Here is a 118,012-nt window from a genome sequence, read left to right on the forward strand (position 1 = left end):
GGGGGCTCCAGATCCTTCAAGGACATGTCCTTCTGTCTGCCTCCACTTGGACAAATCCTAAGAAGGGCTCTGATTGGCTGGCATCAGGCAGCCAGCCCTGAACCAATTGCTCTGGCCAATAGGAATCTCCTCTTGGTCAGAATCTATTCTTAGAAGCAAGTGGGGCAGCCAATAGCAGCTACCCCCTGGCAGGCCTGGCTGGGTGAGGGACAGGAGACAAAGGAGTAGGAAGCAGCCCCACACCTTGAAGAGCTGGGTCTGGCCTGGGTGTGGGGAGAGAGGGTAGGCAGCTTGTCACTGAAGGTACACAGGTTCTGGGAGGCTGGGGCTCTTACAAAGCTCTCACTAGAAAGTCTGGGGGGAAAGATGCTGGAGGTCAGATTCCGTGAACCATGAATAGTCTTCTTCCCGGGTCAAGGTGGCAGGAACAGTGTTTTAGGCCCAGGGAACAGCCTGAGCAAAGGCAGGGAAGTATGAAGTAGCCCACAGCGTCCCAGATGCCAATAGGAGTTTATTGCCAGGTGTGGTGGTGCACTTCTGTAATCCCAACCACACTGGAGACTGAGGCAGGAGGATGGAAAGTTTGAGGGCAGCCTGGGCAACTTATCTCAAAATAAAAAACAAAAGGGGCTACATGTGTAGCTCAGTGGTAAAGTGTCCCTGGGTTGGATCCCAACTACCAACGGGGGGGGGGGGGGGGGGGGAGTGAGTTTATTTCAGAGAGCACCCAGTAGCCCTGCAGGGAGAGGAGCTGAGGAGGCTGACTTCCGCCTGAGGGAAGCATGAGACACGGAAGCCTTACACAGAAACCTGGGTCAGGGCTAGATGTAAGAGCACCACCCTGGTGCCAGAGGCCAGGTGCCCAACAGCTGAAGTTATAATGTGTTCCACAAGGAGTCCCTGAGCGGAGGCAGCAGCAGGAAAGGCTCAGAGGTGCTGCTGTCAGAGGGGGGGGTAGAGTCAGCAACCAGATGTGGGGCCTGCAGGAGGCTGGCGCCAGTTCTGGTATCTAGATGGGTCGAACCTGAAGGACTGAGAAGCTCCCCAGCCTGAGCCTGGAACTCAGAGGAGGGATGAGAGCTGGGGCCCCTAACAGATGTGAGGATGGCAGAACCCTGAGGGCCCTCAGCCTGGGGGGGGGGGGGGCAGAGCACCAGAAACCTGTGATGGAGACTTCTGAAGTGAACTGTCAGGGCAGCGGGAGAGCCAGGTGGTGGTGACCAAGGGCAGGGGTCAGATGGCCTGCCCAGGCAGGAGCTGCGCTTCATATCGGCTTTACAAGAGCCACAGCAAGACAAGGAGTTGGCTTTGCTCATTACCCCTTTAAGTATATATATGCATGCTCTATTATTAGTTTTTTAAAAAGATTTTTTAGCTGGGCACAGTGTTGTACACCTGTAATCCCAGCGGCTCAGGAGGCTGAGGCAGGAGGATCGAAAGTTTGAGACCAACTTCAGCAATTTATCGATGCCCTAAGCAACTACTTAGTGAGATCCTTTCTAAATAAAACATATAAAGGACTTGGGGTGCTCAGTGGTAGAGTGCTTGCCTGTTATGCATGGGGTATTGGGTTCAATCCTCAACACCACATAAAAATAAAATAAAGACTTGGGTCCACCTGAAACTAAAAAATATATTTTTTAAAAAAAGGACTGGGATGTTGCTCAGTGGTTAAGCACCCCTGGGTTCAATCTCCAGTAACAAATATATGTATACATATATTTTGGGGTTTTTTTAATATTTATTTTTTAGGTGTAGATGGACACAACACAATGCCTTTATTTCTATGTGGTGCTGAGGATTGAATCCAGGTCCCAACCGTGCTAGGCGAGCCCTCTATTGCGGAGCCACAATCCCAGCCTATGTATACATATATTTTTAAAAAATATTTAGAAACATTTAAAAACTAAAATCTTGCTTAGAAAAATCCTCTGTGTCTGATAATAAGGTATCTGCCAAAACTATTTTCATAAAATCTAATTTTTAAAAGAGTTGATTAAGTGAAAATTATCATGCAGTTTATGTCTTCAACATTTGCTTTAAAATGACATCAGACCCGTGGCCTTGCTGTTTCTGTAAACAGGGAAGGTGGCAGGGCCTATTTCTATTCCAGCCCTGCAGGTGGCAGCCTCCCAGAGTCAGGCTCCGCCCCTTCCTTCAAGGCCAGCGCCCTTGGGGGGCCTTGGTGGGTCCCTTGCGCCCCGCCACAGCAGGGGCAGACTACAGCCCCCCAACAGCAGCGGGAGTTGTCAGGACCAGGCTTTAGGAAAAGCTGCCCATTCCTGAGAGAGTGGGCTACAGGCCGTAAGCCTAGGGCTGTCCTGTCCCCAAGGGCATCTCACCTGGCCCAGGGAGGATTCCTCGAGGTGTGGCCCCCGGGAGGAAGGAGCAAGGCCTGCCTCCCAGAATGGTAAGGCCGGTGGCATTGTAATGACAGAAGCACCTCCCCCAAGACAACGCCCACAAATAACCCCGTTGCTTCCTCTGCCCAGCCCAGTCCTGCTTCGCTGAGAACTGTCCCAGACAAGGGGAACAGAATGTTTTAAGCTAGAACCTTAGAAAGAGCCCAGGAGTCCAGATGCAGGGCTGGCAGTAGCGGGGCTGACCTGTTAACCTGTCACCTGTGACTCCCTTCCATTACCTCTCTCCTGCTTGCATCTAGCCCCCAACACCACCACTGCCCCTTGTCCTTCACCTCTCCCTGGAAATAGAAAAGGGCACTCATTCAAAGGTGCCAGGTCAGCATCCCTGCCTTCCATAGTGCCTCTAACACCCCTCCAGCACCCTTTTCAATTTTCATCAATAATAAGCAAATATTATCACAGAGGAATCTCTACAGTAGTCTTCTTAGGAAGATATTAGTATCCCATTTTACAGATAAGGAAAACTGAAGTTCAGATAGGGTAAGTAACTTGGCCAAGGTTACACAGCAACCAGCAAAGCCAGAAATGCAAAGTCAGACCCGTGCCTCCACACAACACCTGCTTCCAGCCCCACCCTCTGAGAAGCCATTAGCCAAAAGGCTGGATGGACCCAATCTGGGAATTTGCATTTGATCTGCATGAGGGGTGTCACAATGCATAAATATCTTCCCTACACTGGCCTTGTCCCCAACCCCCTCTCAGCCAGGCTTTTCCTCCTTGAGATGCCTGGCAGGCTTGGGGAGCACCATCTGGTTCCTCCCTCTGCCAAGGACGCGTTTGTTGGATCAGAATGTTCCTTCCCGCCGGACGCTGCACAGTGCACTGGGTCAGGGCGCCACCGGAGGGGGAACTGCCCAAGGAGCAGCCAGCGCCAGGCAGCTGGTCTCCACCTGCAGGTCTCAGGACAGGGGCGCCCGGCAGCAAGGTTGGAGGAGTGGGCGAACGCCTTCTGTCTTCAGCCCCAGATTTAGCTGCCTTCTCCCCTCCCACGCCAGCCCACTGCTGTCTGGAGAACCAGAAGACTGGGCGGAGGCTGAAGGGAGGGGCCAGAGCTGGAGCCCCTGGCAGGGAGGAGGTGGAGAGCCTGGCGGCCTGAGCAGGCATGTGTGCGGGTCCTCTCTCCTGTCTCAACCCGCCCTGTCCTGCCCTCAACGGTCTCAGATACTCAGTGCTCCTATGGAGTATCAGATTCTGAAAACTGGGTATAAAAACAATGGGGGGGGGTGCCAGGGATTGAACTCAGGGGCATTCCACCACTGAGCCACACCCCCAGCCCTATTTTGTATTTTATTTAGAGACAGGATCTCACTGAGTTGCTTAGCCCCTTGCTGTTGCTGAGGCTGGCTTTGAACTTGTGATCCTCCTGCCTCAGCCTCCCGATTACAAGCGTGCACCACAGCACGGGCTAAAAACATATTTTTAATAGTTTTGTTGATTACATATTTAAATGGCAAAATCTTGGACATAACTGATTTAAATGCAAGATTAATTTCACCTTTTTAAAACTTTTTTTTTTTTGCCATGTTGTGGATACTAGGCAAGCACTCAACCACTGAGCTACACCTCCAACCCCCTCTTTACTTTATATATATATATATATATATATATATATATATATATATATATATATATTAGTTATACATGGACATAATATCTTTATTTTGTTTATTTATCTTTTATGTGGTGCTGAGGCTCGAACCCAGTGCCTCACATGTGTGAGACAAGCGCTCTGCCACTGAGCCACAACCTCAGCCCAGCCCTCTTTACTTTTTGAATAGGGGTATTAGAAAATTTAAAATAGCAAACATGGCTTGCATTTGGGGTCACCTTGTATTTCTGTTGGTCATACTATTCTCAACCCAGTCCTCAGGGTCAGGCAGTTGCTGTTCTTTCTGCACAATGTTTAATGCACAGAGCTGTTCTGAACTAAGTGGTTCTTTCGAAGACCTCCGTCTTTTAGCAATACCTACTGAATCCCCTCACCTTCAGAGGCACAGTACATGTAGGGTTCAGAATATGAACTTAATAAAATGAATTAATTATTTATAAACTGTGTGACATTGAACAAATCAATTAGCTTCTCTGTACCTCAGTTTCTCATCAGAATCATGGGGAAAATACAAGTACCTATACCTAGAAAACTTTTGTAAGGATGAGTTAATATACATTAAAAAAAAAAAAAAAAAAAACTGAAGCTGGGCACAGGGTCACATACCTGTAATCCCAGCAGCTCAGGAGGCTGAGGCAGGAGGATCACAAATTCAAAGGCAGCCTTAGCAACTTAGCAAGGCCCTAAGCAACTCAGCAAGACCCTGTCTCTAAATAAAATGTATTTTAAAAGGGGGTGCTAGGATTTGGCTCAGTGGTTAAGAGCCCCTGGGTTCAATCCCCTGTACAAAATAAATAAATAAATAAAAGAGTGGGTATAGCAATGACTGTAATTCCTGTGTAACTATTATTATCTAAAAATTTGGGCTGCTCCTTGCTACAATTCCATGTATTAGACAATATACAATACCTCTTTGTATTATTTTATTCACTCCCCCAAATAATCCTACTGGTCCTGTCACCCTTATTTCACAGGGTAAAATTTCATTTAACCTCTCTGAAACTCAGAGAGGTCTAGTAATTGGCCCAAGGCCACACTGGGATTTATACCTGGATCTACTCCACTCCAGACCCTGACAGCTAAGCCCCACTCTGCTGAGATCCTCCAAAGTAACACCTGTACCCCTCCCCCCGTTCTTTTGCTCTAGGTCCTCATCTGAACCAAGGACCGGCCAGTCTGAGAAGTTTCCTGTTGCAAGGTCACCAAGGGGCTTCGTGTTCCTTCCTTGCCAGGCCCCAGCATGCAGGGCACCCTAACACCACCATTAGTGTCCGTCCCCAGCCAGTCCACAGTCTCCAACCAGGGCCCACCGCCCACTGCAAGCCAGATTACAAAGGTAGGCCCACAGCCTTCGAAGACCGTGTCCTCCTCAGGCACACAGCCTTCGAAGACCGTGTCCTCCTCAGGCCCACTCCCAGCAAAGAGCAAGCCCACAAATGTGCGTCACATGCGCCGGATCATCGCTGAGGATGCTGAGTGGTCACTGGCCATTGTGCCCCTCCTCACAGAGCTCTGCATTCAGCACATCATCAAGAACTTTGAGAGTGAGCCTGCCCTGCTTGGGCTTGGGAGGGCAGGAGCAGACCAGGAGGGAGGCAGGAGTGGAGGCTTCCTGGTGTGGAGACCTCATAAGCAAGGTCCTGGGGCAGCCTGCACCCGCTGGTAGCATCCTCCTAGCTGCTAGGCACTTCCCTCTCACCAAGCACCCAGACAATGTCTGGTACTGCCTCACTTTCGGGCCCCATCAGACTCCCACCCACACAGCAACCCCCCCACCCCTCCACAGCAACCCCCCACCCTCTCCACAGCAACCACCCCCCCACAGCAAAACCCCACCCCCGTGTCCTTTCCCAGTCTTGTCCACACTCTCCAGCAAAACCTGACCTGAACCAAAGTCACCTCCTCCTCTGGAAGGCCCTCCCTGGTTAACCCCTCCTCCCAGATGGAGTCTCCCATGGTTTGTGTGGGTTCCTCCTCATTTGTTCTGTACTCTCTGATCCCAAAATGTTAATCCTTTCCAAAGACTACTGCCAGCCCCTCCCATAGCAGGGGGGCTCTCTGAGGACAGGACCATCATTTGCCTCCAGCAACTACTGCCACCTGACCTCATTTACGTGGCCCTCTGCTGGCTGGAATGTCAACTCTGAGGGGGAGGGGCTTCATCTGTCTCCTACATGTTTATATTTCCAGCGCTTAGAAAGTGTCTGGCACATAGTAGGTATTAAAGCAAATATATTTGCTTTCAAATAAATGAATCGGTCAGACTGGGAGTCATGGAGGATTGGAGTGAAGATTGATCCTGGACCGGGGTTCCCTGAGCCCAGATACTGAGCTGTCCAGTGACTTCTGGCTGTGACTTCTCATCTCCCCTCCCATTGAGCCTCCTAGAGCAAAGGCTGTCTCTCCTTTCGCAGTGGAGCTCCCCAAGGGCAAAGAGGGTCTTTCCTTTCCTCAGTGCCCCCAGGAAAGCCAACCCCAGGGAACCATGTTGTCATGTCCCCAACACTGAGACCCCTGTTTTCCTTCCTCTACTCCCCAAGAAAACCCTATCCTGAAGCAGCTGCTCCCAGAGCACCAGCAGAAGGTCTTGAACCACCTGTCCCCTGACCTGCCCCTGGCTGTGACCGCCAACTTGATCGAGGATGAGAACTACTGGCGTCGCTGCTGCACAAAGCGCTGGCCGGTGTGCCACGTGTCCAAGCATGGCGGCAGCTGGAAACACATGTTCTTCGAGAGGCACTTGGAGAACTTGCTGAAGCACTTCATCCCGGGTACCACGGACCCCAACGTCATCCTCGACTTGCTGCCCCTCTGCAGGAACTACGTGCGCAGGATCCGTGTGGATCAGTTCCTTCCACCGGTGCAGCTCCCAACCTCGCCACTGACCCGGGAGCCGTCCGAGTCGGAAAGCGAGGTGGAGTCGGAGGAGCCCACCATGGACCACTACCAGCTGGGCGATCTGGTGGCCGGCCTGATCCATCTGGAGGAGCTGGACCTGGTGTACGGAGTCAAAGACTGTGGCATGAACTTCGAGTGGAACCTCTTCCTTTTCACCTACCGAGACTGTCACTCCTTGGCGGCCACCATCAAGGCATGCCACACCCTTAAGGTACCATCTGCCCCCTGCGTAACCCCACCTCCTCTCCCCAGCGTCTTCCGGATTCCCTCCTCTCCCTTCTGTACTACCATCTGCTTCTTCACAATTTTTTGTTTGTTTGTTTTTGTTTTCATGTATCCACCTAGGAGTTTGGGGGGGGGGGTTGTTTGGGGTGCTGGGGATTGAACCCAGGGAAGGCATGCTAAGCATGGGCTCAGACCCCCAGACCCAGACTTGACTGTTTTTTAAAATGCATCTTACACCAAGCGACTAGCTTCAGGGTTCATAGATGAAGGAGGCTCAGTTCGCCAGCCAGTTAGTCATCCTACAAACATCTGTGCTCCAGGCCCTGTCCCAGGTGCTGAAGATCCAGTGAGCAAAATTATACTATTTGTGCCCTCTGCAGCTAACAGTCTGGAGGGATGAATGGCACTAATGAGCAATCATATAAATGTAAAATTGTAACTAGACGGTTGCCAAATTTAGCGACTAGAAATACAGGATGTCCAGTTAAATCTGAATTTCAGAAAAATAACAAATTTTTTAGAAGTTACGTCCCTGTGCTCGCTTCGGCAGCACATATACTAAAAAATTAGAAGTTACGTCCCAAATATTCCATGGGACATACTCGTTCATCTGAAATTTAAACTGAAAGGGGCATCCTCTTTTAGTGCTTTTTGTTTGCCTTGTTTGTTTGTTGGACTGTTGGACTGTTTGAAATCAAACCCAAGGTCTCTTGCCCACTAAACACCTGCTCTACCACTGAGCTACCCGCACCGGGCCATCTTGTATTGCCTCTGGCAACCCTAAACTGGGATGAAATGCATCTTTTTTTTTTTTAAAAGGCATTCTTAAAAAAAAAAATATATATATATATATATATATATATATATATATATATGCCTCACACATGCTAGGCAAGTGCTCTATCACTGAGCTACAGCCCCAGCCCACAGAAAAGACATTCTTATGAGACATTATAAAAGGGAAATTTGACCTTGCCCAGGAAGGCTACCCTGAGAAAGTGTCACTTGTGTAGAGATTATAAGAGAGAGTGGGAGTTATAGTCTTGAGGAAAGAGACAAGCCCACTCTGGGCAGAGGGAGCAGCACATACAGGCCCCTGGGCATGGTCAATACAGCTAATTCCAGGGCCTGAAGAGAAGGCCATGTGGCTGGAGCCATGAATATGGGGGAACAGGGATGGGGTAAAAAGGGAGAGCCAATCAGCAGCCAGAATCACTGGGGGAAGGAGGCCTTGTCAAGGAATCTATCTTTATCCTAAGGAGCTCTGGGGCACCATCTGGATCAGTCAGCTTTCTGCTGCTCTACCAAAATATCTGAGGCTGGGTACTTTATGAAGAAAAGAAGTGGAGGCTGAGGATATAGCTCAGTGGTTGAGTGCTTGCCTGGCATGCATGGGGGTGGGGAAAAAGGGTATTGGGTTCACAATTTTGGTGGCTGAAGGGTCCATACAGCATGACACCACCCCTTGCTTTTCCTCTCCACAATGTGGTAGAGAAGCAGGAAGGGAAACAGGTAAGGAAGAAACCAAGTGCATGGGGTGGTCTCACTTTATAACAACCTGCTCTTATAGGGTCCCAGGAGAACTACATTAATCTCTTCTGAGGGAAGCACCCTCGGTGACCCCACCACCATCCACTAGGCTCCGCCTCTTAAAGTTCACTACACTAGTGATGAAGTCTCCAACACAATGATCCTTTGGAGGACAAACCATAGCACCATCCAAGGGTGTCAGTCAAAAGGACGCTCAGGTTATTGGATCGTACCTATGAAAAGATGACCATGTTTGGGAAGGAGAATGGGAAGGGCAACAGTGGACATGGCAGGTGACCTGGGAGACCACTGCCGAACAGATGAGATGAGGGTAGTTTGAACCATGGAAGTGTCTGCAGAGGTGGGGAGACTCAAGATGTACATAGGCAGTATGATCAGTAGGGTTAGGGTTAGGGTTAGGGTTAGGGGTTAGGGGTTAGGGTTAGGGGTTAGGGTTGGGGTTAGGGTTAGGGTTAGGGGTTAGGGTTAGGGTTAGGGTTAGGGGTTAGGGTTAGGGTTAGGGGTTAGAGTTAGGGGTTAGGGTTAGGGGTTAGGGTTAGGGTTGGGGTTAGGGTTAGGGTTAGGGGTTAGGGTTAGGGTTAGGGTTAGGGGGGGTTAGGGTTAGGGTTAGGTCTCGCTGACCTCAGAAGGATGTGGAAGAGAAGGAAGCAGCAGGAGACTTCAAGGATTCTGGCTCCTGAGACCAGATGGTTGGAGGGGGCTGCGGGCAGAGACAGGGGATCCGGGACCCCTGTCTTGAGGGGGACCCCTGTTTTGAGTTCCAGTGTGAGACATCCTAGAGCAGGGGTCATCTTGTTAGTTGGGTAGAGGGTCCGAAACTCAGCTGAGGAGTCTGAATTGAACATGGAAACGGGTGCCGTGTTCTCAACATGGCCCGTGAAGGCCTGCATTTGGATGGAGTCTCATAAGGGGGAACCAAGCATGAGGGAAGGAGAGACTTGGCATGTGGTGTTGACGGCAAGAGCTTGTGGGCAGGCAGGGGGGAGATGGCATTGTGTCACGGAGCGACAGAGGCACATGTTTCAAGTAGAGGGAGTGAGCATTGGGGTAGGGTGCAGCCAAGGACTGGCCTTTGCAAACCTGGTCGTCCCTGAGAGGAGGTTTAGAGGCGTTCCAGGAGCACAAGCTGTGAGCGTGGTTCATGGGGAGAGTGGGAAGTGAGAAAGGGGGCGGCTGAGACCAGCTTCTTGGAGAACTCGGCTGGAAGCAGAGATGAGGAGAGCGGTGATAGATGAGAGCTTTGGGTTTTCTTAAGAAACTTGCATGTTTAGAATGAAAGCAAGGCCCCATCCACCTGCATAAAAGGGGCAAATACAGAAGAAAGGTGCCAGTAGGACTGTGTAACTACAAATCCCTCCATTGTGTGTGTGCAACTATAATGCACCAATTAAAAAAATGTAGAAAAAATAAAAAAGATAGTTTTAGAGGAAGAATAAGGAAGAGGAGGAGAAAAAGAAGGGGAGGAGGGGGAGAGGGAAGAGGAGGAGCTTAGGAAGCTGAGGATGGAGGACAGCAGTTTGAGGCCAGCCTCAGCAATTTAGTGAGGCCCTAAGCAACTTAAAAACAGCTGGAGGACCAGGCAAAGTGGCGAACGCCTGTAATCCCAGCGGCTTGGGAGGCTGAGGCAGGAGGATCACAAATTCAAAGCCAGCCTCAGCAACAGCGAGGTGCTAAACAACTCAGTGAGACCCTGAGGATATGGCTCAGGTTGAGTGCCCCTGAGTTCAATCCCTGGTACCACCACCCCCACCCCCACCCCCGCAAAAAAAAAAAAAAAAAAAAAAAACAGCTTCAGGGGGAGGGGGAGGGGGAGGAGAAGTCCAGGTCCATGGATCAGGGAAAGTTCTTGAAAAGGCAAGAACAGTGGGATCTAGCACTGATGTGAGGCAGTTGGCCTTGGGCAGTGGAAGTGGGGATGTGGTGAGGAGCAGTGGGTGTGTGTTTGATATCAGAAATGGGATCCCATTCAGTTGCTGAGAAGTCAGGAGAGTTCACAAACTGAAAGGGAGTTCTATAGGGAGGCCCCTTGGAGTCTGAGGTTGGAAAAGGTTAAAATAGTTATTGTAGCCAGGCACGATGGTGCATGCCTGTAATTCCAGGGATTTAGGAGGCTGAGGATGGAGGACAGGAAGTTCAAGGCCAGCCTCAGCAATTTAGTGAGGCCTGAACAACTCAAAAACATCTGGGTTGTAGCTCAGTGGTAAAATGCCCCTGGGTTCAGTCCCCTGGTACCTAATAATAATAACAACAACAACAGTAATTGTTGTAAAGCTGGCTATTGTGACTTACGCCTGTAACCCAAGAACTCAAGAGGCTGAGGCAGGAGGATCACAAATTCAAGGCCAGCCTGGGCAACTTATTGAGATCTTGTCTCAAAATAAAAAGTGTTGGGGATGCAGCTCAATGGTAGAGAGCCTCTGGGTTCAATCCCTGATACCAAACAATATTTATAAGTAAAATAAAATAAAATAGTCATTATAGATTATGAGAGAGTTTGTTGTCCAGAGAAGTAAAGTTGCATAGGTACACAGCACTGAAGGCCTGCTGGTGGTGCCAGTGATACCAATCAGTCCCATCAGGTGATGTTTTCCATCCTGTTCGTTGACTAGGCATAGGCATGCAGAAAATAGAGAGCAAGGCTGATTCAGATTCTGGGTTTCATCAGGTAAATGCAATAAAAATACAAGAGGACTTTAACCAGGCTTTGACCTGGCTAAGAGGGCAGTAAAGGAAGGAAAGAATTAAAGGGAAGGGAGAGAGAGGCCAGCCACAAAGAAGTCTGAAGGGAGTCAGAGGATAGGGAACAGCCAGTGGGAAGCAGAGGGGACAAGTTCCTATGTTCAACATTCATAATGCTATCCCCACCATCTTCCTTTTCTTTTTTTTTTTTTAATTTATTAAAAAAAAAAGCAACAGTGGAATGCATTACAATTCTTATTACACAAATACAGAACAATTTTTCATATCTCGGGTTGTACCTTTTATTTTTTCATTCCATTATTTTCTGTTTCTCACCCTCCCTCCCCACTTCCTGTCTCCCCAGCTAACCTCTTTCAAGAATTCCTGTCCTTAGGGTTGGCAGTGTAGTTCAATGGTAGAGCATGTGTCTAGCAAGAGCCAGGACCTAGGTTCCATTCCCAGCAGTAAAACAAAACAAAGCAGCCCAGGCTGTGGTGCACACCTGTAATCCCAGCAGCTTGGAAGGCTGAGGCAGGAGGGACCACGAGTTCAAAGCCAGCCTGAGCAATTTAGGAAAGCCCCAAGCAACTTAGTGAGACCCTGTCTCTAAGTAAGAAAGGGCTGGGGATGTGGATCAGTGTTTAAGAGCCCCCTCCCACCCACCCACCCACCCCCCCCCCGCCCGCCCGCCCGCGGAAAAAAAATGAAAGTTAACAAAGGGATGGGGATTAAAAAGGGGAGGATGGGGATGTAGCTCAGTGGTAGAGCACCAGTAGGTTCAATCCCCAGTACTGGGAAAAAGGAAAAAAAAGAAATAACATGTCCCTCTGCCACCTACCACCAATTCTGTACCACTGGATAGACCTGTCCTGTCCAAGAACCAGCTGGGTGGCCAATACCAGTGGAACAGAATCTCAGACCTCCTCCTAGCTACCTTTGGTACCTTCTCTACCTGCAAAAGGGAGGCAGGTGGACAGCCTGCCCTGTTGGCAGGTGCTATAGACCCTCCACCTACCCGCAGATCTTCAGGCTGACTCGAAGCAAGGTGGACGATGAGAAGGCCCGCATCCTGATCCGCAGCCTGCTTGACCACCCAGCCCTCAGGGAGCTGGACCTGTCGCACAACCTCATTGGGGACCGTGGTGCACGTGCTGCTGCAAAGCTGCTCAGCCACAGCCGCCTGCGCGTGCTTAACCTGGCCAACAACCAAGTGCGGGGGCCCGGTGCGCAGTCGTTGGCTCACGCCCTGGCTCACAACACCAATCTCATTTCCCTCAACCTACGCCTCAACTGCCTCGAAGATGAGGGCGGCCAGGCACTTGCCCATGCCTTGCAGACCAACAAGTGCCTTACCACACTGAACCTTGGTGGCAATGAGTTGTCCGAGCCCACAGCCACCCTCCTCGCCCAGGTGCTTGCCATCAACACTACGCTCACCAGCATCAACCTGTCCTGCAACCACATCGGGCTGGTGAGTCCTCTCTTCTGGGGCAGGCAGAGGGTGAGTGTGGAATCCACTTAGCATGGGAAACTGGGCACAGTGGTGCAGGCCTGTAATTCTAGCAACTCAGGAGGCTGAGGCAAGAGGATTACAAGTTCAAGGCCAGCCTCAGCAACTCGGCCAGGCCCTAAGCAATTTAGCAAGACTCTGTCTCTAAAAAATATGAAGGGCTGGGGTGATAAAGCAACCCTGGGTTGCCTTTATCACTAAAAAGACAAAACAAAACCCAACTGCCATGGGACCCTTGCAGGACAAGTATCGAGAGGTCATAGATGGGGGCTGATGGTATGACTCAGTGGTGGGGCATTTGCCTAGCATGAATGAGGCCCTGGTTTGATCCCCAGCACTGCAAAAAAAAAAAAAGAAGAAGAAGAAGAAGAAGAAGAAATCACAGCTTGAGTTACTACACTCTGCACTGAATATGCGTACATACTATGCTATAATATATGCATATGCAATAATATCCAATATTTTTCCTTTAATCTTTAAATCTATACAATCAAATGGGGGGGTTGTTTTCTTTTTTTTTTTTCATTTTGCTCTGTTTTGACAAAGCTGGGGTTCAAGCCTACCACTATATTCCCAACACAGCCTGAGTCCTTTCTGACAGTGCTTCTCAAACTTCCTTGACCAAGTCCTGGAATAAAAAATACAAGTTACAGGGCTAGGGTTGTGGCTCAGTGATAGAGTGCTTTCCTGGCACATGTGAGGCACTAGGTTTGATCTTCAGCACCACATAAAAAATAAATACATAAAAATAAAGGTATTGAGTCATGGACAACTGAAAAAATATTTTAAAAATATACAAGTTACAGCCAGGTTTGGTGGCACATACCTGTAATTTCAGTGACTTGGGAGGCTGAGGCAGGAGGATTGCAAATTTCAGGTCAGTCTCAGCAACTCAGCTAGACTCTGTCTCAAAATAAAAATTGAAAAAGGACTAGGGATATATATAGCTCAGCATCTCTGGGTTTAATACCCAGTACCAAAAAGAAAGTGGAAATTCAAGTTTCGTGAACACCCAGTGGACATGCACAAAAACATAATATCAGTGAAATTTATATTTACTGTCTGTGATTTATCCGATTTTCCTTTAGATTCTATTTTACTTATTTTTTAAAATGCTTCTGTGACCCATTAAATTGACTTCACAACACACTGTTGGGATACAACCACAGAACAGCAATATTCCACCTCCCAAGGTGTCATTCTTTCACACTGAACCTTCCATGAGAACAACCTTGCACTCTCACCCACTATGCCTGTCAGGCATGCACCAAGTGCACCATAGAAATGCTCTTGGCTGCAAGTAACAGAAAACTGAGCCAGGAAGTGACTTAAACTGGAGGAATATTTAGGATCTCACATAACCAGAAGCCCCAGAGTGGGGATCCTGGAGCTGACAAATCCCTCCATTCAGTGCCTCTGCTTTGCCCAACCCAGTCCCATGGCCATGGCCTCTCTGATGCTCCCAAGATGGCAGCTGAAGTTTTAACATCTCATATAGGGACATGCCCAGAGGCAGTAAAGGGGAGAGCACTGTTCCTCTCTCCTTTTTTTATTTTTGTCACCCTGCCCAATTCTCCCTCACATCTCCCTAGATAGAATAGTCCCACATGTCCAAGACCTACCCAGATGCTAGACATCCAAGTTTTTCAAATCACTGAGACTGAAAAATAAATTTAGGGATCTTGACCACCATTTTTCAGGTAGAATGGGACCGAACTGGTCAGCATGCATAGATAGGTTAAGTATGGCTTTGTGAAATTGTTTCAGTCATATCCATATTAAAATATGTGTGTGCATGTGATCCTGGGTGATGATGAAAAGTGACCCTTCCCTTTTCCTACTGTCCCAGGATGGTGGCAAGCAGCTCCTGGAAGGCATGTCAGACAACAAGACCCTCCTGGAATTTGACCTCCGCCTATCAGATGTAGCCCAGGAGAGCGAGTACCTCATTGGCCAGGCCCTCTGTGCCAACCGGGAAGCTGCCCGTCAGCGGACCTTGAATCCTGGCTATTTGACGTATCCCATCATTGCCAATGACCCTGATCATTCTGTGGAATAAGAGGGGGGACAGGGCCCTGACTTGGGTCATTACCTCAGCTCCATCCAGAATTTCATGCTTTTGCTGGACACTCTGCTGCAGATGTCACAGTGGTTCAGAAGGGGGAGGGGAGACCAATCCTTGAAGTGAGTGATAGAGGGTCATAGGCAAACCGATGGGAGGTAGGGAGGGGAACTGGGATAGGGAAAGAAGAGGTATAAAGCAGACACCTAGTTTTGGGACCCAGAAAAAGGATTATTGGACCCCACGAATAACCAACTCCTTCCAGCAATAGGTAAGGCAGAGAGGACTCTGAAGACTGTACCTGATCAGATTTTCTCCTGTGAGGGCTGCCCACCTCCCTGGCTCACCACTCCCATATTCCTCTCTACTGTGCAGACCCGTAAACTTCAAGTACATACACACATTCTCTCCCTCTTCCTCTCTCTCTCCTTTTCCCTCTTCCTCTCTCTCTCCCCTCTGGCTACAGCAGAATCGTGCCTGGCTCTTTCTGCCACCTTCCTGTTGCCTGATTCTATAAGGTCAGGTTCTATAGGTCACACTATCCCCTAATCCCCAACTCTCAACTTGAGAAGGGGACAATGGTGGGTGACAGGAGCTCAGACCTCCCCTGAGGAGGCAATCGTAGAGAATGACTGCTGGGGAAGTGTGGTATTACTCCTGCCATCCACCCCAGGGAGCTTCTTGCAGGAGAAAGGAGATAGGGAAGGAGCGCACACTGGGAAAGAGAGGTCAGTGAGTCATCCGCAACTTTATTATCCACCAGTTTGATTTGTACAATCTTTGCGCTTGGATATCCACAACAGAAAGGCCACAGTGTGATGCACCCAATTGACAGAGACCTGTCTTCTCCCCAGCCAGGCCCAGCCCACCCCACAAGCCCTTGTCCCCAGGACCATGGAGCCTTCCAGGTGCTCTCCATGAATCCCCAGCACTGTGGCTGCCCAACCTGGGACCAAACCCACAGGAATCACATCAGCCCATGGGGCCACAAGAGGACCTGACTGATGGATTCAGGCTGAGCTTCATCCTCCATTCTCTTTGGGCTGAGTGGCCCAGAGCCTCCAAATCCATGTCCCCATAGGGCGGGCCATGGGCTACAACCACAATCCAGGAGTGCCTGCCTTCTAGAGACTTCTAACAAACAGGCGCTGAGCAGAGCACCAAAGGGGGCTTGGGAGTGACTGCAGCATGTGCCTGTCTGGGCCACCTAAAGTCCTTCCATGCCTGACACCCTCTGACAGTTCCGGAGTGCAAACGTGTAGGTGTGAGGATAGGTGTGTGTGTAGCCACAGCTGCTAGCAGAGGTTCTAATTAGAGAAACAAGAACATTCAGTGTAAAGTTTAATTTTAGAGATTAATTAATTTTCTGGTTTTCGTTTTCCCTGGCAATCAATAAAGTCACCAAGAAAATAGACCAAAGAATTGGTTTCTCTCTAAGTCTGTGCATGTGTGGGAGCTGAGTCTGTGTGAGAAGACCTAGGCAGAAATGGTCCATTCAGGGGAAAAGTATAACAGGGCTCCTCTTCCCATCTTCTGAGGCCAGGCTGTGGTCTCAGGACTGGGCCTGAGGGAAGAGCCAAGTACCTCCAGCCTTGGAGCCACAAGGTGGCCAGGATGACCCCATATGAGGACAGGACATCCATGTGCCAGGCCAAGAACTGGGGCCTGAGGCCACAACTCACCACCTGTACCTCACAGATGTCCATTCAGAGGAAAAGAGGGTGTTCCTGCTTCCAGATCCCCAAGAAGCACAGACTCAGGGTCCAGGCAGGTTTCATACTGGCAGGCAGGTGAACACTGATGCCCAGGAAAACTCAGTGGGCAGCTGTTCCCTTCTGCCCAAACCTCTCCCTCTCTGACGTCCCCTCCCTCCTCACTCAGCTATCTCTATGTGATTGGAAAGTTCAACTCCTTGATGAGCCATGGGCTATGGTGTCTCCACAATTTGTCCATTCCCTCCACCCCCATTTCCTCCTGGGAAGGAGGGAAGGGGAGCCAGGGTGATGTTGCATAGGTGGAGGCCACACCCCTCTATAGGGCAGGCCTGGCTGGGCTGGAGGAATATGGGAGAGGCTGGAGGTGGAGATCTGATGGCTGAGGCAAAGCAAGAAGCAGCAGGGGTGGGCCATGCCTGGGTGGCCCCAGGGAATCCCATCTAGGCTGAAAAGTGAGCTCAACCCTGGGACGCTAAATCTGCTGGGAAAACCTTAGCCAGGGCAGTTGGGAGGGCATGGGTTGTACAAGACATGCACACTGACACACACTGGAGTGGAACAGCACAGGGGGAGAGAAGTTGGTGTCAGAGCTTTAGGGGAACAGGATGGGAGGCCAGCGCCTTAGGGCGGTGGCAGGATGCCCTTCCGAAGACCCTGGAACACACAGCAGGGCTTCAGCTTGTGGGATAGAGGAAGATGGAGTGGTCAGGCAAGATTCAGAGAATTCCTGCCTCTGACCCTGCCACTGGAATTGAATATTTCTCCAGCTGGGACTTATGACACCATCCTCAGCCTCAGAGAGGCGTGTAAAAGGGGCAAGCACATTCCACTCCTCCACATGGTTCTGAGGGAGGAAAGGGCTGCCACCCAGGCACCCCTATCTTTAGAGGTCCTTTCACTGTACCCTCCGCTGCCCTCTGCTCTTTAAGTCTTCTGCTTGACACACAAGTATCTCGTGGTCCCTCCACTTAGTCACTCACCCTGGCCAGCTCTAATGAGTATTGCCAGGGTGGCACCTGAGTCTCTCTCTCTAAAGGGAGCACCCGCCCAGAACCCAGGTGAGGAGGTTGCTGCTGGGAGGCTGCGGGAGTTTCCAGAGAGGACTGAGGCGCTCTGCCCTCTCTGGCTCCCCTCCCCTCCCCCTGCACCCTGGCAACAGCTCTTCAGAGCCAGTGATGAGTGACGTAGGTGTGGTGAGCACAGTCCCTCCAGGATCTGGCTCCTGGGGCTCAGTGAGATAAACAACAGCGGAGGGAGTGGCAGAAAGGAAACCCCAAGCTTTGGGGCCAGCGCCAAGTAAAGGACAGCAACATTTCCACTACGTGGAGATGGAGTATTGGGGCTGCCACCTGGCCCTGGCCTCAGACCCGCTGAATTCATTAGCTGGTTGGAAGCCAGCCCTCGGGTTCACCAAACCACCGCCCCCTCAATAGAGGCCTCGGTGGGGCCATGAAACGGAAGAAGGAAAGCCCCAACTGCCCTTCCCCGCAGCCTCTACACCTCCCAGCTGCACTGCCAGGGCTGCTCCCTTGAGAGGAGGCCCAACAGCACAGTTGCCAAATAACAGTCAGGAGACCCGTTGACAGGCTGGACGGGAAACCTCGAATGTGCGTGTAGGAGGAGGAGGCATCTCCTTAGGAACTTGAGTGGGGCTGGAAGAGCGACTCTGCCCAGGTGGGTGGGATTTTAGGAGAGGTGCTGACCCCCTCCCACCCTTCTGTCTTTATGTACAGGGAAGGCGGGGGTCTCAGTCCCACCTGGGACCGTCTGGGCGCTCTCTGCTTACCGGCTTCCCGCTGTAACCCTCCCAGCCTCAGTCATCGTGTCTCCCCCTGCTACACGCAGGGAGCCCAGGCGGCAAGGGGCAGGAGGGAGGACATCGTGGGCCTCTCCAGGGCTGGAGGTCACAGTGAGGTCTCCACGCAGGAGCCGTGGCGGTGCAGCGGCCGGTGGCTGTGGCCCAGACACCCCTCCTGCCTGTGGACGATGAGGACTGGAAAATAGAGGGCGTCGTGATAGGGCGGCGGCGGGCCGGCCTCCTCCTCGTCGTCGTCTTCGTCGTCCCCCATGCTGGCCTGGCTCGACAGCCGTGTCTGCTCCGTGGGGCAGCTCGCTTCGTTGACACTCCCGCTCCGGCTGCGCCACAGACAGCTGCGTCGGGAACCGTAGAGACGGCCGAGCGAGAAGCGACTGCCCCCGCAGCCCGCGCCTCCGCCGGGCCCAGGGCCCGCCCGCGGGCTGGCGCATATGCTCAGCGCGCTGCGTGAGAAGATGGACGAGCTGCTGACCGCGCGCTGGCAGTGCTCGCAGCTGCGCCGGTATGGGGCAACTCCCGCCGCGCCCGGGCCGCCCACCCCGCCATAGCGGCAGGTGGGCGCGAAGCCACCGTCCGCCGCCCCGCTGCAGCGCGCGCCCAGCCCCGCCAGGTCCATGAGCACCGCCTCGGAGTAGCTGGGCACTAGCTGCTGGTTGGAGCGAATGTGCCATTCAAGCTCCGTGCTGTCCACCGTGTTGACGCGCGGCAGGCGGTGGGTAAGCGGGGGCAGGAGCTCGTCGCTGGGGCTGAGACCGCCGCCCGCGCTGCTAGCCGAGCCCGGGCCCTCCAGACCGAAGAGCTTCTCCACGTGGTAGTGCGCGTAGGCCGTGCGGTACTCAGCCAGCACGCGAAGGGGCCACGACAGTGTGAGTAGCGCCGCAGCCCAGAAGGCCGACGAGCAGGCGTACCAGGGCGGCCTGGTTGGGTCCGGGAAGGCCACCATGAACTCTCGAAAGTCCACGTTCTTGAGGTGCATGCCCTCGCGCGCCTCCATATAGTCGTCCAGGCCCTCGTTCTCCGCAAAGAAGCGCGCGCGCTGGCACAGGTACGCGTTCTCAGCCTCCACGCTGGCAAAGCTGAAGCACTTGGTGAAGCGCAGCCTGGTGGCGGGCGCGCCCTCCAGCCCCACCAGCGCCTTGGACACGTCTCGGACGCCACAGCGCGCATAGTCGAACTCGGCCTCTGCTACATGCGTGTTGACACGCTCGTGGTAGACCTGCAGCACGGGGAGGCGGCTGGAGTCCCCAAGAGCCGGTGCCACGGTGCCCTCCTCTATCTGCTCATGCTGGCCCTCCCGACCAACCGTTTGTCCCATTGCTGTTCGTGTTGCCTGGTCCATCCCTAAGCCTGTCCCGTTTTAAGCAGCGGCTGGAGTAGGGAGATCTTACCCTCTTGGCTATGGAAACACTGAGCTCTTTGCTTAATCAGTGAGTTAAGAGATGAGATTGGACTACAGTCAACCCTCCCTGAAGCTCTGCTTCCTCTTCATTCCTAGTTTGTCTGATCCTTTTCTCACTGCCTGCTTTGTCCTGCGCTGCTCCTCACCACTACAAGCTGCCTCCCCGTCTTCATTTTTACATGTGTTTCCAAATGGGTATCCAAAGGAGCCCCAGAAGAACCCCTCTGTCACTAGGCTCCCCATTCTGGCCTTACTTATCATTCAACCTCCTTCTTTCCTCTCATAGGTCCCAGGCTTGTGTCTACTCATCCCAATTCTGAAACAGAGGTCACCAGCACCACGGACTCCTCCAGGACCTCAAAAGGTCTAATTCTCAAAGTGCTGATTGTTTTGTGGACTCTCCATAAATTCCCCCACACCATCCTCTGGGAGCCTTGAACCAGGGATCCAAGCACCTGGTTTTGAGTCTATCACTCTGGAGTTGCAAAACTTGGGCCAGTTTCTAAGCTTAGGTCTCCTTACCTGTGAAAGAGAACTCAGTGGCAGTCACCTCACTGAACAGGTGAGCACATGCTGTGAGACTGGACCTGTGAAGTCATCTGTAGCCAATAAGCACTGAATAGTATAAACCTTGGAACAGACAGCTTGGGGCTGACTCCCATCTTGTCCACATGCTAGCTAAGTGACCTTGAACAAGTTATTTAACCTCGTGGGGTCTTGGCCTCCTCATCTGTAAGATGGGGACATACCTTCCTCATAGACTTGCTCTGAGTGTTAAATAAATGCTTTAATATTTGTAAAGTACTCAGAGCCTGGCTCTTTCTGTGTTTGCTATTATTAAGTTATTCTTACCACCCTCTTATTGCAGCGCCCATTTGAGCTCACAGCTGCCTTGTGCTCTTTCACACACAGGTGCAAGTCTGAGCACCCTCTCCCATCTTGAATGGCCTGCTCTCCCCTCTAGCCTCTCACCTGGGTGGTAGTGTAGGCATCTCCGTTGCGGTATCTGGTGACCTGACGGGTTCGGCGGACATAGTGATAGCTGATGGCCTTCCACCAGATGCAGGGTGTGGCCTGCTGCATGCGGCCCACACGCTCCCGCACGCTGCTCACATCAACACGGTGCTGCAGCTCATGGCGAGCTTGGCAGTGCCAACACTCCACCAGGTAGACGGCATACAACATGAGCAGGAAGGCCAGGGGGATGTAGACATAGCCGTTGGAGCAGGGGCTGTCATGGTACATGAGGCTGTTGCCCTGGTAGGCGCTGCTGAAGGTGAGGCGGGTCACTGTGGTGACATGGCACCAGGCCACTGCCCCCAGGCAGCCGTACATGAGCAGCGAGAGCAGGAGGCACTTCCAGTGGGACTCACGGCAGAGGGACTTTGTGAAAGAGGGCTGGATGGGACGCTGCTGCTCAGATGGGCAGGGAGGGGGTCAAGATGAGTGGGAAGTCAGACAGAGTGGTAGGACCCAGCAAAGAGATGGATGTAGGAATGGAGGGGAAGAGACCAGCATCAGAGACACAGACAGGGGTGTAGAAAGAAAACATAAGACCAAGATGGGAACCCACAGACCAGAGATAAACGCAGAAGTGATCCAGAGAGAGCCACAAGGACAGTAAAAGGGACCAGAATGCCAATACAGGAAAGTGCGGAGAGACACCCCAAGAGGCAGAGAGGGATCAGAACCGGAAATGGCGGCCCAGGAAGCAAAGACACAGATGGATAGGATGGCACCCAGAGAGAGAGAGTGCAAAGACAGACACAAAGATGGTAATGAAACAGGAGGAGGTGTGGATGGGGAAGAAGGGAGGACAGACAGATAGGCATCAGCAAAGGTAGGACACCAGCCTAGACCCCTTCCAGGTGTTCCAGGAAAGGGGGGAGGGACCCACTCACCACCTACTTATCAGGTGGGGGCCCTGACTTTTTGGGGGTGTTGGGGATTGAACTCAGGGGCACTCGACCACTGAGCCATATCCCCAGCCCTATTTTGTATTTTATTTAGAGACAGGGTCTCAATGGGTTGCTTAGCACCTCATTTTTGCTGAAGCTGGTTTTGAACTCTCAATCTTCCTGCCTCAGCCTCCCGAGTCACTGGGATTACAGGCGTGTGCCACTGCACCTGGCTGGGCCCTTACTTCTTGCAGATATTTTCAGTCTAGGTTCTAGAGGAGCCACTCCCCTTTAACCAATCCAACTCCTTAACTCTCATGGCAATCAGTCTAATACTTCTTTGGAGGAGGATCCAGAAGAAAGCCCAGGCCCCCTTCTGGATTCCTCCAATGAGTCTTCCTGCTACACCCTATTATTGTTTCCCTCTGTTCTAGGGTGAGAAGGAGGGGATGGGGTCCCTAAGCAAAAGGCAGTCCAAAGGGAGGTATTCAAAAAGGCAGAGTTGGGGCCAGAGTTATGGCTCAGTGGTAGAGCACTTGCCTAGCATGCATGAGGCACTGGGTTCGATCCCTAGCACCACATGAAAATAAACAAATAAAATAAAGGTATTGTGTCCATCCACAACTAAAAAAAAAAAAAAATTTTTTTTAAAGGCAGAGTCATGTGGCTAGGGAGAGGATGGGAACAGGGGATATGGGGCAGGAGTAGGAAGAAAGACATTTGAAACCCAGCCATTTGTCACAGAAAACAGTTTTTAGTGCTCCCTTAAAGCATTTGGCACATTCTGTCCCATGGTTGGCCCAGTGAGTTGTTTACATGTCTGAGCCTCCTCTAGACTGAGCACCCCTGAGGGCAGGGCCCATGCCTAATTCTTTGCATCCTGGATGCCTACCATGGTGCTGGCACTCAGCAGTCACGTAATATATGACCTCTTGCTGGAATCCTGACTTGTCCCTTCAGTTCTGCAGGCCTAACTTGGAGGCCAGCCAGGAAAAGGAAAAAAGGGGTGGAAAGAAAGAGCATAGTAACAAGCAGCAGGCCCTGGACTTAGTATGGATAGGTAGATGGAATAGGAAATAGCATACAGCAGGTACCTATAAGAGCACATACCTATGTGTGCCTTTTGGAAGCCTTGTCTCTGGGAGGTGTATGCATACCTGCACCTTTGTGCCAACCTGGCTATGTGCTTGTCCCAGTATGGGCACAACCAGAAGGAGCTCTACCTATAGTTCTGTTCCTCTTGCTGAGCTCCTGGTCTAGTGCAGTGTGCATGTATGTGCATAAGTGTGCATGAGAGGCCCACCGTGGTGGTGGGGCGGGGGCTGCTTCTGGTAATTTCCTCAGTTTCTTTGTCTCCAGTTTCAGAAGACTACCCTACAGCCCTCAACTAGGGATATGCTTAGTACCAAGACTCTGAAGGATTCTTGAGCTTAGGGACCCCTAGGTAAAGAAGCAAAGGGTTGGGAGATGGGGTGCTCCCCACATACACATTCACACCCCTGTGACCCCAGGAGGTACAGCTTCGGTACACATCTGAACTTCGCAGGGTGCTAGCTTAGGTAACCTCACCATTTCCCCAAGGTGCCTTCCTGACTCTGAAGCCCCTATAAAGTCCCCCTTCATGGCCATCAAGAGAGCATCCCCTCTGTAAGATAGGATCCCACCACCATGCTCACCCGACCCTGGGATAGCCTAGTCCCCGGCTCCAGCCCCGGGGTCCGCGAGGCCCCGCCCCAGGCCCCTCCCACTGCCCGGGACCCCCCCTGGCCCCGCCCCCGGTGCGGCCCCCTCCTCGCCACCACGGACAGCTCCGGCCGCCAGGTGGGGGCGGAGGCGCCGGACTGCGGCTGTGGCGGCCGGCTCGGGGTGCGGGGCGCCGGCCGCGCTGCGGCGGAACCGCGGGGGCCGCGCACGGCGGGGGGGATGGGGACCAGGCCGCGGCAGCGCCCAGGGAAGGGGCCGCTGGCTCTCACCTCCTCTCGGGCCGGGCCCTCGTCCGCCGCTGCCATGGGCTCCTCCGGGACCCCCGAGCCGCCACCGCCGCCGCCGCCGCCGCCGGCGCTCTCTCCCGCGGCCGAGCCAGGGGGGGACATGGCGTAGAGGGGGCGCGTCGAGCTCAAGACCTCCCGGGGGGCTGCCAGGGGCTGGGGGCATCCTGCGCTGGTCCTGGGGAAGGGGCGGGAGGGGGCGGGGCCCTCACTGCTCCCCACCCCCCGACGGGGGGAGGGGGCCTGGAAAGGGCACCGGGGGTAAGGGGATGGGGGCCGGGGTTGGGGGGCAGGCTAGAGGGGCCGGGCTGGGGGGGCCGGGGCCGGGGGCGGGTGTCACCTTGAGGCCCTCGCGGCGCCGCTCCGCCTCCCGCCCGCTCCCGCCGCCGCCTTTTGTCTGAACGGAGCTGGAGCCAGCGCGCCCCCCCTCTTCCTCCCAGCGCAGCCCAGCCCCGCCCTCGGCCCCCCAAACTCCGCCTTCCTCAAGCCTTCCTAATAACCACCCGGTAAAGGGGAGAAGCAACAGGGGCTCCGCGCACCCCTTCCCCGGTCCCAGCCCTGCTCTCCACACCTCCCTCCTGCCCGCCCGCCCATCCTGGGAAGATCTATGCCGCAACTCCTCTCCTGTCCTCCGTGGAGGGGGCGCCCGAGGGTCAACCAACACCCCGCCCGAGCCGGCTCCCGCAAGTTCCTGGGTCTAAGGAGCTGGGAAAGGAAAATGAGTCTTGGTATCATAAGGAAGATCCTTATTAGTTGCATCCTAAAGGGTTAAGGCAAGAGCCAAACTTCAGATGATGGAATAGGGTAAAAGGGGAGAGAATGAAGCTCGTTGTAAGAAAAGGACTAACAGAGGACAGAGGAGAGGACATTGGAACCGGCCTTCACTGAACCTTCTTCCTCCCTTAGAAGAACAGCCCCAGAAAAGCAATGAAGTATGTACAATGCCCTAGGCTGGAGGTCAAGGAAACTTGAGTTCTAATTGTTAATCTTGGCTCTGCCATTAGTGAGTTGTCTGACCTTGGGCAAGTGCCTTTCCCTCTCTCAGCCTTTATTTTTTCATCAGTGCAGTGAGAATGTTGACTAGATAATCTCTAAGGCTTCTGGTCTGTGGGTGTAGGAGGCAGAATCACAGACCACAAACCAGGCTGAGTGACTGCAGCCAGCCTGCCCCCACCCCATGCTGTTCATCTCACATTGCTTTCCCCTACACTGGGTAGGACAGTAAGGAAGGGAACTGACATTCATTCATTCATTCATTCATGCATTCCTGGATGGATGCATCCATTCAATAAACAAGTATTGGGCAGCCAATGTGTGCCCTGTATAAAATGAAACACAATTTCCTACCCTCCAGGAAGTTTACAGGGACTAAAGGACATGGAAACCAATCATTATGATAGGATGTAATAAAGGCATGCATGATCAATTTGTTCATTTGCAGTCACTGGGGGATCCTACTTTGTGTCATTAGGGTCCTTGACACCCAGTAACTATTCTTATTTATCCTCAAGGAACCAAGGCAGAAGGAGAGCAAGTGACTAATCCATCATCTGCTAACACTCACAGAGCTAGCTAGTCCTAGAATTCAGATCTTTCCTGTTCAAAAATTCAGGGGGAGCCAGGCACAATGGCACATGCTTGTAATCTCGCCTACTTGGGAGACTGAGGCAGGAGGCCACAAGTTCAAGGTCAGCCTCAACAATTTAGTGAGACCATCTCAAACTAAAAACTGAAAAGGGCTGGAATGTAGCTAATGATAAAGCACCTCTGGGTCAATCCTCAATACAAAAAAAAAAAAAAAAGTAATTCATAGCAAAGCCTGGATATCTGACTCTGGGTGTAGGATACAAGCAAATCTATGTGCAGGGGCTATTCCTGCACCTCATCTGGGACAGAAGAACCACTTCCTCCACCTGCTCTTGCCTCCGTTTTCCCTTTTCAGGCAAGGTGAGGTTCCATCACTTCAGAACCATCCAACCTGAATGATCCTTTCCAGGTTGGTGAGTGCATTCTCCCTACCCAAGTAGAGAAGGGTGTGGTACTGAAGAGGTGGGGCCTCTCTTCACTCCTGTGGCAGAGGACAGAATCTCTTGGTGGCTATTCCAATTTCTTGCACCATGCTTTTTGGGTGATTTCAGCCCATTCAGACTGAAATCAGGACTCCAGTCCTCCATGCAGACAAAGGGCCAAGGTCCTAACGCAGCCTTTCTAACCTGCAGGATTCTTTACTTCCCCATGTAGGTGTTTATAATCTTCCTTCTGACATCTACCCCACTGCCTTTCCACCTCCCATCCAGGGGCCTTTGGAGGAAAGATAATCCAACTCCTTTGGGCCAATGCCACAGCTCCCAAGACACAAAATACCACCTTGCCTTCTCCATTCACACACACTACCCTTCCCTTGAAGCTCCAGGAAAAGGGTAGTGAGGGGGGATGGTGGGATGAGCCAGCTGACCAGCTGGTCACCATGGAAACTAGAACTGTTTCCCAAGATGAGCCTGGTTAGGGTGGGCAGAGATGGGGAGTGAAGGCAGGACAAAGGGAACCAGAGAACTCAGCAGAGGGAGAGAATGACTTCAAGGGCCTAGCCTCGGACAAGACTGTTACTGAGGAGCAAAGTCAGGGCCGTGAACACGCTATAACCTGAGTCAAAGTTCCTAGGGCATCTTTCCAAATAACACTGCCATGGTCCCTTTCCCCATTCTTGGAATGACAGGAGGGCTTCCTGTCAGAGTGCAGGTTCTAGTGCTGGTGGCAGTAGGTGACTCAATGCTGACCTCATGTGGCCATGAAAGGGGCTGATACACACCTCTTATGGCTCAGGGCCAGACATCTAGCTGGGTTGGGATGGGTTTTTCTTTAAATTTGGCCTCTGTGTCAATTAGAAGGGTGGTCACTGAACTCTCTTGAATTCTGTATCCCTGAACAGGGCTCAGATGCCATCCATGCATGGCTTAGATCTTGACAAAGGAAGACAGTTTCATTGAAATGAATTTCAAGGTTTGAGTTAAGTCAGAATAACCCAGCATTGCACTTCCTGACCACTGAAACTTGGGCAATTCAACTCACCCATCTGGCCCTCAGCTTCCCAACATTAAAATGGGGGTAATAGTACCGGATTTTGAACCTGTCTGTTCTAGGTCTGGAGTTTATACTTTTGCTCTAGACTTTGAGGATGGGAGAGAAGCATGCAGGGGAGGAGATTAAGAATATCTGAAATCACACTGACCCAAGGGAAGGAGAGGGGTTGGGGGTTTTGGTAATGTCTTGTTTGTTTTCAGGGTTGTTCACCTGTTGGGCAAGCACTCTGCCACTGAGCTACACCCCAGCATCCCCGAGGGAAGGAGATGCCTCAGTTTCCTTGGGCTTTTCCCTCATGACTCCTCTCTGCCTCATGCTCAAGACATCCTCCCCATTTTAGTCCTCCACGTGGATGGAGAACAGTGGATAAGAGCAGGCCCTTCTCTTTCCCTATCTACCCTTTTCCCTTCCCATTTTCAGCTCAAAAGAAATGCTCCCTCATCTCACCCCACTGAATAACTGGCCCACCGTATGCCCCCCAACACTGTTCTGTGTCCTGTCTTAACACAACCACCTTGAGTTGCAATTGCCAGGAAGTTTTTTTGAAAGCTGGGACCTTGGGATTTTCTTGGTGGGGGCAGGGGAATTGTTGGTTATTACTGTGATGGTTGGTTTTGATCCCAGAAGAGATAACAATGTCAGGCATATAGCAGAAGCTCTACACATAATGTCAAATGAGTGAATGGATGGATACATAAAATGAGACTGGGGAGAAGTGGGGAGAGCTGCTAGGAGCCACCTCACCCCAGATTCCTTCCTCCCATGCTAGAGATGAAAAAAAAAAAAAAAAGCTGTTACCTTCGGGATGATCCTCTGAGACCATTGCTAACCCAAGGTCAGTGGCCCTTGGAGTCCCAGGAAGTAGCGTGAAAGGAGCAAACTATGACCGGTGGCATGGAACTCACCTGGGAGATGTTCTCCCATGGCCTCTGTGGGCCCAAGGAAAGCAGGAACTGGGAAGAAAATATGTTTGGGAGCTGAGACTGAGGAAATGGAAGGGGCCTCAGCAGTGTGTCTGGGGCCTCTCCACCCTGGCCCTACCTTAAGGAACTAAATTTCCCTGACCATTTGGGATGGCCAGATACTGTAACCACTCAAGGTCAGTGCTCACCCTGTGAGGAAGAAGAAACCCATGAGCACTCTGCCTGTTAAACAAGTCTGCCTGAGAAACCGCATTTAATAAAAACATATTCTCCTGCCCAATTCTATGTGATCTGGAGAAATGACTCTCTATGTGGGACTACAGGGAAGAATTTTTTCTCTAATAATAATGGATCCCTTTTCTACCTATACTCCTGAACTTGGAAAGATGAAAAAGCAAGAAAAATAGAAATAGGCTAAGATAGGAAGCAGTGCTTCCCAGCCCACCACCTATGTGCTTTCCCCACAAGACTCCCAGCTTGTGCAGAAAATTAATATTCCTTCAAAACAAAGAAACAGAAGGAAGAAAAGAATGACTGCATGGAATTAATGAATGGAATAAAGGAGGAAGGGGGAAAGAGTGAGAGAATGAACGAATGAACGAATGAATGATGAACAGGCAAATTAATCAACGAAGAAGTGAGTCAGGGCGGGTAACCATGGACTCTGAACTTACGCACAGAGGCGGCAAGGGGGATTCCGGAGGGGCGGGGCCTTTGCCCGGAAGCGCCGTCGGGGGCGGGGCCCGGGGAGGGGCCATCCCAGTGCGGCCACTTCTTTGGCCCGAGTGGGCGGGGCGAGAGGGAGGACCCGATTGGACTGCCCAGCTGCCCAGAGTAAACCGCTGCGGTGGACCGGGTCGACGCTGCTAACCTCGTCCGCGCTTTTCGTCCACTCTTTGCGCCCGCGCAACCTGGAACCGAGGCAACTGAGAGCCCGGCGCTGTCTTTACTTGGCGGACCCGCAACCCGGAAAGGCCGCGCGGCGTAGCCCGGAGACCGATCCTGCTCGAACCCGGCCCCAGCGGGCTGGCGCCGCGGGCATGTCGGAGGCGCGGAAGGGGCCGGACGAGGCGGATGAGAGCCAGTGTGACTCCGGCATAGAGTCTCTACGCTCTCTGCGTTCCCTACCGGAGCCCACCCCGGCCACAGGCTCCAGGCCCTCGGATAGCTGCAGCCCCCAGCCCTGGACCCATCCTCCGAGGACCTCCAAGGAGCCGCGGGAAAAGGAAGACGGGGACGGGGAGCGGGCTGACTCCACTTATGGCTCCTCCTCGCTCACCGAGCCCTTGCCCTTGCTGGGGGATCCCGAGGCTGAGGACCCAGCCCCAGGATCGTCACTGCCCTCCGCGGGGGCGCTGAGCCCTCAGCAGCTCGAAGCACTCACTTATATCTCTGAGGACGGAGACACGTGAGTATGGGGGCTAGGCTGAGATGGAATACTAACTCTGGGCTTTCCAGGAGCTGCAACTGTCCAGGTACCCCACCACTACCCCCAGAGTACACCCCAAGGTACCCCCACGGTGGAAGGGACAGTCCCCACTCTCTTCCAAACTCCCTACTTAACTCTTAGCCCACTTTTGTACTCTAGCCAGGTCCAGACCAGAGGACTTGTCATCATTTATTTGCCCTCTTTTTGGGAAATGATTAGAGTTAGCACATTTCTTACCCAGGCACCTGGAACCCCAGCCAGTATCTTGGAAATCTACCAATAACCCACCCCTGGGAAGAGAAAATTCCCCTGACCAGTCCAGTTTTTTTTTTTTTTTTTTTTTAACTTGCTGGGGGAGGGGGCATCCGTGTTTGCTCAATATCTGGGATTCCCAGCTCCTGACCTCAGAATGCCCTGTCTCAAGGAAAAAGAGACACTAGTTACAGGTTGCCATTCAGTGCCAGGAAGCTTGGGATGGGGGTGCTGGCAGGGTGCAGGGTTGGGACTGGCCCTGAGAAGAAGAGAGTGACTAGGCTGGGGCCAGAGTGCCCAGGCAGACAGGCGACTGGCTGCCCCAGCTTACTTCCTCCTCTACTGAGAAAGGGGAAGTGAGGGCTGAAGTCAGCCCCCAACACCCTTCATTCCTGAGCACCCCAAATCCTCCCTACTGTTCTGTCTTACCCCCTCATTCTATTCTTCCTCTCCCAGGCCCAGAGGGAGTTTGATGGGCACTGGGCCAGGGGACAGCTGAAGTTACAAGTGATTGTGTGGGATGGGATGGTCAGTTGAGGACTTGAAAAGAAGAAAACACTGGCAGCTGGGATTTCGGGGTGAGAAATGGGAGAGGAGGGTTGGAGTCCCAGATCAGAGATGCTGGAATGAATAGGCATAGGGGAGGCGGGGGTGCCTGTTCTGACCTGCTTTTTGGAGATGCAGGAGTTGTAATCTTGGGTGGATGTTGACAAAGTTATCCTCTGGACCCAGTGAGTGGGAGAGGAGAGATCCTAGGGCTTTTGTACTCTGTGCCTAGATCACTACCCCAGAACTCCAAGGTTTCAGGGGCTTCATGCAAGAAATCTATTGCTGACCTTTGATCCAGTGAAGGGACTTCTGATACTTCCCTCTTTCATTGGCCTCTCAGCCTCAGCCTTTACCATATCTAGTTAGAGACAGGTGGTGTGTGTGTCTGAGAGAGAGAGAGAGAGAGAGAGAGATGCAAGACTCCCCAGCTGGTCCCTCAAGAGAAGGTGGGCATTTTCCTCCCTTGGAGGTGGTTGGGCTGTGGGAGGTGTGGAAGTGGGAAGAGGAAGTGGGAGGAGGGGAGACTGAGGGAGAGAGGGAGGTGGCTGCAGGAATGTGACCCAGAGAGCAGGCCCTGGCCGAGGGGATTTCCAGAGCGGTTCCTCCCTCCCTCGTCACTCTCTCCTGGGCCTCTCCTGCCGCTTGCCTGCAGCCAAAGCCTGCCCCCTCTCCTGCCTGAGCAGCCCCCTGCCCAGCCCAGATGGGCCTTTTAGCCAAGATGTGCCCCTCACTAATGCTGCAAGGCAGTTGTCCAGGCCTAAACCCTCCAGCTCCGGCTTTCATTTTCCCCACCTGATGTGGGGAAACCCCAAGACTGGAACTTCCCTTGCCCGATGCTCCCCCTTACCTCGAGGTTAAGACTCTTGTCCCCTTTATCAAACAGACCTTTTCTGCATTGCACAGATCTCCTCTTAGAAGTGCACAGGGCCACTAATCAGGCCCCGTCTGGCTTGTGCCATCTGAGGAGTGGCCCTCATGACTCCCTTAGGAAGGGCAGCAGAACAAAATGCTGTCTCCTGCCTGTCTTCCAAGACCTTCTGTCTCCCTCCCTTGGAATGCATAACACTGAGTTACTGGGGGGAACCCCACATCTGCCTCCTCCTGTCCTCCCTGTTGTGGGGAGGTGGGGAGCTCGGCCCTGGAAACCCCCTCTGCACCACTCCCGTGGCTTTCAGTTTGGCTTTGAGCTGCAGCTGGCCTCGAAGGGCCCTGGGGGCAGGGGGGAGCAGGGTGTGGGCAGGCTGGACAGGAAGGCCCTTGTCCTGTCAGCACCCTGCCTACGTGCCCACCCAGCCAAGGCCCTCCTCAAGGCCACCAATGGGAATGTGGACCTCTATCTCCAGAATCCTGCCATTCCACATCAACCCTCACTTCCTGGCCCAAACTCATCTGCACCTACCTTTCAGGTTGCTAATTAGAGGGTAACACAGTCCCTCTAAACCCAAGACCCCAGACACCCTCTCTGGCCTGGGCCCTGACCCCAGGCACTCCCCTGCTCCCCAGGCTGGTCCACCTGGCAGTGATTCACGAGGCCCCAGAGGTGCTGTTCTGTTGCCTGGCTTTGCTGCCCCAGGAGGTCTTGGACATTCAGAACAACCTTTACCAGGTAGGTAGAAGGAGGAGTCTGTGTCCATAGCAGCCATCCCCAGAAGCCACGCCAGGGTTCTTAGGCTGCTCATTTGGGACCTATATGCCAGATGCTGGGCTTGAAGTGGAGGATGCAGAGATGAGTAAGACCCAGCCTCTGCCCACAGGGTACAGTCTGGTCTGGAGGACCCGTGTAAACGCCTAATTATACATCATGATGACAAACGGTGTGAGAAAGACTCATACCTGCTACTGTCGGATCCAGTGTCTTTATGGAACAGGTAGAGAAGGCTTAGTGCAGGAGGTAACATCTGAATGAAGACTTAAGGAAGGAAGGAGTTTGCCCGGGGAGACTGCCTAGTGCCAATTCCTGCAGCCTAACCCCAGGGGTAGCACAGGTCTCCCTAGAAGGTGAGTGACTGGACTCTGATCCCACATGTTCTTTCTCTAGGAGTTGAGCAGACCTATGAGAAGAACAGGGGGTCATTTCCCTCACTCTGCTTCCAGAACTGGGGTCCTAAGAACTTGGTGGTAGGGTGATAGAGGGAAGGACTTGCTAGTACTTTCTTAGAAGACCAGGGCTATGGCCTTTGTAAGCTGCTCTCAAAGAAAATGATAGCATCTGGATATTGCTATGCCCACCTTAGCATCTAGCATGGTCCCAGAGGTGGGAGCATGCTGCAGTAGCCAACTGACCCTCTGTTTGTGCCTGCAGACAGCACTCCATCTGGCTGTTCATCTGGACCAGCCGGATGCAGTACAGGCCCTGGTGCTGAAGGGGGCCAGCCGGGTGCTACAGGATCGGCATGGTGACACAGCCCTACATGTGGCATGCCAGCGCCAGCATCTGGCCTGTGCCCGCTGCCTGCTAGAGGGGCAGCCAGAGCCAGGCAGAGGAACATCTCACTCCCTGGACCTCCAGCTGCAAAACTGGCAAGGTTTGGGTAGCCCCAGAGCCTTTGGGGAAGAGGAGAGGGCAGGAAACAGGGACCCCACTCCTAGGAAAAGGGGAGACCCAGCTTGTCTGTTGTTGTTCCTCCAGCTCTAAGCACCTGGACACTCGGTACATCTTTACTAGATGAAGGAATAGATGATGGATGAATGATTTGATTCAGAATTGACCCAACACCTACTGAGTGTTGAGCAGAAGTCTAAGTTTTGTCCTTAAAAAAATAGTTTAATAGAGATTAAATGAACTCCTTCATTCACTCAACAGAAATGTATTGAGTGTCTTTCTGTGTGCCAGATTCTACCCCAGGAGCTCAGCTCCCATCTGAAAACAAAGATGAGAAAGATAGAGATGGACAATAAATATAAGAAGTGAATTATATAGTATGTTAAAAGGAAGTAAGTGCTATGGTGGAGTAGAGCAGAGGGAGGGGAACTGGAATGTGCTGTGGGGGGGGAGGTTGATGTGATTTTTAAAAAGGGTAGTCAGGAAAGGCCAGGGTCATTTGAACAAAAACTTGAAGGAGATAAAGGATGTATATTTGAATCTGAATCTCTATTATAAGCAGAGAGTGGGGGAGGGAGAGTTATAGACCAGAAAGGAGATAAGCAAAGAAAGGCGGGGCACACAGAAGGAAGTGGCCCCTGGAGAGAGTCTGGGGCATGAGGATCCCCAGATGGCTCCTCAGAGAAATCTGGATTGAGCTTGAAGGCAAGTAGAGTTCTAGAGTATGTGTGGGCTTGAGGGGTATGTGCCCTGGAGGAGGGTATGTTTGGAGGCTGTCACTCAGCAGCCTGACCCCTGAAGCATGAAAGTTTCAATAACATGACTGAAAGGTGGAAACTTGCAGTTCCTTTCCCCTCAGACTTTTGAGGGGGTTTTCGGGGTTGCATTTTAAGAGTCCTGTGATTAAAGGCATTGAGTGAGCAGGAGTCCCTTGGGGCTGAGGGTTAGGGAGGTCCCTGAAGAGAGTGAAAGAGAGCTGGTGAATGCCAATCAGTGTCCCTACCCACCTTACCCCAGGTCTGGCCTGTCTTCACATTGCCACTCTGCAGAGGAACCAGCCTCTCATAGAACTACTGCTTCAGAATGGAGCTGACATTGATGCCCAGGTGAGGTAACCCATCAGGGCACTGCCTGCTCATGGCACCTGACCCAGCCTTCCCCCTGCAAGTTCCCCTACCCCACATGGCAAGTGGTGCCTCTGCTCTCCTCCCAGATCCCACTGCCACTTCAGGGCCTTGGCTGACATCCTTATGCCTTTCCAGGAGGGCACCAGTGGGAAGACAGCATTGCATCTAGCTGTGGAAACCCAGGAGCGGGGCCTGGTACAGTTCCTACTCCAGGCTGGTGCTCAGGTAGATGCCCGCATGCTCAATGGGTGTACACCGCTGCATCTGGCAGCTGGACGGGGCCTCAGTGGCATCTCATCCACTCTGTGTGAGGCCGGCGCTGACTCCCTGCTGCTGAATGTGGAAGATGAGACACCGCAGGACCTGGCTGAGGATGTACGAGACATAAACTTCTCCATTCTGGTTTCAGGGCCTCTCACACCCATAGCAGAGATAGGGACTGTCAATAGTTGGAAGGACCAGAGAGTTAGGAGTCTTGGGGTACAACCAGGACTCTGCCACTTACCAACCAATCGTGCAACCGTGGGCCAACCTTTATCTCTCTCCAAACTGGTTTCCTTAGTTGATCAGGACCAAGAGCCCCAACTTATACCCCTACAGGGGCTCCACAACTAGCGTGAATCAGTGAAGCTGGCCAGGTTATGACCAGCAAGTGGTGAGGCCTGGAGAGAGCAGAGCTCCATACCTCGGGGTCTCTCCTTGGTTCCAGCAAATGCTTAGGCATAGGAATGTAGGCCCCGTGTTTCTAGGTCTTGGAAATTTTCAAGAGGTGAAACCCAGGTTTTCTGTATAGTCTTCCTGTTTTTAAATGTTAAGTATAAAACAAATGTTCAGAATGTTGTGCCCCCCCCACAACAAAAGTAGATCCAGAGCTATATCATCTTTTATTTTTTAAAATTAGATATCCTTAGTTGTAGGTGGACGCAATACCTTTATTTTAGTTGTATGTGTGCTGATGATGGAAGCTAGTGCCTCATGCATGCCAGGCGAGTGCTCTACCACTCAGCCCCAGCCCCATCCCCCAGAGCTGGATCATCTTTAATGTCCCTCCTAGCTTGGATATTCTGGCATTATTTTAGAGACTGAAGGCTCTGCCATGTCAGGAGGCCTTCATTAGTATAAAGATGTATTCCCTCAAGTTCTTCAACTCTGGTGAGGAGGGAATGGCCCAACAAGTTTCCCTAGGTCTCCTCCACTACTGACTTTTCTCATGGCCACTGATCTTGCTTCTCTCTATTCTCTTTCTCAGCCCCTTATTCTTTTGCCCTTCGATGACCTGAAGATCTCTGGGAAGCCGCTGATGTGTGTTGACTAAAGCCAGGACAAGAAACTGGGGCCACTGTTGCTGCAACCTGGGCCCAGTGTGCCCTTCTGGTGTCCTAGGGACTACTGAAGCCAGAGCCTGGAGCCAGTATGGTTCTGAGTGAGAAAAGAGATTGCAAGTCAGAGAGAGCCAGGCTGGAAGAAAGAGCTTCCCAGGTGGACTGGATGGAGATTCTTGAGAGGCACCTAAGCCCCAGGTATCCTGGGTGAAGTCTCTTTACCTCTCTTGGAGATGGCAGGGCTCTCATTTCTACCTGTCGGGTCAGTTTGAAACTGCCAACCAGTGGGAAAATGTGGAGGCTTCTGAGTGAGGAGAGACTGAAATAGAAGAAGCAGGGCCCTGAGGGGTCCCACCTTACCACTATTGAAGATTCCAAAACACTCTTGTCTAAAAACTTCTAACAGAAGGCCCTGAACTGAGCCTTTGAGAAAGGGACATTGCAATAACATAACACTAAAGTAGCAGAGACTTTTTAAAAGTGTTTTCCTCCTACCTGGGTGCAGTGGTACAAACCTCAGGAGACTGAGGCAGGAGGATCACCAGTTTGAGACCAGCCTCAGCAACTTAGCAAGACCCTGTCTCAAAATTAAAGAAAAAAATTAAAAAGGTGGGGAATGCAGCTGGTAGAGCACCCCTGGTTCAATCCCCAGTGTTAAGGGGTTGGGGGGGGGGGTCATCCCTTCTAGAGTTGTTTTGTGCATGTGCATAGGCAGACCTGCTCTGTGACCTTTTGATAAAAGCAGAGAAGGAAATTATCCTCTGAGTGTGATAAGGAGCTAATAGTCCTCAGGCTTGTTGCTGTCCAGTGCAGACCCTTGTCCTTTTGTGGAAATGAGGGATGAAGAGAGAGGAAGAGGAATGAGAAGACACAGGCCCTGGAGGCTGCCATCTGGAGTAGCCAGAGGAGGCTAGGCACCAGAGACCTGCAACTTTTTACATATGTTATACCAGTGAGGCCTACATTGGCATGAAGAAAGGAGGAATAAACCAACATGGTCTCTGACTCTTAGAGCTTATAGTGAGACAGCCTCACTCATAAACATTAAAATCATAAATGTCCAAATATAATTACAAATTGCAGTGGGTGCTGTGAAGGGAAACACGAGGAGGAAAGAGGACAGTAAAGTGGGTGAGGGACCTTTCTTTGGATGTTCCAAGGACGCCTCTGAGAAGAGTCATCTCATTGGGACATAGGATGAGTAAGTGATGGGGTAGAGCATTTGGGTGGGGGAAAGCCTTTGGAGAATTAGAGGAACTGAGAACAGACCAGCGAGGCTCTACAGGGCCTGGGTAAGTGGGCGAGGAAGATGGGTCAGTTAGGTCATGCGGAGCCTCAGTGGTCACGGGGAAGAGGGGGACAGAATTACTGGCCCAACCAAAGAAGGAAGGAGACATCTTCATCCTGTAAGAACATGGGAGAACTAGTGGGGTGTGTTGCTTCTAATCCCAGCGATTTAGGAGGCTGAGAGAGGCGGATCCAAGTTCAAGAGCAGCCTGGCCAATTTAGTAAGACCCTGAGTTAAATCCCTAGTACCAAAAAAAAAAAAAAGTTGAAGAATGACATAAAGGGGAAGTATTTGGGACACAGAGACTCGACGTCCCAGTCCCCAAGAGGGCAGTAGTTACCCCTGTTCCCAGGATGGTGAGGACTGAGAGCGACGACACCCGGGGGCTGGGGCTCTGGACTCCTCCGTCCAAAAGCAGCCCAACCTCTTGGAACCCAGCTTCGTCTGCCTCCAGGCCGCGCGGGGGCGCTGTAGCCCACCGCGGCCGGGGCGCTGCGTGGTAGCGGCAGGGGGCGGCGGGGGGCGGCCTCCGGGAGGGAGGCGCCAAGAGCGCGGCACTTCCGCTAGCCGCCCGCTCGCTGGCTGCTAGCGGAGGCGGCGGAGGGTGCGCGCGGCCCGGGGACTCGCATTCCCCGGTCCCCCTCCGCCCCACGCGGCCCGGGTCATGGACACCAGGTGGGGGGACTAGGGCAGCGGCAGCGCACATGATCCAGCCCCTGGGCCACGTGATCGCCGCTTCTCGGCACTGGGGGCCGGGTGGGGTCCCAGCCGCCAGGCAGCCGGCCCGCGTGGCACTGCACGGAGCCGTGCTGACAGGGGCGCGGCGTGGGCTTGTGCTCCTTGAGGGACTTGGGGGAGTGAGGAGAGAAGGAGCTGGGGACCTTGGCGGTCCGGGAACGTGGGAGGCGGGATGGGGGGAGGGGGAGCTGTCTCTGGCCAGAGCAGCCTGGGCGCGCTGGAGGGAACAGAGGAGACCTGTGTGGCCAGAGAGGCGGGTCCGCCCCCGGGGAGGGAGGAGGCCCTGCCTGCCCGCCCCGCGCCTAACCCCCCAAGACAGAGAGAGGCTCTTTGTCCCGCTGGGCTTTAGCGGAGGGGGCGGGGAGAAGACGAGGCACTTATTTGCGGTCCCCTTCTTTGGGCCAGGGGGCTGGAGAACTACACTCTAATTCTTATGTCCGCGCTCCCAGCAGGTGGTGGGCAGTGGTGGTACTGGCTGCGCTCCCTTCTCTGGGTGCTGGTGGGGAGACTCCTGAAGCCCCTCCGGAATCATGGACCCAGCTGTGGTTCTTTCGCTTTTTGGTGAATGCTGCTGGCTATGCCACCTTTATGGTACCTGGCTACTTCCTGGTGCATTACTTCAGGAGGAAAAACTACCTGGAAACAGGTGTGTGGAGAGAGGGTGGGGAAGAGGGCTAGGTGTGAATTGTAGGTGTTGGTTCAAACCGGAATGTGACTTGGAAAGGGAAGGAGGAGGGAGGCCAATGGGCTGGACAGCAGGGCAGGTTGGCTGCTCTGGGGAAGTTGAGTTGCTGTGGAGGAGGTTTGGGACTTGACTATATGTGTCTTCTTCAGGCAGGGGTCTCTGCTACCCCCTGGTGAAAGCTTGTGTGTTTGGCAATGAGCCTAAGGCCTCTGATGAGGTTCCCCTGGCTCCACGGACAGAGACAGTGGAGACCACCCCCACTTGGCAGGCCCTGAAGCTGCTCTTCTGTACCTTGGGGCTCCAGGTAGGTAGGCAGGCAAGCTCTGCTTCTTGTCCTGGATTGAGCTCAGTGGGCCAGGACTCTGTAAACTCAGTTTTCATTCTGTCCATCTCAAAGGTTTGCGGGTCTGTGTGTTATGTTTCCCTTTCTCTCAGACACACAGAGCACCATCTTCAAAATGTTTGAAGGAAGCAGTGACTTTCCTTTCTTCATCCCCCCGCTTCTCCAGCATTGGTACTGCAAGTAACAATGCACTGTTGTTTTATGATGTCTAGAGCAGAAGAGGGCTCATCTCTTTCCCAAGTTTTTGGTGACATCTATTGTGCTGTTATTATACTTCCCTCTCCCCTGATGTGCTTCATACCCTGTAAACCCACTGATAAAAAAGATTGGGGAAGCCATTCAGTACTACATGAGAAAGGGGTCCTAAGGCACTGACTGTGTGGAATTTTAGAATGGGTACTAGTCCCCTTTTTTGGAGCATGTTGAACTATATAGGAGTCAAACTCTGTCTTTTTGCCTCCCTGAGTTTGAAAGTAGGTAAGAGAACACTTTGGATGGAACTAACTCTAGTGTTCTCATACTGTGGGAGCAAACAGGGTCCAGGGAGTTCTAAAGCATGTGTTAATGTTTTTCACCACAGCAGATTTTCTACAAGGTAAATCCAGACTTGGGAGAGGAAATTTCTACTGCAGAGGAACACACATGCTGTCCTTTGTCATTGAGAATTATCCTGAGGAAAAGGGAAGTTAAGATCTACTTTTTCCTTCTCATTGTCTCCTGTCTACCCTCCCCAACCCAGGTGTTCTACCTTACTTGGGGTGTGCTGCAGGAAAGAGTGATGACCCGAAGCTATGGGGCCACAGCCACATCACCAGGTGAGCGCTTCACGGACTCGCAGTTCCTGGTGCTAATGAACCGTGTGCTGGCACTGATTGTGGCTGGCCTCTACTGCCTCCTCTGCAAGCAACCTCGACATGGGGCACCCATGTACCGGTACTCCTTTGCCAGCCTGTCAAATGTGCTAAGCAGCTGGTGCCAGTATGAAGCTCTCAAGTTCATCAGTTTCCCCACCCAGGTGCTGGCCAAGGCTTCTAAAGTGATCCCTGTCATGCTGATGGGAAAGCTGGTGTCTCGGCGCAGCTATGAACACTGGGAATACCTGACAGCTGGACTTATCTCCATTGGTGTCAGCATGTTTTTGCTGTCCAGCGGACCAGAGCCCCGTAGCTCCCCAGCCACCACACTCTCAGGCCTCATCTTATTGGCAGGCTACATCGCTTTTGACAGCTTCACCTCAAACTGGCAGGATGCCCTGTTTGCCTATAAGATGTCATCAGTGCAGATGATGTTTGGGGTCAATTTCTTCTCCTGCCTCTTCACAGTAATCTCGCTGCTACAGCAGGGGGCCCTCCTGGAGGGGACCCGCTTCATGGGGCGACACAGTGAGTTTGCCGCCCATGCCCTGCTACTGTCTGTCTGTTCCGCATGTGGCCAGCTCTTCATCTTCTACACCATTGGGCAGTTTGGGGCTGCTGTTTTCACCATCATCATGACCCTCCGCCAGGCCATTGCCATCCTTCTTTCCTGCCTCCTCTATGGCCACACAGTCACTGTGGTGGGTGGGCTAGGGGTAGCTGTGGTCTTTGCTGCCCTTCTGCTGAGAGTCTATGCCCGAGGCCGGCTAAAACAACGGGGGAAGAAGGCTGTACCTATAGAGTCCCCAGTGCAGAAGGTCTGAAAAGATAAGGACCTGAGAGGTGAAATGGAATAGGACCCTCACCATACTTTCAGAGGTGCTGGCTCAAGGGCAAAATATGGGTTTTCTCAGTATCATAAACCAGCTCTGCAGCTGGGGATGGGGAGCCCAGAAGGTATCTTCCCTTTTGCCTTAAGCCACCATCCTCCAGTAGGCAAGTTGAGCCTCAGGGTAAAGGAAGTCTTGGGGTATGGAGGTGTAAAGGGAAAGCTCCTCCATCAAGCTTCCAGAAGTTTTGACCCACCTGGTGGCTCTGCCACCAGCAACTTATCTGCTTGCCCCCTACCTTCTATACACTCTCATTTCTTACTGTCGAGAGAAGCACAAGTATTGTAGGGTCCGAATGCTGCTTCCCCAGGAGGGTGAGTAAAGATGGTAGTGCCAAGGGAGGTGAATGAGGAGCCCTGCTCAACACAACTATGCCCTTGGGGTCCTAGGCTCTGCTCCATGAGCCAATTACAGGTTTTGGTACTTTGGAAATGTCACTTTTTGCTCTTATAATTTTATTAAACTGCTGCAATGGACTTGGCTCTCGTGTTTTGGTTGCCTTTTAAGTGATTGAAATGAGAATGTATATATACCTTTCAAACTTGCATATAACCCAGGTAAACAGCCAGTTTTTATATAATATTATACGGATAGAATGTTATGAAGCAGCAGTATCATCCACTTTACAAGGGAGAGCAGAACTGTATAAAACTGCATCTTCTTTATTTTGCATACTTTAATTGTGGAACAAAATAAAACGAAAACACAATACAACATCCAACCCTGCTGCCAAACTAGGTAGGGGATGGAGGGCTTGAGGCCCTTATTTCCTGCCTTAATTAAGATGCCAAGGACAGGAGAAAAAAACACTATAACATCAATCAGCAGAGGAAGCCAGGTAGGAGAGGGCCACTCAAGGCTACTGTGGGAGCCATGGGGAAACTATACAGAGGGCAGATTTCTCAGTAGCAACTCCTAATCTACTTCTTCCATGCGAGATGCATCCTCATCACCCTCGAGAGGGGGTATCTCATCAGGAACAGCACTGCTGGGTTCCTCTGCTGTCACTTCATCTTCATCAATGCCTAAATGTAAAAAAAAAAAAAAAAAGCCCAGTGAGATGTGAACTGAAGAGCATTAAACAAAATCTGTCCAAAAGGTCAGTTCCAGAACTTGCCCCCACATCAAATCAGTCCACAGTGCCTACCTAGGCCTAGCTTTATCATGCGGTAGATGCGATTGGAGTGGGTCTGAGGATCCTCAAGGGAGAAGCCAGAAGAGAGCAGCGCCGTTTCAAATAGCAGCACCACCAGGTCCTTGACAGCCTTGTCATTTTTATCTGCCTCTGCCTTTTGCCGCAATGTCTCCACAATGGGGTGATCAGGGTTGATCTCCAGGTGCTTTTTGGCCATCATGTAGCCCATTGTGGAGTTGTCTCGAAGTGCCTGGGCCTTCATAATCCGCTCCATGTTGGCTGTCCAGCCATAGGTGCTGGTAACAATGCAGCAGGGTGAAGACACAAGCCTATTGGAGATTGTCACCTGTAGACAGTTAAAAAAATTTTTAGTGGAGCATGGTGCAAACCTGTAGTCCTGACTCTTCGAAGAGACTTAAGGCAGGAGAATCACTCCAACTGAGGAGTTTGAAGACAGCCTGAGAAGCACAAGGAGACCCTCTCTTAATAAACAAAAAAATCAAAACACCTTAGGTTTAGATTGGATCATCTGAAAAAAAAAATATGGACCATAATTTTTACCTAAGTTTCTATGTTCCCAAACACAGGAATTAATACCTAATCACCATCAAATTTTGTATAATGGACTAAGAGAAATAAGACCTTGCTGAGCCAGGTGGCACATGCCTATAATTCCAGCCGCTTGAGAGGCTGAGGCAGAAGAATGAGAGTTCAAAGCCAGCCTCAGCAAAACAAAGTACTAAGCAACTCAGTGAGACCCGTCTCTAAACAAAATTCAACACAGAAGTGGGGATGTGGCTCAGTGTTGCAGGACCCCCGAGTATGGTACTCACAAAAATAGGGGGGGGCTTAAACAGAGTAAACCTCCTAATCAGCAACATTAAATTCTGAAAACAGCAGCCCCCAAAGAGAGATTACAAAAATGTATCATAGTCCCCAAACTTCTCACCTTCTCAACCTTTTTATCCAAGATTTCTTTCATAAGCTTGCAAAGGTTCTCAAATTTCGCCTTGCTCTCCTCCATTTTCTTTTTTTCCTCCTCGTCCTCAGGTAGCTCCAGGCCTTCCTTGGTCACAGAGACCAGGCTCTTCCCATCAAACTCCTTGAGTTGCTGTACACAGTACTCATCAATAGGCTCAGTCATATATACTACCTCAAAGCCACGCTTCCGCACACGCTCCACAAAAGCAGAGTTGGCCACCTGCTCTTTGCTTTCACCTGTAAGGTTATTTAACGTGACTTAGTGACCAAAAGGATTTACACTGCCAGTTCCCAGTTAGCCCTGATGTCCATCCAACCCCAGATAGAAGGCTTTGATCAGACTTAGGTTTTAACTCACCAGTAATGTAATAGATGGACTTCTGTGTCTCCTTCATGCGAGAAACATACTCTGACAGAGAAGTCATCTCATCTCCAGACTGAGAGGTGTGATAGCGCAGCAGCTCAGAAAGGCGTCGCCGATTAGTAGAATCTTCATGGATTCCAAGCTTAAGGGTAGGAGGAAATAAAAACCCAACTTAACAGATAATACCCTTCCTCTCCAATAAATGAGGAAATACACTCTAATTAGTAAGAAAGTGGTCAAGACCAACCTCAGCCAACATAGTGACATCCTATCACAAAAATAAAAAGGGCTGAGCTTAGTGGTAAAGTGCCCCCCAAAAAATAAATGTCAAAGGGAATAAGCATTTGCCTCTATACCTTAAGATTTTTAGAGAATGCCTCATAGAATTTTTTGTAGTTCTCCTTGTCTTCTGCCAACTCAGAGAAGAGCTCAAGGCACTTCTTCACAATGTTTTTGCGAATAACTTTCAAGATTTTGCTCTGCTGGAGCATTTCTCGGGAGATATTCAGGGGCAGATCCTCAGAGTCAACAACACCACGAATAAAATCTGCAATCAAATGGCAGAAAATTCAATACAAACAACTAGACCCAAACTGGTCACCCAGATTCAAGCAGAAGGCTCTTTTGCTCCCTGAACCTTCACTTACTATTACCCTCCTCAGACTACAATCCCAGGAGAACACTGCAGATCTCAAAAGACTTTACCCACTGTAACAGACACAGGAGACACTCACTGAGATACTCTGGTATCAGCTCATCACAACTGTCCATGATGAACACACGACGGACATAGAGTTTGATGTTGTTCTTCTTCTTCTTGTTCTCAAAGAGGTCAAAGGGAGCCCGCCGAGGGATGAACAGCAATGCCCTGAATTCCAACTGACCTTCTACAGAGAAGTGCTAGGAGAAAAACCCAACGTTTCAGAACAAGAGTGCTTTTCAGCCACACCAAAGCATCTACAACTGGAATGCTACATACCTGAAGAGCCTCCATAAGAGGAAAAAAAAAAAAAAAAAAAAACCCTGAATCCTAAAGCCAATAAATCTTAGATTGTCCTAGCTATATATAATCTTGTTGAATTAAGAGAACAGTTCTCCAATCAGAACCTGTTATGTGTAAGGCTGCCATCGACATTGCCCAGATTTCTATTAAAAGACAAAAGTGAAGTCATTCAGGAGAACAGAATCTCTCTACTGTGGCAGGGTCACTAGTAAGTGAACTCATGTGGCTCCATGACTCTCACAGTCTCAGCTACCAACCAGTTGGGCAAGTTCACTGTGGACTCTACTATCTGCCAATACACACTTCTACCTGTTTTATCTCCAGCTGAGCCCACATATAAGGTTTCTTACCTTGACTGCCAGGTGGTCTTCCCAATCATTGGTTAGACTCTTGTAGAATTCTCCATATTCTTCCTGAGTGATGTCATCGGGGTTTCTGGTCCAAATGGGCTTGGTCTTGTTCAGTTCTTCATGATCAATATATTTCTCCTTAATCTTCTTTGTTTTCTTCTTCTTATCCTTACTAGTGTCATCCTCCTCATCTGAGCCCACATCTTCAATCTTGGGTTTCTCCTCATCATCTTTATCTTCCTCTTCTTTCTCACCTTTCTCTTCCTCTGCCTCATCATCACTGATTTCCTTCTCTCGTTCCTTCTCCAACTAAAGTACCAAACATAGTGGTTAAGCGTGAAAAACACAACACCAGGAAAACAAAGCCAGGAACCACAAAACTCCACAACCACAGACACTCAGTGCAGATGGGCTGCCAGTCTGGTTGGTACTCACATAAAGGGTGATTGGATAGCCTATGAACTGTGAGTGCTTCTTCACCACTTCTTTGACCCGCCTCTCCTCCAAGTACTCTGTCTGGTCTTCTTTGAGGTGGAGAATGACTTTAGTACCCCGGCCAATGGGCTCACCTAGAAGAAATCAATCACAATAAAGTATAAAGCTGTGAGGCTAAAAGCATCAATCATTTTAAAAGAAACTCTCCATGCCGGGAGCAATAGTGCACACCAATAATCCAGGAGGATTATGAGTTCAAAGCTAGCCTCAGCAAAAGCAAGGCACTAAGGAACTCAGGGAGACCCTATCTCTAAACACAAAATAGGCTAGGGATGTGACTCAGTGGTTGAGTGCCCAAGTTTAATCCCAAGTACCAAAAAAAGAAAAAGAAACTGCTCCACAAATATCATACTCAAGATTTCTATCTCTTCTTCCAGAGAATTCTAACCCAGCTACTTCCATATGGAAAGCCAACTCACCATGATCAGCCCGCACAGTGAAAGATCCCCCAGCAGAAGACTCCCAAGCATACTGTTCATCATCATTATGCTTTGTGATCACAACCACTTTCTCTGCCACTAGATAAGCAGAATAAAATCCAACACCAAATTGCCCAATCATGGATATGTCTGCACCAGCCTGCCAAAGAATATTTTTAAAAATCAAATGAGATTTGAAACAGCAAGACAAAAAAAAATTCCTAAATTTTAATATGTGCATAGATGGAGTGCTACATACCTGAAGAGCCTCCATAAATGCTTTAGTCCCAGACTTGGCAATGGTTCCCAAGTTGTTTATGAGATCAGCCTTGGTCATGCCAATGCCTGTGTCCACCAAAGTCAGAGTCCTTTCCTGAGGGTTGGGGATTATGTCAATTTTCAGCTCTTTACCACTGTCCAACTTGGAAGGGTCTGTCAGGCTCTCATAGCGAATCTTGTCCAAGGCCTGTAAACATGATATGACACATCTTTTTTTTATAGTCCATCTCTTCACCCCCCCACCCACGCAAATCTTGGTTTTCTACTTCCATATAGCCTCAATTCTGCTATCCCTTAGATCTTCAGACCAACAGTTACATTATCCACTTCTCTGGTGTCTTCCCTTTCAAGTGATAGCCACCCAGAATAAGGCAAATCTTTTTGGAACAGCTGCTGATTTATCTCAAACATTTGCAGCTCCCACCACTTCAATCTATCCCTTCTCCCTCTTCTGAAGTGCTCTAAAGTGTGTGGGGGGGGCACGGGGGCACAACACTACTGTGGGGACTTGTTCAAACTCTTACATCAGAAGCATTAGAGATCAATTCCCGAAGGAAAATTTCCTTGTTGGAATAAAAGGTATTGATGATGAGAGACATGAGTTGGGCAATTTCTGCCTGAAAGGCAAACGTCTCCACCTCCTCCTCTCCATGGTGCACTTCCTCAGGCATCTAAAATAAAGATGATCAACAGTTACAAAGGAACACACATGCAATGGCTCCAAACGTAAAACCTTAAGAGGTTGGAGTTCAAACTGCCTTGCGCAGAGTACTGTCTATTCCCAAGAAACTGAAAACACCATTTTTTTCAAGATGTTAGGCTACACACTAAATGATAAGCCAACCCAGGAAAAACCTAAATCCTTCAACCAAATGCGAAAGTGAGACATTCTTTGTAAGATTATCTCAGGACCCAGCCTCGGCATCATCGGGTACCTTGTGAGAAATTCAGAATACTGGGGGGCATCACAGGTGTCTTGAGAACGCCAAGTAACCCCCATGTACATTTTGATGTGAAAAGTCTTTTTTTTAATTGGGAGAGGACAAATCGAGCAAAAGGAGCCCTGATTTTTAACAGCTGCCCCTTAGTATCTCCAACGTCCACCAAATGTGCTGTTCCACTCTGCAGGGTAGGATAACCTGAGATCGATTGGGTAGCCGCCCAAAGGGCAATTAAAGCAAGACAAAGAACCAAAGAGGAAAAGCTCCACCGTCATTGCTAACAGTGCATATAACTAAGATGGTGGCCAAAGCCGTCGCCCGACCCTCGTCACTGCCGGACATGCGTCGGCCGAGGCCATGCGAGGAGGGGGCGCCGCAATGCACCCTCCCATCGCCCCAGCATCCGGGCAATGGGGCGGGGCGCCAGGCTCCAGAAGCTTCCAGAACAATCTCTGCTCTCGGGGAGGAGCGGGGGAGGGACCCACGAATCTTCCAGCACCTCCCCCGCCCCTCCTCCTTCACCGGGACTGCAAGAAAATGTGGAAAAATCGCGGTGGTCCCCAGCATACTTAGGACTCAAGACGTTCCTCCCTCGTGGCACACCCTCACACAACCCGAAAGAAGTGGAAAACGCTTCCAGCGAGACAGGTGACAAAGCCAACCACGCCGGGCTGTGCTGAGTCACCCCGCGCGCGCGAGGCCCCACCACGCTCTGGCCCCCCACGGCCGCGTCCGGAAGTGGGCAGCAAACATGGCAGCGTCCCGTACCGGCGCGGCCACCACGTGCGACCGCCCACCCCGCCAGGCCGAGCCCCGACACTCCTCTCGCCCACGGCTGGTCGCCGCCTGGAGGGCGCCCCGCGGCCCAAGCACAACAGACGAAACTCAAGAGCCCGAACGTACCACCCCGAAAACCAGTTTTCCCACAGGCCGCCCTAGCACGGCGGCGACTGGCCTTCAAAAGGTCAGAGGGTCAAACACCGCAGACGAGCCCCCGCTGGAGAAAAGCCGGACAGAACACTGCGGCCTTACCTTGAGAGAGAAAGGACTGCGAGTGTTAAGAGAAGGGTGGGCCCGAAGAGTGTGCGACTCGCTCGCGACACCTAGGCAGCGTGGGGGTGACTCAAGAGAGCTACCGTGTGCCCCCAGTCGCTCTATATAAGGCGAAGCACGGTCCGGGCACCCTCCCCTGGATCCCTCCGCCTTAAAGGAGGGCGCCTGTCCGCTCGCACCTGCCGCCGCCCGCCCACCTGACGTCATGGCCAGAAATCAGGGACGGGGCGGGGAGGAGCCCGAGCAGCCCGCCTCCGGCTCTGCTTCCAGATGGAGTATCAGTCCGTTCACCCGTTTGCTTCCTTTCAGCCCCGTGTCTGCAGATCGAGGACATGACCCCACCAGGATAAGGAATCGGGAGTGTTCTTAGGGCCTAAACAGCGGGTCTACGGTCGAGAATCCCATCAACTCCGTAAAATCCTCTGAACTGGCATCTATACACTCAAGAGGCCGGGCCTCTGTGGACATCGAAAGGAGAAGAGGCAGCTAATCATCCCCACTGCCCTTCCTAAAGCTGATCTTCCTAGAGTCTCTCCTACACATTTCACGTCCAGATCACGACGATGTGGCATTCAGGTTCCAACTTTGAGCACCCCCGAGACCCCCCACTCTCGCGGGAGCAGCGGAAACGACGGCAGCTCAGGGCGGGGCGTAGTTACGATTCTGGGAGGGCGCGGGGCCGGGGCGGAGGGGGACTCTTTGCCTGCATGCGGCGGAAGGAGCGGCAGCGGCGGTCATGCGGCACTTCCAGCAGTTTCCAAGCCTGTCTCAGCGGGCCCACCCCCGCCCGCCCCCACCGCCGCGAGGCTCCGCCTCTCCCGCTGCGGTGTCTGAGGTGCTAGTTTAGCGACGTGTTTGTCCCTGTCGCATTTACTGTGGCTGTCGCCTGCTGGATCCTCTCTCCACGCGGGGCGTTGAGGGAGTATTACCTCGGGGATGGGATAGGCATAAAGATCCCCGGGATCGGTCACACAGCGCATAGGCAGCTGGGATGGCTCTGCGGTCAGCTCTCAGTGACCGCGTCGCTACCGGAAGGACCTTCCTAGCCTCTGCGTTCACGAAAGTACACAAAGCTTAGGCACCCCCTATACGGGCACGTCAAGCTGTTTCTCCAGCAGCTTTGCGTTTTCTCTCCCTCTTCCCTCTTGCAGCTGCTTGGATCTGTGGGGGTGGGGGGTCCCCAGGGACATCAACGAAGCTGCAGGAATCCTAGGAGATAGTTTGAAGATGGTGGCCGGAGGGCGGGCCTGTTCCAAGTTGTTCTCTTCAGCCCCCTGGAGCCCGAGCCCTTTAGGCTATGAGCCTGCCTGTGCCAGCGCTGCAGCTGGCAAGCTGTCCTTGCCTTTCCAAGGCGTCATCTGGAAGCCTGTCGTATTTAGGAGAGAATAGCCCCCTTCTCCGAGGACTGTTAGATGTCCATGTGTTCCATTCTTAACCCACTCTGTCTACCCCTGGAATACTTGAAAAGGTTACCCCCACCCACACCTTCCTCACCCATCCTGGCACAGGGTACACCTTCCCTAATACACCTTAGTTATTGTTGAATTCTGATGAACAAATGAGGATCCTTGATTTCTTCTTCCTTACCTACTCCATTTAATCAACCCCGCCATCTCCACTCCCAATTTACCTGTTCTTATCATCCTTCTTGGTCTGTAAGAAGCCCATGGTTGGGTGAAGTCAATGAATGTGGAAAGGGGCACTGGATGTTTCTGCCAGGAGGGCCCCATGGTGCTCTATTCCTGATCAGAATCTCAAGCCAAGAGCTGGGGAGGTAGCTCAATGGTAGAGCGTTTGCCTAGCATGCGTGAAGCCCTTGGCCCATGGGTTTGATTCCAAGAACCATAAAAAATAAATAAAAATCTCAAATCAGCCGGGGCACGTTGGCACATGATGTAATTCCAGCAATTTCCGAGGCTCAGATGGAGAAGCACAAGGAGGAGGCCAACCTTTGCAACTTAGTGAGACTCTGTCTCAAATACAGAATAAAAAGAGCTGGGGCTAATCAGGGTGGTGGTACAAGCTTGTAATCCCAACAGTTTGGGAGGCAAGAGATTTACAAGTTCAAGGCCAGCTTCAGCAATTTAGTGAAATCCTGTCTCAAAATAAAAAGGACCGGGCTTGTGACTCAGGAGTAGTAAAAGGCACCCCGGGGTTAAATCCCCAGTACCAAAAAAGAAAGGTGGGGGAGGGGAGTGGCTAGGGAGGCTGTAGCTCATTGGTAAAGTGGCCCCTCCCACCTCGTCCTTTTTAATGCTCAGTACCAAAAAAAAAAAATCCCAAACCAAAGGTGGCAGGACGTGTAGTCCCAGCATTTCAGGAGGCTGAGCCTCTCCAAATCTTGAAGTGTGAGACCAGCCTGGGCAACACAGTAGGACACAATTGAAAAACAAAAAAAAAAGCAAACCTCACGTCAGGAGAAGCCTCCCTCAACATGCCCTCTTCCTCTGAGCAGAATGGTCCTAGCTAATAAAAAATCATTGCCTGAGCTGGTGGTTTAGCTCCGTGGTAGAGTGCTTGACAAACATGAACCAGGCCCTGAGTTTCATGGTTTACCAAGAGCAGTCAGGACATCTCACTGACCTGTGAGCAGGTGAAAGTGAGTTTGCACATTTATGGCTAGGAAAATAAAGGCGTCAGTGACTGACCACCTAGTCACTCAGCTAGAGCCCTTCCCACTCCAGAAGTGGAATGGGAAATATGGTCTCCCCTCCCAGGACCTAGGTCCAGAGCAGATCAGTAATTATTCCTGTAAATGGGCTTCTCTTGAGTTGAAGACACAGCATTGTCAGGACTAGAGACTCCTCAGAGACTTCCTGAGGACTTTCTTTTTTTTTTTTTTAATATTTATTTTTTAGTTGTAGTTGGACACAATATCCTTATTTATTTATTTTTGTGTGGTGCTGGGGAACCAGCCCAGGGCCTCATCCATGCTAGGCAAGCGCTTTACCACTGAGCCACAACCCTAGCCCCTGAGGACTTTTTAAATTGGGGAAAATCTCAAATCATACCAGTATAGAAATTCCATTTTTTTCTTTGAGGAAGCCTTTCAGGAGACCTCTGCCTGTGCTCACAAGCTTTATCCCTCTTGACTCATTGACACTAAGCCCCCACCCTGAGTTCTGCCTGGGGATATAAAGCTACATACACAGGACAAGGAGCCCTCAGCTCTCCAGGGCTGTGGCCAGCTGAGTGTGAACCGTGGAAGTATAGAAGAAACAGCAGAGACCCCAGTCAACCTGGTAAAGAAGGCAGGCTTATGGCCACGGCTAGCCAGGCCAAGGTACAGATCTGCTCCCAGGAGAAGGAAAAGCATGGAAAGGTACAAACACCAACAAAGGTACCATAGCTCAGGAATCTAAGTGAGGTAAGAAGAGCTGCTGAGAGTGGCCCCAAAGGAGGGGATCAGGTCTCAGAAGGCTGCAAATACCCTGCTGAGAAACTATAACCTTAAGGGTGAGGGAGACCACTAAGAGAGTCTTTAAAGACAGGTTTCAAACACCTTAGTTCTGTAGAACCCCAGCACTTACAACCACAGAGTTTCTCAAGATATCCTTTATTCCTGATCAGGTCTTAAAGGCACCGGGTAACCTGCAGTTGGAGGGTGGTCCCTGAAGCAGGAATTGACAAACCAACTCCTGCAGCTGGGGGTACTGTTGCTTGTTTTTCTATGTGGGCAAAGAATGGTTCTACTTTTTTTGTACTGGGGATTGAACTCAGGGGCATTCAATCAGGAGCCACATCCCAGCCCTATTTTGTATTTTATTTAGAGACAGGGTCTCAATGAATTACTTAGTGCCTCACTGTTGCTTAGGCTGGCTTTGAACTCGAGATCCTCTATCTCAGTCTCCTGAGCCAATGGCATTACAGGCGTGCACTACCACACTCAACTGGTTTCTATATTTTCTTAAAAAAATTACATTTATTTATTGTTTTGCAGTGCTAGGAATTAAACCCAGGGCCTTGGGCATGCTAGACAACCACTGAGCCTCAGCCCCAGCCCAGATTTTTACATTTTTCAATGGTTGGGGGGAAAAAAATAAAAAATATTATTTTGACAAGTGAAAATTATATATGAAGTCTGAATTTCAGTGTCGATAAAGTTTTATTGAAGCACAGCCACAGTCCTTTGTCTATATTTTGTCTTTGACTGCCTTTGTTTTCATAATAGAGCTGGCAAACCATTTACTCTTACCATTTTTTCCCCCGTGCCGGGGATCAAACCCAGGGCCTTGTGCATGCAAAACAAGCTGAGTTACATCCCCAGCCCATACTCTTACCTTTTCCAGAAAAGGTTTGCAGACCCCCAAGGTAGCTAATGCTAAATGAAGTCTTGAAGAAGCACAGTCAGCCTGGGCAGGGGAATTCTGGGAGGCCACTGAGCTGAGTGAGATAAGACTCAAGGCATGAAGAAAACCACTGGGGGCATTCCGGATCCCATGACAGAGGCAGGAGATAGGGATCTTGAACCCCCAGAACAAGTAACTTCCCAAGCTCATTGCCTGTCAGATGTGTCCTGTCACTTTCTAGGCCTCCTGATTTGTTTGTTTTTTCTTCTTTCTTTGAGGTTGGGGATAGACCCAGGGATTCTCCCATGCCTAGCAAGAGCTGGGCCACCAGGCTGCTCCTCCATCCCCTCCCCAGTTCTAGATCTCTGAATTCCTCAGGGAATATCCTGAATTGACACCTTTCCAAACCAATGAGACTGACAGATAGGTTCAAGACAACTGGGTAGGTGTGTACAACCAGCATGGTCACCTGTTTTCACATTCCTGCTGTTCACCTTATTGCTAGTACTTTTTTTTTTTTTTTTTTTTTTTTTTTTTTGGTACCAGGGATTGAACTCAGGGGCACTCAACCACTGAGCCACATCCTCAGCTCTGTTTTGTATTTTATTTAGAGACAGGGCCTCACTGAGTTGCTTAGTGCCTTGCTGTAACTGAGGCTGGCTTTGACTGTCTCTGAGCTGCTGGGATTATAGGCATGTGTCATTGCACCCAGCCTGGTTTGGCTTTGATGCCATGGCAAATGGAAATTTTTGTTCATGTTCTGTTTCTCATAGAACTCAAAAAAATCGATTTTTTTGTTTATTGCTCCAGTAACTTGATAACCTTATTAATTTTTAATTTGTCAATTTCTTGGGTGTGTTTTTATTTTTTTTCTTTTCTTTTTTTTTTTTTTTAAAGAGAGAGTGAGAGAGGGGGAGAGAGAGAGAGAATTTTTAATATTTATTTTTTAGTTCTCGGCAGACACAACATCTTTGTTTGTATGTGGTGCTGAGGATCGAACCTGGGCCGCACACACACCAGGCTAGCGTGCTACCGCTTGAGCCACATCCCCAGCCCCTTGGGTGTGTTTTTAGATGGAAACATGTAGGAACACAGTTTGATTTCTCCTTCCCTTTCTAATTCTTGATCTGTCTTTTTTTTGAGGGGTGGTACTGGGGATTTAACCCAGGGGCACTTTACCACTGAGCTACATCCCTGATCTTTTTCATTTTATATTTTCAGCCGGGGTCTCACTAAGTTATTTATGGCTTCACTAAATTGCTGAGGCTGGCCTCAAACTTACAATCCTTCTGTCTCAGCCTCCTGAGCTTCTGGGATTACATACATGCACTACCACACTTGGCTGATTCTTATATCTCTTATTTCTTGTTTTATCGCATCACCTAGGACCCACTGAACAATGACAAGTGGAAGCTGTGCTTCTGGGCATCCCTGATAAGAAAAGCAGTGCTTCTAACATTTCACCATTGAATATAACACTTGGTCTTTCTTTTCCCAACTTTCTGTGAATTTTAATCTGAGAAAATATTGCATTTTCTGCATCTACTGAAAACATTACATTTTAATCCCCTTAAATCATTAATTTCTTAATAAACTTTCTAATATTAGACTGGCATGACCTGTTTCTTTGAAGTTTTGTAGAACTCATCCCCCCACCCTGAAAAACTACCTAGGTCTCTTATTTTCCATATGGAAGCATTTTAATTAAGGATTCAATTTTTTTAATGACTTATTTGAGTCAATGGTTTAATATTTTTATTTTAAGAGAGCAAGAGAGAGAATTTTTTTAATATTTATTTTTTAGTTTTCGGTGGACACAGTATCTTTATTTTACTTTTATGAGTGCTGAGGATCGAACCCAGAGACCTGCGCATGCCAAGCGAGCGTGCTACCGCTTAAGCCACATCCCCAGCCCTATATAATAATTTTTCTAGATATTACTTTTTTTCTTTTTTTCAAGACAGGATCTCACCACTCTTGTCAAAGCTGGTCTTGAATTCATTCTCAGGCTTAGCTTCCTGAATAGCTGGGACTGTGTGTGCTATCACACACCTGGTTTGAATGTTTCTCTTTTTGTGTGTGGGGGTGGGTACCAGGATTGAACTCATGTGCACTTGACCACATCCCCAGCCGACTTTTGTATTTTATTTAGAGACAGGTCTCACTGAGTTGCTTAGCACCACACTTTTTACTGAACTGGCTTTGAACTCATGCTCTTCCTGCCTCAGCCTCCTGAGCCACTGGGATTATAGGTATGCACTACTGTGCCTGGCCTGGTTTGGATGTTTCTGGAAAGTTTTTTGTTTTTGTTTTCTTGGTGCTGGGAATCAAACATAGGGCCTAATGCCTGCTAGGCAAACCTTCTGCCACTGAGCCATACCACAGTTCTCTGCTCCTACTTATTTTGGACTAGTTCCATTGTTCTCTATTTTCCAACTTTAATACTTAGTGCATTTAAATTTAGCCTTTCCTCCTTTCTAACATAAGGATTTAAGGGTACATATTTCTCAAGAATTATATTAGCCACACCCCACAAAATTCAATATATTGCATAGTATTTATTATGATTCAGTTTTAAAGATTTTCTGGTATCTTCTTTGATCAGTGTAGAAGTGTTTTAAATTTCCAATTTTTTACATTATCCTTTATGTAGTAGACAATGTGTATGAATGTTATACTGGCTCTTTTGTTTTGAGACTTGATTTGTTACCTTGAATATGGTTAGTACTTGTAAATCCTTGAGAAAAAAATAGATACTATCTTGTTATTGGGTTCAATGTATTAAATCAAATGCACTGTGTTGTTCAAAATAACCAACACAAAAAAATGTCTGAAGTTTGCACAGAACAAATCTTGGAGGAGTGGCTGAAGACAGCGAGAGGAGGCAGAGGTGGGAGGAGGAGAGGAAGAGGGATAATGTGGGGCTGGGGCTGGGAGCACACCTCTGGATTGGAGGAGTGAGGATGCCTGTTTTAGACAGGTTGTGGGACACCAAAGAGAGAGGTCTGCAGGCAAAGGGACACATGGAGAGGCCTGGGCTGGACTGGTAGGGCTAGGCACCATCAAGCTGATGGCTAATGTCAAGGACAAGAACAAAATCACTTAGGGCAATGCGGAGCCATTCTTGAATTACAAACCAGGCATCTTTGGTAATCTGCTCTATTAATACACATGTGACTGTGTCTCACCTTTTCAAGGGCCCAAGGGTTGTGACTAAGTCTTGCCTGCCTGCCACTGCCAGCCAGCCCAAGGTTTGTCTTGGGCTTTGTTCAGTGTTCCAGGCCCCCATTTGAGTAAGAAGGTAAAACATTACCCCAATCTGTTTGTCTCAGATTGCCTCAGGGGAAGGCACAAAGGCAGGTGGCCCCACAAACAATCCTGACCTACTTAATGTTCTACCTGTCACCTGTCCTGTCTCAGGCAGCCAGCACACCTTTTCAATATGTAGGTCTCAACTAACTGTATTTCTCAACTCTTCACTGGACCCGTGCCTGACTGGTTCACTTCCACTCAGATAAGGGACAAGTAGGGCTGTGACAGTGCTGCTGGGTGATGAGGAAATCTGGGTGTGGGGGTGAGGTTAGACATCAGTGGCTTTGTTGGTATCATCTGGAAGGCTACCATGAAAGTTCAGTATCCTGGAGGCTTGGGACTCCTGGGAATGTGAATGGACTCGACTCTCTGGGATGTTTCAGAGATGGGAGGTAGCAGACCACACCTGCAGTATGGTGCCATGCGATGGATCCCTTGTGTCTTTTTGTCTCCTTTGCTGCCTGGTAATTCGTTGGGGGATGGGGAGCGCAAGGAGACAGATTGATTCAGTTTAGTTTTTTTTCATCCTTCAACCTTTCAAACTTGGTTTTCCAGAGTAAAATGGACATAGCACTAGTCAGCACTTTATAGGGCTATTGGGGGAGCAGGTGAAACAATGCGCCAGAGTACAGAGCCGTGGTGAAAGCGACGCTGCGACTCACATCTGAGTGGACTCTCACAATCCCACGCCCGCAGGGGGGGCAAGTGTCACTATTCCTGCTTTACACACGAGTGGCTACGAGACGGAAAGGGTGAGGTTCAACAGCCCAGAGGAGCAGGAGCGCGTGGGCTGCCCTCTAGTCACCTGCGCGCTGGATGACGTCATCCCCACCCCTCCCCGAGGGGCGGGGCGTTGATCGGGCTGTTCCCACCCCCACCCTGCTTCAGGCCCCAAACGTGCAGTGAGGTTTCCCAGCTGTCCCGAGGCAAGCAGCCCTCAGGCGGTAGTTCACGCAGGAAATGGCTAGGCTGGGGAAGAATGGCTTGATTCTCAAGCTCCAAGGTCCTGGAAGTGTGGAAGGGGGGAATGAATGGCACGGGGGAAGAGCAGAGTGGCCTAGACAAGAGACCCCGCCATGCTTAGGCTTATCCTAGTGACCATGGCACCTTGTGGCTCTGGGGACCTCATCTCCTATATCTAGATTCTGTTTCCTTAACAAGTCCATTCATATACCGACCTCCCCTTTTAAGGAAAGGAGCCAGAGCCACAGAAAATGCGTGGCAGGCCCAGAACAGAATCCCAGGCTCTGAATCCAAACATGATGGCCCTTTTCTTTGGCAAAAGGCCTAGGAGAGGGCAGCTTCTTGGGCAGAGGCCTTCATGGGCCACTCTGACCCACTCACCCACTTAGCACTCACAGCAGCCTGGAGCTGGAACGCCAACTTGTCCCTTTGCAGGGAGCACAACACAGCCAAGGCTAGAGAGGGTTGAGTGGACACAGCCAGGCCTGAGAGCACCAAGCAAAGGCCAGTTCATGTGGACAGGCTGCAGGAACCAGCCAGGACACAAGGCCACTGATGGATTGGGTTGGAACTCTGCCCATCTCTATGCTCAGTGCCAATGCATCCCAGGAACCAGACAACCCCCCAGGACCTGCATGGACACTGCCAATCTGGCCTCTATCAGATCTGCTGGCTGGCCCCTCCAAAAGACAGCCACTCTTCCTGTATGTGGACTCAGGTTTCAGGAGGGGCCAACAGGCCAGACAGCAGTACTGTCTCTTTAAAAGTGACTCTGCATTTCTCTGCTCAGGTTCATTTTGAATTACTATTATAGTTTAACCCTGAGAACAATTTGGGTTTTGTTTTCCCAAGAATTAGGGGTCCCCTATCATTCCACCCCTCATACTCACCTACACCATGCTCTTTCCACATTCTTCTCAAAAAATAAACATATATTCCAAATTGTTGGTTAGACCTCAGGCTTCATTTCTATTTTCAAGAGCTCAGTTTTTCAAGAGTGTTCAAGGCCTCAACATTTCACCATAAGACTAAAAAGAGACATTTCTGTGTAGCAGTGGCAGCCCCTAGGAAGGATGACAGACCATTTGGAGCAGAAATGTCAGGTGATGGGCAGTATCAAGTCATGGCAGGAAGGGATACCTGGCAGATTTTCCAGCTCTGCCCTCCCTTCCTCTTGGAAACAGAGAGGAAAGTGGTGAGAGCCAACAGCACCTCTCTTCCTACTACCAGGCTCCCCCAGTGTAGTGTTGCTTGCAGAGTGCCCACTTGTGGTCAGAATCTGACACTGCACCTAGTTGCCAATTTTGGCATTTACATTAAGATTTTCTTTTCAGAAAAGATATTCCAGTAATTTCCTTTAACATCAGTTTAAGTACAGAAAATGGGTGTAGCCTTTTCTTTATTTGAACCATTGCTGGGATTGGGAGGAACCTACATAACATGCCAGGGCATGGACGATGAGCACCACCACATAGCTGGAGTCAGGCATGTGGAGATGATGGAACAACAGATATCACAGGGACACAAGCAGATGCAGTGCAGCAAAATTTCCCAAGTACCTCTGGGAGCTAGGCACCGCATTTTGAAACTGAAAAGCCAAAACATGAGTCAAACAGACCTAACTTCAAAAACATGGTGGTCTTGTAGCTGGACAAAGAAAAGTACATAAGCCATTATGGTATGTGTCTAAATTCTCAGCTATGTGGGAGGCTGAGGCAGGAAGAAACCAAATTCAAGGTCAGCCTGGGCAACTCAGTAAGACCCTGCTCAAAATGAAGGCTAGGGATGTAGCTCAGTGATAGAGCACTTGTCCAGCAAACACAAGGCTTGTGTTCAATCCCCAGTAGCAGGGAGAAAAAAGATAAAAACATAATGGTGAGATAGGTACATGCTCCAGAGCAAGGAATGAACATACCCCTAAATTGGTTTTCAGATTCTTTTTTCTTTCTTCTTTTTTTTTTTTTTTTTTTTTGGTTAGTACCAGGAAGTGAACCCAGGAACACTGTAACTCTGAACTACCTTTTTAAATTTTGAGACAGGGTCTCATTAAATTGCCAAGGCTGGCCTTGAACTTGTGATCTTCCTGACTCAACCTCCCCAGTAGCTTGGATTACAGGTATGCACCACCATGCCTGGCCTTAGATTATTCTTGTGGCCACATTTGGGATGGATCAGAGAAGACCTGGGAGTTGGTCCCAAAAGGCCAGGTAGGGAAGTGGTAAAGGGTCCTCTTGGAGAAATACAGGTGGTGGGGGGAGGGGCTGGCCTTAAGGAAGATCCATTAGGGATCCAATAGGGATCTGGGGTTTGGGTACAATGGGGAAGGCAGGGAGGCCTGAGGGCAAGCAGAGGAGAAAGATCTCAGGTCTGCAGCTTCAGTTTGCATCACATCAGGTACATCACATCAGGAGGAAGAATCCTAAGCAATCGGCAGCTTGAACCAGATTGGAAGGAAGACCTTGTCTACCTTCACCTCAGATATATACTCTAGTTTGACAAATTAGCACCTGGACTTCAATTCCCACTACGATGGTATACTTAACAACCCCATTAGGGCTTGAGCTCATGGAAGAGTGAAAAATAAGCTAACAGAATTTATTGAGGCCTGAAGCCTTCAATTAAAAAAAACTCCCGTAAGGGAGGAAGTTCTGCCAAAGGTGCCAACTCAGTAGCAATGTGCTGGTCAGAGATCAGTGAACAGACAGCCCAGGCAGGGCAGCAAAACCTCCTGCCTTTCTGAGACTCATACCCAAGTGTTGGGGCTGGAGGGTCACCATGACTAGAGGACTGCACTTCCCTCTAGCCAGGCAGTCATTCTTGGGCAGGGGTCTCAGTGGTGAGGACCCCTTCACTGAGACTCTCACAGTCCCATTCCAAACCACCCCTCTTTAGGCTAGAGTTTGGGCTGAGAAGGAAGAAGTCCAGCTTCAATATGAGGGACACATAGGCTCCTTGTTCCCCAGGAAGTCTGGCAGGCCGAGCTTTTGGTGTCAGGGCTGGGTGCCAGGCAGGGGAGAACCCTCAGGCCTCAGCCTCTTCCTGCCCAGTGATGTAGGAGTGCCGCCAAGAGCTGGGGGTGGAGCTGGCCAGTTTTTCAGAGTTCATTGCAGGGACTAAGGACAGAGTTGGGGGGGTGGGTAGCAGTTAAGACCAAGAAAAGACAAGAAGCTGTCTCTGTCTCCAGCCTTGTGAAAGGAGAAATGAAGCAACAAAGAAAAACCTTGGCTTTTCTGTCTGGGCCACAGTTCGGGTGTCCTGGCTGGAGGCCTGTCCCTCCCCTGTGGGCCCAGCAGGGGGCACTACAGCTCCTCTGAGGCCCAACCCCTCAGGCCTACAGCTGGGTCCTGCTCATCCCTCCAGACCCATACTTCCTATCTTCTACCATGCCAAGGCATTAAGCTGTCGCCTGAGGACACAGGGAGGCACAGAGAGGAAAAAAAAATATATTTTTTAATTTAATCAGAGAGCCTCTGAAGGCACCTGGTTTCTGTTGAGTATATAAAAAAAAGGCAGTAAAATAGCATCTAATATAGTGTGCATGATGGGTAGGGGTGGGTGAAGGGCAGGGGAAAGGGGCAGGGAGAAAGGGGAGGAAGCACGTGGGAAGAAAGGAGGGAGGGGAAATACCAGATCAGACCATACAACGGTCAGTCCTGGCCCCCCAGCCACCCCTGGTGTAGGCAGATAGAAACAAAACACTTATACACGCTCTCTGAGCCCAGGAGCCTCACCTGCCTTGCAGGGACCAGTCAGCCATCAGTCAGAGGCCATTCCCCTCCTGTCTGACCCTCAAGCCCAGTGTTCTCAGTGTCCTCAGTGTCCATCAGAGGCTTCCTCCCCAGGGCCTGGACATCTAGGCCCCACACAGGGCATAAGAAAGCAGAAGTTGGCTTTAAAAGAAGAGAAAACCTTCAGACTACCCTGCTCATCCTTGGCAAAAGGGGCAGGAGGCAGGCCAGCAGTGCAGTCCTTCTGTCCATCCATGGTTACACAATTGCCCGAAGCAGGAAGGAGAGGACAGCCCCCAGCGCCAGGCCCAGACTCAAAAAGAAGGTCATGATGGCTCCCGCAGTCTCCGCCTCAGCTGGCTTTACTTTCCTAAAGGAGGGAAGGAAGACGACCCAGGGCTGACTGCCCAGCCCGGCCCCAGCCACAGTCCCCAGTATCTGGGGTAGGGAGACCAATCTGTCCTCCTTTCCTAACCCCAACCTATTTCTGCCTCTTTGAGGACTGTGTACTGGGGGGGTGTTTTCCATGCTGCCCCAACAGGTCCTTCCCACAGCTCCACCTATGCAGCCCGGGCACCCCAGCCTTTACCACGGCTCTCGAGCCCCTCCCCTGCAGCCATCAGCTTCAGCACCAGAAAGTCTCCTTTTGCCCTCTTTCTCTCTACTGAGGGTCCCTGCTTGGAGCTCTAGATCCTGACAAATGCCTGGTCCCACTCACTTGGGCCCGAAGCACATGCAGAGGCTAGCGAGGTAGCCGTTGGAGAAGGCGAAGGCGGCCACGAAGAAGATGTACCAGGCGTCATGCTTGAAGACCACAGCCAAGTAGCGACGGGGATGGACGTTACACAGCAGTAGCAGTGGCACAAACACCAGCCGCGCGACCACCAGGCTCGGCAGCCAGCAGCTGTCCTTCCCAGGCTGCAGGGATAGGGCAGTGCCTCAGCCAGGCTGAGCCCTGGGTTCCATTTAGAGACCCTGGGGACTGGACTGGCCGCTAAGCCTGGTTACCTTTAGGGGGACATTGATCAGGAGCGCCCTGTGGAGTGCTGGGATGTTCTACAACTTGATTTGGGTAGGTGCACACACACACACACACACACACACACACACACGTTAAGTTGTACACGTAAGACTTATACACTTAATTATATGTAAATTATGTCTGGATCTTTAAAAAAAAAAAAAGGCCCCCTTTCTGGGTCTCAGGCTGGACTCCTTTTTCCCACAGGGGACCAATATCCCTTCCTCCACTTACCCACATGAAAACAGCTGTGAGGCTCCGGCCCAACCAGTCAAAGATATTGAAAGTCAAGAAACAGGACACAGGAATGAAGTAATCTCCTGGAAGAGGAGGGGGAGGAGTAAGGGAAGAGAAACAGACAAGCAACTCCGGCCCTCACTGGCCCTCGCCTTCCCCAACCATACAGAAAGAAAAGATGCTTCCAGCGCAGGGAAGGACAAATGGACCCAGAAAGGTCTGCCTGGGTAGAAGGCAATCCAGGCTCGCTCAACTTCATTCCCAGTCCTGCCTGAGACCCTATGTGCTGGGAAGCTGCAGTGTCCTTACCCCAGGTGCTGGTGCCTGCGATGCTGGATTTGACCTCAGCAGTCACAGCAGGGAATAACCCAATGGTGACCGTGAAGTTGAAGCAGACAGAGAGGGCCAGGACTGAGATCTAGAGAAAAGGAATAAGATTCAGCCATCTTTTTCTTTTTTTGGTTTTGGGGATTGAACCCATGGACACTCTGCCACTGAGCTACATCCCCCAACCCTTTTTATCCTTTATTTTTATTCGGGGTCTTGCTAAGTTTCTGAGGGTGGCCTTGAACTTGTGATCCTCCTGCTTTAGCCTCCAAAGTCATTGGGATTGAGTGTGACCCACCACACACCTGGCTTCTCTGGATCCCTGTCTTCATGGTGGTTTGCATTAAAGAACCAAGAAAATACACATGCACATGTGCACATATAAGAAAGAATCCAGGAATGTGACAAGTCTCGGGTCAAAAAGGGAACTAGAGGAAAGGGAGAGGGAGGGAGCAAAAAGAAAGAAAAGAGGTGAGGGACAGAGGGTAAGATGCCCTGCCCCACATACATTTTTGAGGATGGCTCTAATAGAGGGGTTTCTGCTGGTAGCCTGAGAGTTGGGGGTTGAGACCCCAGACTCTTCTTTGTTCACTCTTGGCTCCTCTCCTGGCAGGTGACAGGTTGTAGAAGAATCTTCGAGTTGTGGGAAGGATGGAGGAAAAGACAGGGTTAGCTACAGTGGACGTAGCTTTACCTGGACCATAGCCGTACCCTAACTCTTAGCTAAGACCTCCCTTCTAAATTCCCAAGGCTTGAGCCCCCCACCCAGGGATTGACCATTCCCAGGGCCTTCAGGTCATGTGACTCCCTACCCCAAATCAGAAACTGCTTCCTAGCGCCTTCAGTCCACATGCCTGGGGCATCAGGGTCATAGGATCTCCCCACATTTTAACATTCCCAGCCCTCATTTCCTACGGTCCCCTACCTCCACCCCTGGTTGCTCTGTCCTCCACTGGCTCATGGCTGCCAGCTAATACAGTGTGTCCATTCTTGTCCCCTCTGCTCATGTTCATGCTGCTCCTGCCTGGCATGCCGCCCTCCCCCGCTGCTTCCTTTGGCTATGAGACCTTTACTGATGAGGTCCAACTTGGTTTCCTGCTCCCCAGGCCCCTCAAGCTTGAGTTGCTGGTAGTAGCGGTAGAACTCCTATCGAGCAAGGGAGACAGGGAGGCAGAGTCAGAGGCACTGCTGGATCTCCTGCCTCCCCCCAGTTTCAGTTCCAGACTCTTGGTCTAGACCCTGAACCTCCCCATCCACCAAACCCCAGATCCCTCCATTTGCTCACCAGCCTGGGCAGACCCAGGTAACAGATGATGGCCAAAATGACAACCACACAGGCTGTGATAAAATAGCCAAAGGCACTTTCTGACAGCTCTGAGCCACCTGGGATAGACAAGGTCTGTGATCAGAGAGAGGCCCCATCCCTTCTCCCCCACACCCCCCCAGGGCAGTAGGCAGGTGAACGTTAGAACTCACTGGCAATGGCGCAGATCATGGCCACTGAGGCGAAGAGGCCTGCCAGGCCCTGGCCACTCATGATGGGGGCTGTGTAGCTGGCGGGCAGGAGGCCAGCCAGACCGAACAGGCTGCCCTGCAGGATGGCGCCAAATGCTGGGGAACAGGATGAGTATCAGCAAGGGATGGTGGGGCTGGCAGTCAAGGGTCCAAAGGAAAATAAGGCCCTGTGATTCCTGCTTACTACCAGTGAAGCTTTTTTTTTTTAGTTGAACAAAATACCTTTGAACACAATACCTTTATTTTTTAAAATTTTTATGTGGTGCTGAGGATCGAACCCAGCGCCCCACACGTGCTAGGTGAGCCTCTACTGCTGAGCCACAACCCCAGCCCCTCCCAGTGAGGTTTGATGCTGAGCTTCTCTCTGCCTCACACCCAGCCCAGCCCAGGCAGGTTCAAGCCTTTGAACCCCAACTGCTCATGACATTCGTCCGCTCCCGGCCCAAGCTTACAATTAATCAGTATGATCTTGATCATGGTGAAGACGAAGAAGGGCAGAGCATCCAGCTGCACCTTCACCAGGATGGCAGTGACCAGGAATACCAGCAGGATGGCCACTAGGCTGCCTAGGATCCGTACAGACTGGGGGATCCTGCAGGAGAGGCCCCGGGTAGCAATGAGGGGTGGGCAGGAGGCAGTAATGGCAGCACTGGGGCAGAGGTAGGTACTCACCTCTGATGCAAGAAGGAGTTAAGGCAGGAGAAGAGCAGCAGTGGCAGCATGGCACACAAGGTCATGACATTGTTGAAGATGGCACTGAGAGACCTCTGTTCTGGTAAGGGTGCTGTGGGGACAGCTGGGTCCTGTATGTCCTTGCTCAATACAGCAGCATTCAAGGACACATTCTGAGACATGTCCAGGCGGTTTGTGAAATACTGCAAGGGTTGCAGATAAAATGTTGAAACCTCTGTCCCTTCCTATGCCCAAATGCACATACCCAGGCCCTGGAAGCCCAGAGGACATGCCCCCATGGAACCCAGTTCCCCCTGTCTCACCTTAGTGGCTGTCATGAAAAAATTCCAGGGGAGCAGTGTCCCTAAGCCCAGCATGAAGAAGATAAGCCAGACAGCTTTGTATCTGGGATGGGAGGAAAGAGAAGCCAAGTGACCCGCCATCCTACCCACCCTTCCAGGTCAACCTGAGACCCCTTCCTCCCTGCCCTCAATCTCTTCAGTTCTCCCAGGGAATATGTGGAATCCAGGGACCCAGGACTGAATGGCATGGCAGATAGGACCTTGGTTCTCAGCCTTCAAACACTCAGGGGATCCTGCAGGCTGGGAACCAGTGTGACCCACATATCCGGAGATGGTTTTGAAAATCCTGCTGAGGGCTGGGGTGGGCGGGTGAGTGAGAAAACAAACAGCAAGGAGTCTTCTGCTCCCACCAGGCTGGCTGTCTGGAAGTGATTGTGCATCTAGGCAGGAACTGTATGGTTCCCCAAAGAGGATTCTGAGGTCAAGAAGCTCCCAGACCATTCTGGATCTAGCAGAACAGGAGGGTGGGGTGCCTGGGAGGCAGGGAAGGAGAGAGCTACTGCTGTTTTTTTTTTTCCCCCCTGGTCCAGACAGAACTGGTTTTATAGGTCATACTACCAAAGGCAGGCCAAGAGGTCTGCAGCCACTGGACGTCATCTAGACAGTCATCTGGGCCCGGTATAAATAAAGGCCACCCGGCTCCAGCCAGGCCAGTATTTAATTATGTAGGCCTTACCTACAAGCTTAGCAACCTGGTGCACCAGGGTCACTAAGGCCCATGGCTATCTCCAGATATGTGTGTCATACCCTCCCAGCAGCCAAGACTCACATTCTTCAGAGTTGACCCAAGGCACTGAGGAGGAGGACTGGCCACGGGGAAGGGGAACATCACACACCTCATATGGAGAGGGTCTTGGTGAGTGCCCCAAATAGATAGATCTGAGCTATGACAAATGCAGTCCCCAAAGCCTTCATATCCCCCTTGAAGTAAACATGCTAAAGGGTTGATCTGGAGGCCCATAATGAAGGGCAAAACTCCCAGGCAAGGTCATACAGGACAGAGGGTCAGAGGTGGGGTGGGAAGACAGGTGATGAAGAGGGGAGAGGGCTTCAGGGAACCACCGCAAAAGAGGGGGCCAGGCTGGGGCACCGTGCTGCCTGGGAAGGAGAGGAAGCACCTGGGCCTGTACTTCAGTTCTCTTCCCTCCAAACAGCCCTGTGAAGTGGATATTCTTATCTGTTTCACAGGTGGGGAAACGGTCTCCAAGAGACCAAGTTAAAAGACCCCACAAAGTGGCCTGGTTCCATAAACTCTGGTGCAGAAAGAAAAGAAGGTAGGCAGAGGAAATGTGAGGAGGGGTGTGGTGGCCCGAAGCAGAGTAAAGGACAGCCTGAAGCCTGGCCAAAGTGTGGCAGGGCTTCATCAACACTGTCATGTCCCAAACCACTGTAGAGCTCGAACCCATACAGTCTCTCCCTCCAAAACTCTTCCTCATTGCTACGGCAGCTCTAACTTGAGGGAGTTCACAGGCTCCAGAAGTGGGAAGGTCATATCTAGGACCAGGGTGGGGTGGGGTAATCTGAGGCACAGGCCCCAGGGTAGTCCTGAGGGACAGGGAGGTTTTGCCAGATGTGCTCTGGAATGAGGGGTATTGCCAAGTATCTCCCCAGTGGTGGCAGAAGGGGACAGAAGCTGTGGGACTAGCTGGAGAGCAATACTGGAAACACTGACAGGCCAGACAGGCTGCTGCCACCTTGTGCCCCCCTGCAGACTCCCCTGCCAGCACCCAGCCAAGACATGCATGGTTCCCAGCCCAAAGCAGACCTGACTCAGAGCTACCTGGCCGGAAGGCCACCCTGTGGTGGCAATTCCAAATTCCAAGGAACACTGCCCCCACCCCCCTGGAGACCCATTCCCTTGATCCTTAGCCCAGGTCCCCTCCCCTGCCCCCAGTACCTACCTGTCTTGAGGCTGGTGACTGGTGGTGGTCATAGTGCTGTTGTTCTCAGTTGCGCCTGGCTGACGGCTCCCTCCCTCTGACGCTTGCTGGGGGCAGAAGCAATGGGAGGCCCTGCTTCCACCAAGCCCTCCTCAGACTCTTGTGGGGAGGAGGGGACGAGGCAGACAGAGCGGGCAAGTGGAGAGTCCCACGGGATCCCCTCCGGGTCCTGCCCCTCAGGACCACTCGGATAGACCCTCTGGCCCAGCAGGCCAGCCTGATGGGGCCCCTATGGCTGCTCAGCCTCCACCTGGCTCCCGGCCTGGCCGCTGCCACCGCTATTTTTATCCAGCAGCCGAAGCAGTTTATAAGCTGGGAAACAGGAGGGTGGAGAGCAGGAAAGAAGGAGGAGGAAGCATGATTGAAAGAGAGGGAAAGACAGTCAAAGACAGAGAAGAGATGAGAAGGGTCAGAGGCCATGCTGACAATGGAAGGTGAGCTGGAGGACAGCAACAAAGTGGAGGGGACAGCCAGAGGCAGGGGGAGCAAGGCACAGAACAAAAACCAAACAAATCTGCAGAGGCCCCAGGCCCACTTCGCAAGTCTGATCTGTCAATTTACCCAGGAGCCCCTGGATTCAAGGACAGGGTAGGCTTTGTGGAGCCTGTCCCCTACTGAAGGCACCCCAGACTGGCCTCTCTCCTAGGGGCATCTTAAACCTTTCTTTTCAACCACTGCCCAGAGGCTTCCTAATTCCCAGCCAGATTTCCAGGGAAATATTTCACAAAGGGTGTGGGGATGTGACCCTTCTCACAACCCAGACTAGCCACTCTGACCCCCAGTACTGGCCCAAAGGTCATCCCATCCCCCTGTGAGTTCCACTCTAGGCCGCTGTTTTCTTCTCCTTTCTGAGATTGGCCTTAAAGGGAAGATTGGAGGTGTAGGGGCTCAGGCACAGACCCAAACTGCTGAGTCCCAAAGCTCCCAGCCATCGGCCTCGGCATTCCTCTCTGTGCCTCACTTGTGTAGGGGGAGGCTCCCGGGCACCAGAAGGTTAAACAGTTTTCCATTAGATGGCCTGGGAGGCCAGGCTGGCATCATGAACTGGCCCACCCTCCAAGTGAGCCTAGCTCTGGAACCAGGTCTGCTGCTGTCTGGAGGCCGGCCTTCTGCTCCCTGTCCAGGCACTTGCCAAGACTCACTAACAGAAGGGGAGAACAGAGGGAGCCTGGGCAGACCCTAGGAGGGGGTCCTAAGGCAGGCTGGGCAGCAGACCTTGTCCACATGGTCCTGAAGGAGGGCCTAGAGTGAAAAAGGTGGTATGGGGCAAAGCAGGAGAGGACCCCTCTGGCCTCATGGGCCTCTTTCTGAGAAGCCTTATGAGCACAAAAGCAAACCCAGGAGATAAAAGGCCCAGAGCTGCAGGGGAGATAAGATTGCAAGGGGAGCCCCCTGCACCTGAAGGTCACAGCAGTGACAGCAGGGGACTCTGAGATCCTCAATGGGCTTTTTCACCCCTTCCTGGGTAAACTCTAGACTCCACAGATCTTCCTCATCCCTTAGTCTAAAACTGGGTCGTAGGGGTGGGGGCATACCTCCAAATGGAGGTGGAGGGCTTCTTCTTCCAATCCTCTTTCAACAAATATTTACTAAGGACCTCAGTATGCAACCAGGCATTGTTGCTAGGCACTGGGGACAGAGTGGCAAACAATAGTATTGATGTCTTCTATAGGGATAAGGACAAGAGAGCTCTGCTGGAGTGGAGGAAGGACTCAGGTTTTTCATCTGTACCAGGGAGGGACCCTGCCATCTCTCACCTCCACAGAGCCGGTGTTCCACCCTACCCCAACACAAAGGGCTCCTGGCAGAATAGCCCCCTCTCCTTAGCAAAGTGCATTAGGCTTGGAGAAATGTCTATTTTTATCCTCTTTCCCAGCCAGGCCCCTGTTCTACACAGTCCTCACCCCAGTCCTGGGTGCCCTGCAATTCCACTGGGCACCCCTCCACCCCTGCCCACATCTTCACATTCCACTGGCCAGCTTAGGTGTTTTGTTCTTGTCAGGTTTTGCCCAACAGCAACCAGGGATCTGATACCAGCTCAGACCATCTGGTGTCCCCGGGCCATGCCTTGGCTTGTCAAGTCTTGAAAGCAGCCACAAAACGGAGCCCCTCCCTGCCCCTAGGTTCCTAACACCTCTCTCTTAACCCAACTTCCAGGCATACCTTTGTGCTACATCAAATCTCCATTCCCCAGGGTGCCCTATAGGCCAGTCACTACTGTAGATCCCCTTTTTCTCTCAACTATCCAGAAGCTAGTTCTAGTTTGTTTCTGCTGAGCAGATGGGCCAGCCGGGGTTCAAAGATATTGGGTCACTTGCCCAAGTTCACCCAGTAGATGAGTGGGGAGCCAGGATTCAAACTCAATGCTCATTTCATTCTAGGTTCCTTTCCGGCTGGGCAGGGAGGTATAAAGACTGCTTCCCAGATGTCCCTGTAGACTGGGGGGGGGGGGGCACTGCTGCAATTAAAGGGAAAAAATAGGCCTATAATTCCATCTATTGGGGAGGCTGGGACAGGAGGATAGCAAGTTTGAGGCCAGCCTTGGCAATTTAGCGCAAATCTGTTAAAAAAAAAAATGGCTGAGAATGAAGATCAATGGTAGAACACCCCTGGGTTCAATCCCCAGTCACCCCCTATAAATATAAATAAATAAATAGAAGAATAAAGTGCGGGCCCAGATCATTCCCAGCCTGACATGAATGTCTGAGGTAGGGTACCTCATCTCCATCCCATCACACATATACATTCAGGCATGAAGAACTCATAGACAGGAGGTCAAGTCCAAGGGTCTGGAGGTTACTGAGATGAGTGAGCCAAGGGTCGGTACAGGGTTGGGGAGAGATCCCTAGGAGGGTGAGGGCCCATCGCTGCTCTCCCCGGAGGATAAAGCCCGGCGTTTGCTATCCTTGTCTCTCATTTACTCTGTAAGTAAACGAGGACGCGCCAGGAACCGGAGGTCAGGGACAAGAATTTGGCCAATAAAAGGGATACTTAAAGGGACAGCTCCCCTACCTCCATCTGCGTCGCCCCCATCCCCATCCCCCTCACTGCGAACATGGTGTCCTGGCCCCTCCCATGTCTTGAAGACAATCGACCAGGATTAACTGTCCCCTCGCCTGCGTTTTGTGGAGGTCCACGAGGCAACAGCAGCTTTTAGGCCCGGGAGCCAGGCCACACATGCCCGACTCTGGTGGTGGTCCCCACAGAAATCCCCAGCGCCCAGCCTGGGTGTGCCACGTGCTGCGCGCTCTGCACGAGTCAAGCCAGGGAAGCGGGGGACCGGCGACGGTCGCCAGGCCGCGGAGCTGTTTGGCCTGGCCTCCCTCCCTCGTGGCAAGCTGGACGCGCCACCCCACGCCCGGCCGTCCCCGGCACGCGCCCACCCAAGGCCCTCGGCGCACCTGCCGGAGAAGAACTCCTCCGCGCGGAGACCTGCGCGCTTTCTCTGCAGCTTCCCGCGCCCGCAGGAGAGCTTTCAAACCCGCCCTCCGCTGAGCCCGCCCCCGGCCCGCGCCCGCCACCACCTCCCGCTACCCCGCCGGCCTCGCCCCGCCCCCCGCCCCCCGCCCCCAGGGTCTCCCGCTTAGCAGATCTGCGCGCGCCGGGGCCTGCACCAGGACCCCCTGCGTCCCAGGGCCATCTGGTCGCATTATTTCTTAGGGCCACACTAACCCAGCCCGTTATTAGGCGTGTGGGCCTGGAGGGCACAGCTCCACACTAGGCGTCCCTAGTCCCTTCCCCGCCGAGGCTGTGCAAAGTCCCGTTCGTTCCATCCCAGGGACTTTTCACAGGCCCAGACGCCCCCACCGCCAGGATCCGCCAGGCTCAGCTGAGGTGTTCCGTTATCCCGCCCCAAACCCCGCCCACGCCTCCACACTTCACAGAGCCTCTTTTCTTTCCAGTGTCCCACCTTTTCCAGTTTAGATCCCTTCTCCTTTCGTTTCAATAAGACTTCTGTCCCTTTCACCCACTCCCTTGTGGGATCCTTACGACTCAATCATTTGTGACCTGGGTGGTGGGTTTTTCTACCCATGACACATACACATGGCCATAGGTCCATAAACATCATGCCACCCACAGCTCTGACTTGAAGGGATGAGTGTCTCTGTCTCTCTCTTGTCTCTGTGTAGGGGAGAGAGGCAGAGTCCTCGGGCCCCCTCATGATCTACCGTTTCTAAATCGAGCACATTGGAAAACTGAGGCACTGCTGGGAATGGAAGAGAAAGCCAGGAAGAGCCCAACATCCTGCACAAATCCCATTGTCCCAGAGATGATATAGGTCAGAGGTGGAATCCTTGCTGAGCTCCATATCCTTCCCTGGCTGATGGGGTCCTTGTTGAGGAGGGGTCCGCCATGTACCTCCAAGGGAGGAGCAGGGATTCCTTTTTGTTCTTGTTGGAAAGTAAATCAGGGGGTCATTCTCTAACCCCTACCTCAGTGCTCAGTGCTTTAGGACTATCCAAAGGTTGGAACTGTCCTGGGGAGAGAAAATTCAACCTAGGCTGCTTACCCCACCCTCAATTACCCCAGAGGCCTGTCCCCTGGAGAAGACATACACACTAATTAACAATTAGCGCTTGGGTGCCCAGCGGCTCAGGAGGCTGAGGCAGGAGAATAGAGAGTTTGAAGCCAGGTTTGGCAGCTTATGGAGGTTCTAATCAGTTTAGCAAGGTTATAATCAACTTACTGAGACCCTGTCTCTAAAGGAAATACAAAAAAGGGCTCAGTGGTTGAGCGCCCCTGGGTTCAATCCCTGGTACCAAAAAATAACATCAAACAATTAGTGGTACTAAAATCATAGGGACACTGCAAAATCATCCCTCTCCCCAAGAAAGCCTGGGCCCTGAGGAGGGAGGGGTTTTATATAGGGCAGTGGGTAGAGGTGTCCCCAGCCTTACAGCTCTGGTGGAGATGATACACATCTTCCCCACAGCAGGAAGCAAACAGAGGGTAGGAAGATGGGGTGGGTGGTATTTTTCTAGGCACTGTCCCTTGGCTTTTGATGGCTCATGTCTGTACACAACCTTGGGTTCCTACCCTCATGTTTGTCCGGTCTCTCTCTCTTCCTCACCTTGCTATTGCCTCCCCTTCTCCTTGGCCCCCTGCCTCACTCCCACCTTCCTTTCTGGCTCTGGCCCTGTGGGGGTGGCAGGACTGGTGGTCAGAGTATCCGCCAGGCACAGCCAGGCTCGGTGGTTAGTGGCTGCAGTTGTGTGCAAAGGGGGCTGGAAGTATAAGGAAACAGGAGGAAGTGGTGAGGGTCCCCAGGAAACCAGACTAAGGAAGGTTGGTTCCTCTCCCCATCCCCATCGGGCCTGGCCTGCTCAAGGGATGGCAACAGCCAGGCCTATTATTGTTGGAGAGAAGTCTATCTGGCACACACCCTGCCTGGGCCAGGGCCAGACCCATACCCATCACAGTGGCCTTCCCAGACAGAGAAGGTGGCTGGGTGTCCACGCCCTCTGCTGGACAGCCTTCGGAGGCCCACTAACACAGGTCTGTGCCTGGAGATTTTCTAGCTAAATTAGTCAGTCCTCTGCCCAGTCTTGTGGTTCTCTCCCTTCATGGAATCAGATCTCAGTCACAGGGAATGGAGGGGAACTTTGGTCCTTCAGACCCCCATACCCCACCTTATTCCCTATTCCACTGGGGACTGTGGCATCTCCAGACTCCTTCCTTCCCTGGGTTACTTGTAAGCATGCCTCACCACCAGCACACAGCCCTCTCTCTCCAGGCCTGTGTCCTCTCAGCTGTCATCAACAAGCCATCTGTGTTCGCTGGAAATGTGTTTGCTGAGCCCGGGGTGGGGGGGGTGGGGGGGGTGGGGGGGGTGGTATCACTAGAACATGTGTCATGTTCTCAGTTGTGTTTGTGATTGTCTTCATGGCCTTTGTGGCAGGGCTGGTTCTAGAGTGAGGACAGTGAGGTGCTACCTAAGACACCAAATTTAAGGGATGCCAAAATCATCATCATCATCATCATCATCATCATGATAAATTGTAATGCAATGTGGAATTTTGGTTTGTTTGAAAGTGTTGGGTATCAGCTGGGTGCAATGATGCAGGCCTGTAATCCCAGCTACTAGGGAGACTGAGGCAGGAGGAAGGCAAGTTCCAGGACAGTCTAGGCAACTTAGAGAAGCCCTGTCTCAAAATAAAAAAAATTAAAAGGGCTGGGGATGTAGCTCAGTGATAGAGCGCCCCTGGTTCAATTCCCAGTACTAGGGAAGAAAGAAGAAAGGAGAGGAAGCGAGAGAAAGAAAAGAAAGGCAAAGAAAAGACAAGATCAACTGTGTGCTGGGGTTCATGAACATGACCCTGAACATACTAGGGACACCATTGAGCTACACTATAGCCCTAGTGCAATGTTGAAAAACCAAATTTAGGGCTGGGGTTGTGGCTCAGCGGTAGAGCGCTCGCCTAGCATGTGGAGGCCCTGGGTTCCATCCTCAGCACCACACAAAAATAACTAAAATAAAGATATTGTGTCCAACTACAACTAAAAAATTTTTAAAAACCCAAATTTAATAAAAAGAATCAATGATTAATACAACTTCGAATTTTTAAATAAAGACAGGTGTGTACAAAGGGTGGGTTTTAGGTCGGGGTTCAAGAAGAATTAAGTCTTTGTTCACTGGGTCTGTTCAGGCCCCCCGACTTCTGCTCTAGGCAGATCTCTGACCTCGGGCAATTGTAAATCGCTGAGATCAAGGAAGAGGGGGAGTCACCTTCAAACTCCCAGAAAACTACCCTCCCTTCCAGAAACCGCAGATTCAGAATCCATAGAGGATCAGACTGCAGGAGCAGCGTGAGAACGGCGCAGAGCCCGCCCCTGCCCGGCGCGCGCCTCGCGCTCCCCCGCCGCCCCCGCCGCCGTTCCCTGCGCACCTGCTGAGACTTTGGCGGGGGCATCCGGACTTGGCAGAGAGGACGGAAATTCCCAGGCCGGCGGATCCGGGATCCCTCCGGGCCTCCTTACCTCCGGCCTGAGGCTACGGCCATGGCCCCAGAGCGCTGCCCGCGCCGGGGTGGACCGGGTCTTTGCCGCCGGGCGGGAGGTTTGCAACTGGCGATTGCGGCGCCCGCCCAGCGATCCGCGGCAGGCTCTCAGTCCCGCCTGGCGCCGTTCGCCGCTCGAGGGCGCAGAGCGTTTCGGGACGCGGGCGGTGAGGGAGGCTCAGTGGGAGGGGCTCGTGGGCCCAGGCCGAGCAGCCAGTGTTCCGAAGGGACAGGGTTAGGGAACCCGAGACTCAGACCCCTTTACTCCGCCTCTCCCCCAGGTCGTCCTCTCGAGTGGCGAGAGCGAGTGGATGACCTCGTCGGAAAGCGACTGGGGCGGGGAGAGTCCTACTGGAGTGAGGGTGCACAGCCTGGGTGTCGCTTCTCTGGACAAGGGATTGAATGGGGATCCCGAGAGGAACCTGTATTCATCACTATCCACCCTCTCAACCAGAGCCCAAAACTCAGGGAAATGGGATTATTGCATGGAAACAATAAACAAATCATCCGGAGGCTGGGATGCAAATGTGCCTGACAACTCTTACTCGAAACACATCCCCAGTTGCCTCCTTTGGGGGAAGGGAGAATAAGGAATTGATTTTTTTCAGGCTTCCCCCTCCCCATTTTTTCTAGGTCCTTGAAGTCCTACATTTTTACACTGCCCCTTCCCTCTCCAGTGCCTACCCGCAGGGTCGCTTAGCAAACAAGTCTCCCGCTTCTCACCACCTTTAGCTGAGATGACTCCAAACTGACTCAAACGGTTTTTTCTCCCTCTGTGAGCTAGCAGCCAATCTTCCTCTAAAACAGACCAGACCATAGCTAGGGGAAGTGTGACCTTCTGGGCAAAGTTAGACACTATAAACAACTTCAAGGTTTTGAAGACTGAGGTGGACAATGAAACCAACAGCCCAAGGAAGCCTCCCAGTGATCCTCTCCTCCAGGCCCCCTCCCCACCTGCCACCCACTGAGGTGTAGGTGACAAAACTTTCAAAGGAGCATCCCAAGAATTCAACAAATATTTATTAAGCACTTGCTTTGGTGCTGGGCTTTAGGAACAGTGCTGCCTCCAAAGGCAACCAAAATCATATTTTAAGGTAGGTAGGTCCCAAGTCTGGAAGACCAACAGTCTGGATTCAAATATCACCTCTTAGATAAATTGTCCCCATTTACCAGGAGGTGAGGTCTCCTGTCCCCAGAGGTCAGAGGTTGTTAGCAAAGGACTTTGAGAAGAATTGCAGGAGGAGGAAGGGGCAGTGATCAATTGTCTGTGAGATGCAGGGCATCCTTCTACAAAGACATGTCTGCTGGGAGGGGAGGCCTTCAGGTCAGATCCCCACTGGACTGCCCAGTGGGCAGGCTGCTTTAGTGCTGTTGCCAGAACTACTCCTACTCCAGGAGAAAGCATTGCGATGGCTATGGCTGCTGCCAGGACGTGTGGCCTCACTTCTGGGGGCCTAACCTCTCCCTTCTCTCCCGGCGGTCCACTCTGGAGGTCTCCCCAGCATCTGGCGGGTGTCGCTGGCTGAGGATGAACAACAAACAGCCTAGAAGAGCCTCTCGAACATCCTGGGAGCTCAGGCGACGGGCCAACCGACGCAGCAAGGGCAGGAGGTGCTGGCGGGCCAGGCGGGCAGCAGGAAGCAGCAGACGGGAGAGCAGCCCTCGCAGCAGCAGTGGGAGCAGCGGGGCAGGCATGGCGAGCTTGGCGCTGCGAAGGCAACAGAGGCTCTAACCTTGTGCTTCCTGCTCCCACCTCACCTGCCAAAAGCATGGGTGGACAGGAGTGCCCCCTCTCTTCAGTTTACACCTTCCTGCTTCCCAGTTGTGGATTGCTTTTCCCTTTCTCTTAGCAAGGTAGCTGGTAGAAGGGGTTTCACCACAGCACAGATGGGGAGAGAAAAACTGGAGCTAGAACTCACAGCCAACCCTTCCCTGTCTCCAGGGGCTCTACTGTTCCTGGGACCCCTTCCATTCCCCTGACATTCCCCAACCTTTCTTCCTCAATCCAGCAGTTCTTCCCCAGGCAATTCTAATTTTTCTTTTGGGGGGTTCTTGATCCACCCAGACCTGCAATCCTTAACACCCTGGCCCCCTACACCCACCAATCAGTTCAACTCTCACCAGTCAGGACTGCTGCTCAGAATCAGTCTCTGGCTGGACCTTCCTGCAGTGGAGACAGCCTAGCTGGATGCAACACTGGGTAACCTCACCCAGCTCAGCCCTAGCCACCCAGCTCAGCTGGCCTGGGTGGGGGAAACAATGGAGAGACAGCTGTGTTCTGGCACCTGGTACATGGAGGGGAGCAGGCAGCTGAGCTGATCCCCTTTTCCAGTTTGGAAGGAAAAGGAAGGAGGGAGCATGTGCAGGAATTCCCCTTGCTGGGTACAAGCCTCAGAGTTGGAATTCAAACAGCATTTGCTAATTGTGTGGCCTTAAGCACACTGACTCTTCTGGGCTCCAGTCCCCTTATCTGCTACCTCAATGGCTGGGAGGAACTGAGAGGAGGAACTGAACAGGACAATGTAGGACACCCACATGCCCAAACCTCAGATGCAGTAAAGCAGCCCCCAGGACACATTTATTAACACCAGATCTGTTCCAGTGGACAAGACAGGGAAACCAGGACCTGGTGGGAGCAGGCCCTCTCCTGGGGGCAGAGGAGTGAAGACGGTCCATTTCATAGCTGGGGACACTTGGATACAGTTGGGTGACATTTGTACTCAAAGATGGAGGAGGGACCTAATTCAGTCCCTTTTCTCCACCCACTTTTCCCTCCTCGTGATTAAAGGAGGATCCGTAAGGTAGCCAGGTGTATCTCATTGGGTTTATAGACAGGCTTTTTGTTTGTTTTTGTTTTTAAATACTTCATTCTCCTATTTTGAAAATTATTATAATTCCTGCCTTTCTGGATTCAGATGAGATAATAGCCTTGACGTATTATAAAAACTTCAAGGTCTTGAGACTATGATCACATATCAGCACCCCACCAGCAGCTGCTGTTAGCATCATTGTCATCTCCAACCCTATTCAAGACCTTGAAGGAAGAAAACTTACAAGTTCAGAAAGGACTGTCTACTTCTATGTGGAAGAAGCAGGGATGAGGAGCAAGAAAGTGCACATTCATAGGCAGAGTCTTCTTATAGTTGCTACCAGAGGAAGTTTCATGGTCATGTATTTATCCCAGGGCTGTGGGTAGGACACATTGAATACACGTGTATGCCAGTACAGAGTTCATGATCTCACTAAATTCTCACGACGACGGTGCAGCGAAGCAACAATTATAACCAATGGGTAACCATTGAGGAACTAAGGTTCAGGGTAGTTAAGCACTTATCCAAAGTCAGACATTGGGTAAATAGCCTCATTTCCCTCTAGAACTGCCCTTTTCCCAGGTTTTCCCAAATTGTCTTTCCAATTGCTTTGGCCAAAATCTTGGAAATTATCCTGAACTCCTCTTTTCTTATCACAGTTCTCCATCCATATGAGCAAATTCTGATGACTCCACTTTGAAAATATTCATAATCTGTAGCTGGAGGTGTAGCTCAGTGGTGGAATGCTTACCTATCATGCTTGAGATCCTGGATTTGATCCCTAGTAAGCGCGCGCATGCACACATGTGCACGCGTGCGCACGCACACACACACACGCACACTTTTGAGGCCAGGAAACTAAAGATTTGTCATATGACTTTGCAATATCTATAGATTTAGGTGATTTTACCTGGAGGCTCCCCAAACACACTGAGGTTCCTGGGCCTGATTCAATTGTAGAAAGAAACCACGTATTTAAGGCACCAGAGTAGTTTAGCCCCTCACACTCAAGGGCTTTAATTGCCTTCTTTTCTTTTCTTTTTTAACATCTTTATTTTATTTTTATGAAGTGCTGAGGATCGAACCCAGCGCCCCGCGGATGCCAGGCGAGCACGCTACGACTTGAGCCACATCCCCAGCCCTTTAATTGACTTCTTAAACTCAACTTTAGTTCCTTAAAACAATTTAGTCATAAATGGCCCTAGTCATATTTTCAAATGTGACATTCTAGTTAAAGGCTTGTTAATATTGCAATATTTCCAACTGTGTCATATAAGAAACAGGTTCTTATTGAACTTACACAAATACCTGTTCTGTCATGAAAATAAGAACATTCACTAAAAATTTCTGAATTCTGGAAAGATCAATTAGGAAGAAATAGGAAATGTTTAATTTAAGTTTACAAAAAGTATACTTTACCAAACTGCTGAAAAAGTTTCAGTCAAAAACCTATACTTTTCAGAGTCTATTCCATAAATCTCGAAGGCAGATTTATAGGATTATAGTTGCTCACAAAAGCTTTAGGAAACATCAGAATAAAATAATAACTGTCCGGGGATAACAAAATCCTTAAAATGGCCACAATTTAAGATCTGAGAGGGCTGGGGTTATGGCTTAGTGGTAGAGCACTTGCCTAGTACGTGCGAGGCACTTGGTTCAATCCTCAGCACCACGTAAAATATAAATCAACAAATAAAGTTAAATAAATGAAGCTATTGTGTCCATCTACTGCTAAAAATATTAAAAAAAAAAAAAATCTGATGATCCAGGCACAGTGGCACACACTTGTCATCCCAGCGGCTTGGAAGGCTGAGGCAGGAGGATCGAAACTTCAAAGCCAGCCTCAGCAACTTAGTGAGGCAAGAAGCAACTCAGTGAGACCCTGTCTTAAAAAAAGTGGGCTGGGGACATGGCTCAGTGGCTTAGTGAACCTGAGTTCAATCCTTGGTACAAATAAAATTCTAATGAAAGTTCATTATAATGAAGTTGACAAGTAAATTTTATAATTTCTGTAGCATACAATATTTTAAGATAACTAGCATTATGACTGATATGAAATATAGCTCATCACACCAGGATGTATCAGATTACTAGAAATTTCATACAACTTCTAGAATACTTATGTTAATAACACTTATCTATACTTATTACCTAAAGAAGGCTTAGTGAGCATCACTTATTTGAGGATGCTCCCCATATAATTTAACATCAGATAAGCCTAATTAGTGCTGGGGGAGAGTGTAGCTCAGTGGGAGAGCATATGCTTAGCACTTGCAAGGCCTTAAAAAAAGAAGTCTTATTAGTTTAACATCTTTGTTTTTTTTAAAGAGAACAAATTATTTTGAGATATTCCAAGGACCCATCTGGAAAATCTTAAAGTTAGTTTGAGGTTAAAAATAAAGACAATTTAGAATTTGATTTTGGACACTATCAAAAGGTTTGGAGCGTAAGGTGGCACAGGCCTGTAATCCCAACAGCTCTAGAGGCTAAGGCTGGAAGATTGCACGTTCAAAGCCAGTCTCAGCCACTTAACAGCCCCAAGCAATTCAGTGAGATGTTATATCAAAACAAAATAAACCATAAAAAAGTCTGATGATGTGGTTTAGTGGTTAAGCTGCCCTGGGCTTAATCCCTAGTACCAAATTTTTTTTTTAGAACTTTCGATTAAATGAAGTCACAGATCATTGTGAAGCAATAACAGAGTGAAAGACAAATACAGAAAGTTACATGATCGTGTAAAAACTTTTAAAACTGAAAACACTCAGTTTTGGGGGGTTTTGATTTTTATTCGGTGCTGGGGATAGAACCCAGGGCCCCAAATATGGTAGGTAACAAATCCACCACCAAGCTACCCCTCCAGTCTTTCAAACTTATTAATTAAAAAAAAAACTAATGAGCCAGGTGCAGTGGTGCAAGCCTGTAATCCCAGTGGCTTGGGAGACTGACACAGGAGGATAGGAAGTTCAAAGCCAGCCTCAGCAAAAAAGCTAAGCAGCTCAGTGAGACCCTGTCTCTAAATAAAATACAAAATAGCACTGGGGATGTGGCTCAGTGGTTGAGTGCTCTGAGTTCAATTCCCAGTACCATAACAAAATAAAACTAATGAAGACCATAGGAAGCACAGGAAATTATCTTGATAAAACAGATTTTTTCCCCCTTAGGCAGATTATTTAAGAGATACATTCACAATCTCTTATCAAGAACAGAACAACCAGGAACTCCAAAGACAAAATAATGATAAGGAGATGGAAACATAAACTATCCTGATTGAATCTGCACACATTGTACATATGTGGGTAATTACCACACTGTACCTCATAAGCATGTACAATTAACAATAATAAAAATAAAGTAAAAAGTGAAAGAGCACACCAATGCTTCCAGGAAAACTTGTCATTTCCTTACTCCACACATACTGGAGATTGAACCAAGGGATGCTCTATCCACCCAGCCCTTTTTATTTTTTTATTTTGAGGCACAGTCTAAATTGCTAAGACTGGCCATAAACTTGGAATCCTCCTACCTCAGCCTCCCAAGCAGCTAGGTTTATGAGCAAGCACCATTACGTCTGGCTTGTTTCTTAGTTTTAACTCAGCTTTATGATTGTAAATATTTAGTTAAGATAAAAAAAAAAACTTGTGAGCTAGAGGTGCAGCTTTGCTGTAGGGCATTTGCCTACCTTAATCCCCAGCACCAAAAAAAGACAAGAAGTTATTTGACTAGTAAACCTGGTAGAATAAAAGTTGTGTGTCTGCATTGTATTAATGCTGACAACTCTGGAGGCATATCCATTTTTACAAAACCAACAATACTTGTTTGCCATAGATTATCCAAGGCAGGTGAATTTAAAAAGAGCATCGGGCCAGCCTCTGTGACGGTGATGTACACTTATAACTCTAGCTACTTGGGAGGATGAGGTGGAAGGATCACTTGAGCCCAGGAGTTAGAGACTGACCAGACTTAGCAACATGTTGAGTCCATGTCTAAAAAAGAAACAAAAGCCAGGCTTGGTGGTTCATGCCTGTAATACCAGTGGCTCCAGAGGCTAAGGCAGGAGGATTGCAAGTTCAAAGCAGCCTCAGCAATTTAGCGAGGTCCTAAGCAACTTAGCGAGACTCTGTCTCTAAATAAGATATAAAAAAGAGCAGGGATGTGGTTCAGTGGTTTAGCACCCCTGGGTTCAATTTCCAGTACCCCCTCCCCAAGAAAAAAAAGCATTGGGCGATTATTTGTATTTCTAAGAGAATATTTAATTTATATATGTGCTTATATTTAAGCAATTTAAATAGAGTTCTTTTACAATTAATTTTGGCAACACATAAGAAAAACTTTGTAACTGGCAAATGGAACAAGTTAAGATTACCTACCCAGATAACTAAAGCTTTTAACTATTTGCGGAAAATATTTAAATTTTGCATTTGACCAATTTCTAAATCATCTTCTCCCCATTCCAATCTACTTCTTTCTCTCTTAATCAATCAAGGGACCAATAAAGACTCAATGAGACTTTTATTACTTAAAACTGATAAGTTTTTTATGGCTTAATCACAGATATTTGTAAGTTATCTCAAAGAGGGCACAAAAATACAGCCCTTCCAAGATCCAGAGCCACTCCCAAAGACAGTCCCCTGAAAGTTGGCAACAGGCCATAGGACACTAGCTGAGGATAGATAAAACCAATCCCCATTTTTGTAAGACATGTTTTGACAAAAAAAAAAAAAAAAAAAAAAAAAGATAAAACATTATCTTTCCATGGGAGGGTAAAAATCAAATGGGTATACTAAGTCCAAGAGTCACAATTCAAACTACTTCTCATAAATATCTTTGTCCTGCCCTGGCCCCAACTGTCTTCACATCCCCCTAAAGTCTGCTTGTCATAAGGGATGATTCTAAGATAAAACAGAGCAGAAATTTTCTATCTCAAAGATACAGAAGAAGAAGGGCTGGGGATATAGCTCAGTTGGGAGAGTGCTTGCCTAGCATGCACAAGGTCCTGGGTTCAATCCCTGGCATGCACAAGGTCCTGGGTTCAATCCCTGGCCCTAAAAAAAAAAAAAAAGATACAGAAGAAGGATTGAGTTTTCTCCAAGAAGAAATTTTGGGGCACATTTGCCTATTATCAGACATCATTTTGGGGGGAATCCCTGAGTCTCTTAAAGTTCAAGTGACGGAAGGCTGGAATGGGTATAGGAAGGGGTTCATAGAGCCTGTTCACAGGGGTCTACCAATGAGTAGCAAGGTGCTGTGGATCTATTAAAAAGCCAGAAGAGACTTAAAGAGCCCTGGAAACAGCAATTTTAAGGGACAACACAGTGCACCTTGCTGCTCAACCTTTAGTTGCTTCTGCCAATTTAACTGAGATGTCTTAGGCCTGGGGATGATGCCACTGGGCAAGCACACTAATCCTTTAGGAAAACAGTTTGGAAGTTTAAAACAGGCAGCTGGTGATTTAAGCAGCTTTCTTGGTGGAGCTGAGGACATTGGAGCTCAGCTCATTCCATTCAAATGGAAATTTTCCCATCTGAAAAGATGGCACCAGGTTTTGAGGAGGAGAGAGAGCCAAAAAAAAAATTTCTGGCCATCCAGGGATAGGGAGTCCAGGGTAAAGATAAGAGAATGGTGAAGAGGGATTTATGGTGGATTTGGATTTCAACCTTTGTTCTAACTTTGATTTCTGTGGGTTTTTTGTTTGTTTTGTTTTTTAAATCTTGTTAAGGGAATCTGTAAGGCTCGCCTTTGCATTATTTTGTGTCTCCTGTTGATTTGATCTTCTCATGGTACCAGTAAGCCAGTTGCTTAGCATGAGAATTTCAATTTTTTTTTTTTTTTTTTTTTTGTGTGTGTGTGTGTGTGTGGTGCTGGGGATTGAACCCAGGGTCTTGTACATGTGAGGCAGGCACTCTACCAACTGAGCTATATCCCCAGCCTCCAATATTTTTTTTCCAAATGTGACCCTTTTATTTATTCAAGGAACAATGCAAACCAGTAAACCTTTTCATGCAAAGACCTGGAGATAACTTTCTAGGCTTACAATAAATCTTTATTATAGAGGTAATTGGTGTTCCTGAAGTTGAAGCCCTCATGATATGAAAAAATTCACTCCCAGAGACAGACTAAGAAAAAAAAAAAGATTTTCATGGCCATAGGCCATTAAGAATTAAGAATAATATTTGTGAAATGGTATCCCCAGTCTTCAACAGAGTGTCCAGTCACAAACCTGCTAATCTGTGACACTGGGCAAGAGCTACTTGGATGAGTATTTTTTAGCACTAACTAAGCAATGAAGTTTGAGATGATATTTGCCACTTAGGGACTGGGGGGACCTCTTATTACGATAAACTCTCCTGAGAGCTGATATGGTCAGATAAAGAGAAGGCTACTTGTCACTTTATGATCAGTCTCCCAACTTATTAGACTAACTGCCTGAAGCGAGTTAATATTGGTACCCCCAAGCAGTGAAATCCAGAGAGAGCATCCTCAATGGTTACAAAGCCAATTTCTCAGGATATAAAACAAAGAGAACCTTAATCTATGATGTCATTCTTCTTATGATAAAGGGTACAAAAGATGGAGACAAAAGAAAACACTGGTCTTCTTTAGAGGGAAAGAATCAGAAAACAATAATACTCCTATATTTAAAAAACAAAACAAAACAAAACAAAACAAACAAACAAACAAAAAAAAACACTCAGGACAGGACATGGTGGCACATGCTTGTAATACCTTGTAAGGCTAAGGCAAAAGGATCAAGAGTTCAAAGCCAGCCTCAGCAACTAAGCAACTTGGTGAGACCTTGTCTCTAAATAAAATACAAAAAAGGGCTGGGGATGAGGCTCAGTAATTAAGAGCCCCTGGGTTTAAAACCAGCAACAAAAACAAACAAACAAACAAGCACACAGGGCTGGGGGTGTGGTTCAGTGGTAGAGTGCTTGTCTACCATGCTGGAAGCCCTGGGTTGTATGCCCAGCACCACACACACACACACACACACACACACACACACCAAAGTCTCCATACAAGAACTAGTCATAACACAAATGTTTTCTAAATTTAGAAAGGAGAAAAGACAAGGAGACTCTTACCACTCTCACTTTGCAGACAAAGATGGGGGAACCTTATGTAGTAAGAATCTTGTCTTCAGCTGGCTTTCTGTCAGGGGTTCCAGCATTCTGCTTCTGCTTCAATTTGGCTAGGTCCATCAGTAAGGTCTCTTTGTGGTCACCAAAATGTAGCGGAGGATAACCATTACTTCCTTCTGCACTTCTAGGTTCTTTGGTTGGTCTGTAAATTAAATTGACATAAGGCTTATTGACATAGGAGACAAAAATATTGTAATCATGTATGTCTGCTTAGAGTCCCATAAAAATATAAGACTCTGGGGTGGGGGCTGGGGCTCAGTGGTAGCACATTTGCCTGGCATGTGTGAGGCACTGGCTTCGATTCTCAGCACCACATATAAATACATAAATAAAATAAAGGTCTATCAACAACTAAAAAAAAAAAAAATTAAAAGGGCTGGGGATATAGCTCAGTTGGTAGAGTGCTTGCCTCTGTATGCACAAGGCCCTGGGTTCAATCTCCACCACCAAAAAAAAAAAAAAAAAAAAGATCTTATGAAGCAACCAGATGATGGAGACTTCTATACCATCCAGAGCTTCAGAAGAACCAAGGCTTGGAACTTCTGGGGTGTAATGGAGATAAATTATGGGTGGGTGGGTGGGCTGGAGTTGTAGCTCAGTGGTGGAGAGCTTCCCTAGTATGTGTGAAGCACTGGATTCATTCCTCAGCGCCACATAAAAATAAATAAAGACATTGGGTCCAGAAACAACTAAAAATAAAAAATAAAAATAAATTATGGGAGGAGGAGAGGAGGCAATGGGTGATGAATAGAGGTTTCCTTGTTGTGTCCATAGAATCCTCTAGGGGTAGGGGTAGAAGTTGTCAGGAGCATCTCTCTCCCTGGTCCACACCCCTTTATTGATATAAATAGATATAAATTTTCTTTATACAAGGGCCAGTTTTCAAAGACACTCCTATGTCTGCAGTTTTTTGAAATAATCAATATCCCAAAGAGTCATATACACAGGGTAGTCTCTTACAGTCATATTTTGGGGGTGTATACTGAGCCCCAACAACAGGGGCTATCATTGTTTCTGCCTTCAAGGCTTTTTTTCTTTTTCTTTTGGTTCCTGGGGATTGAACTCAGGAGTGCTTAACCACTGAGCCTCATCCCCAGCCCTTTTTTGGCATTTTATTCAGAGACTGTTCTCACTGTGTTGCTTAGCGCTTCGCTAAATTGCTGATTCTGATGATCCTCTTACCTCAGACTCCTGAGCCGCTGGGATTACAGGCGTGCACCACAGAGCCTCTTTATCCAGGTACAGGGCTCCTTCTCTCAGCCCCTTCAAGTCTTTGCCTAAGTGTTACCCAACCATCCTATTTAAATATACACTCCACCCCCTCCTTCTGTCCCCATCTCCCCTCATCTTTCTCTGTCTCCACAGCAAATCACTGTCTGTCATGTTAGATGTGTAGCTTTCTTATCTTGTTCATCATCTGCTTCCCGCACCAGAATGTGAGTTCCAGGAGGGTAGAGACTTGTCTGCTGCTGGGTCTCCATTGCTTGGCAGTTAACATTTATTGTAAGAATAAAAAAATGAAATTCTGCTTGAGGATCCGACACTGGACCTGTTTGCCCCAGAGCCTGGGCTACTTAAGGCCCCTGGGGCTCCAGCAATCCAGACACCTTCCCAGGATGTGTGGGAGCCTTGTGTTACACAAATAGCTAGAGAGAGCCCTCGGGGAACAGGAAGAACACATGGAGCCAAAGAGGAAGAAAGGCAGGCCTAATGGTTCCCTCCGAGGAACCCAGGAGGCCCCATCAAACACTGGCTCAGATCTGTGATTACTGTGACTTTGGCTAAGTTCCACTAGCTTCCCAGCCTCAGTTTCTCTCTTATTTTCTATTTTATTTAGAGACAGGGTCTCACTGAGTTGCTTAGTGCCTCCCTTTTGCTGAGGCTGGCTTTGAACTCAATGCTCCTCCTGCCTCAGCCTCCTGAGACACTGGGATTATAGGCGTGTGCCACCGCTCCTGGCCCAGGCTCAGTTTTCATAACTGGGATCTCTGGATCCTGGGCCTGAGCCAGCTATTCCTGCCCTATGACACTGCCTCTTGTAACTAATGAGGGATTCCAGGGGTCTGAGCAGGCAAAACAGGTAAAGGAAATAGGCTATTGTCTCTGGTAACAAGGAGGAACTGCAGCAGGGGTGTAGAGGGGTGGGGACAGTGGCTGGGTTCAAGGAATGGGTCTAGGCTAAGCTTCTATCCCCCCCCACCGCCCCCTCCTGTGTCCATCTCCTTCCCATTCTTACCTGGATTAACCCCACCCCACTCCTCTTGGCCTGCCTCAAATAGTTCTCCTAAGACAGAGAACCAAGGGCTGTACTGAGAATTTCCTGGAAAGATAACCATCCTGGCTGTCTTCAAAGCTGTCAGGGAGCAGTTTCTTCTAGTTCCTGGTTCAGCCTTGTGCAATGGGCCTGAACTTCCCTAACCTCTGTCTTCCATGTTCTGCTGGGGGTGGGTAGACAACTTTGAGGAAATTGACCAGACCTTCTGTTTCCTTAAGGTCAATTAAAAATAAAAATGGGAGCTGGGCACAGTGACACACGCCTGCAACCCCAGCAACTTGGGAGGCTGAAGCAGGAAGATCACGAGTTCGAGGCCAGTCTGGGAAATGTAGCAAGACCTTGTCTTAAACTAAAATAGAAAGGACTTGGAATACAGCTCAGAGATAGGGAACTCCTGGGTTCCATTCCCAGTACCAAAAAAAAAAAAAGTGTCTGTGAAGTTGAGGTCTTAGAGCTACATACTAAGTGACCCTGAAATCCACTTCCCTGTTCCATTCTTAGGTCCTCAGGGCCATTCAGAAGCATTCTGGAGACTCCTACCACCTTTATATGCAAGCATCAGTTATAAGGGCCATTCATATTGATAACAAGCATTGAGCACCTACTGCATGACAGGCCTGTGGAGGTACTGTGGCAGTGACAAAAAAGCTTAATGGCCCAAGAGTCAGCAAAGTGACAGCTTCCCATGGGTAAAAGTGGGGATGGGGTGATGAGACCTAATGGCTTCTTGCTGGAACCAGGAGCACTGGGGTTTCTGCTCATCTCACTCCTATCTGCGTGCCCCTACCCAGGGTTTCCAAAGCACTCCATAATATGCCTCTGCTAAGACCAGCTTTTATATATATATATATATAAATGAGAACCAACCTGCAAAGCTGGTTGCATGTGTTTCTGTGTTGGTCACTTAGCCCTGGATTCACGTGCTGGCTCTCTGGGACCCTCTCTAGGGCTTCCCCGAATGCCTGATAGGCTGTACAGTACACAGCTAGAGATAGGAGTGGCTTTCTGGAACTGTCTATATGATGGTCCTCCTCCCTAAAGTAGGAATTATAATACCTACCTTCCATGAGATTAAGAAGTGGGAAGAACACAAGACTCAGAGTTGGGTCTCTAGAAGGTATCCAGTAAACATAAATTTCCATCCATCTTTCCAGTTGTGACCTCCCAGTACACCCCTATGTCAGAGGCCAGCTGAATGGGCTGCTTCTTGGAGGCCTGACACAGGTGTCCTGCTGCTCAGGAGCATCCATATGGACCGGAGGTTGGGGCTCAGTTAATGTTTGAAGGGTTGATGGAGACCTGTGAGACCTTGGCTTGGGTTCAACACTGGCCTGGAGCTTCTCTGGAACTCAGCCCTGACCTGGAGTCCTTCTTGTCTGTGGGAGGTTGAAGATGGTGCTGAACCCCAAATAAAGAGTTCTGCAAGGAGCCAGGGAGGTCTCATTTCTCCCAGGGAGGCCTCATCAGGCCCCGAAGAGCCAGGAGAGCTGTTGCTAAGGAGCAGGTGTGGAAAGCTTTGTGTAGGAAACTGAGCTGCCAGGTATAGGCAATGTGGGCAGACGCAAGGGCAGAATACTCACTCAGGAACTGGTAGCTTGTCCCTGTTGCTTAGCACAATACTTTGTGCTTCAGACAATCTGAAACCATCTACCCAAGTGGGGCTATGGTAACCCTCTGAGGTCTGAGTGCAACAACTGAGAGATCAGACTTTCCTCCAATGATGCTCACCAGTTAATTCCAGGCAGCGACAGACCCACAAGCAGATGATCAGGCAGCAGGACCCCAAACTAGACATGCTCATAAGACATGAGTAAAAGGAGTCAGGAAAGTGGATGTTGCCCGAAGGGTTAACTAGAGCTGGCAGATGGGGCCCTTCCTTATTCATAGGAACAGTTGCCCTGACCAGGGGAAGGGAGGTGGCCCTGGAGGGGAGCCTGTATAGAATGCAGCCCATTGTCCCCACTCAAACAGTTGTCACTCCCCTCCCTAGACACAGCTGGCAGGACTCAAGGGTGAGGTGCGAACTCTACACCCTCTGGCAATGCCTCACAGGGAACAGTCAGCTGTTGGGGCAGGACAGCTGCTCCCCGGACAGTGGGAGAGAGGGTGGTGAGGGGTAGAGGAGGAGGTAAGGAAGGACATGCCTTGAAATTCCGTGTGGGGAAGGAGAGCAACAAAAACCACAGGCCCCAGGGGGAAAAATCTAACAAAGATTGAGCAAGACGCTGGAGAAAGCAAACACATTTTTATAGAGGGACCAAAAGAGAAGACTTAAATACACGGGTGGATGTGCCAGGATGATGGTCAGGAGTGATTCATGTGATAAATGAAATAAAGATGTTTGTTTGGGGGCTGGGGCTGTAGCTCAGCAGCAGAGTGCTTGCCAAGCATGGCACTGGGTTTGATCCTCAGCACCACATAAAAATAAACAAATAAAATAAAGACATTCTGTCCATCTACTACTACAAAAATTTAAAAAAAAAAAAAAAAAGATGTTTGCTTTCCCCCAAGTTATCTAGAATTCAATGTGATTCCAATCAAGGACCTAACAGTGTGTGTGTGTGTGTGTTTTTTTTAGAGAGAGAGAGAATTTTTTAATATATATATATATTTTTAGTTTTTGGCGGACACAACATCTTTGTTTGTATGTGGTGCTGAGGATCGAACCTGGGCCGCACGCATGCCAGGCGAGCACGCTACTGCTTGAGCCACATCCCCAGCCCAACCTAACAGTGTTTTGTGTTTTCTTTTCTTTCTGGATCTGGGTAAGGCGATCATAAAAATAATTAATTAATTAATTAATATTTTTTAATTGTCAATGGAGCTTTATTTTTTATTTATTGATATGTGGTGCTGAGAATCAAACCCAGAGCCTCACACTTGCTAGGCAAGTGCTCTGCCACTGAGCCACATCCCCAGCCCTTATAAAATTTATATGGAAGAAGTCAAGGTCAAGAATAGCCAGGTTGGCTCAATAGTAGAGTGCTTGTTTTGCATGTGTGAGGCATTGGGTTCAATTCTAAGCACCACATATAAATAAATGAATAAAATAAAGGTTCATCAAAAAAAAAAAAAATGAATAGCCAGGTTGGGCTGGAGTTATGGCTTAGTGGTAGAGAGCTTGCCTAGCACATGTGAGGCACTGGGTTCGATCATCAGCACTAAATAAATAAACAAACAAATAAATAAATAACAAAGGTATTGTGTCTATCTACAACTTAAAAAAAAAAAAATAGCCAGGTCAATACTGAAGAAGAAAAAGAGGGACCTGGCCTGAGGATGCCAATTTGGACAAATTGTAATATGGGAAATAAAACTGTGTGGAAGGTGGCAAGAATAGGCACAGGGGTTAAGGAATAGAAGGATCAAAAAAAGACCTAAGAACGTGAGGCAGAGGGGGACTTGCCAGTCTGTGAAGAAGGGACATGCATGGCCAGCTGTGGGGCAAAGACTGTCGGCCATACACGGGGGTAGGGGATGATGAGGTTTAACGCTCTGGCACATCAATTCCAAAACTTCTGGTGGCATTAGAGATTTTAATATAACAAGTAAAACTACAAAAAATAGGAACTGAGCTTTAGGAATTTGGAAGAGCACAGAATTGTTTGTTTTATAGATTTTTACAAATTTTTTGTTATAGTAATTTTTTATTTTTATTTTTATTTATTTATTTTTTGTTTTGGTACCAGGGATTGAACTCAGGGGCACTTAACCACTGAGCCACATCCCCAGCCCTTTTTGTATTTTATTTAGAGACAGGGTCTCACTGAGTTGCTTAGGGTCTTGCTGAATTGCTGAAGCTGGCTTTGAACTTTTGATCCTCCTGCCTCAGCCTCCCAAGCCCCTGGGGTGACAGGTGTGTGCCACTATGTCCAGCTGTTATAGTCATTGTCAAGGCTATTAGAATAGCCTAAGGAACACCCATGTATATGCATCATCTGTTTCGATAGTAAATCAGCAACTTTCAATTGCTAAAAAAGACATATACAATCCCCAACATGGGGAAACAACAACAACAACAACAAAAGACACTACAAAGTGAAATGACAACCTTCCACAGGCTGGGAAGAGAAATGTGCAATCCACATAACTGAAAAAGATTTTTGGCTTGGGGGGTACAGAAAAAGAAAAAAAAAAAAAGATATAGTATCAATCATAAGCTAAAATCTTTTATAATCAATAAGAAAAAAACCAAGAACAAGGTGCTGTGGCTGTGGCTCAGTGGTAGAGCACTTGCCTGGCATGTGTGAGGCACTGGGTTCGATTCTCAGCAATGCATGTAAATAAACAAAATAAAGGTCCATTGACAACTAAACAATAATAAAAAAAAATTCTCTTAAAAAAAAAAAGCAAAAAAACAAAAAGAAAAATGAATCCTTTGAACAAAAGATCAGAGGAGGCCATTTTCTGAAAAGGAACCAGGAGAGATCCATCATCATGAAAAGCTGTTTACTCACATTGGTCAATGGGGAAATGCACATTTACCCAGAGCAACTATCTCTTTGCACCCTGGGAGGCGGAACCTCATGGAGTACTGGAGGGAGAGCTAGGTGGCACAATCCTTTAGAGGGAAATTTGGCAATCTCTGACCAACCTGGAAATGCAAGTTTATCTTCCGCTTTCTCCCTCCCTTTCCTTCCTAGGCTTCCACAAGTCCCAGCCCCCCAACCCCCAGCTGTGCAAAGGCATCCAGGCCCAGCAGGTAGGAGGGGTGGTGCTGGGTGGAAGGCTGTCTGACTTCAGCTTCCCTGAGCATCCTCCTTCCTCTCCAGTCTCATCTTGGGTGTCCAGAGCCAGTCCCTATCTTTCCCCTCTCTCTCCTCTGGCCTCCACAAGCAGGAGTTTTTTGTTTTTTGCCAGAAATGTGAGAGCCTACCAGAGATGGGCAGTGTCAGAGAGTGGGAACAGGACGAACCAGGAGGGGAAACTGGCGATCCAGGGGAGCACAGACTTCTCCCCAAACCATGGCCAAGAATAACCATGGTACCCACTCAACCTCTCCTCATTTCTCTTCTCTTGCCCTTTGTGAGTTTGATGGAGGCCCCTGCTCCGTCTGGTCTCTTCCCACCTCACCTCATGTCTCTCTTGGTGACAAAATTCTGAAAATATAAGCTGGATGAGGTGGTGTACCCTGTAATCTCAGCTACTCAGGAGGCGGAGGCTGGAAGTTTGAGGCTATCTGGGTAACTTAGTGAGACCCGGTCTCAAAATAAATTGAATTTTTAAAAAGGAGCAGGGATGTAGCTCAGTGTAGAGTGCTTGTCTAGAATGCATGAGGCCCTAGGTTCAATCCTCAGTACTGAGGTGGAAAAAAAAATCTGAGAATCTGAGGACAAAGAGTAAAACCTCATCCTAAGAGTGATAAAGACCTGGAATGGTGGGCTTGGGGAATGTGCATTTTTTCAAATCACTGATGGTAAGTGCATGACAATCATGACAACTTCTGTGTTTTTTTTTTTTGGGGGGGGGGCGGGGGGAGGGGAGTACTGGGGATTGAATTCAGAGCACTTGACCACTAAGCCACATCCCCAGCCTTTTGTATTTTATTTAGAGACAGGGTCTTACTGAGTTGGTTAGTGCCTCACTTTTGCTGAGTTTGGCTTTGAACTCATGCTCTTCCTGCCTCAGCATCCTGAGCCACTGGGATTACACCGCACCCAGCTGAACTTCTGTTTTTAGTTCAACTGATGAGTATTTGTTTTATTTGAATCTAATAATATGAATAATGAAGAACAGAAAATATGGGCATATAGCTATATTTTGAACCTTTCTCTATTCTTGAAATTAAATTTCTGTGGTACATTACCATTTTTGTGTAACCATCTGAGAGAGTTGGTTGTGTGCCAGGTTTTTTTGTTTGTTTGTTTTGGTATCAGGAATTGAACCCAGGAGCTCTTAACCACCGAGCCACATCCCCAGCCCTTTTTATTTTTATATATATATTTTTAGAGTCTTGCTAACTTGGGATCCTCCTACCTCTGCCTCCTGAGTAACTGGAGAGGTTACAGGTGTGTGCCACCACACCCAGCTGTGTCAGTTTATATTAGAGAGGGAAGCTTTGTGACCAAATAATACTAAGAGCTTTATTTTAAGGACAGTCCAAGGTGGTGATTAAGCAAGCATATTGTGGAAGTATCACAGGAAAGCAGGGGGCTGAAACTCCAAACCTTGGTTCTTGTGTTTCAATGAAAGAAAATTTAAAGCCAAACACCAGAAGCCATGCAAGAGAACTTTATTAGAAATGAAAGTGAGGTGAACATAAGTAAAAGAAAAGTGAGGCTTAAGCAAAAAGCACTCTCGAGAGAGACAGTAGGCCATCTCCAAGCAGAGAACGACAAAGGAGACAGTGTTGTCCCCAAATTTTATTACTGTTTGGTGTTTCCCAGGAGAACTGAGGACCACCTTCTGTACTCTCTGCCAGTCAGGTGTTCAACCCCTCCTTCACCTTGGGTGGTGCAATTTTTGACCTTAGTTGGTCTTCTCTGGAATGGTCATGGTGGCCATCCCATTTAGGGGGGCTTCATCAACATTCAATCCCATATTAATGTGGGCACTGGGGTCAATAGCTGGTCAGAAGGTACCTTAGTGCCCTGTGCTACTAAAGGAATCTTCTTCCCAGACAACGGAAACACCTTTAGCCATAATTCCTAGCTTCACACCAACCTCAGTAGACCCTGTCAAGAGTTAGTCCCATTAATCCTTTTCTCTTCATGTGTCCTCCCATTAGCTCCTTTGCTTCTGTTTATTTTCTACAAATTAACTACCAGACTTTGCTTTCTTGTCTATTTAGGATTAGCCACTGGGATTACAGGAACAATGCTGGGGTGGACTTTGGAAGGCCCTCCTGATGGGTGGCACTAAAGAACCTGGGAAACCAGGATCCTTTGGGGCAGGGTGATAATAGTTTAAAGAAGGACTCTAAAGTAATATAAAGAACACTTGTGACCTTGACTGCTTTCACTGCTCATTGCTAGCTATTACCTAACAGAGCTAAGCTGTGCAGGTTCAAATCCCAGCTCCTCTACACCAGTGTGGAATCTTAGGCAAATATGCCATTAGCTAATTTACCTTTCTGTGAAACAGCTACAGGTTAAATGTTAGGATAGTAACCATTATAAGAGAACAGGCACTTGGCAAACACGTAGTGAACAAGAGCACTCTCTTTATAATAAACCCAATTCCTCATATTCTTTCATGAAGTTACTATTTACAAGTATATGATGCATTTGGTCCTTATAAGTTTCCCCTGAGTTCTCTTCCTTTTCCTGAGTACTCTTCTCTGACAGAAGAGTAAACTGAGGTTCTGACAGAAGAGGGTTGCAGGAAGACAGCGGTGGTAGAGGGGGTTGCACATTAGACTGGGGTGGGTTCCAGTTCCAGCCTTAGTCCCGAGGGAGACAACCTGGATGCAAAGCTTTGTAGGTCGAACCTTCCCTCAATAGATGCACTCAGCATTCACTGGGCGCAGACTCTTGAAATACAAATGTCAATGAAGTGCGGATGTCCACACAGTCCTGCTCTCCATATGTGGTCAGTATGGGCAACAAAGGATGAAACCGGAAGTTGCAATATGGAGCCATCACTCTGGGGGCAAAGGGAGTATTTCAGGCACTTAAGGAACAGGGCAAGGAGCCTGGGGTTGTGAGGAAGGTCAGCTACCAAGCTGGGGCCAGAAGGAGGAGTGGCTGGGAGGGAGGAGGGCCTCTTAGAGGTCTCCAGGAGAATGGAGCAGGTTCCCTGAGGATGGGGGAGGTCAGGTAGGATGTAAGCTACCTCCCTCCCAGGCCATGGAAGAGATGAGTCCAGGTGAGGAAGAGCCTGAGCAAAAGAGGAGGCCAGTGAGGGCCCACCTCAGGAACTGCCTAGGGGGCCTGGGGCCTGGGCCGGGAACAATGCTGGGGCGGACTTTGGAAGGCCCTCCTGATGGGTGGCACTAAAGAACCCAGGAAACCAGGATCCTTTGGGGCAGGGTGATAAACTCAGGCTCTCAACAAACTAATTCTGAAGGCCCGTGAGATCTGGAGTTTGGGGAGGGGGTCCTGGAGAGAGAGGGAGACTGCTGTGGGGTGAGCAGGCAGGTCCTGCTTCAGGAGGCAGAACAAGCCCAGGGAGCAATCCAGCAGGCAGGCGGGAAGGTGGAGCTGTAGACTTCCAAAGGGCCTGAGCAAGCTTAAGAAATTTATTGTGTAAATAAATACACACAGTGACACCCACACACCCAGGAAGTGGGAGGTGGGATTAAATGTGCTCTGGTTTTCCTTTGTGTGCTTTTCTGTATTTTCTATGTAATCAGAAGAACACAACAAATGCTATTTACACAAAAAGAGAGTTTTTAGTCTAGAATCAAATGTCACCATGAGGTCAAATGTCCCCAGGAAGATGTGGATCTGGAAGGTCTTTGAGATGTGGCTCTGAGAGGGGACAGGTGGCTAGGGGAGAACAGTTCTGCTGGAGTGAAGGGACAGAGTCCAGGTGGCAGGCATTTAAAATCTAGCAGAAAGATCAATGACAAAGGAAAACACTTGCAATCCTGTGGCAGACAAAGGTCTAATCTTTCTAAAATAGAATAGCTCCTAGAATTTTAGGAGGAAAACCAAAAAAAGCCCGCAATGAAAATGGGCAAAGAATAAAAAGAGACACTTCATGGAAAACAAACTGCAAGCCAAAGCAAAATGGGAATAGCGCTCAGTTTCACTCACAATAAGAGCAATGCAAATTACAGCTATACTGAGATACCATTTTTCTTTTATCAGATTGGAAATGTGGAAAAATTTGATCATTCATGTGTTTTTGAGGTTGTGGGGAAACAGGCAGACTCAGCTTGCTGGGGCATACAAATTGGTACTGTTCTGTATGAAGAATTTAATATTTATTGTAATTACGGATGTATATACTCTTCAGCACAATAATCCCATTTTCAGGAATTTGTCCTATAGAAATATGTGCACAGGGGGCTGGGGATGTGTCTCACACGATAGCGCGCTCGCCTGGCATTCGTGTGGCCTGGGTTCGATCCTCAGCACCACTTACAAACAAAGATGTTGTGTCCACCGAAAACTAAAAAACAAATATTTAAAAAAAAAGAAAAAAAAGAAATATGTGCACAGGGATACAATGACATGTATGATGTTATATATATTGTTATTCGTTGTTTAATAATGTGAAAACTACTAAATAAATGATGAGGTTTCCATACAGTGGAATACTATGCAGCTATAAAAATAATGAGGGGCTGAGATGTAGCTTGGTGGTAGAGTGCTTGCCCAGCTGTGTTAGGCCCTGGGTTTGATTCCCAACACCACAAAAAAGTAAAATAAAAAATAGAAATAATGAGGAAGCTCTCTACATGCTAAAAGAAATATCACTAAGATATGTATTTTGATTGCTTTTTAAAATAAACTATTTTAGGGGCTGGGGATGTGGCTCAAGTGGTAGCGTGCTCGCCTGGCATGCGCGGGGCGCTGGGTTCGATCCTCAGCACCACATAAAAAAAAATAAAAATAAAGTTGTTGTGTCCACCAAATAAATAAATAAATAAATAAACTATTTTAGAATAGTTTTTGGTTTACAGAAAAGTTGTAAAGATTATACAGAATTTCTGCAGACCAACTTCCCCTATTTGTTGGAGAATGGTATTAAAAACAAATTACTAGACATTAGGTGTGCTTGATGCTATTGGAGAACTGTTGGTTTTAGGCCCTCTTAGCTACAGACTAAGGAAGTAGGTGTGGGGATGTTAATCTGTGTATATACACAGGTGTACACATTTGTGTTGGGGGAGTGCTGGGGATTGAACCCAAGGCCTTGCATATGCTATGTAAGTGCTCTGCCACTAAGCTATACCTCTAGCCCTTTTAAAAATTTTATTGTTTAGACAAGGTCTCAATACCAGTCACCCAAGTTGGGCTGGAACTTGCCATCCCCCTACCTTAGCCTCCTCCACACTGGGATTACAGGCACTCACCACTACACTCAGATTATCAATATTTGATATGTAAACATTTGTATCTGTACTAAGCTAAACAGGAGTTCATACTGATATCTCCTATCTAATCTGTTACCACGTGGATTATTCAAGCCTCCTCCCATTATTAATTTGCAATGAGGAGAGAGAGAAAGAGACAGAGGGAGAGGGAAAGAGTTATTTTAAATGAAAAAAGGAGCAACTGTTGGCATAGCTTAGTGGTAGAGCACACACTTAACAGGCATAAAACCCTGGGTTTGAATATCAGCATCCTCCCGCCCCCAAACACACCCACAAAAGAAAGAAAAAAGGTGCCAACAGGTGTGTATGAAATCCTACCTTTTGTGCAAAGACGGTGGAGAAATAAGTATATATATTTATATATTTGTACTTGCATAGAGAAACTGTGGAAAGATGTGAAACCATCTACCAGAAGAACTGATGACATGTTTATACAAAACGTGCACACAAATGTTTATAGTGGTGTTATTCAAAAGAGTGGTAGCCGTTGCACGCACCATAATATGTAAAGCCATAAACTGTATACTTACAAACATTTAAAAAGCTTATGATCTGGACCCAGGCACTGTGGTGCAAGTTTATAATCCCAGTGGCTGGGGAGGCTGAGAAAGAGGATCACAAATTCAAAGCCAGCCTCAGCAAAAGTGAGGTGCTAAGAAACTCAGTGAGACCCTGTCTCTAAGTAAAAAATAAAAAAACAGGGCTGGGGATGTGGCTCAGTGGTCGAGTGCCCCTGAGTTCAAGCCCAAATACAAAAAAAAAAAAAGCTTATGATCCGGGCATGGGGGCCCACTCCTGTAATCCCAGCAACTCCAGAGGCTGAGATTGGAGGATCACAAATTCAAGGCTAGCCTTAGCAACTTATTGAGGCCCTCAGCAATTTAGTAAGACCTTGTCTTTAAAAAAAAAAAAAAATTAAGGGGCTGGGGCTAGGGATGTGGCTCAGTGGTAAAGTACACCAGAGTTCAATCCCCAGGACCACAAAACAAAACAAAATAAAAATTCCACTTGACCACTTGACTTGTTTTTTTTCTCTTTTTTCTTTTTCCAGGCTCTACAGCTGGTGCTGTGTGGCATCTAGTTGTTGTGTCTAATTCTTGCATGATATTCCATGGTTTCCCAGCACATCTGAGACCCTGCTTTCTCAAGAGGCCAGAGGATGAAGCTGTGGAGTTACTCTGAAGAAGGGAAGAGATAAGGTTGAAGCCATTCTTCTGAGGCACCCCCAATCTTTACAGTAAAACTGGAGGCTGAGGAGAGACCTCTGAAGGAAATGGGGCGGCAAGGAGCAGCAGCTGTGGAGAATGGCAGTTAGTCAGCACGAGTTGAAAGAGTTGAAATTTGGATTGCAAGGGGCCCAATGGAGTCAACCAGCGCGGCTGTGGAGGAAGCAGACTGCATGTTTTCGTGCCTCCCCAGAAGATCTCAGCTGCCCAGTACTGCAAGCAGAAGTCACCCACACCCAGGACAGGAGGGAAAAGCAGAAAAGTGGGGCTGCCTGCCTGTGGTTATGGATTATCTGGAGAGACGGAGGTCACAGTGGGAATGGCCTCCCAGGGCAGCTAGGCTGCAAAGAGAGGCAAGAGAAGTCCTGGATGGAGGCACTTTCCACATTTTTCACTGTATTAAAGCCTCATATTTTATTTTCCATATTTTACATTATATACATAGCTATTGCTAATAATATAGAGTGCCAGTAAACACAAACATCAAGAGGAATTCTGTCGTGGCATCTTGCTCATTTGACTTTGTATCATAAGCCTCATGCCATTTGTGTTGTTTAGTTCAATGACTTGATATTTGATTATGTATGTATGTATTTACTATTGTTTTTTCCTTTTCCTTTTTTTTTCTTTCAGTAATAGGGATTGAACTCAGGAGTGCTTTACCAGTTATATCCCAGTCCTTTTTAAAAATTCAAGACAAAGTCTCCCTAAATTGCTGTTGCTGAACTTGAACTCGAAATCCTCCTGCCTCAGCCTCCTGAATGACTGAGGTTACGGCCATAAGCCACCAAGTTTGGCCAGTGTGACATTTCCATACAACATGTAATGATCAGACAGGGTAATTGGAGAATTGCATGTAGGTAGAGGTAGAGCACCCCTGGGATCAAGCCCCAGTACCACCACCAAAAAAGAATATCATATGTACCCTGGAAATATATATAATTACTGTGTCAACTAAAAAATAAAAATATATTTTAAAAAAATTTTAAAGAAAAGTGACTCATAGTTCTGATTTGGGAGTTTTCTGCTTCCCTCCCTCCTGGTTTGAAGTTGGCATCATTTCATCCCAGGTCAAGGGGTCAGCATCTTCCTGGGGTTCTGGGACTGCTGAGATATCTCAAAAGTTCAGAAGAAGCAAGCCTGTAATCCCAGTGGCTCCGGAGGTGGAGGCAGGAGGATCTTGATTTCAAAGCCAGCCTCAGCAATAAGTGAGGCACTAAACAACTCATTGAGACCCTGTCTCTAAATAAAACACACACACACACACACAACACACACACACAAGTTCAAAAGACTGTAGTTTCTAGTTTCTGGACCCCACTGCCCCACCCCCACACCTTTGTTCCTCAGGGAGAGAGCTCCTTGGACAATAGGGAAGATAAAATGGGGAATCAAGCCTTTAAAAGGCGCTTAGAGAGTGTCATTTATCTGTCACAATGGACAGGAGGAAGGAGAGGAGAGGAAATGACTCCTGGAGAGGCGGCGATGGCTGGTGATGAAGGACCCAGCGGGCGGCTTTCCACACAGGCTGATCAGGTTTGGTCTTTGAAGTCATGAAGGAGCCAGGGGCCGGGCATCTGTCACCAGCTCTAGGAGGAATGGAACTCCTGCAGGCCCCTCAGCATTCCAGTGGAGGACCCAAGTTAGGACACCGTAGGAGGGAACTGGAGCCCAGCCGCCCTGGGAGGCTGAGAAAGTGCATAGAGGCGGGAGGATTTGGGCTCCTCTGGGGAGGAACAGTCTCTAATTCAAGGGAGTGTGGGAGCTGTTTCTACCAATGGATCTGAGACGCTCACACACCCAGACCCCAGTATCCCTGCCAGAGACCGGACGGGGAAGCCACCGAGAGATCTGGAAAGACAGAAGTGGGGTCACAGAGCTGCAGTAGAGCCTGAGTCTTCTTGCTATGACCGGAAGCTGGGACTGGGGGTGGGGGTGCGGGTGCCTCTGCAGCAGAGACTCCAAGGTCAAAAGCTAGAGAACCGAGGACCATCCCTCCTCCAGTGAGGGCAATAGTTTGACGGGCAATACTTTTCCAACAACAATAACAACGATTTGAATCTGAATACCTTTAAGGCAGGAATGAACACAGTCCTCACCCCTCCCAACCTCACATCCAGGAGGTTCCTTTCGCGTCTATGATCTGTCTGCTGGCTGCCGCAGGTGTGGCATTTGAATTTTTGACTTTGAGACATGCAGTGCTACCTTGGGGGACCCAAGGGAGAGAGGAGATGATTCAAAGCCATGTAGCCCCTAACTTTGCCAGCCCCTTCACAGCCCTCACTGGCAGCTGACAGTTCCCTGTGCCCCCACCCCAACGCTGCTCCACCATCCAGCATACTGTACAGTTCTTACCCTCAAGGACTGAAGCAAACTTCACATCCTGGACTGCCCACAAATGCCAACAGCGCCCCCTAGCTATTGCAACAGCTCATATTTCTAAGCACTCTCCAGAGGTAAGGTGGTGTTATGGTTTCTATGTGAGGTATCCCCCAAAAGCTCATGTATGAGACAATGCAAGAAGGTTCAGAGGGGAAATGATTAGGTTGGGAGAGCCTTAAACTAATCAGTGAATTGATCCCTGATGGGATTAACTGAGTGGTAACTGGAGGCACGGGGGGTGTGGCTGGAGGGGGTGGGTCACTGGGAGTGTGGGTACATATTTGGGGGTATATATTTGTATCTGGGGAGTGGAGTCTCCCTCCATGTTTTGTGATCACCATGTGAGCTGCTTCTCTCCAATACACTCTTCCGGCCATGATGTTCCACCTCACCTCCAGCCCTGAGAAATGGCGCCAGCCTTCTGTGGAGTCAGACCTCTGAAACTGTAGTCACAGCAGTGAAAAAGCTGGCTGAAACAGGTAATATCTATCACCTTGCCCGGAGGGAGAGAGCTACAGGACTCCTCTTTGGTGTTGGGGAAGTGACCTGAGCCCTGGCCAGTCTTTTCCTGGTATAGAAACACAGACATGGGGAAGCTAGTGGCATGTGCTCTTTATTATAATAACATCCACGGGTGAGGGAAAGGAGAGAGAAGCCATGCCACAGGAGGACTGGGTCAGCAGGCAGCTGAGTGGACAGAAAGCTGGAGGGCACCAAGCAGCTCAGGTGCCTTCCCTATTCTCGGCTGTCTCACATGGGAGAACAGGAGGAAGCCTAACTTAAGTTTTAATGAAATATACTGGGAGAAAATTTGAGATGGTGGGGTTGATCCAGCTACTAGAAGCTGGTGGGGGACAAAGAACCCCTCCAAGCAGGAAGAGCGAGAGTGGAGTAAACACGGCATCCGGGCCCAGCCGACCTGAGAGCTGAGGGCGGCAAGGGGCACCCCAACCTCCTCGGCCAGCACCCGCAGCTGGCAGAGGGAGGGAGCCAGGCTCCAGCAGAGTGCCTATATCATGGTCATCACCAGCCACTGCAGAGAGAATAGACCAGCACGTGCACGGGAGCGGCCGAGTGGGCGGGGCCAGAGCCTGGTGGGCGGGGCCAGGGGCGGGGACATCCCTTCCCACTCCTCCCCCGTGTACCTGCTCCAAGTCCAAACGAATATAGCCAGTGTTCTTGGGATCCTTGGTGAGAAAGTACACTGTTTCAGGGAGGAGGCGGGAGAAAGAGGTCGAGGCGGTCAGTGGTTTAAAGGACCCACTTCCAACAGGGCAGAAGGTCAGAAAATGCTTGCTGCCTTCGGGATAAATCCCCTAACCCAGTGCGGAATGAATGATCACAACCCATATACCCTTGCTAGGAGCCAGACCTGGTTCTGAGTGCTCTCCACGGATCACCTCGTTTACTCGGCACCTCCATTCCAAGGGGGCAGTACCATTATCATCCGCATTTGATAGATCAGGAAATGGAGGCACAAAGTTCCAGCGCCAGCAAGGTGAGCTGGCATTGGAACTGGGGCCACGTGCATCTGGTATGGGGGTCCATGGGCAGGTGCTTAACTCACTGTACATGGCCTTCAGTTTCAGGAAGCAGCTGATGAAGTCATCAAAATCCACAAGCATGTTTTCATCTGCATACCTTGCCACCAGCACCTGCAGCACCCTGTTGTTCAGCTTAATGCCTGGGGAAGAGAAGAGGGGGGAAAAGGCAGAGTCCAGGGCTCTGGACAAGGCATCTGTGCTCCCAGTCCCTAACCCTTTCTTGCCCACTGGCCACCTGCTTTCTCAATTGCTGAGCGCATCTCATAGGAGTTCAAGTTGCCTGATTGGTCCTCGTCACACTCTCGGAAGATCTCCTGAAGACAGATGTGGTAGGGCCATGTACATAGCATTGGTTGAAATCAAGAAATACTGCAGTACAGTTGGTTCATAATAGCTGCTCAAGATCTCCAGTCCCCCGACAATGACCTACCCCATGAGCTCCCAATATTTCTAGTAATTAAGGCACTAATTCCAAGCATTGCAGGAGGGCTCTGATACAGCAGCTTGGTACTTTCTGTAGGCATCCTTCAAGACTAGCTGGTACCTGGGCCATCTTGGTTATTAAACATTTTGACCAGCTCATACATTAGCACTCCAAGACCCTCTCCCATCATATGCCCCTATGGTCAGAGGCTCCAATTCTAGTTTCATTCCTGCTAGTCCCCACTCCTCTAGAGGACACTCTTTCCTGATTCCAATAGACTGTCCTTCTAGGGCTCTTTACCGTCCATTTCTTGATTTTTTTCCACAGGACCTGGAACTCCAAAATCCCCATCTTTCCAGATTCATCTTTCTGGGTGGGAGTAGTCAAGGATAGCAGAAAAGTATATCTTGGGGCAGGGAAGCAGAGAGGCTCACTGCAGGGAGCCACTGAATGGTTAAAAACAGGCATCATTTTTTTGGTACCAGGGATTGAACCCAGAGGCACTTAACCACTGAGTTACATCTCCTTCCCTTTTTATTGATTTTTTTTTTTTTTTTTTTTGAGACAGGGTCTTGCTATTTGCTTAGGGCCTTGCTCAGTTGCTGAGGCTGGCTTCAAATTTGGTATCCTCCTGCCTTAGCCTCCAGAGCCGCTGGGATTATAAGCATGGGCCACCAAGCCTGGCAGAATGGGCATCTTTTCTGTGGCTGGCCAGAGAGGTTGCCATCTCTGGGTCAGGCTTGGGGGTGGAGGACAGGGGTGGGAGAATACCAGACAGGTCCACCCACTAGATAGGAAGATACATCCATGAGGTTGATCATGCGGCGACAGGTATCCAAGCCAAAGCCCTTGATCTTGTATTTGACTGTGAGGGAAGGAAGAAAAGATGGAATGAATGGGATGTGGTTGACGGTGGGGCAAAATATGTGGGGGAAGGGCTTTGAGGGTGGCAGTGGGGACTCACATTTGAAAGCCGTTCTGTTGAGCAGTTTCTGTAGCTCATATTGGTCTATTTCCTTGTCCTAGGAAAGAGGAGGGGAAACTCCTGCTCCGGCCCCTTGAGCCCCCAGCCACACTCCTTCAGCCTCTACCCATGGCTCTCTCACCTGGCCTGCCACTGTCTCAAACAAATTTATGAAGTCTTCATCTATGTCCTTCTTAGACGGGATTTCCTGGGGGAAGGGAGTGGGAAAGGAACCCGGTCCAAAAAATTCTTTCTCCCATGTGTTTCCTTCCAACCCCCAGTCCCACAGCCTCCCCTCACCTCCTGGAGAAGCTCTTCGTAGCTGAATCCATCCAGTTCCCTGGAAGAAAGAGAGTGAAAGCTTAGGGGTTACCAGAAGTCGGGGAGACAAAGGTTTGCAGTGGGGTCTGGGGAAGGTCATGTTGCATATTCAAAGCAACATGGAACAGCTCAGAAGGATCTAGATTCTAGTTCTAGTTCTGGTTCTACTATTAACTGAGACTTCACCTCCTAATGCTTCAGTTTTCCTGACTATAAAATTGGGACAATGTAGAGGAGAACCAGACGACAGCTCCACAAGCTTGATATCCTTCAGTTCCTGCTCAGGGGATCTAGAAGCAATGAGGTATGGACCCTTACCAAGACTGGCTGTGCTTCTCAGTGAAGACCCGCAGCAGGAAGTCAGCTTCTTTGTGTGGCTCAAAGGTAGAAGGGACAATGATGTATTGTCCTGGAGGCAGCCGGAGGTGGTTGCTCACCTCCCGTGAGTTGATGAAGGTCTCTGAGAAGCCATTGTCCTGATACTTCTTGAAGAAATCCTTCTTCAAGTGCACATCCTGGACATTCTGAAACTATATGTGCCCTGGAGGTGGGTGCAGGACTGGCATGGGAGAGCAGAGAGAGAGGGTCCCCCAAAGCAAGCAGCCTGATGGGCAGTGTTGGGAGTAGGTATCAACACCAACCAACCTGTTCTGGACATGGCCCAAAGACCATGCACCCTGGTGTGGTCTCTTCTCTCCCCGACTCCCACCAGGGCCTGAAGGGGCTGGATCCTAACCCAGTGTTTCTCAGAGCATGTTACCAAATCCCACCCTTTGACACTACACATGCAGCGGGCAGGGGTTGCTGCCCAGGAACAAGCCCCATGTCTTCTTCTGTACCTCTTTTGGGACCTAGGAAGGAAAGAGAGAGGAGGTTCAGATTTTGAGAGTGATAAGGTCTGCAAAAGCCAGGTAGAGGGTGCGTTTGTGTGTGTATGAATGTATGTATTTGGGAGGCTCTGATAGCATTAAGAATCCATTGTTGGGTTGGGGATATAGCTCAGTTGTTTGCCTCACATGCACAAGGCCCTGGGTTCAATCCCCAGCACCGCACACACACACACAAAGAATTTATTGTATTTAGCTGGGTGCCACGGTGCCCACCTGTAATCCCATTGGTTCTGGAGGCTGAGGCAAGGAGGATCAGGAGTTCAAAACCAGCCTCAGCAACTTAGCAAGGCCCTAAGCAACTCAGTGAGGCCCTAAGCAACTCAGCAAGACCCTGTCTCTAAATAAAGAACAAAAAAGGGCTGGGGATATGGCTTAGTGGTTAAGGGCCCTGAATTCAATGCCTGGTACCAAAAAACAAAACAAAACAAATAAAAACATCCATCACATTTGGATTGTGAAATATAGTGACATAACGTTTTTTCCAAGGTAGATTTTTTTTTTTTTTTTTTTTTTTTGTGTGTGTGTGTGTGTTGCTGAGGATTGAACCCAGGGTCCTGAGCATGCTAGGCAAGTGTTTACCACTGAGCTGTATGCTTGTTTTTGAGACAAAGTCTTGAAAATGTGGATTCAAGTGATCCTCCCACCTCAGCCTCCTGAGTAGCAAATGATACATGCCACCATACCCAGCTCCAAATTTATAAATTTGTAAAATGGTGAGTTAAATAGAGTTAAATTCAGTATGATTCCAGGGGCAGCGGCATGTGCCTGTAATTCCATGTACTCAGGAGGCTGAGGCAAGAGGTTTGTGAGTTCAAAGCCAGCCTCAGCAAAAGTGAGGCGCTAAGTAACTCACTGAGTCTCTGTGTCTAAATAAAATACCAAATTGTGGTTTGTATACATAGTGGTTGGTACAAAATAGGGGATGTGGCTCAGTGGTCAAGCGCCACTGAGTTCAATCCCTGTATCCCCCGCATCAAAATTAATTAATTAAAATCTGTGAAAAGAAAATAGCAGCCAGAGAGTCATGGCTCTGGGGCGATTGGAACCTGTGCAGTTGGGCTGTGACCCTGAAGAAGGGCCTTCAAGGGAGGAGGCCAGAGGTGAGGGAGCAAGAGTAGCCTGACCCGCAGGGCACCCACTGGGAAGACGACAAAGCCAATGGTGTGCAGCTGCATTCCCTGGGGCCGCGCATGCCGCCAGTTCTTCTGCATCAGGGCCACCAGGCAGGTGCAGACTGGGTCTCCCTCAACGTCCTCCTCCGGGTCATCCTCTTCTGGTAGATAGATCTTAAACTGGGGGTTGGTCCAGAATGTGTCTGCGGAGGAAGTGGATAGGATGGTTTTGCTGGGACAGTGCCTGCCTCCCCTACTGGCAGATGTTGGGATCCATTGGATTGACCCCTGACCTCATGCACCCTGGCCCCCATGACCTTACGCCCCGGGCCTGGGCTAGTGGTGAGTGTGGCCCACTGCTCGCTCCCTGCCCCGAGGCCCCTCACCTACCAGGGTGGTTCCTGCAGCCCCCCGCGGTGCTGCCCCTCCTCCAGCTGCCCTCATAGAAGGTGGTGTGCCAGGAGCGCTTGTGGTCCCCAGAGAGCGCATCGGGGGTGAGGTTGCAGATCTCCAGGAGCGTGAAGTTGTTCATGAAGTCGTAGTAGGATATCCTGCAGGAGGGTGTCAGTGCATACCCACACCCGGGAGCGCAGAGGCCCCCAGGACCTCCCCACTGGAGGCACAGGGCGGAGGGAGGAGGGGAGCTACGGGATGGGGCCCGGGGGAGTCAGGAGTGGACCAGACACAAGCTCACCAGAACTCCCCATCCTCCTTCTTGTTCAGCAGCTGCACCCGGAGCTTGGAATCCACCTCCTCCCACTCTCTGGACCTGCAGGAGAGAAGGCGGCAGTAGGAGCCAGGTGGGCCAGCCTCCCCACTGGCCTCCCTCCCCTACCCCTGAAGGTCTGCCTCCCCGGGTCCTGAGCCAGGAGGATGGAGTGCCTTCAGGGGGGGGGGGGGGCTTGCCCTGGCACACAGTCAGTCCCTCACTGCCTTACTCCTGGGCCTGCTGTGACCTCCATCCCCCACCTGGGTCACGGGCACCTACTCGTCACTCCAGGGTCCATTCCACTCAACCCGGCCCCAGGGATTCTGGATCCGAATCAGTGTTTCCATCCTGCCCCTGAAGCGGATCTGGGAGAGGCATGACAGGCAGGGGCACCGGTTAGGAGAGAAGTGCCTTCCTTCCTGCTATCCTCAGGGTGGGGCTGGCTGCCAGGACTCACATCCTCAAGGCCGGTCACTGCATAAGCATGTCCTCTCACCAGCATTCGATGAGTCATGGACTCCATCTCACTGTCACTAGTGACCTACAGAGCAGAGGGGAAGAAAAGGCATTCAGGATCTGGACCGGGGCACCCCAAGAAAGGTGAGAACTCTCAAGGGTGCTTTCTCACTGAGCCACATCCCCAGTGCTTTATAATTTATCTTAATTTTTTATTTTGAGAAAAGGTCTTGCTAAGTTGCTTAGGGCCTCAATAATTTGCTGAGACTGGTCTTGAACTTGTGATCCTCCTGCCTCAGCCTCCTGAGTCGCTTGGGATTACAGGCGTGCCCCACCATGCCTGGCCCTTGGATTCTTTTTTTTTTTTTTCTTTAAAATTAAACTTTGTATTTTGAAGTAATTGTAGATTCACATACGGTTGTAAGAAATAATACAGAGACAGAATAACACCTTACAAAACTAGACAATGTCAAAACCAGGATGTTGACCTTGATGCAATCCATTAACCTTGCACGCTTTCCCTAGTTTTATTAGCTCTGAGTGTGTTCTGTGCAGTTTTCTCACGTGTGTGGTTTGGTGTGCCCACCACCATAATCAAGTACTTCTGTACAGTCAAGTATAGAACATTTCCCTCACTATAAGCAGTCCTTATGTTGCTTATAAACACACCCATCTCTTTTTCCCTAGCCAACAACAATCAAGAACTTATTCTCCAGTTCTAATATTTTATCATTTCAAGAATGTCAAATAAATGGTTGCTGTGTAATCCAGCAACTTCAGCAACTTGGGAACCTGAGGCAGGAAGATCACAAGTTTTAGGCCAGCCTCAGAAACTTAGTGAGACCCTGATTCAATATAAAAAAAAAATAATAAAAAGGAAGTAACTTGGTGGTAAAGTGCCCTTGAGTTCAATTCCCAGTGGGGAAAAAAAAAGAATATCATGTAATGGAATCACAGAATCAGTGTGTGACCTTCTGGAGTTGACTTGTTTTCATTCAGCTAATGTCCTAGAGAGCCAGCTTAGCTGTTACAGCTATCAATAGTTTTGTTTCTTTTTATGGCTGAGTAGTATTTCATGGTGTGTAATCATCACAGGTTATCTAGCCATTTACCTGCTGAAGGACTAGTTTGATTGGCTTTTTTACTACTATGAATAAAGTTGCCATAAGCATCTGAGTATGGGGCTTTGTGTAGACCCCAAATCTTAATTTATCTATGATAAATGACCAAGAATACAATTGCTGGGTCATATGGTAGCACTCTGGGTTCATTTTTTTTTTTTTAATAAGTATATGTTGGGTGCCTATTGGATGGTAGGTCTTGTCTAAAGTCCCAGGGTCCAGCAGTGGATGATGACACAAATAAGGTCCCTGCCCACATGCAACGTGAGCACTGTGTGAAGATGGACTGTGAACAGATACATAGGTGAGCAAGACATTTCAGGTCACAATAAATGTTGAAGAAGAAAATCAGAACAAAGTAGAAGCCTTGCGTGGTGGCCCACGTCGGTAATCCCAGTAGCTCAGGAGCCTGAGGCAGAAGGATCAAAAGTTCAAGACCAGCCTCATTAACTTAATGAGGCCCTAAGCAACTCAGTGAAAGCCTGTCTCAAACAACAACAACAACAAACTTGGCAAGGCCTAAGCAACTCAGCAAGACTCTGTCTCTAAATAAAAAAATCAAGGCTGGGGATATAGCTCAGTTGGTAGAGAGCTTGCATTGCATGCACAAGGCCCTGCATTCAATCCCCAGCACCGCCCCTCCCTCCCAAAAAATCAAAAGGTCTGGGGATGTGGCTCAGTGGTTGAGCACCCCTGGGTTCAATCCCTGGTGGCCCCCTAAAACAAAACAATGTAGAAAGTACATCAACTGGGAGTCATGGAAGGCTGACCCGAGAAGGGGACAGCTGAACTGAAAGGGGAGTGAGAAGCTATGCGAACAAATAGCTGGGGAAATAGCTTTCTAGGTGAAAGCAGCAACAGGTGCACAGGCCCTGAGGCAGGCCCAAGCTTGGCTTACTTCAATGGAGCAGCCCATGAGGGAGGATCGATCCATGGCCTTCCTAAAGAGCCTCAGCATGTTATCAGGGGGCCTCAAGAGATTGAGGCTCTGGGCCACTCCACCGGTGAAGTCCTCAAAGCCCTCCGTGGTGCTGCCCCCTGCCAGTGCTTCGTAAGACCCGCTCAGCCTGTGGGTACAGAGATGGAAGTGTGAGGACTTGGGGAGGGAGGAGAGGGATGCCCCGTGCTGCATACCACGCCCCGCCTCTTTCTCTGCCTGAAGCAGCCCACTGTGGGGCGGCCGGCGGGCAGGGCAAGCCCCCCTGTGGGCCCGGGCACTTACTTGGCGTACGCCTTCTCCAGCAGGGCGCTCCAGAACTCGGTGCGCTCTGAGGAGTGCACAAACACCAACTTGGCGTTCTTGGTGGGCAGCCGGTCATCCACCACCACGTCCATCCACTGCCCAAACTGCCAGATCTGTGGGCACCAAGGTGGGCCTCGGTGGGGCAGGGGCATCGCTCAGCCCCCGGTCCCCAGCGCTACACACACACACACACACACACACACACACACACACACACACACACACACACACACGCCACGTGGGAATCCTGTCACCTGAGCGCCTCCTGGTGGCCAGGCCCAGTAACACATCAGCCAAGGAGCCCCACTCCCTGCAAAGACTGAACAGTGGGGGAAAGACCCAGAAAATCTTAAATCCCGACCCCACAGCCTCCTCCCCGTCCTGCCTGGTCTCCCGGTGACCCCATCCCCTCTTGACCGAAGGGCCTCCTCTAAAAATAGGCAGCTTTGCTAGGATCTCTGAGATCTTAAAATCTCCTACTACTATTCTTAGAAATATTTTATGACATGGGTAATTGTCCAAATGTTAGTTACTCAGGGACAGATCACAAACATTAAGTGACGGGGATTACTGACATCACACACACACACACACACACACACACACACACCCCACGCATACACAAATAATGAGGAGGAGAGAAAGAGAAGGGAGAAGAACCATGAATTCATAACTATTTTCTTTGGGGGCTTAAACAATCAGCCGACGTGATTTCTTTTGGAAACAGTTTCACTTCTTTGATAATTAGGCCAAAAGCCATCCCAGTCATGTTATTTTTGAAAAAGGAAAATAAAAGCCCACTATTCAGGAGGCCCGCAGGCAGGAGGGTCATCAGTTAGAGGCCAACCTGGACAACTTAACAAGACCCCAAAAGAAAAAATAAGAGAAATGTCTGGAATTGTAGCCCAGTGGTAAAGTCCAACTCCCAGACCATAATAAAATAAATATGCACCTACAAATTCTCTCTCCTTCGCTCCCCACGCCCCCACAGAGCAACTCTGGTTCTCACCCTGCTGCTCACCTGAAAATGGAAGATGCCCGCATAGTTTTTCCTGAAGCTCTGTTCCCTGGGCACCACTCGGTACAGCAGTTTGGGATACGAGGTGAGGGAGCCAATGGCAGCCAGCAGCCAGCAGTCCCCTGGAAGGCAGGCAGGGCTTTTCCCCTGGAGCACCCACATGTGTGGGTGGATCCCTGCCCTGGGGGAGCAGGAACCTGGCCTTGGCACCTCACTCCCAGCAGAGCCGCCCTTCCTCCGCCCCCCCCTCCCCCCCCCTTCTGTTTTGGGAGACAGTGACAAACTGGAGCCCTAAGCTTGTGTCTGGGGGAGTTCCCGGGGAGGTGGTTTTGTTCTCAGATCTTGCTCCCCTCCCTGGGACCTGCTTTCTTTGGGAGAGAGTCAACATGCTCCTGTCCCCCCACCACAGCCAGTCTCCCCTCCCACTGCTCCCTCCCACCCCATGAGCACACTGGTGTAGTGACAAAGGTTCCCAGATGTCTCTCCCTCATGTCACCCTCATTCTGTGGAGACCCAGAGGCTCCATCTGTACGCCAGTGAAGTCCCCAGGACTAGCTGTGCATGGGGCACAAGGGCAGTGTGTGTGGCCTGAGGCTTGACTTAAATGGAGCCTGTGGGAGGACAGCACCATGAGTCACCCACTGCCATCTGCCTCTCGGGTTCAGCCCTCATTAGTGGGCCAGGAAGCAGGTGCCTGGGTGGGCCCCCAGGGCCAGGCTGAGCTGAGGGCACTGGCAGAGCTCTGTGATTATCAGTGACCTCCCAGCTTCCTGGAGGGAGGCAGAGGGCAGGAAGGAAAGTAAGTGTGCCGCAGACCCACCAGCACGAGGGTCTCCTCCTAGAACCAATGCCCCTGCAGCCCAGTGAGCCACAGAGGCAGCCGTGGGGCCCCAGGTCTCCTTGGACTCTCCCATGGCCACACACCCCTTTTCTCTGCCACAAATGGGGACAGACTTCATTCCTAGGGGAAGCCAACCCTGGTTTCATCCCTAAAGAGGCAACAGGGGGTTTGGAGGAAACTGAGGAACAGGACCAGGCTTAGGAAGGAAGACCTGTGGGACAGTGGGTCAGATGGAGTCAGTTGCTCTCTTATTTGATGCCCTGGATTGAGTAGGCTGTAGCACCCGCAGTGGTCTGAAAACCTGTCCACAAAAGTTTGGCTCTCCTTCCTTCAAAAGATGGTGCCTAATTCTCATCCTCTTGAATGTGTACCAGACTCAGGGCTTGCTTCTAATGAATGGAAGTCACACTGTGTGACTCCTGAGACCAGGTGCTAAAAGGCTTCCTCCTCCGCCTCTTTTGGATCTCTAACTTTGATCCCATGCTGTGTGGACTCTCAAGCAAACCCACGAGGAGCCAAATGGCAAGGGACAGAGGCCTGCCAACAGCCAGTAAGGCACTGAGCCTCCTGCTCAGTGAGGGCGCCATCTTGGAAGCAGACCACCAGACTCAGGGAGCCCTCAGAGGAACACAGCAAAGCTGAGGACCTCAAGAGTGGCCCACTCAGAGCCGCTTAGCCACGCTGGTTTGGAATTCCTGACTCACAGAAACCTTGACATAAGAAATGCCTCTTGATGTTTTTAACTCACTAAGCATTGAATAGTTTATTATTATTGATACAGCACCCCGACAGACCCCCTCAAACCCAGACTGCAATAGGTATCCCCACCAACCCTCTCCCCGGCCTCTCTGCAGTGGAGACCAGCTTCCCCCTGCTCCCCACTCACCGAGTACCCCTTGGCAGATGTCTGTGGGAGAGACCCCATTTGCGATGAACTGGGGGTTGCTTGCAATATCCTGCAGTGAAGGAACAAAGGTGTCAGGGGGCCCAGGACACCTGCTGCCTGCCGCCCTCACACCTTTACTAGGGACTGGTGTTCCCTCCAAGTTCCAGGGGGATAGATGAGAGGAGGGAGGGGGAGGTGCAGGACCCACGGGACATGGCTAGGCTGGGGTAGCGGAGCTTGGTGAGTGACCACTCAAGGGTAACCTGTGGCCAAAGTGCATTCAGAACTGTCCCCAGCTCTGATGGAGGTGGAACCCAGGGGCCAGGAAAAGGTGGTGTCGGGGATTGGAGATGATAAAAGTCCCCTCCCATGAGCCCACACCTCCCCCCACAGCGCCCACCTTGGGCCGCTGCCACAAGATGTTCTGAACACTCCTGGAGTTGGGGCCCAGATCCTTGAAGCCCAGGGAACTGGGTACTGCAGGGAATATGGGGTCTTCAAACAGCTCGCCCATGCTAAGGCAGTCTGCTTGCAGCTCCTCAAAGTCCTGGTTTCTGTAGTTTTGGGCATTGTTGTGTTGGCCGAGTCCCTTGGCCTTGAGTCGGTTATGGCTTATGTGGGCAAACATGCCCTTATTAATAAAATCGGTGTCTGCTCAATAATAAAAAGACAGACAATCTAATTATAAATGGAATTGATATTTTTCAGAAGATATACAAATGATCAAGAGTCACATGAAAAAAAGCTCAGCAACATTCATCATCGGGGAAACACTGAGTCAAGACCACAGCCAGGCGCTGTTGCACACTCCTGTAATCCCAGCAGCTTGGGAGGCTGAGGCAGGAGGATAGCAAGTTCAAAGCCAGCCTTAGCAAAAGTAAGGCGCTAAGCAATTCAGTGAGAATTAATAAAATAAATAAAATCAAAATAGGGCTGGGGATGTGGCTCAGTGGTCAGGTGCCCCTGAGTTCAATCCCCTCCCCCGCTCCCCCTAAAGAAAACCCCCACAATGAGGTGTAACCTCACACCCACCAGGTGGCTGTGATAGAAGAGACGGAAAATACCAAGTGCTGGTGAGGACTTGGTGAAACCGGAACCTCGTGTGCTGCCAGTGGCAATGGAAATGATGCAGCCCCTTTGATTTTACTTATTTACTTGCTTATTTGTTTATTTTTTGTGATGTTGGAGATCAAATCTGGGGCATCCATCTTGCTAGGCCAGAACTCTCACCATGGAGCTGTCTCCAAGGTGGCCACTCAGAAAAACAGCCTGGCTGTTTCTCTAACAGTGAATCATAGAGCTGCCGTATGACCCAGCAAATCCACTTCTACCACGTGCCCAAGAGAGATGAAAATAAATGTCCACACCAAAATATGTTCACGAATGTTCATGGTAGCATTATTCATAATAGCTAAAAAGTGGGGAAAAAACCTCCAAAAAACGATCCATCAGTTGATGAATGGACAAACAAAACATGCATTATACATGTAATAAACAAACAAACAACAAACAAACAAAAAATGAAGTAGGGACATACGCTACAACATGGATGAACCTTAGGAACATGCTACACCAACTAGACTGGATGGTGCACTTCTGTCGCCCCAGGGATTTGGGAGGCTGAGACAGGAGGATCCAAAGTTGGAAGCCAGCCTGGGCAACTTAGTCTCAAAATAAAATATTTTTTAAAAGGCTGGGGATGTAACTCTGTGAGAGAATGTCTGTCTAGCATGTTCAAGGACATGGGTTCAACCCCTGGTCCCACAAAATAAAAAACAAAAGCAAAACATGCTGAACAAAAGAGGCCAGTCTACAAAAACTTCATATCGTGTGATTCCATGTAGACAGACGGTGTGAAATAGGCCTGGGGTGTGGCTCAGGGGCAGAGGCCTGCCTAGCATGTGGCAAACCCTGGGTTCAATAATCCCCAGTACTGAAAAAAGAGAGAGAGAGAGAGAGAGAGAAAGTCCAAAATAGGCAAGTTTATGTAGACACAGAAATTACAGAAAAGAGGAGTTCAAGCAGAAAGAAGTGATAGTGAGAGGGAAATACTAATTACTTTGATTTGAGCAATGCACACTGGTGCGTTGAAATGACACAATAAACCCCATTAATGTATACAGTTAATATGTTAATAAAAATTTTAAACAAAAAACAAAGAAGAAAAGAAAGTAGATTAGTGGTAGGGCTTAGGAGGGCAGGGGGGCTGCTGCTGATGGTTTCTTTTGGAAGGTAATGAAGATGAAGTAAAATTGACTGTGGTGATGGATGTGTAACTGTAAACACTGGTCTCTTAGTATCCATGGGGCATGGATTCCAGGACCCCGTGCTCATATCAGAATCAGAAGATGTTCAAGTACCTTATATAAAATGGCATAGTATTTTCATATAATTTACACACATCCTCCCCTATGCTTTTGTTTGTGTGTGTGTGTGTGTGTGTGTGTGTGGCGGGGTACTGGGGATGAGACCCAGGGCCTTACATATGCTAGGCAAGCACTCTACCACTGAGCCACATCCGCGGCCTTTTTAATTTTTTCTGTTGAGACAGGGTCTCACTGAATTTCTCAGGCTGGTTTAAATTTGTAACTTTCCTGCCTCAGCCTGCCTCACTGGGATTACAAACATGTGCCACCACACCCAGTCTACCGCTTCCTTTGCATGAATTTAGTGTAAGTACTCTGTGTGACAAATTTATTTTGGTTTTTGGAATTTTCTGTAGTTTTTCCCTTGAATATTTTCAACCTGGGGTTTGTCGAATCTGTGAATGTGAAACCCATGGATATAAAAGATAGTGTATTGAAAGACAGTGGGTTGTACACTTATTTTTCCCCTTGTGCAGGAGATTGAACCCAGGGATGAACCACTGAGCTATATCCTCAACCCCTTTGTTTTGAAACAGGGTCTTGCTAAGTTGCTGAGGCAGGCCTTGAACTTGGGATCCTCCTGTCTTAGCCTCCTGAGTAGCCGAAAAATACAGGGGTGTGCCATCATATCCACAAGAGTTGTAGTTAAATGGGTAAACTGTACAGCATATGAATTATATTTCAATAAAATTGTTTAAAAAGTTGCCTCCACAACTACTTTTCTGTGTGTGTGTGTGTGTGTGTGTGTGTTGTGTTTTATTTATTTTTTTTTGAGACAGTGTGGACAGATTGCTAAGGCTGGCTTCAAACCTGAGATCCTCCAGTCTTAGCCTCCTGAGCCACTGGGATTACAGGCGTGCACCACCATGCTTGGCTAACCATATACATATTTAACTTTTCATATTTGGGAAATGATTACATTACTATTTCTTGATTTTTAACTTTCGGTGAATGCTCTACCACTGAGCTACACCCGTGAATGCTGTGATGATTGTCAAACAGCATTTTGAACTGGAAATTAGGGATTATAGCTTCTACTGCTCATCAAATCTTCCTGTGACTGCTAACTTTATTATGGGATCACATACACATAAAATGAGCTACTTGAAAAAGGAAAAAAGAAATGGCCTCAAACACAGAGTTTGTGGGGAGAGTAGAAATAATGGTGTATGGAGAGGGTGGGAGGGCAGAGGGGAAGGGTTGTTGGGGACAGGGTGGGTGGAGGGGGGAGAGTCCAAATTAGGCAATGGCCTCGTGGGGAGTGGGGAGCCTTAGAGTAAGTCAGGCGGTTGGGGACCCAGGGTGCCCTGCCCACAGCTCTGCCACCAAAAACCACAACGTGCTTACGTCCCACCCACATGCACATGCACTGCACACCATGCCCACGCATGCACATGTGCACCCCTCCACCTGACCCTCCTCCTGTCACCTGTAGCACTCAGGGGAAGGGAAGGGGTGGGGCAGAGAGAGGAGTGAAGGAGGAGGAGGAAGAGGAGGTGAGACCCCAGGGAAACAATTGGCTGAAGGAGGAGGAGGAAGAGGAGGTGAGACCCCAGGGAAACAATTGGCTGTGAATCTCAGGTCCCACCCATGCATGTACTGACCCCCTCAGCCTCCCCAAGTTTTCAGCAGGGAACAGTGTGGGGCTGGGGGCTGGGAGGGTTCAGAGTGAGAAGAGAAGGGGCAGCTACAGAGGGGGGCTGGAGGACCCCGTGATTGTCAGAGGTGAGACCCCGACAGAGGGAGGAGCGGGCGTCTCCGTTTAACACAACAGAGCTTGGACTCCAGACGCAGTGGCAGTGAGACGGGTCCCTGGAAGGCCCTGATCACCAAGAGAGGTCACAGAGCACCAGGCCAGTGTCTAAAAAAGACTGACTGCAGGCCCTTAATCTCTTCTCACCTTGGCTTCTCCATCTTCAGAATGGGTGATAGCCTAAGGCATCTGTAGTGGGTTTTGGGCACAAAGCATATTCAATTTTTTTTTTTTTTTTTCTGGTGCCAGGGATTGAACCCAGGGGCACTTAACCACTGAGCAACATCCCCAGCCTTTTTACATTTTGAGACGGGGTCTTGCCAAGTTGCTTAGGGCCTTGCTAAGTTGCTGAGGCTGGCTTTAAACTTGCGATCCTCCTGCCTCAGTCTCCCTGGGATTACGGACCCGGCTAAAGAGCAAAAGTCATTTGATAACCTAGGCCAGGAGAATAATTTCCTAACCTGCCCCTTTCTTTAAGCGTCCTCTCTCCCTACTGGTTCCCCACAGGCTTGGTTGAGATTTTCTTAAATGCAAACTGACTGTAGCTACTCCCCTTACCTGCCCAGTCCTTTAAATGGCTCGCCTCTTGTTAGCATGACAAACCCAAACCAGGCTGCCACTTTCTGGCCCAGCACCTTGGTGTCCAGGCTGCTTTTGTCCCTCAATGACATTGGACTGTTCCCACTGCTGTGCCTCTGCCTGGACTCATCCCTGTGTCCCCCGGGAAGAGCCCTGCTTGGCCTCCAGTGCCTGCTCCATTCAGCCCCCACCCTCAACTCTGTGGAGCCCCCACTGATGTATCCAAGCAAAGCTTGGGGCTGCTTAGTCTAACACTTTCTTTCATTTATTTTTATTTTTTTAATTCTTTTTAGCTATACATGAATGACAGCAGAGTGTATTTTGACGTACATACATAGGGTTTAACTTCCCATTCTTGTGCTTGTACAGGAGGTGGGGTTGCACTGGTCGTGTATTCATATATGAACATGGGAAAGTTATGTTGATTCATTCTACTGTCTTTTCTATTCCCATCCCCGCTCCCTTCCCTTCATTTTCCTTTGTCTAATCCAATTAACTTCTATCCCCGCCCCTTATTGTGGGATAGCATCTGCATATCAGGGAGAATATTCAACCTTTGGTTTTAGGGATTGACTTATTTCGCTTAGCATGATAGTCTCCAGTTCCATCCATTTACCAGCAAATGCTATGATTTCATTTTTCTTTATGGCTAAGTAATATGCCATTGTGTATATATACTGCATTTTCTGTATTCATTCATCTATTGAAGGTTGGTTCCCTAGCTTGGCTATGATAACATTTTCTTTCAATATGACACTCAATACTGCCTGCCAGCTCTGAGTTGACCTGTCTGATCCCCTGGGAGCCTGTGAGCTCTCTAAGCCTGTGAGGTCCACTAAGGTGGAGGTTGAGTCATCTTGTACACCACTGGGTTTCTTCTACATCACCTAGCACCTGGTCTCTCAGCAGGGGCAGAAAAATGCTTTCAATGAGTGAATGAACCAATGCCTTGCTTTGCAAAGTACTGTTTGTTTTTGTACTGGGGATTGAACCCAGAACTACCTCTTTGGCCTTTTTATTTTGAGAAAGGGTCTCACCAAGTTGTTGAGGGTCTTGCTAAATTGCTGAGGCTGGCCTCAAACTTTTGATCCTCTGCCCCAGCCTCCCACATTGCTGGCATTACAGGCGTGTGACACTGCACTGGCTCTAGTGGTTTTTGGTCTGCGTTTTCTCTCTTGCCAGTTCTCACTTCCTGTCCTGCTAGTGTCCCAGCATACTATGTATTTTGTTTATCATTGTGTCCCTCATGAAGGAAGATCATGAGAGAGCAGGGAATTTTGGTCCATTTTGTTTGCTTCTGTATTTTGCACATAGTAGGTGATCAATAAGTGTTTTGAATGATGTCCCCAAGCAGTTCTGGAAGGAAGAAATTTATGCTTCTTAGTGTCTCCCATAGGAAGGGCCTAATAACAAGGCTGTGAAGGGATACATGGGGATGTGGCTCATTCTTGGACTCTCCATTCCATTGGGGAGCCCCTTCACAAGCATATCCTGGAGCAGCACTGGAATCCCCTGGAACACTCAGGCTCTTACCCAGCATTGTCCCTATGCTTACGCCTGGACTGGGGATCAAAAAGACCTGGGCTCAGACTAGGGAAGCCAGAGTTGGTGTGAGGATGAGCAGGTTCCCGATCATAGCACATAGGTCTCTGTGGGGTCCCTTTTGGGGGTCCCTGGAGCCTGGAGGCTCCTGGTCCCCCACTAAGGAAAGTTTCTTAAGAATCAGGTGCATTGGTGCACACCTGTAGTCCCAGCTATTTGGGAGGCTGAGGCTTGAGTCCAGGAGTTCAAGACCAGACCGGGCAACATAGCGAGACCCTCTTGAAAAAAAAAAAAATCAGGATGGAGAAAGACAGAATCCTGTGCTTTTCTTCTTCTGCAGAGCCTGCAGTTGGATTTGGGAGTTTCCCGCTAGGCCTCAACTTACAGGGACAGGTAGATGCTGAGGGCTCAGAGGCTGGGAAGCTGGGTCTAGGGCCCCAAGGCCTCAGAGTGACACAGCTTCTTTCCTCCCACCCTTGGGGGGCAGTACTGAGCCCCTTTGCTGACTGGTTGCCCTCAGGGCACCCCACACCATGGTACTAGGCTCTGCCAGCGTCCACCTCCCTCTGTCTCAGCCCACTCTCCCAGGACCCCTCCACCCCACCCAGGCTTGCCCCAGGTGGGCCTGCTCCTTCCACGTTCCCAGACCTGCTTTTCTAGGCTTGGGGGGGGGGGGATTTTCTGTTTCCTGAGTTTATTTCTCTAGTGGCTTTCTTGAGCCTCCCTTATGCAGATGCCTTCCCCAGGCAGCCGTGATCGTGGGGTGGTGGGCCCCTCTGCTGTCCCCTCAGTGGGCTGAAGGAGGAAGTGTTCCTGCCAATTGGTCTGACCATCAGGAGCCTGTTGTTTCCCGAACAGTCTGAGGAAGAGGCCCAGCTCTCTTCCTTAGGGAGCAATGGTCTGACGAAGGCCACATCTCCATTTCTGGAGGGAGGCTCTAGTCTACAAGAGGGACCGGCATGCGGCAAAGGCCCCATTAGTGCCTACCTGTGGAGTACAGCATGCTGGTGGCTTTCCTGGTATGTGACTACTTGACAGTTGAAGGTTCTGGGGGGAGGAGGAGCAGAGGCACCCCTCCCCCATCCCAGAACTCTCCAATGGCGGGGTGTGTTTAACTGCTGCCTCCTCCTTCTCTCCTTCCCACTTGTCCTCACCGACTGGTTCTGCCAGTAACTGGCCCCTTCCTTATCTGCCAGTCCCAGGTCCCACACCCAGCCGCCTCGCTGGGGCAGCTTCCATGAGGGCAAGTCTCTCTCTCAGTCCAAGGCTAGCTGGTTTTTTTTAGTACTGGGATTGAACCCAGGGGCACTTTACCACTCAGCCACACACCCAGCCCTTTTTATTTAAGTAATCAATTTATTTGGTAACTGGGATTGAAGAGCCACACCCCTAGCCCTTTTTAATGCTTTATTTAGAGGCAGGGTCTCCCTGAATTGCTGAAGCTGGCTTTTAACTTGCAATCCTCCTGCAAAGACCGGCGGGGATTACAGGCGTGGGCCACTGAGCCTGGCTTATTTTATTTATTCTTAATTATTATTATCATTATCTTGGCATCAAGGATTGAACCCAGGGGTGCTTAACCACTGAATCACATCCCCAGCCCTTTTAATTTTATTTTTAAATTTTGAGACAGGGCCTTGCTAAGTTGCCCAGGCTGTCCTTGAACCTGTGATCCTCCTGCCTCAGCCTCCTGAGTTGCTGAGATTACAGCGCGTCCAGCAAGGCGAGTTTGTTTTTTTGAAAGTCTTCTTTCCAGTGTTCCCACTGACATGCAGTCGTGGCACTGCTGTCCCCACACGGCACTCTCCTGGGTGCTGTCTTGGTCATTGTCTCCTCCTCCATCTTCTTCTACTGGGGATTGAACTCAGGGATGCTTTACCACTGAGTTACATCCCCAGCCTTTTTTTTTTTTTTCTCTTTGCGTATTTTTACTGGTGCATTATAGTTGTACATGTGACGGGCTTTGTTGTGACATGTCTGTGCAGGCACACAGTGGAGCAGTATAATTTGGGCAATATCACTCCCCAGCACGGCCCCGCTTCTTCCCATCCCATGGTCCCTTTCCTCTTCTGATGGTCCTTTGATTTTCATGAGATCTCCGCCCCCCCCCTTTCTTTTCCTTTTTCCTCTTTAGCTTCCATATAGGAGACTCATGACCCTTGACCTTCTGAGTTTGGCGTATTTCACTTCATATAAGGGTCTCAAGTTCCATCCCTTTTCCTGAAAAATGACACTTTCTTTATGGC

At 49.7% G+C, this 118,012-nt stretch overlaps 8 protein-coding genes across 14 annotated transcripts; 3 read left to right on the forward strand and 5 right to left on the reverse strand.

Moving 5' to 3' along the window:
- Positions 1-5,272: 5,272 nt before the first annotated feature.
- Positions 5,273-14,954, forward strand: Drc5 (dynein regulatory complex subunit 5). Its single transcript, XM_076859505.1, has 4 exons — positions 5,273-5,576; positions 6,573-7,141; positions 12,407-12,856; positions 14,745-14,954. The coding sequence occupies exons 1-4, from the start codon at positions 5,273-5,275 to the stop codon at positions 14,952-14,954; spliced, it is 1,533 nt and encodes a 510-aa protein (XP_076715620.1).
- A 749-nt stretch (positions 14,955-15,703) lies between these two features.
- Positions 15,704-24,165, reverse strand: Tmem151b (transmembrane protein 151B). Its single transcript, XM_076860135.1, has 3 exons — positions 23,759-24,165; positions 20,860-21,300; positions 15,704-19,704 (listed from the first exon to the last, which is right to left on the reverse strand). The coding sequence occupies exons 1-3, from the start codon at positions 23,876-23,878 to the stop codon at positions 18,577-18,579; spliced, it is 1,689 nt and encodes a 562-aa protein (XP_076716250.1). The 5' UTR covers positions 23,879-24,165; the 3' UTR covers positions 15,704-18,576.
- A 4,428-nt stretch (positions 24,166-28,593) lies between these two features.
- On the forward strand, positions 28,594-36,144 carry Nfkbie (NFKB inhibitor epsilon). The gene is made up of 6 exons (XM_076860136.1): positions 28,594-29,185; positions 31,511-31,613; positions 32,310-32,532; positions 33,567-33,655; positions 33,812-34,051; positions 34,926-36,144. Exons 1-6 carry the CDS (start codon positions 28,818-28,820, stop codon positions 34,989-34,991), a joined length of 1,089 nt encoding a protein of 362 aa, XP_076716251.1. The 5' UTR covers positions 28,594-28,817; the 3' UTR covers positions 34,992-36,144.
- Positions 36,145-36,839: 695 nt separating this feature from the next.
- Slc35b2 (solute carrier family 35 member B2) lies at positions 36,840-40,272 on the forward strand. 3 transcript variants are annotated; one of them, XM_076858633.1, is made up of 4 exons: positions 36,840-36,961; positions 37,474-37,670; positions 37,859-38,013; positions 38,792-40,272. In XM_076858633.1, exons 1-4 carry the CDS (start codon positions 36,951-36,953, stop codon positions 39,728-39,730), a joined length of 1,302 nt encoding a protein of 433 aa, XP_076714748.1. In that variant the 5' UTR covers positions 36,840-36,950; the 3' UTR covers positions 39,731-40,272. The 3 variants fall into 3 exon arrangements, with proteins under 3 accessions (XP_076714748.1, XP_076714749.1, XP_076714750.1); XM_076858634.1 differs by having other exon boundaries at positions 37,477-37,670; XM_076858635.1 differs by lacking the exons at positions 36,840-36,961; positions 37,859-38,013 and having other exon boundaries at positions 37,504-37,670.
- A 182-nt stretch (positions 40,273-40,454) lies between these two features.
- On the reverse strand, positions 40,455-46,905 carry Hsp90ab1 (heat shock protein 90 alpha family class B member 1). Its single transcript, XM_076858632.1, has 12 exons — positions 46,796-46,905; positions 45,347-45,493; positions 44,803-45,009; positions 44,544-44,703; positions 44,065-44,198; positions 43,630-43,938; positions 43,011-43,176; positions 42,633-42,823; positions 42,271-42,418; positions 41,881-42,149; positions 40,944-41,277; positions 40,455-40,821 (listed from the first exon to the last, which is right to left on the reverse strand). Exons 2-12 carry the CDS (start codon positions 45,491-45,493, stop codon positions 40,712-40,714), a joined length of 2,175 nt encoding a protein of 724 aa, XP_076714747.1. The 5' UTR covers positions 46,796-46,905; the 3' UTR covers positions 40,455-40,711.
- An 11,904-nt stretch (positions 46,906-58,809) lies between these two features.
- On the reverse strand, positions 58,810-72,322 carry Slc29a1 (solute carrier family 29 member 1 (Augustine blood group)). Of its 5 annotated transcripts, none has more exons than XM_076858640.1 (13): positions 72,161-72,322; positions 65,144-65,229; positions 63,204-63,285; positions 62,881-63,083; positions 62,661-62,800; positions 62,170-62,304; positions 61,979-62,076; positions 61,761-61,839; positions 61,202-61,326; positions 60,676-60,784; positions 60,364-60,449; positions 59,827-60,026; positions 58,810-59,478 (listed from the first exon to the last, which is right to left on the reverse strand). In XM_076858640.1, exons 2-13 carry the CDS (start codon positions 65,173-65,175, stop codon positions 59,367-59,369), a joined length of 1,401 nt encoding a protein of 466 aa, XP_076714755.1. In that variant the 5' UTR covers positions 65,176-65,229; positions 72,161-72,322; the 3' UTR covers positions 58,810-59,366. The 5 variants fall into 5 exon arrangements, with proteins under 5 accessions (XP_076714755.1, XP_076714751.1, XP_076714752.1 ...); XM_076858636.1 differs by having other exon boundaries at positions 72,070-72,253; XM_076858637.1 differs by lacking the exon at positions 72,161-72,322 and adding an exon at positions 68,584-68,661.
- Positions 72,323-73,620: 1,298 nt separating this feature from the next.
- Mymx (myomixer, myoblast fusion factor) lies at positions 73,621-73,875 on the reverse strand. Its single transcript, XM_076860137.1, has one exon. It carries the CDS (start codon positions 73,873-73,875, stop codon positions 73,621-73,623), a length of 255 nt encoding a protein of 84 aa, XP_076716252.1.
- Positions 73,876-97,407: 23,532 nt separating this feature from the next.
- Capn11 (calpain 11) lies at positions 97,408-110,154 on the reverse strand. The gene is made up of 23 exons (XM_076859506.1): positions 109,927-110,154; positions 109,527-109,596; positions 107,803-107,921; positions 106,761-106,894; positions 106,437-106,605; positions 104,419-104,502; positions 104,241-104,326; positions 103,947-104,021; positions 103,643-103,803; positions 103,280-103,455; positions 102,090-102,101; positions 101,569-101,780; positions 101,230-101,269; positions 101,072-101,137; positions 100,930-100,987; positions 100,769-100,830; positions 100,266-100,334; positions 99,777-99,855; positions 99,565-99,681; positions 99,143-99,201; positions 98,917-98,970; positions 98,514-98,565; positions 97,408-97,466 (listed from the first exon to the last, which is right to left on the reverse strand). Exons 1-23 carry the CDS (start codon positions 110,152-110,154, stop codon positions 97,408-97,410), a joined length of 2,241 nt encoding a protein of 746 aa, XP_076715621.1.
- Positions 110,155-118,012: the final 7,858 nt, after the last annotated feature.

Source organism: Callospermophilus lateralis, chromosome 6, assembly GCF_048772815.1.
Source record: "Callospermophilus lateralis isolate mCalLat2 chromosome 6, mCalLat2.hap1, whole genome shotgun sequence".
Taxonomy (NCBI): domain Eukaryota; kingdom Metazoa; phylum Chordata; class Mammalia; order Rodentia; family Sciuridae; genus Callospermophilus; species Callospermophilus lateralis.

Coding starts and splice junctions, on each gene's coding strand:
- Drc5 (XM_076859505.1), top strand. CDS start 5,273: ATGCAGGGCACCCTAACACCACCATTAGTGTCCGTCCCCAGCCAGTCC. Junction 5,577..6,572: donor CATCATCAAGAACTTTGAGA/GTGAGCCTGCCC, acceptor CTACTCCCCAAG/AAAACCCTATCCTGAAGCAG. Junction 7,142..12,406: donor AGGCATGCCACACCCTTAAG/GTACCATCTGCC, acceptor ACCTACCCGCAG/ATCTTCAGGCTGACTCGAAG.
- Tmem151b (XM_076860135.1), bottom strand. CDS start 23,878: ATGTCCCCCCCTGGCTCGGCCGCGGGAGAGAGCGCCGGCGGCGGCGGC. Junction 21,301..23,758: donor AGGGCCCGGCCCGAGAGGAG/GTGAGAGCCAGC, acceptor CCATCTGAGCAG/CAGCGTCCCATCCAGCCCTC. Junction 19,705..20,859: donor ATGCCTACACTACCACCCAG/GTGAGAGGCTAG, acceptor CCCGTGCTGCAG/GTCTACCACGAGCGTGTCAA.
- Nfkbie (XM_076860136.1), top strand. CDS start 28,818: ATGTCGGAGGCGCGGAAGGGGCCGGACGAGGCGGATGAGAGCCAGTGT. Junction 32,533..33,566: donor CCAGCTGCAAAACTGGCAAG/GTTTGGGTAGCC, acceptor ACCTTACCCCAG/GTCTGGCCTGTCTTCACATT. Junction 34,052..34,925: donor CGCAGGACCTGGCTGAGGAT/GTACGAGACATA, acceptor TCTCTTTCTCAG/CCCCTTATTCTTTTGCCCTT.
- Slc35b2 (XM_076858633.1), top strand. Junction 37,671..37,858: donor GAAAAACTACCTGGAAACAG/GTGTGTGGAGAG, acceptor TGTCTTCTTCAG/GCAGGGGTCTCTGCTACCCC. Junction 38,014..38,791: donor TCTGTACCTTGGGGCTCCAG/GTAGGTAGGCAG, acceptor TCCCCAACCCAG/GTGTTCTACCTTACTTGGGG.
- Hsp90ab1 (XM_076858632.1), bottom strand. CDS start 45,493: ATGCCTGAGGAAGTGCACCATGGAGAGGAGGAGGTGGAGACGTTTGCC. Junction 44,704..44,802: donor CATTTATGGAGGCTCTTCAG/GTATGTAGCACT, acceptor ATTCTTTGGCAG/GCTGGTGCAGACATATCCAT. Junction 40,822..40,943: donor CATGATAAAGCTAGGCCTAG/GTAGGCACTGTG, acceptor TTTTACATTTAG/GCATTGATGAAGATGAAGTG.
- Slc29a1 (XM_076858636.1), bottom strand. CDS start 72,093: ATGCCCCCGCCAAAGTCTCAGCAG. Junction 63,286..65,143: donor AGTCACCAGCCTCAAGACAG/GTAGGTACTGGG, acceptor CTCCCATCCCAG/ATACAAAGCTGTCTGGCTTA. Junction 60,450..60,675: donor CGCAGGCACCAGCACCTGGG/GTAAGGACACTG, acceptor CTCCTCTTCCAG/GAGATTACTTCATTCCTGTG.
- Mymx (XM_076860137.1), bottom strand. CDS start 73,875: ATGCCTGCCCCGCTGCTCCCACTGCTGCTGCGAGGGCTGCTCTCCCGT.
- Capn11 (XM_076859506.1), bottom strand. CDS start 110,154: ATGTTTGCCCACATAAGCCATAACCGACTCAAGGCCAAGGGACTCGGC. Junction 99,856..100,265: donor AAAAAATCAAGAAATGGACG/GTAAAGAGCCCT, acceptor ATCTGTCTTCAG/GAGATCTTCCGAGAGTGTGA. Junction 99,682..99,776: donor CTCAGCAATTGAGAAAGCAG/GTGGCCAGTGGG, acceptor TCTCTTCCCCAG/GCATTAAGCTGAACAACAGG.